The 129,260-nt window shown below is 43.6% G+C and overlaps 1 protein-coding gene across 4 annotated transcripts; it reads left to right on the top strand.

The window, feature by feature from the left end:
* Positions 1 to 24,403: 24,403 nt before the first annotated feature.
* On the top strand, positions 24,404 to 125,444 carry SLC4A11 (solute carrier family 4, sodium borate transporter, member 11). Of its 4 annotated transcripts, none has more exons than XM_014936020.1 (21): positions 24,404 to 24,480; positions 42,119 to 42,169; positions 53,725 to 53,877; positions 63,985 to 64,031; positions 68,553 to 68,784; positions 69,417 to 69,479; positions 70,022 to 70,103; positions 78,549 to 78,672; positions 81,912 to 82,118; positions 87,945 to 88,029; positions 96,069 to 96,194; positions 97,026 to 97,139; positions 98,037 to 98,169; positions 98,480 to 98,553; positions 103,169 to 103,418; positions 104,172 to 104,278; positions 105,452 to 105,620; positions 108,470 to 108,643; positions 113,403 to 113,598; positions 115,757 to 115,926; positions 119,046 to 125,444. In XM_014936020.1, the coding sequence occupies exons 1-21, from the start codon at positions 24,420 to 24,422 to the stop codon at positions 119,107 to 119,109; spliced, it is 2,682 nt and encodes an 893-aa protein (XP_014791506.1). In that variant the 5' UTR covers positions 24,404 to 24,419; the 3' UTR covers positions 119,110 to 125,444. The 4 variants fall into 4 exon arrangements, with proteins under 4 accessions (XP_014791506.1, XP_014791504.1, XP_014791505.1 ...); XM_014936018.1 differs by lacking the exon at positions 24,404 to 24,480 and adding an exon at positions 28,559 to 28,900; XM_014936021.1 differs by lacking the exon at positions 24,404 to 24,480 and adding an exon at positions 31,142 to 31,528.
* Positions 125,445 to 129,260: the final 3,816 nt, after the last annotated feature.

Raw genomic sequence — 129,260 nt, 5'->3', positions numbered from 1 at the left:
TGTGTTGTTTTTTTTTTTTTTTTTTTTTTTTTTTTTTATTGGCTCCTATTCATCATCTCCTGCTTGCCCCATACCTGTTTCCAATTTTACTCAGTAAAGGCAAAACCCTTGAGTCTTAAATTTTAAAGTCTGAGGGTTGTTGAGCATATGCAATTTAGTTGCCTTTTCTCCTCCCCTCAAAAGGCTTATAATTTGCCTAGATTTTTGGTGATGACAAAAATTAAATTTGACACAAAAAGCTATCCCCTGCTCATTAAAGTCCCAGTTCTAAATCATAGGTCCAAGGCTTTTCAAAAAAAAGTCACCAGAAATTGAACAAAACAATGTGTTTATTCCCATGCTGCTTTCTGAGAAGCAGTTGAATTCACATGTTCCAAAACAACTCTGCCTGAGGCAGACCCAGCTAGCATGCAAGCTCCTATCTTGAACAGCTAGGACTTGGTGAATTTATAAGCAACTGAAAACAGCACTGGGAGGGGTTAGGCAGCCTTAATAATATTGTCTAAAGATGATGTCTTGGAAGGAAGATTATCTCTTTAAAAAGTCTCCTAAAAAAAAAAAAATAAAATAATATAAATCAAGTCCTGCTGAATTCCCATAAGAACACGAAGGATTTAATTCAGACTTGCCACAGTCTTGCGCAGACCTCCACAGACCCCACATCATTCCTGTTTAAATAGCCCAGTATTCTTGAATCTACCACAATAGCACAAAAGACAAATGGAAGCGATTGTGTGCTTGCGAGTCTATTTTCTTTAATGGATGCATTTCAGGGGTCATGGGCCATGTGGCCCTCCCTTAGATATACAATCAGACCCTGAAAGAACATTGTCTGCTGGAGAACTTCCTCTGACACACCACCCTGCTGAAACAGCATGACAACAGCCGTGTTTCATTTTTCAAAGAGCTGCATTCAGCCAACTTTGTAATTAGGACAATGAGGAATACGTATCTCTAAAGCAGCGTGTCTTTTAATAGTTGATTTATTTTTAAGAATGGGTGTGATTCAACAACTTTTTAAAAACTTCATATCCTACTGTCTGTATCTTAAGGAATAAGCCTGGTGTTGATCTAGTGATTCTTTAAATGGAAGGCTGGAGTTGGCTGACTTCACTGTTTTGAATGTATTTTTATCAATGTTATACCAGTGGCTGGGTTCTCAAGACTTGCTCCTTGGCCTCTCTATTACCGACGGTCTCGCAGTGCGTTCGTCTGACCCATTCAAGTGAGCACCTAGCAAATGGAGATGTTTCCTGTGAGAGGTTAGTGGCTTTGTCGAGTCTGACGTCGGTGTGTGAGCTCTGTGATGGCCAGCATGAATGCATATGCATTAGATAGCTCTGTTGCAAGGGGCCTGTATTGTCCCAATTTGGGGGGCTTGGTGGAGAAGAGATGCAGAGCGTTGTGGGGCTTTTGCTGCCTGGCTGCTCAGGTAGGGGAGTAGGGTATAGTGCTTGATGCTTTGCAGTGGGCTCTGAGAGAACCCTTTAGAAGTTTGCCTTTTTTTTTCTTCCCCCCCCAGCCTCCCGCATTGGTTTGGCCACTATTTGTGTAAGGGCTGTAGCATGTTGGAAATTTCTGAAGCCCACGCTCCCCCACAAGCACTGGAAGATCCTTGCTGTCCCTCAGCCTGGATGGGAAAGAATGAGGAAACAGTAGTTGTGTTGCTAACTAGGGGTTCCTCTTCTCACTTAGCTGCTTTTTTTAATACCACATCTGTAGTGAGTATGAGGGACCTCTGCCTAGATCCTCTACTGTGCCAGGGCTTTCTGCTTTGCTGTTTCCTTACTAGGAGGTGCTGATATGTGAGTAATCCTTCCTGTAAAACAGCTCTAGATGCCTTTTCCCAGGCCTGAATTATGCTGGCTGATGCTGGCAAGCAAGGCATGGTGCTGCCAAGAGGACTGGGCATTGGGCTTTGGAATATGGAAGATGAACTGCAGTGGGTGATCTCCGTCTGCTAAAATGGTCTTGTGTCTTCTGTCAACTCAGCTGCTTCCATTCCCATCAAAAGCATCCCTCAGGGCCCCCTTGAAGCTTTGGCTGCTTGGGTATGGTAGTTGGGTTGCTGTCGAGTACAGCTGCTATTTTTTAGAACTGAAGCCCTATGTCTCCTCTTAAGTGCATCACTGTGTCTTTTGCCTTCCTCGGTACTTTCCAAGCTTCTCATGCTGAGACTTAAAAACAGTTGTGTGTTTAATACGCAACTTGGTATGAACATGGGTGCCAAGCTTTGAGATGAACAAAGTTGACCACCAGCTTCCCCCCTCTGCCCCATTAACTGGTTACTTTGAATTCAAGCTGCACTTGTTGATGGAAACTTAAATAACTCTTGGCATCTTGGGTGGGCTGAATATCTCCCTGATAAGCCCTTGAAGGGTCTTGCTTGTAATAATGTTCCTCAGTGCTTGGCGTGGGCGAACAGCACTGAACTCGCAACAGAGCTCCATGGTAACAAGCAATGGGATTAACAAGAAAAATAGCCAGTTCTCCAGCTCACTAGGTCTTATAAAATAGCCTTGTAGCTGGAGGAGCACATGCCTGGATCAGGTGTGACCTGTGTTCAAATTGAAGTAGCCACTACCACCATTTTGTGGACCTACAACCTGAGTCTTGTTCTTCTAATATGGTCTCAGGCTGGGGATGAAGTCTGCTCTGCAAGGAGCCAGAGTAAGTTCAGAAAGGGACCGAGAGAGAGCAGTCTGTGAGCACAGGGATAAGCATCTATTTCTTATCCGCTCCAGGTATTGCTGACACCTTTGGCACCAGAGTAGCAAGAAAAATGTGCTCTTTGCTGATTTGGATTTTAGCATAACCATCTTAAGGGGATTGTTATTAATGTGGGGTGGGGAGTAAGCAGGACAAAGGATAAAGTAACTGTATTTTCTTAAAGCCATAGTATTATTAGAGGGTAGCGATAGTTGGCAAATGTTGGTGAGATAAATATATATATTTTTTTTTTAATCTCCTGTAACTTTTAAATACTACTGAGAGTACATTTTTTACTCTCAAAGCTAGTTGGTTTCTCAGAAGTCCAAGTTTGTGTGTATTAGTGCCACTGGGTTGCCTGCCTAGAAAGGCTTCAACTTCTGTGCTGAAAGGTTTGAAGATTTGCCTTGCATATAGGCAGAACAAAAATACTGTTTAGTGCCTAGAAACTGGCCAGGACTTCAGCTGACCAGATAGCACAAGAGCTGTCTCTATATTGCAGATTTCAGAGGCTTTCTGATAATGGTGTATTTGAAATGGTTAAAAGCTGAAGCAACTCAACCTTTCAAAGGAAAGGATTCCTCATGCTCGTAATTTATCTATTACATACAGTTATAAGAACATAATCTAAGAGAAAGTAGGGACACAAGGCACAACAACCAAAGAGTTTAGGTAGTGAAATTTGAGCCTGGCTTTGTCCTGGGTTTGGGGAAAACAGTGTAGGATGAGCTTAAGAGAGGGGTTTGGGCATCAGTTTCCATCACTGTCAGGTGTTAAACTTGGGAATGCACACCCTTCTGAAAGAGGCAAGTCCTGTAACTACACAGTTACTGGCAACACTCTAGCTCGAATCTGAGAGCATGGCCCAGACATAAGTGTTTGGTGGCAAGGGAAACTGCTGAAATCCATTCGCACCCTTGGTGGGCCTGACATGTAGGGAGTCAGTATGGAACATCTGGCTGTGTCGCTATGTTGCGTTGTACTATGGGGAGAAGGCAGCAGTCAAAAATAAGTGTGGGCGAGAAAAGGACTGTTTATTTGTCCTCTACACAGAGGTGGGGAAATAATTTTGAACGTTGAAATTCTATCAGCCACAATAGAACTCAGTTGCTGATTTTTTTATTTATTTGTTTAATAATTTTGTTTGTGCACAGTAGATAAACAGTGAACCCGAATGGTGGCAACTGATGGCAAAGCATTAAGTTGTTTCTGACAAGGGTTGTGGCTTTTTTTTTTTGTTTGTTTCTAGTAACAACACAATCATAGGTGTTGGAAGGGACCTTTGGAGATCTAGTCCAACTTCCCTGCCAAAGCAGGTTCACCTCGAGAAGGCTGGACAGGAACACATTCAGGTGGCTTTTGAATATCTCCAGAGAAGGAGACACTACAGCCTCTCTGGGTAGCCTATAGAATGAAGATCTCCTAGGATGGCTGAAGAGCTATGACAAGCCATAGTATTGCTCCCCGCTGCATTTTGTTTAATGTATGACTCCCATCTTGATGCTTAGGGGATGAAAACTACAGATAAGGTACCTCTGCTGGAAAGGCACTTGGAAGAGAGACTCCTTTGTTATGAGAAACTGAAATGATTTTTCCCAGCTGAATTATCTTAGTTTTTCTTAAAATGGCTTTCTCTTTTTTTCTTTTGAGTGCTTCATGATGGCACTTAAATAACACTTTATATCTCAAAAGTACTGAGTGTGCACTAAATTCTACTGTAACTATTAGGAAATAAATCTTCTGGCTATTGGCAGAAAATGAATGTGATGCTTCTGTATTTGAGCCATTTACGACTTAAAATAGTAAAAGATGGGGGGTCTGGCAGACAGTTATGTAGCCCAAGTGTCACACAGATATCTAGTAAGGAGACCAATACAGACAGGCACAGGAAGCTTGAAATGATGAGCACTAATTCTCTGAGGCAGGTTTCTATTAACATGACCATTTCTTGAGTAATTTTCAGCTGCAGCTCTTGTCTCAGACTCTTCTATGTGGATATATTAAATGGTACATCATGTACCAGAGACTGAGAAACATACTACAGGGAAGGGACATAACCACACTGTCATGTGGATTTCTTCCCCCAGCAGATAAGGGTTTATAACCAGAATTGCCAAAATGCAAAGACAGAGACTTTTTGTGCAAGGATGTTACCTGTTTTGCTCAAGTTGCTTTTAAATAAGCAAAAAACTTTTTCTTAAGCAAACCTTTGGCAGAGGGGAAGAATAGATTTCTTTTAAATACCAAGGGTTTTAGTTTAACTGGCATCCTCATTAGTTCATCAGCACTGTGTATCTGTGCATGACAGCTCCTTTCTCCTGAAGGAAGGATAATATGGGTATTGTTTTTTTGTTTTTTCTTCATCACCATGACTTTAACCTCTTTTTGTCAGCTGATACTGACATCGTTAGCTTGGTTTATCTCTTTTCCTTTTTGAAAATGGTGCATTTTTCAGCTACTCTAGCAAGTTGAAAACCAGATTAATTGTTAATTCTTGTTGTATTTTTGTATTGATACTTATACATCTCAAGTGTCGAGATGTATAAGCATCTCTTGTTGCTGATTTCTGTGGAGGTACTAAAGCACTGTAAGTCCCAATCTGCTTTTTCTGTAGCTGCTGTTAGCTGAAAGTAGGAATTCAGCTCTTTTCATGATGACAGATACATCAGTAACTTGTCACTTCCCTGCAGAACTAAAAATCTGCTTCTGATGTGTGAACTAACTATGTGTGAAGCTATCAACCTGAGCTCGGTGTAGCTTGATCTTCATCCGTGGCATTCCTTCACCACCAAACGCCTCAACTCTTCCAGGGTTTCTGGTGTGCCATGGGTCTCCCATATCTTGCTCACTGTCTCTGAGACCTTTTGTATGTTCCACTTTCCACCTCCTAGAAGGTGGGTTGCTTACTGATCTAGATGTGGGTTTTATACGCAGGCATGTGTTTATGGTGTTTCTCTCTTGCTATACATGTACCTTGCCTGGGAGGCTGATTAAATATGACATCCCTGATGTATGCCAGTTCCTTTAGGAGCTGGGATAGTGTTCATCAGAAATGATACTTGATTTTGAAAACAGAACAGTTGGAAGCTGAGCCTCTTAGGAAAGCCTAATTGCTTAGAAGTAAGAGTAGCTTTGCTTCCACCTGCAAAAGGCAATAGGTAACAGCTCTGGTGTAAATTGGAGTCTGTGCACGGAGCATCAAGAAACCAGATGCCTTGATCCTGCAATGCCTTGACTTGCTGCTCTTAATTCTATGCACTCAGTACCATGCTTGTCATTGATGCCATACATCTAAAGTCCCACAGAAACTCTTTTCTGGGATCTCTGCAACATAAGTATTTCCCTGTGAGGTAGAGGAAGGGGTGTCCCTTAGCAAAACGTTTGCAAAACTTTTACTAGAGACCCTAAGGCTTGGTCTGGGAGATGGGTGACTTCATCCTCGGTCAAATTCCAGCTGAGTTCTGCCTGCTGGCAAGCTGCAGGGGCTCTGGTAAGAATATGGTTGTCATCCTATGCCGTATGAACATCTGGGTGGATCTTGATGTGTTGATGCTGGACTGTTGCCTTCTGCTGAAAATGGTGGAAGGTGCAATGTGTGTGCAGCAGTGCAAAGGCTCTTGGAGGAGAAGAGGTCTGTGTGCGTAACTCTGACCCTGACTCGAAGTTCACATGCAGATAATAATTAGCTGGAAAGTATTCAAATGTCATGAATGTGCCATGGTCACTTGGTCTCTCCAGCTTTGCAGATGAGAGAATGTGAGAATAACATGTTTTTGGAGGACTCTTAAAGGATAGACTGCTTTGATATTTAAATATGCATCCGGGGAGGCGGGTAGTTGTGTGTCTTGGAGAAGAATGCAAGTTTATTTGCTTGCTTGGATGATTGCTTGACCACCACTTGTAGCGTGAAATATGAATTTGGAGAGCAACTATTAGAATGGCTCCAGTGACTGCAGGCAGATGTGGGGTGGGGCATGCTGTCTCCAATGCCTATTTAATGAGCTCTGTTTTAAAGGTTGGATATAGAAACAACTATGCATGCACATCCTCTGTAACCCTTACGAGTCCTTTGACTGTTGGATTCTTACTTCACTGCAGCTTCTAGTTATACTTAGCAGGTTTGTGTGAAAAAATTGAGGGGAACCTTGAAAACAGTGTCTTGGGAAGTCCTTGACAGCAGCACTGCAAGCTTGGCTTTGCTTTTCACTTCTGATGAGTCTGGGGCCTTTTGAAGCCTTAGCTGTTGCTTGAGTGTACAAATGCAAAGTGTGGCTTTTTTACATCTACGGTGTGAGATGTAGCAACCTTGTCCCAGGGTGAGAAGCCATCTAGCAGATCTTCATGCAGAGTTACTTCTGAGATGGGGTGACAGGATCTGTTCTGACTGACGCAGGGCTGGATGGCCACATGGAAGGGCAGCAATACATACATCTGTAACACAGTATGTTTTATCTGAGGCTGTATAAGTGCAGTTTTAACTGCATCTAGAGTCCAACTAAGAGCCAATCTGGCACTGACTGTAAAAATGGACCTATGGTAGGAGTTTTGTATGCTGTCTTACTACGAATAAATACAATTGGTCTTCTCTATCCAAGTGTTAGCAAAAGCAGAGCAGGAGATAAAAACTAATACCCACCCTATTTTGCCTGAAAACCTCTTACAAAATAAATAGTGCTGCATGATAGACTGAACTACTTACAAGTCTACTTGTACTGCAGATAATACTGGATGGGAAGAAAACCATCTTTAATACCTCTGTCTTTTGACTTCTGCACAAACTGTGGGCAATTCAGATCACTCAGCTGCAGGTCCACAGATGGCCTTAACATGAAAAGGTCAATGTCCACCAGCTAGTCTGTCTGCCCAAAACCAACTCTGTCATACCTCCATAAGGGTGGGTTTAAAAGTAAAACCATTCTTGCTGCTTTGGTTGCTTGTGTCTGAGGTAACAACACTTCCAAAGTTAGGAAAGTAATGAGGTGACTGACTCGGGGTACTGCGATGTTAGTAAGATTTGTGACCACTAGTGATGACTTTAATGAGTGTTTGCCAGTGGAAAGTATGAGGCAGTTGGTCTTTAAAACAGCATTCTAATACCTGCTTATATTACAATGCATTATCTTAATATAGAAATATGGGTACCATCCGAGCACTTAAAATTAAATTTTACCTAAGGGTCCCCCAGGGTAATGCCATATATCTATTACATAGCACTCAAAATAACCTTTCTTGGATATCTGAAATTCACTGTGGGTAGTTGAGCCTTTGGCTCATCCTGTGGCTCAGTGCAGCAAGACTCTGCTAACCAAAACTAGTCTGATCCACTTAAACGGACTATTCCCTTAATGTCATCAACTGTTTGGGGGTCTCCTCATGAATAATAGCCATGGCCTTCTGGTCCCTCACCTTCTGGGGGAGAACAGATCAGCATTGTGGCTCGTGCACCATAGGTGCTGTAATGTTCCAGACCGGAGGTGTTCCTTGTCCTCTACACTACCAGTGCTGGTACGGCTTTGGGATGCTCCGTTCTGCCTGTGAGCACTCCTTGCCTCTAAAATGAGAGGCTGACTGCATTAAGGAAAATTTTTCTGTAACAGGGCATCCCCTTTGCAGAGTACGAGGGGTAAGCTGCCTGTGGTTGCACATCTTGCATGAGCCTTTAGTTAACTAATGGACCCAGATGTGTTAGCCTAAAGCACTCCTTCTATCTTCCCCGGCAGTGGTGTTTCTTTCAATCCAAATGAACTTTGAGATGAAATGCAAAACAGCTCTTTGAAATTAAAGCTTCTTAAGTGGAAAACACTACAAAAGTCATGCTGGATTGCAAGATAGGTCTGTGTCTGTAATCCCCCATCCCCCCAACAAGTCTCCCATGTGAGTAATATCTGCCCGTTAAAAACCCAAAATTAACCCCTGGGATAACACCCCCATGTTACAACTGGAGAGCAAATTTATCTTTTTCTGAGGCACTGAGTGTTTAATCCCTACAGACACTCTCCCTTGAGACACAGCTTGGAAATTTATAGCAGATCTGAGAGTCTTTTGAACTTGGGCTCCGGCAACTCTTTTTGGCTAAATGTCCAGTTTCACATCTGACAAACTTTTAACTTGGAGTGTGTGAAAACAAATTCAGAACTTATCCATCCGCAATCCAAAAGGGCAGGAGTTCAGGCCCACTTCAGAGGGCTTTTTGTCAAGCAATCCTGCTTATGGGTTTGATGGCCAAATCATACTGCAAGCCTGTAGGCTAAGGTGGTGTTGTAGAGGCGGCATGAGAAGTGGCTGTGATAATGATGTGTGAGGTTGGCAAGGTTGCAAGGGCTAAATCATGTGTGTAATCTCACAGGAGACTTGGCCTCACTATGACATCTGTTGTTTCATAGCAAAGAGGAATGCTAGCCAGAACTGAGCAGAGCTGACCATACATACCTATTCTGGACTTCATCTTGTTGGCTTACAAAAGCATGGTTGTTGCATGGTGGTCGAGGTTCCTCCTGACGCTGTCCTTGGCTCTTGTGGCTGTACAAACATGACATCCCCAGAAAAGCCTCTGACACTCAAAGGCGCTCATGCTGGGAGATGTCAGCTCTCTAAAATGTTCTTTTAGGAAAAAAAGCAGAACTCTGCAATTAAATTCAGTCAAATTCAAGATGTGCAGAACAGGAATCCTATGGTGCAGGACAAAGCAGGACATGCTGTGCTGTGTATTCTGCTGGGGTTTCCTTTCTTATTAAGTGACTTAACAGAAGGAAGTCATAACCCATTCAGTGTTCCCTCTTTTGTCTGGAAGAGTTAACTTTGCAGCACAAAAACAGTTCGGCAGAGCAGAATGACTGCATTGAGTGCAACATAGAAATCCATTTGCTAAATGGTGGCTTTCTCAGTGGTTTTTCATGCTGTCTCTCTAAAGAGAAACTCTTATGCTATTGTGGGGTTCTTTTAGATGGAGCAAAGTCCATTTTGACAAATTCAAGGTGTTTACAGTGTGTGACCTTGCTACAGACTGCGTTAAAGTGCAGCTACCTACTGACATGGCCTCAGTCATAGGCTTGGCTTTGGCCACCCTGGGATCAAGGGTGCGTGTACCAGGATGGAGTGGGCAGGGGAAGCTGGATGTGAAACACTTCTCGCTAACAAAGTGAGTGAGCAAAGCAGGCTGCATGTTGGTTCCTATCTCTAGGAAAAAATCAAACCCAACCACTCTCAAGTCATTTAAGAGTCTTCTACTTTCCCTTTAAAATCTTGCCAGGAGGAAAATAACTAGACACCTTATCTGGCTCCAACCAGAGAAAAACAGCAGTGGAAGGGGATGAGACCCATCCAGAGGCAAGGATACAACCAGGACTCAAGAAAGGCATTGGCAGCCTTCTCCTCACTTCCTCATTATTCTGGAGGAGATGAAAAGTCTAAATGATTTCTCTAAGGTCAGGTAGTGCTGTGATGTTGAGCTAAATGGTACACAAATTGAGGGAAATCTGGAAAGCAATTTTAAATGAAGATGAACTAGCTGCAGTTGCTTTTCTGCAAAGTACTTGCTGCTGTCTACACCTGGTTAGACCTCTTTGAATTTAGGAAACATTTGTAGATTGCCCAGACTGCTTATTTTGGGCACCCTAAGAAAGTCTGTTACAGATATACATGCTTAAAAGCAGCAGATACATCTGCTTTGTGTGCCTTTTGGCTTCCTCTGGACAGCTGAAAACCTAGAGAGCAGCCTTTGAAGGCCAAGCCTGCTGCTTTAATATTTCTAAGAATTGAATGCTGTGAGCAGACTGTGTTTGTGCTGGGAATACTGTGGTGCCCAGAAATGACACCCTTAATTGGGATCTGCCTTATAGACAAACTTGATCAGTAATAAAACACAGCATTTCTTGCACAAAACTCAACTTTTTAAAAATGTTTTTAATTATTACCCACCCCTTCCCCCCCATCCCCCTGAGCCAGAAAGCTTAAAGTGAATGCGCTGTTCTCAGCTGTAGCTTTCTTCCCTGCTGCTCCTGGTAGGTGCAGCCTCTGTCCCAGCAACAGTCCCTCTGTGGGCAATAAAGTAATGGGGATGGGAGCTGTCAGGCTTATCTGAGCAAGGAATGAGCCACAGGGCACTGAGGAGGAATTATCTCCCAGATGCACAGCTGGGACTGAAGAGACCTAAACTTTGCTTCCATTGCTCTATTCCCCTTCTGAATTTGGGCACACAGCTTTAGCCCTGCCTTTAGCTCCTGCAACCCTTTTTTCTTTGGAGCTTGGGGGTATGGAGGGGAAGCCCATGCAGAAGCTGAGGTACCTCTTCAGGAGATGCTGAAAGGATGAGAAGCTTTTGGATGCTCTCTGCTCTTGTGGGATGCCCAAGCACAGCCCCTGGGGCTGCCTCTGGATGTGGGTAATTGTTAAAAGCTGAGATAAAATGCAGTAGTGTCCCCTGGCTGGGACTGCCAGCACAAACAGTTTCCCTGGCTGGCTGAGCCAGGATGCCACTGAGTGCTTCCCCATGGAGCTCCTTCTGGAGGCTGGGGGCCTTCCTGCATGGAGATGCTGGCCCTTTCCTGACTCTATTTGGGAGATCAGCACAGCCCTGTATAACCCTTGCTGCATCAGTCCAGCCTTAGGCTGCTGCGCTGAAGGGGGGAAAAAATACTTCTGGTTTAGGATGAAGCAGCAGATCTGCAGGAGGTGAGATGGTTGCAAGGTGGTGGAGTGGTCCATGGAGTGTGCCTCCCTCTGGTAGAGATGGTGATGGCAGGACTGATAACTAGTACTGATTTTGGATAGTGAGGTTGAAGGCAAGGCTAGCCATAGGAAATCTGCTCAGCCAGTATCTTTCTGCTTCCCACATGGGATGAGGGGTCCTGAGTGGGCTATGAAGCAGACGGTGAGAACTTGTCCTAGTGCAAGTGTTTTTTCTTGCTTTGAAATTCGCTGTTAGTGTGATGAAGATAAAATAGAAAATGAGATATATCTGAGTGGTGAGTACCCTGTGGATCAGACAGGGTGCTATGTGGTTGAGCATGTAATTGGGGATAAGGTCTCTCTGCCCTGCAGAGCTGCAGGGTGGATGAAGGAGGAGGTGGAGGACTTTGAGGATGCCCTGGTTAGCTCCAGTGCTTGCTGGTCCTGCAACTTCATTCATGCATGTTTGCAGGCAACGGCCCAGGCTGACCATGACTGGAATTCCCAGCACTTGCCAACTCTCAGAAGTTTGGTTTGGCCAGAAGCAGTTTGAGAAAAGTACTTGGAACATACCCAAAAATTGCTGTTCCTCAACTTATGGAGAGCTTCCAATTCTGAGGCACTGGCTCCTAAAGGATGCAGGTAGAAAAGTGTTGATTTTTTCCTGTGCCAAATAACCATGTTCAAAGATTTGCCAACTGTATCCTGGATTGCATCAAAAGAAGTGTGGCCAGCTGGTCGAGGAAGGTGATTCTGTCCCTCTGCTCTGGTTAGACCACACCTGGAGTACTGTGTCCAGCTCTGGAGCCCCCAAGACAGGAAAGACATGGGCATGTTGGAGAGGGCTCAGAGGAGGGCCACAAAAATGATCAGAGGGCTGGAATGCCTCTTTATGAGGACAGGCTGAGAGAGTTGGAGTTGTTTGACCTGGAGAAGAGAAGGCTCCAAGGAGACATTATTGTGGCCTTTCCATACTTAAAGCGGGCTTGTAAGAAAGATGGGGACAGATGTTTTATCAGGGCTTGTTGTGACAGGACAAGTGTAATGGCTTTAAGCTGAAAGAGGGAAGATTCAGACTAGATAGGAGGAATAAAATTTTTTTACAGTGAGGGTGGTGGATCAGTGGAACAGGTTGCCCAGAGAGGTGGTAGGTGCCCCATCCCTAGAAACATTCAAGGTTAGTTTGGAGGGGGCTCTGAGTAACCTAGCTGAAAATGTCCCTGCTTATTGCAGGGGGGTTGGACTAGATGATGGAATCACAGAATGATATAGGGTTGGAAGGGACCTCTGGAGATCGTCAACTCCAACTCCCCTGCCAAACCTAGAGCAGGTTGCACAAGAACATGCCCAGGCAGGTTTTGAATGTCTCTAGAGATGGAGACTCCACTGCCTCTCTGGGCAGCCTGTTCCGGTGTAAGAGGGAAGATTCAGACTAGATAGGAGGAATAAAATTTTTTTACAGTGAGGGTGGTGGATCAGTGGAACAGGTTGCCCAGAGAGGTGGTAGGTGCCCCATCCCTAGAAACATTCAAGGTTAGTTTGGAGGGGGCTCTGAGTAACCTAGCTGAAAATGTCCCTGCTTATTGCAGGGGGGTTGGACTAGATGATGGAATCACAGAATGATATAGGGTTGGAAGGGACCTCTGGAGATCGTCAACTCCAACTCCCCTGCCAAACCTAGAGCAGGTTGCACAAGAACATGCCCAGGCAGGTTTTGAATGTCTCTAGAGATGGAGACTCCACTGCCTCTCTGGGCAGCCTGTTCCGGTGTTGTGCCACCCTCAAAGTAAAGAAGTTCCTCCTCATGTTTAGATGCTCAAGTTTGTGCCCTTTAAAGGTTTCTTCCAAACCAAACTATTTTATGATTCTATGGTTGTAATGGTGTTAATAGGAGCTTTTGGGAGCCTTGGGGGCTACCTGGTCATCTTAAGCAGATCTGGTGTCTCCAGCTAATTCCCAGAACTCCAGTATCCATCTTGCATCAGCACAATGGTCTGGCAATAGGAATACTACCCTGAGGTCACTGTCTTTGCTCGGAGTATACGGGAGTCCCCGCTGTAAAATGTTGTACAGTGTGGGAAGACTTGTTGCTGCTTCTGCCATGATCCATCCCCTACTTAGCCTGTTCTCAGGGAAGGTTGATTCCAAGTATGTCTCTGTAGCTCCCCCTCTAATAGAGAAGCTTTTTACCTGTGGGATCTCTGCTTCAAATCATCTCTGCTGCTTCCCCCAGAGCTCTCTGTTCTGTTCTCCAGGCTGCCATGCTTTGTGCCTTCCAAAAAAAAAAATCTTCCAGGTGGCTGAAATCATTGTGCAAATCACCTTGGTTTGGAGCAGAGATGCTACTGCTTCATTAAGGACTAGACTTCTGGAAATCTTTTATGGTAGCAGCAAGTATTCTCTTAGGAGAATAACTGGGCAATTATTTAACTCCCAACTCTGATTCAGTCGGGGGGTTCTCTTTTGCACTGTTAATCAGCTCTGTTTTCATTAAACTGTGCTCTAGTGTCATCACTGGGGCATAATCGAGAAGGAAGCAAAGCATAATCTTGTGTTATTGAGCCAAATTTGCTTAACCTACCTAAAATACTCTGTCAAAGTTTTATTTCTCTAGGCCACCACTAATTATATTTGTGTTGCCAAAGATCAAAATGACATTGTATGATCTGAGCTTCCTTTGATTTAAGGCCTCTTGCTTACTGGAAGTGCAGTGAGAAGTTTCTGGCTTACACAGACAATAATGGAGGAAAAGCACTGTGACCTCTTGTAGGCAAGGCGGGGTGTCCTCATATGTCTTCACTCGCCTTGTTCCTTGAAATCTGGCTTGTTTTCCTGTAGAATGAAGTGTTCCAAAATGCAGAGGTGCCTGCACTGCCCCTCCAGCAGCCCTAGGCATCACTGGAGGGTCAGAAAAGCAACAGTGAGGGCCAAGGTCAAGAACAGCTTCTGTAGAAGCAATAACAAAAACTTAGATTATCTCCAACCTGGAAAAGGACACAAGAGGCTGAAGGGTGCAGACAGAGGTGGGAAATTAAGGCATGTTATGTAGAGGTTTTTGCTTAAAAATCTAGCAAAAGGAAACTGTTTTTGTGGCAGCATGCTAAGCTGTGGAGCTCCTTGCTGCAGGTTATGGAGCACAGAGACCCACCACTAACTCTCAAAGTTTAGCTCTCTCTCCAGACTTGTTGGAAGATGCTCTAGGAAGCTTCCTTATAGTCTGGGCTAGCGCTAAAGATCTTGTCTAGGTATTTGTTGGTAGCTGTTACCCAGTCCAGGACACAAGGCTGGATGCAGGTTTTGTTGATCAGTGGAAGGAGCTGTTCTTAAGCTCTTGAGATGGTCTTGCTTTGCACCATAACCATCACCAGCTATGTTCAAAGCTAATGTACTGATAGCGACAGTGCTCCAGGCTTTAGCTTTTCTTATGCAGGACCAAAACCTTAGTGGGAAGTTTGTGTAGGAAGTATGGCCAGAAACACTCTGTGGATGTGGTAAGGAGATGAGCTGTGTCTTTAGCTGTCGGCACCCTGTTCTCTTCCCCAGTTCTTACTAAGCTGTTCTTTAGTTTTTCATAGGACTTATTAAATTCTTTCCTCATAGTTTTCATTCCTTGTTGATGATCATAACCTTTCCTATAGAAGAAATGTACCAGGTGAACATCTTAATGTTTCAGAAAGTCAGCTAACAACCTTGAATCTGGCTAGGATGGTGTTCTCAGTGCTTCAGTATGCTTTCTGGGATTGGGACACTGCTATTTAGTGATTTCAGCCTCTTTTATGAATGAGGTTGAAAACCTGGTGTGACTCAACCCACACCAGATCTAAGCAGTGATAAGTTTGATATAGACTGAAAAAAACTGCAAATTGCACTAAGCTGCTCTGAGCTGCAGCATGTACCTTGGACAACAAGGGACAAGGCTTTGAACTTCTCTAAGGCTGCCAGATCTTGTTTATGTTGCTTGGGGTAGAGCTTGAAACCTGAATTGAGACGGAATCAACCTGTCTCCAATGAGGACACAAATTGCTGCTTGAGTCTGCTTCTGAGGGACTGAAACCAGAGATGTGATGTCTAGGCAGGCTGCCTGGTGGAACGTTACTCACGGTGAAGGTACACGAAGCTGGGTATCAAGCGCAGGTCAAATCTTTAGTGTAGATTTCTTACTAAAAGTTACAGGAGTATTTACCAGTGCAAACCAAGATAGATATCTTCATCCCAGTCTGCTGGGCACTGAATGCCCATATCCTGAGAACGCGACAAAAGGTCTGGGGAGACTGTATTACTCAACGAATATGGCCGTAACTGGCTCTCGGTACTTAGTAATCCACATAGCATTGCTTCAGAGCACAGCAAAATATTTTCACTGTGATAGTTCAGGTATCAACCATCAAAATAACCTGACTAAGCTAGAAAGGAGTCCTGCAGCACATGTTGACAGAAGATGGCTGGCAGTTAACTGCTGTGGTGTTCTCAGTATATAGTCAATAAAATACTGCAATGGTATGCCAGCCCTCTATTCAAATGCACCACGGGTCTCTGCTTTGTGTCTCCAGGCTGAAAACAGAACTGTGTGAGAGCAGCAGCCTGCCTGAGTTGCTCTCTTCAAATGCTGCCTTGATTTGCTCCCCTCTATTTTTGCCAGCCAACAGCAGCACAGCCTGTTGGTAGCTTAGTCTGACAGTGAGAGAAAGATTTGAAGGAATGAAGTTCATGTCAACTGTGACCTGGGTGAGGGGAGATGGACAACCATCTTGAAATAGCCGCATGGCCAAGGATATGCAGTAGATGTAATGCAACCTCTTATCTAAATGTTTTTGCATTGTTTTAGGGAAGAGCATTGCTAGCTCCTTAATGTACAGCATAAGTGCTTGATGTGTTTGGGTATAAAGGCAAATACACTTGTAGGAATCCTTGACAAGGTATCTTTTGTGGATCAGCATATTGGGAACCTGAAAGGGGATGGAAGGAACCTCTTGCTGATGTGCAGGAGGGTTGCTTCAGGAAAGGACCTCTCCTTCCTTAAAGTTTAGAACAGTATGGAGTTACAGTAAATTTGATCACTTAGGGACATCCTCCACTCAGCAGCATTGTGCATTAGTTGGTTTAATAATGTCAACTCTGTGACCCCAATTCTAGCTACTTATCTGTTTCCCAGCAGGTCTCAAGATCTCAATGTTCAGAGACAAAATGATCTGAGGCTGGCACTGGTCTTGGGGAAAGAAAATGCTGTGAATAGACAAGTTGTTTCTAGCTCTGAACTAAAATGTTCCTAAAATCAAACTGCTGTCTAGCTTACCAGGGTGGAAAAAATATTCTCTTGTGGGAGCAGCAATTGCAGACCAGTCTGATAAGCTGAATCTCGCTGCATCTCCAACCAGTCTGTTGGAGTTTCTCAAATACCAGAGGTTTTCAGAAGACTTGAAGTATGATTTTTCTCAGATTTTTTGATCAGGTTGGGAGAAGAAACTCTTAGACTACCAAAAGTGCTTGGTAGTGGGTGTTAAATCAGTGCAAGGAATATTCTCTAAGTAAAACCCTAGATTTGTTTGTTCTGGTATTGAGAAATTAGAAATGACACTGATGCTCCCTCTATAAGCCCATCCTTGTGGATACTTCAAACTGGTTGAACTCTTGTGGACTTTGGCAACCCAGGAAAAAAGAGAAAGGGAAGGACATAGTGTTGTGATGAAGGACTTGTGTTCCTGACATGCTTTACTCTGTGCGCAATCACTTGCCACATCCTAGGACTTCAGGACCTTCTTGCTCACTGGAAGGCTGGTAAAAGGGCAGGGCATGTGGAAGCTCTCCAGAGAAGGAAATTACTGTCAAGTTATTCTCTGCTTTAATTTCAGTCTCTTCTACCAATTCTCTCAAGATTGCTAGCCAGGAGCCAGTCTGTCTGCAAAAGGAAATCATCTGAATGGATGATGGTGTGCCAATGCTTCTGTAGGTGGCTCTTTGAAGTCTACGTGTTATCTTCAGCTGGGACACCCAGAAAAATAATCTAGAAGTGAAGGACAGGCAGTAGGTGTTGCAATTGCAGCTGTCTGTAGAACAGGATCTGCAGCTTGGCATACACAAGTCTGTCATGATGAACAATTCTGACTGCAGCTCTCAAACTGGCAAATAAGGGCTAGTTTCTGTCAGTTTGATGTATAAAACTTGCTTCTGCTCATTGTTGGGGTAAGAGCCCTTACTAACAGTACTTCAAGACTTTTCATAAAATTCTGCAACCTCAAGTGGAGAATGAGGAAAAGGGAGTATGAATGGGCTATATAAAAAATAAGTGATGGAATCTGAGACATCAGGTAGAAGTTTTCAAGCCTGGAGGGGGAGACTTTGTGGATTTGGTGTTGTGCACTGAGGCTGAGTGTGCCCATTCACATCTGTATGAGTTGAAAAAATCCAGATGGGTCATGGAGTCTTGCCTAGGTAAGAAAATATCTTACCAAAGAGATTGCAGGTGTCTTGAGGTGTCTGTGCATATGAACACGGTGATATAGTTGTGTGCACTTGCAAGGTTTTAGAAATGAATCTTACACCGAATATCTTGCATCCCTTTACATGTAGGGATCTTTTTTCGTGATGAGGAAGTAATTTTATATTCTGCTGGCACAGGACTTGATGGTAAGACACTGAATTCGGAGATAAGAGTCTCTTGTTTTTCTTCCAACTCTCTGCTATTTAAAATAAAGCCCAACCAAACACCAAAAAAACCCTTGCTTCCTATACCGCAACCTTTGGGTTTTTCCAGTTTGTGCAGGAATAATACTCTCCTGGGAGAGGATGACTAGACTGCAGTCTAGCTGGCTTAATAGTTTAAAACTTTCCTGCTAGTGAGCCAAAATTACCTTGCTTGGTTTTGTGCTGTTCCTTTCCAGTTCCTTTGTCTCAAAGCCTGTCCACAGTTGCTTTCTTCACAGATCAGTTTCTGAGAAACCGTAATCATTTTATTGTTTGCTCTCAGGATCCTGTTTAGCTCTGCCAACAAAGTTGGAGTGAGTGGTTCCAACTGCAGGCTTTAAACCTACCTGCTTGATGCTCCATGCCAAGCAATGGAGCTGAATTATTAAAATGCTGACTGTTAACGCTAAGCTGCTTGATTATGCATATGAATGGGACAAATGTAAGCCACAAAACAGGAGCTGTAAAACATGGCAAAATCTTTCAGTTTACATGGAAGTTTTCTTAGAACAGCTTCCCCTTGAACCATTTGTAGACAGGTGGCAGGTGACTTCAAGGTGACTTCAGGTGAACTGGCAGGTGACATCAAATGCCAAATGCTTGTTCCCTTTGCCTTGCAAATACTGCAAAAAACCCTCAAAGCCTCCAGATAACTCTGAAACAGTTCCTCTCTGTCACAAAGGGTTGCAGAGAGCAGGTTTAATCACCTAACAATTAGATTTAAAAGATTGTTCTAGGTCCCTTCCAACTGGAAATATTCTGCTCTGTCTCAAGAGTGGCTTGTTCAACTGTTTATTCTTTTTTCCCTTTCCACACCTATCTTGCAGGGAGCCTGGGAGGCCCTGTGATGTGCTGTGCTGTACTATCCAAGATGCTTTAAAAAGTCATACAAGAGGAGTGCATGGGGCTGTACTGTCTAAGGGAAGCTTTCAGTGGCTGCAAGTCCATGCCAAACTCGGAGCTCACTGGTTGCAGCTTGGACAGATATCCAGACAAATCTGCTAACTAAATGTTTTAGCAGATCAGAAAATGTCCCTCTTCCTCCCTTTGTTTCCAAAATAAGCCCAGCTAGTGTGGACCCGAGTCTGACCAAGTCTCGCCTTAGTGCGTTGTGACCCCATCTTTCTAGTAAGATGTGAGTTTGGCTGCTCTCACACTGCCTGATCTCAAATGCTGCTTGTGAAACTAGACATCTGGTTGAGGAGCAACTCTTTTAATGTCCCTACTGAGGGGAAGCATACCCTGTTCCTGGGCACACAGGAAGGGTACAGCACTCTCACCCTGTGGTCTAGGCAGCTTCTGGGGATGGCCAAGTAGTCTCTAGTTAATGTTTTGGCCCCAGACAAGGAGAACAGGGTTCAGCCAGTCCATGCTAACTGGTGCAGTCAGGATACAAAAGCTTAGGCAGCAATGGTGTTCATCACATGAACCATGGTTTAAGTGTATAGCCATGCTGGCTCCTGCTCTGCTGGCATCTTCATACTTAACAAGACCTTCCAGTCAGGATGTCCTCCTGTAGAGGTAAGACATACTGGAAAACCTCTTCAAAGAGGAAAAGGTTTATTCCTGATATTCTTCCCTGACACAAATGTGTGGTCCTTAGGGAAGGCTGGATCAGGGACTCAGGAGTCAGCTCCTCTCCACACTGCAGTTTACTTGTGTGACATTCAGCTCCTCCCCAAGAAGTCAATGGTTTGGGTGACCGTTGCTTCCCTTACATGCTTGCAAGGGACCCTTAAATACCTCCTGGAGGTGACAGCTGTCCCAAAGAAAACTTAATCATGTTTTGGGGTATGGGGAGGAGGCTGTGTTTAGGGTAAGGACTGCGCAGCGAACACAGTTAGGATGTTTGAGCACTCAGTCCTGCTTGTGTCTCCCTGCTCTAGTTGGTGCTAACGCAAGTTGGCTTGCACGGTCCTGGCCTAATAAAACCTGCATGCTGGCGTGACTTTTGCCAGGGAGTTTCTGCCTCTAGCTCTGGCAGAGTGTGCTGGAGAGACTGGCTGCCTTCCCCAACTCCTACCAGTGCCAGGAGGAAATCACCATCTAGGTGCAATCTGCATCTAAAGCACGCTGACCTTCCCAGCAGCCCTCGGTCTGAGCACCAGCCCTGGTCCTTGCTGGCCCTGCGTAGCTCCCAGCATTAGCAGGAGAGAGCCAGCAGTGCTTCCAGAGCTGGGGGAAGCCTTTGGAAAAAAAAAAATCTATAGGAGGGAGAAAACAGAATGAGAACTTATCAATCAAAGTATATTATGTTAATCAAATAGAACTAACTTCTCTTGTCGGATGTGACTGGCCCTTCCCTTAGTTGTGAACGTGAGCAAGGGGAAGCAGCAGAGCAGAGTACTGTGTCTTTGTCTCAAAGCATCAGGTTTTGGGGTCAGATCCTTGTGCTGCTGCCTCTTAAACTCCCCGGATCCCCCTTGTGCTAAAGGGAGTCGTGCCTTTTCTTGGGAGCCGTCTTGTGATTGTTTATGTGGCCTTCCCTTCCCTCTCCCATTTGAATGAGTTTCTGGGGCAGGGGAGAACTTTTAAAGGGCAACTTCAGATGTGCTCACCTGTATCTGGAGGTACTGACACGGTCCTGCCTAATATTTACTTGTGCCTTTGCTGTGGAGTGGCATCAAAAAAAGGTGATAGTTGCTGAACTCACCTCAATGTCTCAATCCGCAGGCTGCAACTACTCAAACTGTGCAAGGTCACTAGTTACTTTGGCCTCTAATACTGAATTTCCTTAACAAATCCAGTGCCCCAAACCAGCCTAGGTCTCCACAGACCATTGCGTGAGAGCAACTTCAAACATCTACCCTGAAATGGGATCCTTACTGCTGCGGTGGGGACCTGTGTGATTCAGGGCTGAGACCGAAGAGTGTTGAGGCAAACGGTGGTGGGATAAACGCTGAAACCCCTTCCGAATGCCCAGCGCTCCAAAACCAGGAGCTGCTGTCTGGTGGTGTCCCCCTGGGAGGGGGGTTCCCAGCAGGACACTGTGCTCCCTCTGCTGTGCTGCAGCACTTAGTGCATTGTCCTGAGAGTGGGCTGTGCCACAGGACCTGCCTGACACATCACTTGAGTTGCAGTCAAAGCAGCAGCAGGAGAATTTAAGGAGGTTCAGGGCATAAATTAGAATAAAGCAGCTCTGACTGCAGGTATGGTAGTACTTAATTATTTATTATTTTTTTTTTTTTATCCCATGAGCTGCTTCTTTGCTTTTGCCTAAAGCCTTGGCTGTGTCACAGCCATGGGAATCCCAGCACAACTTCATGCATGAGTACTGGAGAAGAGTTTCGCTGCAATGCTTGGGTCCACCTAGTGTTTCTTTCTGGGCTCCAAACTCTTGCAGTCTCTGGCACTAGCCCACCAGAAAAATCACAGTCTTGGCAACAGCATCCTGCTAAAAAGCAAATATACCTGGTATCTGTCCCTGGCTTGGTGGAGACACGTGTGTCTTCTACTCTGCTACATGGCTGATCCTGCTGGACCAGGCATTCAGGTCCTGTATGATCTGGTTGTGAAGGCAAGCAGAAATCCACTTCCTGCTGGATTCTAGCCCCAAACCAGCTTAGGTACAAAGAGCTACTTAATGCCAATCAAACAGTAAAGAAGAAATAACTTGCTAAGAGAGGATGATGAACATCTGCCTTGAAGGAAGGTTGTCTTTGTGCATAAAGCTTGTTACTTGCTGGAGGGGGATACACAGATGAGGCTTCTCAGAAGCTGAAGGGATCAGTGTAGGGTGTAACTCCTGATCCTTGGATCTAGGTCCTTCTGGGTGATTGTGCTTAGCTGGGACAGTGGAGACTGCTTGCAGAAAGCAGGTCTGGAGATCCTGGGATAGACATCTTCTGTCTGGCACCATCTGATATCTGCTCTGGTGCCTGGCATCATATCAGATAAGCTGATACCTTCCAGAAAGCTGTACTGATGATGGGGCTAATATGTCTAGCAAGGGACACCTACTACTATTTCACCATAGGGAAATAAAGTTTGAGGTATAAAAGGAAATTAATATGGGGCCCAGTTTTCCACTGCTAGCTGTGGGCCCTTAAGATGTAAGTCTTGGAGGACTTGTACAAACCCCTGCAGGAGACTTGTATGAAATATAGCCTTGCAAAAGTGTCCTTGCATGCTCTTGCATAGAATTCTGTAGTCGTCTCCTTTCTGGTCATCGTCTTCCAGGAAAAGCTAACAAGGTCACCACTGGGGAGACTGGGCTCCCAAGCACAGGAGGTAACTGGATGCCATGTGTTCAACTTGTGCAAGGGGTTAAATGTATTAAATGTGTACCACTAAAACAACTATTAACTTCTGCAATGTATGCATCTTCCAAACCAACATAACTGGATTAAAACCAGATCTCCCCATTCTTCTGTGACTTTTTTGGTGGGGATGATTTTCTCTTGTCACCTGAAGGAGATGGCACTTAGCATTTGAAACTGGAATATGAATTGATTCCCTGAGGTTAATCTAGGTACTAAATAAGCATGAATCCTCTTTTCTCTAATGTTTTCTGGATCTGTACAGTATCAAAGTATCAAATCTTGGCAGGGGGTTTCACACTTCCAGATAAAATGATGTCAAATGGTTTTCTAGGTAGTTTTTTTTTTTCTGGATGTTATTTGCTGATTTAGAGGACGGGGAGAACTCACTCTGCATATGTTGCCTTTAGACCAAGATCTGTAGCAATCAAAAGCCAAGATGTCTTTAAGATTTCTTTAACCTTCACCTCTAACTTGCAAATTTCCCAAATTGCTTGCTGCAGCTAGATCAGTTCAGTGATCCTTCTGGAGGAAGGAAAGATTGGGAAATGGAGAAACAAACTAGTCTGAGTCCAGCCTTTATGGCAGTGTAGATATTTATCCTAATATGATACCGTGTACAAACTGGAGGCAATGCAGATGTCCTCTTGCCAGTCTCTAATTGCCACCTTGCTTTTATTTCAGTGGAGGATCCCTAGGCTCATTTGCCACTTCTCCAACTGCTTTGTATTCAGTGCTCCTGGTGTTTGCACCTACCTCCTGGGGAGAGTGATTTGAGCAAGGAGGCAAAAAAAAAATAATACCAAGGCTTACTCAAGCTGTGAGCAAACAAGGTAGCATTGGCTGGGAAAAGCTCTCTCTCACACACACACACAAAAAAAAAAGCAGCAAAGTTTGCAGAAACTTAAGAATTGTGCCAGTGTTTTCTTAAAGCAAAGTTGACAGGTTGTAGAGCATCACTCTGCACCTGCTTTTAAAAACGTTGCTGCATTATTGTTTTTGCTGCTTGGTTTTGAAAAGAAACTGGGGGTATATTGCTGTGCTGTACCCCAGGGGTTCATTTCTAAACCCAACTGGCTGCTTTTGACTTGAAGGTGCCTACAGCAGGCTACTTGGGAGGAAGTTTTGCAGTGGCAGAGAACACGGGTATGGATGATGGGGCTCTGTGGTACATCAGCATACTTCATGGGAGAAGCAAGATTTGTCAGCGTGGTGCTTCGTCATAGCTCTGGAGTTATTGGTAGCATCTCACCTGGTAACACTCCTGGTAGCCTTGTGTTCTTGGGAAAGTGAAAACTGTTGGGTGTTTTGTTTCTGGAGTGTTGTTATATATATGTATGTGTGTGTATGTATATAATTGGCGTGATGAGGCTCAACACAGGAGGTGGTGATGGTGGGGAACAGACATTAACTCTTGCCTTTCGAGCGCACCCCGGGCAGTGCCCGCAGGGCCTGGGCAGGACCGGGCACGATGGGCAGGGGCTGCGGGGCGGGCGGCGCTAGGACCCGGGCAGGGGTGTGACACCGCTCCGTCCCTTCCCCTCCCAGCTCCGCTCCGACACTTTCTCTATTATTTTTGGCTTTTGCTGTCTCTCTCTTTTTTTTGTTTGTTTCTTTTTTCGCCCTCCCGGTGTGGGGAAAAATAAATAAATAACTCGAACACCCCTCCCACACCCCCACACCCCCCCCCGAAACCACAAGAAAGCCCGAAAAGTGTGGAGATGAAGACGGGATGAGAGGAAAACCCGCGGCAGCCATGGCAGCGAGACGGGTGTTCCACCTCCAGCCATGCGGTGAGAGGCGACGCTGCCAGGAGCCCGGGGACGGACGGGGACAACAAGTGTGATGAGTTCTGCCGGCACTTTGCGGGGCGTCCCTCCCCTTCTTTCAGCCCAGCTTTGCCTTTTGCGGCAGCGGGGAGGGGACGGGATGTGATGGGGAAAGGGCGGCCGGGAAGGGATGGGGATGGATCCTGCTTTTTTCCCTTCTTGGAAGGGTGCCGGGGGGTCAGAAATCTGGGATATCTTCCATCGGCATCGTTGCTCAAAGCTTCCCCCCCCCGAAACCACAAGAAAGCCCGAAAAGTGTGGAGATGAAGACGGGATGAGAGGAAAACCCGCGGCAGCCATGGCAGCGAGACGGGTGTTCCACCTCCAGCCATGCGGTGAGAGGCGACGCTGCCAGGAGCCCGGGGACGGACGGGGACAACAAGTGTGATGAGTTCTGCCGGCACTTTGCGGGGCGTCCCTCCCCTTCTTTCAGCCCAGCTTTGCCTTTTGCGGCAGCGGGGAGGGGACGGGATGTGATGGGGAAAGGGCGGCCGGGAAGGGATGGGGATGGATCCTGCTTTTTTCCCTTCTTGGAAGGGTGCCGGGGGGTCAGAAATCTGGGATATCTTCCATCGGCATCGTTGCTCAAAGCTTTTTGCTCAGGATCCTGTTGGTGTCGGTGGGGAGGTGGTGACACCCCCCCAAATCTGGTCTCTCCTTGGGCGGCAGCGGGATGTTCCAGCCCAGGGAGCGCAGATGCGGCGTGAGAAGAAGTACCCGGGGATGCAGGAGGGATGTAGACGTGGTGGCTTCTTGTTCTGGGGGTGTCCCCGCTTCCCTTCCCCCCTTGTGGTACTTGTTTATACCCCAGGAGGGGAAGCAGGCACGGTGTGGGGTTTAGCTCTGCTCCGGCGCTTTGCTTGCGGCTGCCTGACTTCACGTTGGTAATGGTGTAAAAGCCGCGATAAAAAGAAAAAGAGGAAAGAAGAGGGAAAAAAAAAAAGGTGAAACTATATGGCTGAAGCTGAACTAGTGTAAAGGGCTTGGGGAGTCGTGTGCATTGGCAAAAACCTCGGCGATGTGCTTTTTTTTTTTTTTTAAAGACAGGGAGAGGGTGGGTTTAAACGCCCTTTGAAATGCACGTTGTGATTTGCGACAAAACTTTAAAAGTCATTTTCTGAAGTGCTCCCCCGCCCCCCCGCCTTACCAAAGGAAGCACTTCCTTAATCAGCATGGCTGCGTTAGCGCTGCTTTGACACTACATTAAATGACAGGGACTTGGGTTCGTGTAGGAAAGTTTGTTCTGGAGTCAAAGCAACTGTAGGTGGCACAACAGCTTTGCTGCCCGCAAAGCAGCGAGCGGGAGGCTGGTCCTCAAACTCCTCTGGTGGATCTATTCTCAGGGAGAATTGTGCCCGTGTTTCTCCCCCTCCTGGTTTAATGAAAAAGTTTATTTCAGATCTGATGTTCTTCCTCAAAGGTTTCTTCTGTGCTGCTGTGTTTCATGTCCAGGACTGTCATTGAATCTCTTGAGACCTGATGGCGTGGACTGGCTGTCCGTCACCAATATGCACGTGAACAGCCTCTATTGGGGAACACATTTTTTCCCCAACATGCAATGTTTGCAGGACTTCTCATGTGGGTTTTCTCTAGGTGTGAACGTTGCCTTGTCCCTCCTTTGCAGGGTTACTCTCCCTCAAAAGCTGTAGCTGAAGCATGGGATAAACTGCTTGACCCAGGGCTGGGTAAATCCAGTGGTGTTTCAGCCTTCTCACCTGGGTCGCTGTTGTGGCTGGTTGTTTTGGAGGCTGGAAGGAAACGGTGATGCAACACTTTAGTCTTGTCTACACTGCGACCTCAGTCATTGCTGCCACCCCTTTGAGTGGCACGTCGCCGTTCCCCTGCTTTAATCGAGATGCGTTGGCTAATCCATCTCAGCCAGAGCCCTCTACTTATGAAATATCTGTGGCTTTTATACGGTTGCCACTCTGTAAGAATTATGTACCACAGAGGAAGTTCCTCTCTGGCTCTTGTGTTGTTCCTTGGCAGTTTGAATGCTTCAGCTTGTTTAAATGAGCACAGCTAGAAATACGAGTTGGGTTTTCAAACGGAGCACTCGCTTGACTCCCCCGGTGGCATAAGACATCTGTATGTGAACTTGTAGCGCCTTGACTTCTAGTAAAGCTGTAGTAAATCACTTAGGGCTGTAAACAGTTGTTAAAGCAAGTTTTATTTTTATGTTGAGTCAATGTGAAAACAAAAATGTCTTGGTTTTAAAAGCAAAAGGATCCAAAGTTGGAAGCTTTCTGTGTTGTCTTTTAAAAAAGTGTCAGTGAAACATCTGATATTTTCTGTAGAAGGGAGCTTAAGGTTAGGTGTGAAGTTGGATTTTAGTCCAGAGTAATGGAACTTAGCCTGGAGCTGTTTTATTTGCCTGTATAAGACTGAAACCTAACCCTTGTCCTTGCAGAATTGCAGTGATGCACTGCATACATACTTTATGCCTAAAGACAGGTGCTAAATCACATTACCTAGGGGGAAACTGTTCTGGGTTTTTGTTCTTTTTTTTTTTTTTTCTTTTTCAGTGAGTAATTCTAATACTGTGCTGTGATTTAAGTGTCTCTGGGAAGCCACAGTGATTGCTATCCTGAAGCTTTCTATTGCTCTGGCTCAGGTGGCACTTGAGTTACTTCTTCGTAATGCAAAACCACTGGGTTTCGTATTCCTAATGCAAAACCATTTCTAGAAAAGTCCTGTTTCTATGTGGGATTTCTCTGAGAGTAAACAACTCTCTGGGACACTTTAATGACTCATCATCATGAAACTGTCATCTACCCTCTAAATATGTAAATTACTGCCAAACATACCAGCAGATACCCAGCATATGTTAAATCCACGCTACCTTTGCTGCTGACAGTGGCTGAGGCGTGGAGTGGTGCTGTCACTGCCAAAGGGGGTTAAGGAGTCCACTGAGATGGATGCAACGCAGTACAGTTAAAAACTGGGAATGCTGAGGCAATTCCTTGAGGTTCATCCCAATTTGAGTCTGAGCAGTGTTTTGTGATAATGAAGTCTGCAAAGCAGCTCCTTTCCCTGGGTCCTAGGACCTAGTGAAACCGAAAAACTTTTTTCTTTTTTTTTTTTTAATGTAATATAACTTTCTAAATATGATCTAGTATAAGCTCCCCATAAAGCCTTTCTGCAGAGCATGGTGACATGCTGGCCCGGAGCAGAGCACTGTAGGCTTCTGCATCTGTCAGTGCTGGCTTCGATATCAAAGCGCTTTGCTGTCACTTATAACTCCATGGGTTTTTCTATTTCCCCCTTTCTAAATTCATCCCTGGCTCTGACTTGTGATTGGAAAAAAAAAAGGCACTATGAAGGGCTTCAGTCTAACTCTGTTACTGAAGCAGGGACTGCACGCTCTGGTGGACTAGTGGGAGCTGTGATTTGGGTGGGGTGTGGAGGGAAGAGAGTCCAGTTTCATTCCTCGTATGTGCCTTGCTGAGCAACCACAAGAAGATGGGGAGAAAAGCATGAAAACGTGGTGTAAGGCACTGGAGTGGGTAAGACTGACTTTATACGTGTGTTGGGCAGGAACTTTTTTTTCCCCATGGGTGCTTTTTAGCCCTCTAGGTTTGAGGGACCTGATGCAAATGGCAGCAGACGGGCTTGTGGGGCTGCGGCTGCCCCAAAGGCATCCCTGCAGCCGTACCATAGTGGGATGAATGGAGGCTAGTGATAATGTGGGCTTTGGCAGGAGGGGAAAAACCCAGATGTGAAGCTGGTGGAGAAAAGATCTCAGCTGGTCAGTGCTTGGAGCTGGGCAATCTTTGTCTCAAGATGCTGCAGGTGATTTTGAACGGCAATGGTGATTAAGTGAGTTATTGCTGGGAGCTACCCACTTGTGGGGCAGACAAAGAGTGGAAAACTAGGAGGGGGGCAGTCTTGGGGTGAGGATGAGGTGGCCTTTCTCCCCTTCTGGTGTTGGGGCATGTGCTGACACCCTGCAGTGGTGGAAGCTTCCACTTGACCTCGCTCCCTGGGGAAAAAGCACCCCACAGGTGCCCAGAGGGAACAGTGTTGGGCATCCCCTCGCCTGCTGCCATCGCCTTTTCTAGGAGTTAAACGCCTCTTCCCCCTGCTCCGAGGCTAATTGCGTCCCTAGGGTTTAACACGCGTGTGTTTGTTTTATTCAACGTGTTGGCTGTTCCCACCGGAACAGGCTGATTTTATATTTTTTATTTTTTTTTTAGGGATTGGGCTTTTTTTTTTTTTTTGCTTATTGTGCACAACAAGCTACTGCACAAGATATTCGTTGGGGGGGGGAGGGAGGAATTGTAGTAATGCCAATACTTTTTGAATATTATAAACCTGGCTTATCAGCCCGACGCAGAGCTGGAATTTGTCTCTTCCTGTGCTGCATCTCTGCTTTCTGAGAGGGGCGTTTAAATACAGGCTGGAGACGCAGCCTTTCCAGTGTGCTCTGCTGGGCTGTGACAGCAGCAGCGGGGCTGCTTGAGCGGCTTTCTTTTTGCACTAATTCCGCTCCAAAAAGGAACTTCTCGGGGAGAAGGCTCTGAGACTGCATGTCCCAACAGTACCCGCTGAAGGAGGTGAAGGGAGACGCGGTTTGCTTTGTACCTGGCTCTCCGATCTTCTCCGTCCTGATGGAGCCAGCTTCTTTTTGCTACCCCCGGCTCACCTTTCTCCGCTCGCCCTATGGCCAGTTTGGGGCGAGCGCTGGCTCTTCGCAGGATTTGGCCCCGTGGCCGCAACGTTTGGTGACGCAGAGGTGGACTGGGCCAGTGGATGGTGCGTGACCAGGGATGAAAGGGTTGGGGACTGGAGCGGGGTGGTATGGGGTAGCGGAGAAGCCCACCGAGATCTGGGGGGGCTTTGGAGATGGTGGGTGAGGAGGGTGGCAAGAAAGATAGGACTTGTTGGATGTGGTGACATGGTTGTGTTGATGCACTCTCCTCTCAGACCTCTCCTGGTGGTGCTCGCTTGGCTGCTGTCATCTCCACCGAGGAGCAGCTCTGGTCCGTGCTGCACCCTCGTGCCCAGGCAGGCTGGCCAGGGAGAGCTGATAAACAACCTCAGCATGGAAAAAAATAAAAATAGAAACTGATCTTAGCCGGTCTTTTGTTTCATAAGCTTGTTCACTTGCTGAAATGAATCTGTCAGTGTTTGAAACCTGAAATACCTGCTGGAGGCTAGGCAGGCTCGTTTCACCTTTAGGGTTGTGATGCTGTCAGCTCTGTCCTTTAAACTGTTATTAAAGGTATCAAGTGTGTGGGTATAGAGGAAGGTATTAAGATCCTCTATTGTAGATTTGCCTCGCTACAAGGAAGTACCTCCAGAGTACCAGGTTGGTTGAAAAGTTTACATGTTGCTTTACTGCAAAGAATCTATATGGAAAAACTCTGTAAATCCTGCTGTTTTAGGCGCTGAGCCTTGCTGTTAGTGCTGATCCCAAGAACAGGAGTCTTGATTGTAAAACTTCTTTTGGAGAAGCTATTGAGCTTGATGAGATGAGGTCCTGAGCAGCCTAATGCAGCTTTGAAAGTGGTCCTGCCTGGAGCAAGGAGTGGGGCTAGAGACCTCCAAGAGTCTCTTCCACCCTCGCATACTTTATGAATTATGGTATCCTTCCTTTACATCTTATTAACAATTTGAATATGATGTGCTTTACCTGGAAAAGCTTGTCAGGTGGCATGCAAAAGAAAAAAAAAAATAAAAATGGAGGAGACTGGATGAGCAGTCTCGGCAGAGAAAATGCGTAGGAGGTGTTTAAAAACATGCATTGCCTGTGGTTTCATGCAGCGGAAACAAGTCTGTAGCAGGGACTGAAAACAGGGGTATGTGGCTCTGACTGAATCCCTCAGCTAAAAGCGATGCCTCTTCCCGAGCCGTGCCCTGCCTCGCCTCGCTGTGCGCTGGGAAACCTTTGCTGCCTCCTGGTAAATATGATCACTGGGAAATTTTTAGTTAAGTCACAGTAACTGTCAGAGTTACTGTAGGGGAGTGACCCAGTCTTGCCAGCATTTGGATAATTCACTGTTTATTTCTGCTTCTTTTTTTCTTTTGAAGGTTCTGCCTTTTCTAAGGCTGACTTGGTGTTGCTTTGGGGAGTTAGGTTTTTTCGCCTTTTTTTTTTTTTTGGCCAGCATAGACCATTCCTCCGGGCTTTAAATATCCAGCTGGGGGAGACTTGGCTTATTGTTATGAAAATCTTGAATTGTAAGGCAAGTGAAGCAGTAGAATAGGCTGGAGGAGGGGGAGGATGTGGCATCTTCCCTCCAAAGCTTTTTAGGGTCTGCATACCCTTTTTTTTTTTTTTGGCCAGCATAGACCATTCCTCCGGGCTTTAAATATCCAGCTGGGGGAGACTTGGCTTATTGTTATGAAAATCTTGAATTGTAAGGCAAGTGAAGCAGTAGAATAGGCTGGAGGAGGGGGAGGATGTGGCATCTTCCCTCCAAAGCTTTTTAGGGTCTGCATAGTCAAGCCCTGGGCTTAGATCTAAGTTTCTTTGGATGAGGTGAGGTCTCTTCAGCTCTATTTTCCACAACTTGCTGTTATAGTACAGACTTACTGCCCTGCTTCTCGTTGCCTTATGCAGGCTCCTCATTGAATGCATGTGTTAACCCTGGCACTGCTGCTGCCCGTGCAGCTGAACTGTCATGCTGGGGAGCATGGAAAAAAAACATCGGAGCCCATCTCTGCAATTGGGCAGGCCCCGTGCTCCCAGAGTGCAGCACCTATATCTTTAAGAAATTTGCTATATCTACCTCTCAGCAGCAGGTTTTCTTCCCTCCCTCTCTTCTTTCTGCATCTTCACATCCTCTTGTTTTCCCTGTACTTCTCTCTGTAAGGTACAGTATCTTCTCACTTCAGTTAAGCCTGGCTGCTACAAAGCTGCTTTTTTTTTTTTTTTTAAGGAGGCACGCAAGCTTTCTCTGTGCAGCATCCAGCAAAAACTGTCGGCTCCGAAGAGCAGGGTCACTTTAATCATTCTATTTTTCCTCCTCGCTACCAGAGGCGAATAGCTCAGAGAAGCAGCGGGCTCTGGGTGGCTGGAGGAGGAAGCCCAGCCGTGGCCGGGGCTGCGGTGGCATGCGGAGCAGCGCTGCTTTGCAGGCGTGAAGTTAGCGGCTCGCCGGCATCGCTCCTCCGGTTGGGAGAGCTGGGTTGGAGGTGCCCATCTGGGAGCTAATGGGTCACGCTCTCACTCCACCCATTCGCCACTCGCCAATTGGAAGTGAGGGAGAAAGATGCTCTGGATGGATTAATGTTGGAGCCATTGAAAAAGCAGGAGCCGTTGCCGCCTCAGCCACCTGAGCAAGTGGCATTTGGGAACAAGTGTGGTGGCTCAGGGGGAGCAGCCAGGAGGGGAGCGCAGGCTGTCTGAACAGCATCTCTAATAAAGAAGTAGTGCAGGTAAGTTGTGTTCTTAAAAGAAAAAAAAAAAAAAACAGAAAAGAAAACCAAAAACCCAAAACTGAAGCACTACTGTTGCTGGGTGATGCATTTGGATAGGAAATCTAGAAAACCATCTCTGCCAGCTCTTTAATTATTTAATTCACTAAAGTAAGGCAGTACTTGATGTATTTTCAATGGGCTTTGCTGCTTAGTGATGATATCTATTGCCTGTGCCGGATGTCTGTGTGCTGTTGTGTTTAAGGATGGAGAATACCTTCTGAATTCAATTTACATTAACCAGAGTGCTGTCTTTCAGGGTTTGAATTTAGTTTCAAGATATGCGTGGGGAGATGGGCATAAGGGATCTTACCTGTTCTGGTTTTTCTCTAATTAATGCTAAAACATCCTAACAGCCTGTCTGCAAGGCTTTACATACTGATGTTTCACGTGGGGAAAGTGCAGTGTTGAGTGAAAACAAAATGTATATATGTAATCTGTCTAAAATGCTAGCAAACATCATCCCTGTTGCTGTAGCCATGGAAGCCATGTAGACGAACCATAAACAATGTCCTAATGAATAACACTCTATCATGGATTGTCAGTCTGTGATTATTTCACCACTGGACTGGGGCATTTTTATTTGGAGTTGACAATGGACAGCAAAATGAGATCTGGTGTGGCTGGCTGTCCCACCACCCGTTGTGGTGGTGGTATCACTGCTGCTGTTTTGTGGGTCCTAGATATAGAAACTCTATGGGGTGATTTGTGTTATCCTCCAAAGCCTGTTGTGATTTAAAATACCCATTTCTGTGGGGAGGGCAGCTGGGCTGCCCTTTGGGGATGCTTTGGGCTGTTTTCACTTTTAATGGCAAGGGGCGGTTTTTCTTTCAATGTCTTGCCTGGAACCACAACTGAAAATGTGTTTGGTGGTCAGGTGGCAGTGGTCACTGCTCTACTTCCGTGTCTTTCCATGTTTTCCCTGTAGACCTTGGGTTTGATCTAACTTTTGGGGTGGATTTGAGCTGGTCTGCTGTTTCATCCAGATGCTTTTTGAGGGTTGGTAGTAGGAATGGGTGCAGGAGTAATTTCACTACAAAGCTTGGACCAGTCACTGCTGCCTCTTTACTAGCTGTTTTCATTTCTGGTGGCAATAAGGGGATAAAAACTTTACAGCAACCCACTTTGTTCCAAAACATGATCCTGGTACCCTGGGGGGATGCTGGAGTGTGAAACTGAGGGTGCTGGAGCATCACTTCCACCTAACCCCAAAGGAGAAGTCTTATAGCTACTAGTTTACACCTTGCAGCTGCTTAATTTTTATGGTATTTATCACAACTGAAACAACGCAGGGAACAGCTCCCTTCCTCTGAACAGCCCCAAGGAAGTGAATTGTTGATAGACTCTCTCTTGACCATTTTTGCATGTTTTACACGGTACTGCTGCAGATAAGTGGCAGGTGGTGACCTCTGGAAGACCTGCCTGTACAAGGAAAGCATTTCAGCAAAGAAAAATGTCTAAAGCACCTTTCTGAAGCCACGCTCAACCCTGACCAAGATTTGGGGCCATTGCAGTATCTCTTTTTGATTAAGAGTTATGAGGTTTTTGATAGGGCCCTGCAAGTGAAAGAGCTGTCTGAATAGCTGTCAGTAAGAGTTAATGCTTTCTAAATTATTTAAATGTTTCAGGAAAAGTCTACTGAGAAGCCTCAACTGGTCTGTTCTTGGGCCTTTGCCAGCTTGTGGGATCTCTGGAGGTATTTGCTTTCGCTCCTCTCTATGTAGCACTTATGCAAGAAATCCTTGCAAGTCTTAAATCATTTCCTTTTCTTTTTTTTTATTTAGAGGGCCCAACAAAATGAAACCTCCCCCTTCAACCTGGGGGGAAAAAAAAGGCAAATAGCAAAAATTGTCTGTCTGCCAGCCAAATCCCAAAGTGGTGGCGTTCCCCCACTTCTCTGCTTGTCCTGCTCACCTATGAAATGCTGGCCAAGAAACCTGGTGGAGGAGGAAAAGATACCGTGTTAGGAAAGCAGCTGCACGGCTCTCCATTTACAGGGCCGCTTCCTCTTGCGGCTCACCTCTGGGAGGCACCCTTGGATATTAATTGTTCGGGTGGTCTAAATTGTGATGAGTCAACCTGGACAGCCTGGTGCTGCTGGCAAATCTTTCAGTGTGCATGGGGTTGGTTTTTTTTGGGGGGGGAGGGGATTGGGGGGAGGTCTCTGGTAGCTGTCACTGCTGCAGCCAGAGGTCTTTTATTAGATGGTTTTATTGTGGTGGGTGCTCTGGAGGAAGAGGGGAATTGTTCAGTGCAGTGAGGAAGATGCTTTGAAAGCAGACATGTCTGATCCCTGAGCCTGTGCGTGGGTGTGTGTTTGCCCGGGAGTGCGCAGGCAGGAGGATGCTTCCTGCTTTATCCTTTCAATATGATGCTTTCTATTTTCACAGCCAGCGATTGTGAAAATTAGCTCTGGGGTTTCATTTACCAGAGTGACCATGGCATGATTTGAGACCTCCTCACACCATTTCCCTTCATCAGAAGAATGTCCAGCTCCTTACACAGAACCCCTGATTTGGTACTTTAGTGCCTGCTGAGTTGCAAAGCTATGAAGTTGTGTTTTCTGCCTGGGTTGGGACCGGCATGCCAGGTTGGTCGCACTTTAATGGAGAGTTTGGATAGATCCATGGAGCAAGGCTGTATGTCCAAGTGACTAATGCACCACGGGAGAGCCTAAGAAATGTTAGAGGGCTGGTGTCACATCCTCCAAAAATCAGAGAAATGGGACACTTCCCAGGGGCGTTAGAGATGTTTAGTTTTAGTAATCCACAACTCTTAGTCCTAAAACTGGAAATTTGGGGGAAATGAAATCATTGTGGGAAGCCAAGAGGTGGTGAAAATCCTTTAGGCGTGTTACTTCTAGTAGCGAGGCAGGGGAGACAAGCAACACATCCCTGCAATTCTGTGGCAAGAAGAGGATGTTAAACTTTAAAAGAAGTGCTCGTTACTAACAGAAACATTCTTTTTAAGGCTTGTTAGAGGACTTGGTCATGTCTACACATAAGGAGGGCAAAGCTTGTGTCCCTGCAGGTGCTCAGTCTCTTGGCTAAAGCAGCAATTCACTATTGGATTGGGCTACTTAAAAGCACCTTCCTTCTCAGTGCGTACTCTAGCCAATGCTTTATCATCTTCTAAAAGCTTACTAAGGTGAAGGGTTTTGGAGTAGGTTTAAATCTTCCTGGGTTATGTCTGTCTTCTAGACTGTTTTCAAGACCTCAAAAGTTGATTTCTTGTAGGTGTTTGCACACAGTCGGTGTAGGTAAAACAAAAAAATCCCTGCTTTATTACAGAGTGGTACCAACGCCTGTTGGTATACCTGTACTGCTACCTGCATTAAAGCTCTAGGCATGCCATGTGATGAGCCCTCATCCATCCTTCAGTGTTCGGCTGTGTTTTTCAAAGGCTTGATAGTTTTGTGAGGAGGAGGATAAGCTGAGAAGTGGGGGGCAGCAGTGCAGAAGGTGACTGTAGATAGATGGGGGTATCTGCTGGCTGGCTGGAGTGTGCCCTTAGGCTGTTGTCACAATGACTGGGACGTGGTTAACTCCTTACTCTTCAAATACTACTGTGGAAAGCAGTATTAGGGAGCTATTTAGGTGTGTGATGGGCTTGTGGATGTAATTGTGGGGAGGAGGAACGCAGCTGGTTCTTTGTGGAGCTTGTCGTGGGGCTGTGCTGAGCTGCTCTGAGCAGCTATGCCACTGAGATGAATAAAGGATAAGTTGAGGAAGGACAGGGCTCTGGTGTGCCCTGTCAAAGAAGGGTTTATCCCTGTCAGCTTCTGCTGGGGTTGAAATGTGGATGGATGTGTGTCTGCACTGAGAAAGCACATGTGGTGCTTGCAGGGGGACCAAGGCTGTAAAGCTGCAGTGAAGAGGGGTCCTTTAGTGGATCTTGACTGATATACCTTGAAGATAAAACTCCCTGGAACATAACAGTGCTGATATTTACCATTTAATGGCTTTTAAAAGTTCTTTTTACCCCTCTTGAGGTTTTTTCCATTATGTTTTCCTTTGCCTTTATCAATGCAAACTGGTGCTTTCTTGGGAAAGGTCTACGTTTGGGCTTGCCACAGTCAGCAGTGCTCATACGCTGTATTTACCAGGCATTTTCCTGCCTGAATATTAACAAGCACGCCTTACCTTATACTTCCTTGAATTACAGTGATTGGGTTTTGAAACCCTGACTTGTGTGGTTTGTTGTTTGTTTGTTTGGTTTTTTTTGTCACACCTCTCTCTGTGTAGAGGAAAACAAGTAAAAACTCAAGCTCTTGTCCTGTTATTGCCCAGAGCAGCAGCTTGGGGCATGCTTCTCTGCGCTGTCACCAGTGTTTTCCAGTTGAAGTATGTAGGAAGGGATCAGCTGCTTAAGGTGTAGATAAAAGTGAGAAGTAGTAAATTAAGGCCAAATAGCTTTTTGCATGCTGCTGTCCATTAATTCTTGATGGCTTGGGTGGCTTTAAATAATTTGCAGCAAATATCTCTACCAGGAGACCTTGCTGTTCAGTTCTTCCGTGAAAACTGCCAAAACCCTCATGTTTTAAGAGCACATGTGATGCTCTGTGGGAGGATCCTGCAATATTGATATATCAGGAACTGATTAGCTAGTCAATGTGATCAGATTTGCTATCTGTCGAGCTCTTTTGCTATTCTTCTGCGGTGATGCAGTTGTGTTACAAAAGGAGTTTGAGGCTTCCTCATCCTCCTGCTGTTGGGCTATTGCTGCATACAGAGATTTTTAAACTTAATTGCAGGCTCCTTTCAGTTAATGCTCCACATAATTAAAAAAAAAAGTTATCTCCTGTAGGTTTCCTTTGGGATATTATTGCTTCTGTGTGTGGTGGCTTTTTTGTCCTCTTAAATCTGTCTGGTTTTCTGCTGACTTTGGGTGGAGGAGGGAAGCAGCATTGTTTGATTATTAGGTATCTGAAGCACATAAATTGTGCTAATTTGCTACAAATTGCATGAACCTGGGTGCAGCTCCCTGGTCACTTCTGCTGCAAGACCCCTCTTTTTCTGTGATGTTAATTCCCGGTAGGGTGGAGAGAATAAACTAATAAGAGTGAGCTCTGAGTTGAGTTTTATACTAAATACCTAGTCTGATGGAGCCTTGGATAGGGGCAGCCTTGTCATCTTTCCCTGGAAAAAAGTCTCAGATGAGACAATGCACTTGTTCAAGCTGGACTTGGCTCTGGATCTGTTTGAGGTAGTGCAATTAACTGCAACATTCCCCATCACGTGGGGAAGGTAGTGCCTGACTATTTAAGGGTAGCGATGGATGCTTTTAGCAAACTCCTGAAAGTCAGCTTGAAGTGGCCAAAACCTTGCTTCAAAACTAAAGCCGTATGTGTCTTCTGGAAAGTAGTCATGGTTTTTTTTCCAGATAACCAGGCAGCTCAATCTGTCATGCTGAGAATTGATAATTCCCCCTGAGAGGAAATTGGGAAGCCTAAAGGCTTTTACAGCTGAACAGGTGATTTTTGTTGCCACTTCTTCCTTAGAGGCTCAAGTGTTTTGCTTTATCAGCTTTAAGGGAAGACGTTGCATTTGCTGATGAGTTTTAGAAATGTCCTCAGTTTCAGCAAAGCAGTATTGAAAGAAAGATGACGAAGATACCCAATGTTTTTCTATCAGTGCTTATGAGGTAACTAAATGCTCCAGACCTACAGCCTGCTTATATTCAGAGACAACCCAAAAGCAGCCCTTATTAAAGGGCCTATAAATGAAAAAGAAGTACCTTTCAAATAACTCTTTCAAAATGGTGTTATCTCAAAGTAAACTCCAGTTAAATATTAAGACGCTAGAACTTGGAGAGCTTTAGTGGAGAGAAGTCATAAAAGCCAAAGTCTTTAAGTACAGCTTGTAGAAAACTTGTTAGAGAGCTATTTTGCTTCAATATAAGGCTTGTGCTGCAGAGGACTGTTTACTTGAAAGATGCCAGCAGCAGAACATCGTAATTGAGTTACTGAAGTATCCAGAGAATGTGTTTTTATTTGTAATCCACTAATATTGCAAGGCTCAAGAGAACTTATTACTAACCTTAAAACAAGAGAGTTAAAATGGGTTATTAGATCTGAGACACGTTTCCCACAGGAATTTAATAATAGAAGATGGCATGGTACGGTTTTGTCTGTTTTTGTTGTTAAATGCAAATGTAAAAATGGTAAGAATGTAAGAAATCAGGAAGTATGCCCACTTCTGGTCTGATACTTCCCACTGCAGTTCATCTGTTTTATCCCAGTCTTAAAACCAAGCACCTCAAACTACAGCAAACCGGATTGTCCTACCAGTTAAGAAGCAAACTTCATATACCTCTCCCTTGGTGGCTCTTGCAGTTGCTGCAATAGCTTCAAGACAAAGGGTAGTGACTTCTGAAATCTTAATCTGTATCCCTGAGTCTAGAGAAATAGGCATTGTTTTCCATTTTGCAGCACTTCAGTGCTTCAGCTCATCACTTTTACCTTTGAATTCAATGCTCATGAAGTGATGAGAAACTAGTCAGAAGCTTTTCTTTGAAAAATCAACTAAGTAGTGACACTTTTAATGTCTGTCTGATTTACTATTATCTAATAGACATCCCTGTAGGGAATAAGGTAGGATGGCAGTGGAAACTTATTTACTGGAGTAAATTAACTCTTAAAACTGAAGAGCACTGCTTAAATTGTCAAAAGAGCTATACTATGTACTTTGCCTGGCAGAGAATAGAAGATGGTAGCTTGTTCTGTCTTTGGACAGGGAGAGCAATTGGAAAGTCTGGTGGTTCTTGCAGGTGTTGGATGAGAAAGCAGACTCTGGAGAGTGAGGACATAGACCTCTCTTGAGATACTAGAAGTACAAGAGTGCATTTGCTGTGTTGTGTATCTTAGCTCCTTAGGGTAATGCTTTCCAGCTTTGTCGCTAGAAGTCTGACCTTGTGTCTTGCTGAAATTGCTTTCTTTGTGTTTAATTGCTGAAATCTGAAAGAAAACCTGAGGGAAAGGAACTAGTGACATCGGTTTGGATCTGAGGGAAGTGGTGTGCTGGTGTAGAGAAAGTGGTAAAAGTGATTTCCAGGCTGTAGTCTCTTCCTCCAGCCTGCAAAGGCTAATGCAGGGGCTGATTTATGCTTCGTAGAAACTCTTCTGCAGCTTCAGGCAAACCCTGGAGTCTTGTAATGTTCATCTCTAATGTATTTGGAGACTTATATTCCTGCCCAGGATTCCCCAAGCTAAACAATTGCATTGATTACTGCGGTGTTTTATACCTGCCCTGTGGTTGAGCTTTTTTTTTGTTGTTTAAGAGTGGAGGTGAGATGGGGAGAGAAAATACAGGTTGTGTGTGCGCATCAGGCTATGGGTATGTACCTTGCTGCTGGACAGAAGGGGACTCTTGCTGTCAGTTCTGCACAACTCAAACCCGTTGTTCCTGTCTTCAACAAACCATGTTGAAGGAGCTGAGATCGTGGGTATTAATATCCCATAAGCTGTATGGAAGGAGAGGTGCGTGGAGCCTGCTGATATGTTTACCTTGTGGACCGCTACTGAGGATGCACTTAAGCACAGTCTGTCTAGCCTTGTCGTTACCCAGCGTCCCATACGCATAAGCTACACTTGCTTGTGCTAAAATGATTGAGGAAATATGGGGAGAAGATGGCTGATGCATAAGGAGGGAAAGATATTAATTGTCCTCTCTCCCAAATATGTCTCCTTTGTTTTGCTTAGTTAAAAAGTTAGATGGTGCTTTCTCTAGATTCTCAGAGATAGATAATGTAGCTCCCAATTTACCCTTCTTCCTACCTTTACTTCTGCTAATGTCTTGACCTTTAAGCTAGTCCCATAGCTCTCTGCGTGTGTCTGGACTTGTGTAAACACCCCCATCACCTTTTACCTCATGGGCATGTTAAATACGGTTCCTGATGTTAATGTGCATAGCCCCTTCCGTGGGGGTTGTAGCAACTCTTCAAAAGGCTCCAACAAGACTGTTTTGAAGTCTGAATCCTGTTGGTGCTGTGGGACAGTATTACGTAGGGAAAAGACAAATTACCAGGGCTGGACTTCAGCCAGGACAGAGTAGGGTGAACGCCTGACTTTTTTTTCCCAAACGTGCCATTGCATCTTTAATTACAAGGTTAAGACCTCTGTTTTATGACTCATCTGAAAAAACAGCACCTCCAACATAATTGCCTGAGCATGTTGCCTGGGGGAATATCGCTCATTAGTGACTCAGAGGGATGAGTGCTACCTAATGAAATGGCACTACCTGTTGTAATACCCCAGCCTTGCCCTTTTCATGCCTTGTCCAAGCAGTGACCGAAGCGGAATCTCCTGTAAAGGTGCGATGTCAACCCAGGCAATGCTGCAGTTAGAATGTATTCGTAATGAAGAAAGCAACCAACTCTGAATTCCTGTTCATTAGGCATTATCAACCCATAGAAATAGGTGTGTTCAGTTAAAGAAAAAGTAAACAGTGTCTCATTTTGCCTAGTGAAGGATGAACATGTTGCTTCAGGCTCCCTTAGAAGCCATAATGGAAATGAGAAATTGATATACCATCCTGGTGGGAATGTCAGTTCCTTGGGTAATCCGACTGCCTAGGCGTATTTTGTTTGTTTCTCTGAAATACGTAAATGCAATCATTACACAATAAGAGCCTCTTTAAAAAACTTTCCTTTGATCATTAGCATGCTAATCAGTCTGGATGGATCTTCTCCTTCCCTTCCAGGTGGAGGGAAACAATTGACTTGTGTAATGGGTGCCCCTTGGCCACAGTGCAGTGCATTTGTTCCTCCAACCCATTGTTTTGGGATGAACTTGGAACATTGTGTTTCTCTCTTGGACCAGACACTTGAATTGCCCTCGGGTTTGTGTGGTTTTTTTAAAATAGTCATCAGGGTGTCCCTCCAGGAACCTGTGCAGCTAAATGCTATCTGCAGTGAAAGGTCTCATCCACCCTGGGTTGTGACAAGTGTTAAGGCTGGAAGGTGCTGCCATCAGTGGTGTGACTCGTATCCGTCTGGGACACAAAGGCTCCTGATGGACCAGGATGAATTATGATGCTTGAAAACGTGGCACACTGTAAAGTGTGGGGGGAAGTACATAACCAGTAAGCCAAAAGTTATGGGGTAGAGAAAGTGTCTTTGGGAAACTGTCTCATACCTCAAACGAAAAGCAGGAAGCCTAATCTGTAGAACAATAAAGCAGGCAAAACCTCTTTCCTTGTTGGCCCAAATTCATCTCAGGCTTGCGTAGGTAATGTTTGATTAGCCTAATGAAGTGGGGAAAGACAGAACAAATCTATTCCTCTTTCTGATTGCATTTTGGCTAGGAAGAAGCACATAAAGAGGCAGCATCTAGTAGCAGATTTCGAAGGGACTGCTTTGGTGACTCCTCCTCAAGGCTTGAAATAAAGCGCTCTGTTAGCTCACTGTAAAATAGGACATGCACCTGTACAGAAAAGCTGGTACTTCTAGCCCACGCAGTCTGAACTGTCAAATACTGTTCGTATTGAAAACAGCCAGGCTGGGCTTGGGTACCAGACTTTGATTACACCTGAAAGCAGGTGCTCCTATGCTGTTTGAACATCTTTTTGCATGGTAAATACCCAATTTGCCAGCAGAATTAATTGCAGAACTGACTCACTAACAAATAATGTTCCATAATGAATCATGGTGATTTGGTGCTGGTGCTGCTGTGTTTGTGGGTTCACTTTGGTCAATGTAATTTCCCATTTGTGGCTTCCAGTGAGACCCCCTTGGTGCAGATGGTGATTGTTGCAGGACCCCTGCTCAGAAAGCAGGCCAAGGAAGGCTACAGTCTTCTGTCATGGCCTCAAGTTGTGCGAGGGGAGATTCAGATTAGATACTAGGAATTCTTTTTTCACTGAAAGAGTTATTAAGCATTGGAATGGGCCGCCCAGGGAAGCGGTTGAGGCACCATCCCTGGAGGAAACATGGTTTAGTGATGGTTTTTTATCAGTTAGGTCGATGGTTGGACTAAATGATCTTAAAGGTCCCTTACAACCTAGACAATTCTATGATTATGTGGTGCTTATCTTTAATTGCCAAGCCCTGTTTTGGGATATCCTAATGATTAGGAGCAGCAAAATAGGACGTGGAATCCCATTCTCATCTGAACCACATTGTTTTCCTCTAAAATAAACTGGTTCTTTTTACCTAAGCATGAGATACAACCTAGACTTCGTTATGATTTGTATTTTTTATAAAAGCCTCACAGATGCTTAGTGCTTATTATTTTTAGATGTACTTGTTCAGGTTTGATAGGTTATTGAGATGATCCGGCTTGTCCTGATCTTTAGTCTTGCTGTGTTGTGGTCCCAGCCCGGGATGTCTGAGGCTGTTAAACTTTTTTCAAGCAGTGACTGTATAGGATATTCCGGTAGATGCTAAAGTAAATAAATAAAAGGTTAAAATTGCCACATCCAGGAAAATCTGATGCCTGCAGTATTTTGGGGCTGGACTTTTGCTGTAATCCCGGTTTACAGTGAGTTTAGCAGTAAGGCAAAGACATTCAGCATCTTGATGTTTCTTAAGCTTCTTTTTTTCTTGTCTTTCTAGAGTCTCCACCAGCAGCGATGTCAAGAAATGGATACTTCTTTGAAGAGAGTGGCAAGTATTATTTAACATTTTTGTGCATCGTATCGCCATATTGGAGGGAGGGCTGCGAGACAGGGTTAGCTGAGAACCTGAAACAGGTGATATAAAATCCATTTAGCTTGAGCAGCATGCAAAGGCAGTCTTACATGATAGTTGTGTAATCTTGCACTAGAAGCAAACTCTGCGTTTTTAAATCCTGTAGATGTTCTAGATATTCAAAGCAGTAAGCAATCATCTTTGCATTGTCATCAGTGACTATTATGGGTGGCTCCTTGTTTTTCAGGTTCTTTCGTGGTGTTTTTCTGTAGTACAGACTGGCAGGTGTATTCGCTTGTCTGTTTCTGGAGTGCAGATCATGTGTGGGTGTCAGATCCCTTTGGAGACATCCTCCCAACAGCATCAGGCAAATGTTGGATGGCTCTGGTAAATGCATCTTTTAGTCCAAAGTGCTCTCTGAGATTTTTCTTTGAAGCAAGATTAAGTTGTGGCATTTGAAAACTTATATCATCTGCCTCAAAGGTGGCAGAGCTCTTGGAGATACTGTACTCATAAAGGGCTAAAGTATCATATAGCCAAACTTGAAGTGCAGTGAGGTCCCGGCTTCTCTACTGGTTTTGGAGAAATAGCATGTGTGTGGGTTCTAAGGGAGAGATAATGTTGAGAGCTCAACTTAAGAGCAGATGTTTCAGGTTGTAGTCTCTAAGGGCCTGGGGCTTCTTGCCCTGGAGAAGGTGCAGTGCTTGCAGGATTCAGGACTTGCAAGTAGAAGACTAAAATGCTCAAGTTATTTAGGCCTGTAGATGCTTGTAGCTGTCACGGGGATCATCTTTCTTTTTCCAGGGGCCCAAATCTTAGGTTAACATCTGGGAATGGGAAGCTGAATGTCTGCCAGATGTCAGCTGCAGTAGATCTAGCATTGCTATTGACAGCACTTCCTTTGGCACTGGCTCGCTTGCCTTCTCTGGAAGTGTTGTATGCAGCCAATTTCTAGGAGTAAAAAGATGAAACTGGAAGCAAGTGCTCTCATCTCTAGTAAGAGGTCTTTTTCTGAAGGCTGGATTTTGTTGCAGAAGGGCAGGCATTATGCCTGACCTCAGGGTGGTTTTATTTCTTTGGTATTTGCAGGTTTTCCAAGGGCACATGGGTCATGAGGTCTGGGTAGCTCTGTTCCTCTCTTCCCTGGCTTGCTTGGGATGTGGTTGGTGCTTTCTTGAGGACTAGGAATGTAAGAGGGTGATCCTGGTTGGGACCTGGAGAAGGTGACTAAGCCTCCAGCTTCTGGCTGAGAGCAGTGCTAAGGGCTTGGTGATAAATGCTGCTGTAGAATTTGGAGGAAGGACAAAGGTGGCTATCTTCTGGTGCCACCTGCTTCATCCCAAGCCCTCCTGCCACAGGGAACACAAGCACAGCTCTCTGTCCTAGCATCTTACGTGGAAAGGTTTTACATGTACCCTGCCAGGACTCAATGTCTTGTCTTCCTCAAACTGTCCAAGCAAAGCAACCAGAAAAAATGGGGATGATTTTAGAGCACGTTTGTAGTTGTGGAATTCCTTGTGCAAAGCTCTCCTATGACACATGCTTTTTTGTCAACTTGGTGCCATGGTAGTGAGCATTTATTTCTGCCCTATTTCTGTTATTACTGAGTTTCCTCCTTTGTCTTAAGGAGATGGTACCTTAGAACTACCATTAAGGACTAAATGAAACTGTGTATGTTTCTTTCCTGTTATGCTTCTGCATGGTTTGGGGGAAGGAGGGAAGGTGGCTTGCAAGTTCCCCTTCAGCCTGCATGCAGTATTGAAGGCTGTATTAATTGTGACTGAAAATACAGTTGATTTCTTGGCTACTTCAGGCTCAAATCTGCTGTCATTCTTGTTCCTCATTACAAACTGACCTTTTTTAAAAGTTCAGTTGCTGTTGAGTGATGAGTCACCTTCTACTGCCTGATTTAACTGAGAGCTTGTGTGCTTCTGCACAGAATACATGGGCAGCACATCTCAGGGCTTGCCAGTGTGAATATTTGCATCCTTCTGTGAAGCAGTGCTTTTGGCTCTCTGTAGAGAAGTTTCACACGCTCAGATGCTTGAAGACTTACCCAAAAACTTAATCAGGGCTAGAGGAAATGGTAGAGAAAGAAGTTACCTTTTCACATAGTTTCAAAACTGCCTGTTTTGAAATGGAGCTGCGTAATCATTAAGCTGTTTCTTGGCACCACTTGTTCAGATCTGTCAGTTCGTTATGGAGACCAAGAGATGCTCTTGGCCCACCTTTAAAATAAAAAAACCTAATCCCCTAAACTGTGTGTTGGGCAAAGGAAAAAATAAACCTCTTCCTTTGATTCCCTTAACACTTACATTTTTCCCTTTTCTCAGTTGAGAAACATCTCTTGATACTATTGCTTTTTGTACAGTTGAGCTTTTTCTTATCTCCTCCTGAGATCTTGCATATACATATGGTTTTCTGTATCCTTAGTAATTAGGATGTTTTTGTTTCTGACCATATCTGAGGCTCTGTTCAGAGACTGTGTCTGTCTCTGCCAGCTAACTTTTTTTCTTACCCTTGTTGTGTTCTCAATAGCAGCTGCAGCAAGGCTAAAACTGAAAAGATGAGACTTCAGTTTTAGTTTAAATCATTGTTGTGAGGGTAATCCTGGCTGCAGCACGAAAGCAGTGCTTTTTAAGAAACTCCTGGATATTTACTGTTCATAATAACTTACTGAAGTATTTAATAATTTGTTGTTATGTTAATTGCTGAGGAAAGCTCAGGAAGGACTTTCTGGTGAATTAATGTTAATATATGAATATTCTGGAAGCTCAGAGGATTGTTACAGTCCCAACCAAGTACCAACATGCTTGATAACTACTTTAATGGCTAAAAATCTGGAAAGTTAATCAAAAGAGCTCATGTCTTTAGCTACAAGTTCTATTTTCCAGCATACTGTTTTTTCCATATTGCTGGAAAAACTTGACTGAAAACCACTTTTGTAGCCTTTAGTGCATTGCAGAAGGTAAATGCATGCACTATAGCTGGAGGGGTGGTGGTGGGGAATTTGTTTAGTAACTTGCTCTGTAGAGGCAATATTAAGAGGAAAAATAAGGAAATAAATTTGACCAGTTAGAAGTTTCTGATGGTGTGGTGGCAGCAGGAATGATGGCAGCTGTTGGTCATATTCTGTTTTCAATCCATATATATTGTCCTAATATCGTAACATCTGACATCTTGCTGTTTTTACTCATTCTTTTGAGTCTGTGGAACAAGCCTCTTGCAGAAGCAAATGAACAAGATCTGGCACAGCCCCGAAATATTTGCTGTCCCCCTACCCACCCCACGAGCAGACTGTGTGTTTGTCACTTGAATCTACAGCAACGTTGTTTTGTCAAATGAGTTTTCTTTCTGGCAAATTTAAGTAACTAATGAGATGATTGTGTAGAACCAATCCAAACCTGAAGATAATTGGAGTCCTGATGAAATGCAGCTCGGCAATCAATGTTCAGAATAACTACTCATCATTGCCTCTTGGCTGACAGCCTCCTGCACCCTCTGTGGTGGGGGAGTATCCAGTGCCTGCTACAAGTAGATTAAGTTCTAAAGGCATTGGTGTTAGCTGTAAGTGATTAAATTCTGCCAATGATGAGCTTTTTTATTGACCCAAGAAGTTTCCCTGATAAGACACCAAACTGGAGGACTTCTAGTTCCTCTTGCAAAATCCAAAGGAAGGAGTCTCAGTATAGTGCTGGGGATATTTGAATTGTTGTATTGTTTTAAAGCTGGTTCAACAGATATTGCAGCATAAATTTTTGTCTTCCAGAGCAAATCCCTCACTGCTTGGTCTCCTCTGACTTATTAATTGGTTTTGCTGGCACAATAAATTGCAGTTGTGTTGAAGGGCCCCAAGGCCCCAGCCTGGCTTGGGATGTTTGGATATATTTTATCTGCTTGTTTTTGGTTTTCAGTTTGCAGTTCAGTTTGGTATGTGTGCTGTGGGTTTTTTTTTTTTCTTTTTTAAATTTGTCTTTATCTGTCTTAGAATTGTTTGCCTAACTAGGAGATCAATCTAAATGTCTTTGTGAAACAAATCCTTTCGCAATGGGTTTCCCCTGATGAGATGCCCAGTTTACCAGCAGGAGATGCACTGCTGCTACCTATGTAGGGCCCAAGGGGGTGGCTTGCAGGTCTCTTGCAGATTTTTGTTTCTGAGAAGTGTGTATCAGGAGGCCTATAATGAAATGAACGCTCCTGATTTCTGTGGGTTCTGGTACAGAACTGAAATTCCACGTGCTGCTGTGTTTTGTAAAAACAAAACAAAAACAAAGCCCCACTGAATTACTTGGATTATTCACAACATTTCCTAGAAATCTGGCTGCAAAATACAATACTGGAATTAATTCAAAAGTGCCTGGGTGGTTTTTTTTGTAGCAGATCAGTTTTTTCAGTTCTGTTATGAATTATTGCTGAAGTGGCAGGGGAAACTTTGTTTCCATCTGGCTCTTCATGACAAAAGACTGACTCGAAGTACGGTTGAAAACATGTGACTAAAGTTATGACTGGCCATTAGTGGAGGGGTCTGTTACTTAAAGGATGCAGGTTCTCGTCTTGGTGACACCTGCTAGACGCCATCTCTTTTTAGACAAGAAGAAATGGTGGTTTAATCAGTGGTCTTGAAGCACTCTGGAAGCTTAGGTGATGGATTGATATCTCCATAGCAGGTGGCTGTTACTCCAAAAGGCTGCAAGCCCATATCTGATGGGCTCTCAGTGACTGCTGAAGAGCCAAGAAGGATCACCCAACACTTCCCCAGGTCTTCTGCCCCTTAAGCTACCTATGGAGGGGCTGGAATTGGAAGACACTTCTCTAAATTCCATCAAGATGACCCATAGAAGTTATTACTAAGTCAACTATTATGGGTTGGTAGACTAAAGGAGGTTGACAAAAAAAGCATGGAATGTAAGCTCTAGACCCTTCTTGCCCATTAGTTGGCGGCGCCAAACCCTCAGCAGTCCAACAACAGTCTGTGGACAACTCCCCCCCAAGTTGTCTTCTCCTGGGCTGGTGTAAACCATGTCCACGTGGCTGCCTGCTACAGGATGGGTAAATCTGCTTAGGACAAAACCAGTGAGCCTTGCCAGGGAATCTCTCAGCTGTGAACTGAAGGAAAAGCTTAAAATTCTAGCAAGTATCCAGCTGTATGCAGAACTACTTTATTTAATCAGTGTGGCTTAAATTTTTAATTTCGTGGGAGACAGCTTTACAAAATGTGACTTGATAGCAGCGTTTGGAGGGTATTGCTCTGTGGCTACAGCACTGCAGTTGTTCTTGTCTGTGAAATGGAGTAATTTGTTGAGAAGGAAGGAATTCTTCATGACTGCTTTTCAGACTCCTGTGACTCAAAACAATCTCCAAACTTCAAAGTTTAACCTCAGCAGAAACATGTAAAATTTAGGCAAATAGTTACCTGAAAGATGCTGTTCTAGCAATACAATTGCTCTTTTCTGTCTGAAAAAGGAGAGCTATTTTTGTTAGTAGGTGATCATGCTGAAATCGGCATATGAGATGTGACCAGAAGCCTGCACTGATGAGCGTGTGAAAGTAAGATGCTGTTTAAACCCTTTTTTTGTAGAATACTGTGCAGATTGGAGAACTGATAACACTTGTACAAAGTTCTTCCTAGTCTCTCCTGGATCCTTCGATTGTTTTATCCTTGCCAATATTAACTAACTGTAAGGTTGTCTAACCTTTGGAGGCAATGTGAGTCTGTTTTTGTGCAGAGTGTAAAGGTCAAAACGGAGGTGGAGACTCAATTAATAATGGAGTTTCCTTTTGCACCCGATGTTGGGGATTTGGGTATTTTCGAAGTGACGCAGTGAATCTGCAAACCTGCAGTACTCGGGGAACAAAGAAAACCCTCTTATAGCTTACAGCTCAGGCTGATCACTGTAGCTCAGGTTAATTAAAACTTCATGCCTTTCTTGAAAATTAGTGTCTGTTGTTGGTCAGAGCAAGTTGAAAGTCTGAGTGGAAAAATCAGAGGAAGCTGAATTTTTAACTTAATGCCAGTATTGTGACTGGTTTTAAGGTAGATACAAGGATTAATTCTCTCTTTTGAGTTCATTAATGCTATGTTAGAGCTGAGCGTTGGGATGCTCAAAGAACCGGACCTGATTTTAGGATAATGCCCGTGTCCCAGTTGATGCCCCTTTATTTTTAAAAGCTATTGAATGTATATTATTATTATGATTGCTTCTTTTGTCCTTCTGTACTTGACCTATTATTTTCCTGAGGAAGTAGATGCAAATAGCTTCTTGGGTTCTTCCAAGAAGCAGAACTTGCCAACTCCTGCACTCGAGTGTCTGACTGCAGCAGAGCTGGGAAGTTCACGGCTGGAAACACTAAGAGTGGGGCCAACCACTGGATTTCGGCTCTGAGCAGATCAGGATCAGTGACAAAAATATCTAAAGCAGTGATGCTAGAAGGAAAGCCTTTGCTTTTTCCAGGGTGAAATGTCTGAGGCTGCTGAATCTGGCAGGAGCACATTGCATACTGTTGCTCCTATGTTCTGGTGAGATGACCACAAGTGGTATTCTGCAACACCAGTAAAAAGGACTGTCTTGCAATTTGCTGCTTTCTGTGCCTAAAAACTCATTTGAGAAATCTGAGATGACTTTTAGCACAGCTCGCTGATAGTGTTAGATTGCCAATCATATGAGCTCAAAAGAACTTTTTTAATCTAACTTTAGCTTTCTGGCTTTTTGAAGAGATACCGTGTGAGGGGGCAGCTACCACTTCTGAAAAAGAGCAGATGCACCCCATGATTTGAGAAGCTGGGGCTTGGATTTGGCTGAGGGGAATAGGCATTGCTGTGCAAACAGGTGCTATCAAGGAGAACACTTTTCCAGACTTGTAGTGTAGACTGCTGTGGAAGTTGAGGGTAAAATCAGTGTTTTCCAGAAAACTGCTTTGAGTGTTAACATAGCATATGTGGTCCTTCAGAATAAAGCCGTCAATTTTTGCAGAGAGTTGGCAAAGGTCAGTAACTTTTGACAAGCTTTGATCTTAGCTTTCCTGAACTTGCCCTTCTAATCTTGCTATATGGATATGTAGCTTATCTCATCCATGTAAGTCACTAAAATATGTATCTGCCTAAACAAAAAAAAAAAGCGTAGCATGCATATGCCCAGAACTATGCAACATCTGGGTAATGCCAAAAGGAAAAATGCTCAATCTTCCCCAAAAACCTTCTCCTTAGATGTCTTGTCTTGCTGTGCTAAACTGAGTCTGCAGCAAAGTGTGGTTATAGATGCATTTGTACTCCTAACCTCCTGGTTAGTGTGCATGCTTACAGATGCAGATGTTGATTAAAATAACGTGGTTGGCTTTGTCGCCTCTGAGACACACTGAGAGGTTATGCTGGGGCTGCGTCTGGCAGAAGTCTCATAACCTGGGATGTGAGATGATGTTCTTAGTAACATAGCTGCTTTTCTCCCAGGAAATTGAGTTTAATGATTAAGAGTTTGGCTTTCTTGGAGAAGTCTATAGCCCCTGGGCTGTGAGTGCTGCTCCCATGGAGCAATTAAGCTTTTCTAGGGAACATACATGGTGTGGCTGAAGTTGTGCTTCCTGCTAAGTACTACTCTGCTGATTTTATTACCCCTGCAGCTGCCAGGTGCCACTAAGGCAGCAGAGGGAGAGGTAATGCCACCTCTGGTTGCTGCAGCTCAGCTCAATTCACTGCTCTTCTTGACAGAGCCCTGGGCTCTTAAAACTCAGCTCAAAAGCAAAATAGCTGCAGGGTAAGCACCTTGTCAGGGTTGTGAGAGGGTTGATAGCAGCAGGACTGGGGAGATGAAGTGGATCTGAGAAGGTGATGAGAGTTACAGAGAGAAGGATGGAGATCAATATTGAGATATTAGAGCAAGGCAGGCCTGGGCCAGGCATTAATTACACAGGAAAGGGTGATGATTTAGGGGGGAGTGGATAGAGAAATTGAGTATTTTTTTTTTTTTGGTCTTACCATAACCTGCATAAAATGGGGGGGATGGCTTATTTTCATGTTGCATAGGATGGGCTGAGGTACAAGATGACTTAAGGTCAAGGCATCTGCTACGTATGGTTCCGCAAGGTGAGGAGTTGATTTTTGTTCCTGTAGCACTGAAGGATGGTGCCTGCTGTCCTTGGCCACATGCACTTTTCATGCTTTTCCACTTTTTTTGCTATGAGATTGAGCCCTACAGGGTGGACTCATCCTGACCACAAGCTTCAAGGTGCAGGGGGACTGCTCTGATTTTTCTCAGCCAACCTTAACTCAGTTCCTCACTCTGGCCGCCTACTCAGCAAAATCTTTCTTTTGTGCTTTTAGACCATATTTCAGGCTGAAGTGGTACTTCCTGTGCTCAGAGGTCTGACTCACCCTGTCATGTAGCTCATGGCACTTAAGCAAACGCTGCCTTCATATCAAGTGATAGAGATGGGGGAGGCACCATTTTGGAGATCTTATGCTCTTCCCCAGCCAATTTGAGGCAGTATGCAAAGGTGTCTAACCTCCTCCCACCCCACACACTTCCCTGAAGCAACTGCTTGTAGCACAGGCTGTAAAGCGTTACTGAGACTCTGCTTCCATACGGAAACCTGTTTGATATTTACACAAGTTGTGCAATGGCCACATCACATCCTACTCTGAACTTCTGCAGAACACCAATCAAACTTTCAGAGGAGCTGAACAGCTTCTGCTGTTGCTTCTGGCATCTGCTGCCCTTCAAGCAGCAGGGGTGGCACTCGGTGATCATCAGGCGATGGGGTGGAAAACAGCTGCCAGGGCTGGAGGCAGCTACTGAGCCGTGCTCAGAGGGATGGGAAGGTGCATCTGCCACGCACACAGCTCATCTTCTTACCTCGAGGTGACCCTGTATTTGACAGGCAGAAGTTGCTTGCCTGGCAGACTAATAGGCTGAAGGATTCAAAACAGGAGTGGTTTGAAGCCTTGGGGTGGTTTAGTGACAAAGCAGACACCTGCCCGGGAGTGCAGTTCCTGTTATAGCCCAGGTTTGGGATTATTTGCAAGCTGAGTGTTTTGTCCGTCCCTTGCCCAAGGGACACAAGGCTCGGCTGCCTTTTGTTCTGCTCTTTCCTCCCCTAAAGAGGGAGGAACAGAGGATGCTTCCCTTGCCAGAGTCCTCGCTGACCTCTGCCCAACCCTCTGATCTTACTCCACCCTTGCCCTTCTTCCAGCTCCTGTGCTGCTCCTGTCCCGTCTCCAGCCCTCTCTCTTTAAATGGCTCACCACTACTGTGCTCATATCAAGCCAGTTTGAGTAGGGTTGGGAAGTGAACAAGTAAAACTACTTTTACTACAAGTAAAACTACCCTGCTTGGCTTTTATCCATCTGCATCTTAATTGCATTAGGACAGTGGGGAGAACCTCAACTATGTTCTCTGAGCTGTGTGCTCAAACCATTTGTCCCCATGCGCCTCCCATCTGACCCACCAGGTGGGAAGGATCTGGGCATGTGGTGAGAGTAAGGAGAGGATGATGGGGATGGATATTGAGATATTAAACCAAGAAAGACCTGTTGTGACAACTTCCCTGGGGCTGCAATCCTGGATATGGCTGAGATGAAAAAGCCATGATCATGGATTTTAGCCAATCTCAGGCTGATACTGCTTTGCAGGGTGGCCCAAGGTGGCATCAGGGGGGCTGTCAGCACTGGTGAGTGCTCTGCTTTGAGGAGAGGTTATGGTGTCCATCATGCATTTCAGAGGAACCAAACCCCAGGTTTTATACTTTGCTTGTGATTGAGATGCTTATATGAGGGAGGCTTTGTAGAACTAGCTAACACTAGATTTGTAGTGTACTTCTGAAGCCAGCAGGCACCCTGTCTGGTTCTCGTCCATCCCTCCAGGGCACAGGCTGCCCCTCAGTCTCATCACATCTGCCAGCCCTTGTGCAGATGTTTCATGCCTGGTGGTGCCCATAGTGCTGTGATAGTCTGGGTATTGTGTTTTTGTGTTCTCTTTACCTCATTTTCTGCCCATTTTGGACGAACTTCCATCATGCAAGATGGAGACAGCTGCCCAAAGCTCCACCAGCAGCAGATGACAGTATCCTTGATGCATTTTGATGGCTGTCTGGCAGGCTGGTTGGGGACAGCAGCAACTTGAATGATTTTTGAAGCCTTCAGAACAGTTCTGATAGGACCGATTCATGTTTATTCCTGTCAAGCAGGTAGATGGAGGCAGCAGAGATCACGAGAGGGGGATTAATCTGTTTTGTTTTGGTTTTTTTTGTTGGGTTTCCCATGTCTCAGACAAGCAATTTGGAAGTTACCTGAAGGGTTGAACCCCTGGCACCCTCTGAGCACTCCTGGGGAGATGCCGAGCGCTTGTCGGCATGTTGCCCGCAGCAGGAAGCACTGCAGCCCCTGTCCTGTGTCGTCGAGTTCCTGTTTGTGGCCTCCCTGCTTGTGGCTTGTTTTCTGCAGTGGCAAGCTGTTGGCTCAAGATGCCTCTGAGACTGCTTGTGCTGCTTTCAGCTCCTGCTTCCTCTACGTTTGCTTATACGAGGGTGTAAAAAAAGCCCATCAATATTTTAGTTTCCATTCAAACCTCCGCCTTGAAGCTCACCCTTTTCATTTTGCTGTAGTGCCTAAAGCAAGCTAATGAAATATATCCCTCCTGCTTCAAATTAAGGCGTAAAAGACTTGTCAGAAGATGGGTAGAAGCTGCTGAATAATCCTGGTAATGTAAAAATTGACATTCTATAATGTCCCTAATTCTCCTAATTAAACATGATACACGAGCATGCCATAAGAGTCCTCCAGCTGCTTCATAATAAAATGTTGCAGTGAACCAGCTTGCTGTAGAATGAGGCTAGGTTAAACTCTAATTAGAAGCGTTGTGAAAGGCTAAGGAGTTGTCTGCTGTAATTAAGAAACTTGTCTCGCTTTCTCAGTGCTGCTGCCTCCTGTGACCTGCTCCTCTGCCCCTTGGGAAGCTGTGGGTCTGTCCGTCCGTATCAGGTGTCTCCTTGGAAACATCTTTTTTTTTTTTCCTATTCCCCCCTTAAGTTTCAAATTGCTGAACCACAAGTGAAATAGCTGAGCCGCTGCATTGAGCTGATGAACACACGTTGTGTTTGGGGTGGGCTTGGGCTGTGGTGTGGCTCTCACTTCTGGGTTGCTGCTTGGTGTTTTTATGGTTTCCAGTCTGAGTTTTCATCCTGGCTTGCTTTTTTTTTTTTTTCTGATCTGAGAGAAGTGAGGTGTTGCCTCCCTTGGATTTACCTCTTGTGCCATTGACTTGGTGAGCAGGCTGGTGGGCGAAGCCTGTGCTGTTGCCTGGCCAGGCTGTGGAGCGGCCCATCGAGGACACGCCTGAGGCCAGCCCAAAACGTGCCAGAGCCCTTTGCTTTATAACTTTCAGCCCTACCACCAGGCGAGGGGATAAGAGAAGCCCCTTACAAAGGCCCCTGGTGCTGCCGAGGCCTTGCTGCAGCCATGAAGGGTGGGTATGCCCGCAGCCCGGTGGCTCCGGGCCCAGGCCCCGCGGCCCTGCTAACCGCCCTCCGCATGTCGTTGGCAGGGTACCTCAAGTGCGACACGGATGATGGCTGCGAGGCCAAGGAGGAGACGGGGGGTGAGGAGCTCTTCGATGCGGTGAACTCCTCCATCGTCTCGGGGGACAGCATCCGCTTCTTCGTCAACGTCAACCTGGAGGTGCCGCCAAATGCCACCGGTGAGTGCTGCCCCCCAAAACGGGGCTGCAAGATGCAGTTGTTTCTTGCTGCAAAATTTCAGAGCTATTTCTTTCTTTCAGCAAAACCTAAAACAGTCTGGCTGCTGAGTGGTTCCTCAGCCATCCGTATGAAGCATTCTGACTCCTTTTTCCTTCTACTTTTTAAAGTGAGGTCTGGAGTTTGGGGCATGGGACCTTGCTGTCCCTCTCACTGCTGTGGCCCCGTCACTGGATAAGGGCAGTTTCTAGGGAGAAATTGGGATTCTTGGTGCATGTTAGTCCCTGTAGATAACTGGAACGTGGCTCTGGGGCTTACCAAGGTTTTTGGAATATTTTTTTGATCACTGTTTAATTGAAATGCTGGAAGTGAATCAGAGCTGTGGATTGCCCTGGTCAGTTACTGCTCTCCACAGCAGCTGGCAAGCAAAGAGTGTAGAGGTATTTTGGGGGTTGGAAATGTTGCCTTTTGGGTTTAATCATCCTGCTAGAAGCAAGGAATCCCTACACCAGCTGTGTTGAAGTGGATAGCTAAAACGAGGAGAAAAACAGCCTATTAAACACAGAGGTAAGGCCCCTCTATAGATGCAGCTATGTCTATAGTACAGGAAGTGCTGTTGTGTGTCATGCTCTGCTTATGAATACAAACTACCTCCTGCAGGTGAGGGCCCAAGTGCCAAGCTCCCCCAAATATGCTTTAGTGGGATCTGTGCTTGCTACAAGGCAGCTTCCTGCAGGGGAGGAAGATAGGGTTTGCTGGTGGTGGTGCCTCCGGTGCTGTGTGGCACTGGGGATGAGCACACCAGTGAAATGCATCCCTGCGGCTCCCACCCTGGGGAAGTTGTCAGTTTTGAGTGGTGGCTTGGCTCATAGAGGCCAAATAGTCACAAAGGAGGTGGTTGTGCAGTCATGTTGCAAATAGATATGTCTGCCCAAAACTGTGCTCTCTGTGTACTCCTTGCCAAGCCAGCATCCTTTAGAAACTTTGCCCAACACGGAGAGTGAGATGGAGGGAACTTCTGAACAGCCTAATTAACACAAATTGTGAAGATATACGTCTAAAATAGTTGCTATTGAGGAATAAAATCCCTAGATTGCTCTAAAAGTTGCTTTTGCCTCTAGCACATCATTTTAACATCCTCTGTAAGGCATGTGTTAAATGGTGAATGAAGAGGACTAGCAAAACCTGGCTTTACTGGTATGTGCCTAGGAAATGCAGCCTCTGGGACGCAGCAGCAGCCTGGGTTTCATCTTGGCAGCTGGAGGCAAACTGGAGCCTGCCTGTGTGGGCACTGAATATTTTGGAGATTAAATGCAAGAGCTCTGGATTATATTTGGTGTCACAGTATCAGAGAGTCCTTTAAATTTGTTCAAAGTTATTTTTAGATTACAAGCAAATCCCAATTGATCTATTGCGAGCAATTATTTGAAACAGCAATGCAGAATAGGCATGACACATACCTCTGCTTGACTACCTTGAAGGCTACTTTGAGTGGTGACTTCAACTTAAGAAAAATATCTAGCAATTTTCAAGCCTGCATTTTTACAAATGCCATCTTAATTGAAAGATTTAAGGGGAACTGTACTCTGCTATGACAAGTCTGGGTTTAATGCCGTGGGGTGCATTGTTTGGGGATGAGGAATGCAAGTGCTGTGGATTCTTCTGTGTCTAAAGAAGCTAACTTCCCTTGTGCGTCCTCCTGGGCTTTTTATATAAGTGTTTTCCCTTCCACTCAAAACAGGACAAAAAAGGCTTTCTTGTTTCCCTCAAGCACTGATGTTTGGTGGTGGTATTAGTTGTATCCTTTTTCTTCAGCTGAGATACCTAGGATTTTTAAGGTAAAATGAGCTTCTGATGTACCAGAGTCCTCTTTTAAATGTAAGGATAGAGGTTTTAAAAATGGTCTTCAGGCAGAACTAAAGTCTGGACTTTCAATAAGGGCAGGTGTGAAGTCAGATTTATTTTTTTTTTTCCCATGACAGCATTAAAGCTGTCCAGGTAGCCAAAATCCAGGTGGTTGTCTGTGAGTATCAAGTATAGGATTCTTCAGAGTCCAGGTTTGTGTCACCTGGGCTGTTTGCTGTCTCAGAGGTGGTGTTGTTGAAGCATCTTCCAGAGCTGATTTTTTACATACTGAATCAGTCTCTGGCTACAGTAGGCATAGCTGATCCTCCCAGACAGCTGACTTCTCAGGTGGTTGAAAGTGGTTGAGATGAGCCCCTTAAGCTCTTCTAACAAAAGTAGCCTGAACCTCTGAAAAAAAATAATGTGAAAATATCCTCTTTACAAGTTTTCTAAGCTCTTTCTAGAAATGAGGTTTAACTATGCTATGTCAGAGGTATGTCTGGGAATACACTGTTTCTTGTTCGACTCTGCAAGGGGACACTTTTCAGAAATGCCATTGCTGCTGCTTTCTGGATGCTTTAGTTTATATTCAGGCTTTGCATTCCTGGAGCAGAACTGCAGAACTGAGCACTTGCAGTGCTTGTCTCCAGCAAGACAAGCTGAAAAGAAAGCAGAGGTGGGGGAAGCAGGTATTCTCCAGGCAATGCAAGACATTCCCCCAAACACCTCATCTCCAACCCCCAAAGGAGCTAGTGCTCCAGGATCCTATAAGATCCTTTGCTGCTTTAACCACAGTGGAAAAGCAAGTGTGGGAATGTCATCTTTCTGTCCCCATCCTTTTCTCTTGCCTTCTCCAGTCTGGGTGAAACCTAAGAGCTGAAAGGCCATCTTGTGCCAGAGGGCTCGATATTGCCCTCTTGTGTCATGGAACCCATTGTAATACTTGCAGGGGCTTGGACAGTTGCTGCCTGGCCAGAGAACCACTGACCATGGGCCATCTTCTGCAAAGAGGGCTCTCCAGTGGTGCCTGTTTTGATTTGTTCCTTAGTGTCAGATGCACTCACTGCATAAAATGTATTTGCACAATCTCCAGCAGGAAAATCCTCTAAGGTGACTTGAAACAAGATAAATAGCTGCTCTGTGATATTTGTGAGCCTCTGCATGCCTGTTCTGGTTGTCATAGTTTGGTCTCCTGGCTGAACGTGGTATCCAAATTCTCTCCTGCTGGAGACCTTTTCTGGCAAGCTGCTGGGAAGTTGCTGGTCACCTAAAAGATCCAAAATTCCCATCTGGGAAGGGGATGACCTGGTACCCCAGGGTCTGGGTGCTGGCAGGCAATGTAAGTGGAATTGCAGACGCAGTGACAGCTCTGCCATCATCCTGTCAAGCTGTTAATCTCCATATGATGGATGTACAACTCACTATGAACATAATTGGATGCGCTTTACTGTAATTCTGTTTTAAAAAGATCGCTGTGTGGGATTAAACGTTGAGCCAACAAAACATAGCACAGCCCATAAAACTCCAACAATTAACCATTGTCATAAAATGCTGGGCTGTGTATGCACAGATGTGTATAAAACATGATAGCTTGAAGAAATCTAGGGTTTAAGGTATGGCCTGTCTCAATTTTAATACTGGCTGCTGTTGCGTGGAATATTGAGTAAAAATCAGTGCAGATGCCCAGACACTAAAGTACTTCTCAGTCTTGACACTTGGGTCCTTTCTGCTGGGTGTTTGATTGCTTCTTTGTGCTAGCTGATGAAAAGCTTTTTTTTCTTCTTCTTCTATTCTCTTCTGCTTCTCATCCTTCCAGCTTAGGTTTTGGTCGCAAGACTTCTGTTTGCAGCAAATGTTTGTAGCTCCAACATGATGGTGGGTCTTTATCTGAAGCTGCATGCTTTTGGACCTGGGATATGCCTTTTGGGGGGAAAATCAGGATGTTTTTCAGAGAGGCTGAGACTTGTACTTATATATACATTTATTGTGATTTAAGTAAAATGTTAGGTCTGTGCCCTGCTGCATGTATTTTTGCAGGAGTCAGTACTGCATTCCTGCCCCAAATGAGATCCCTTTTCCCTGACACCCTTGCCTCCATCACAGAAGCAGGAATGTTACCTTTCCTGTGCTGCAGGTAGAAAATCTGGCTTGATGCTCTGGTCCCTGGGAATTTATACCAGAGAGGATAAGAAGCATCAGTGGGTTTGGTGTGCAGTATGAGGGCAGTCTCTTTCCTCTCCGGGCTAGTGTGCTACAAGCCCTGCTTGCTTCATAGCTGCCAGGTTAGCTACATAGCAGCTTGCAGTCTCATACATGGTTTCACAACTGCTTTCCTGTTCTCTCACCTGGCTACAAGTGTATTAATCCTTCTGTCTTGGCTTAAACCTTCTATCTGGCTGTGAAATTGACTGTCTCTTCGTATTTAATATATGGGCTTTTACCATAAATCCATCTGGAGCCTGGGCTGCAGGTGTACATACCTGCATCCCTTCAGCCTGTCACAGAACTGCAGGGGCCACAGCCTTGCCATCAGTCACAGTGCTCTTATCTTCTTGGCAGCTCCCTTAAGTCAGCCAGGCAAATATTTTCATTGTTTGGACCTTATTCTTGCAGCTTGGGGTTTTAAAACAAATCACCTTCTCCTTTCCCCAGATTGCAGTAGAGGGGTTTACACAGGATTTTTTCCTAAACTTGGGCACAATTTATCAGGAGCTTGGGGAGCCATAGCAGCTCAACTTTTGCAGTATGCTTTGCCACTTAGAGCTGATGCTCATACTGGTGGTTTTAGCTGCAGAGAGGTGCCCGATCCAGCTTTTGGGGATAAGAAGGCAAAATCCTGATGGCAGCAAAAAGCCAATCGGAAAGCAGGATGTGGCTTTGTCGGGGTGTGGGGGGGAAATAACAGAACACGATTTACGCTTCATGAGAAATTAAAGGCTGTTCCACCCTCTGGACAACTGATCATTCTTAGATACGGAGAATCAACAGTTTCCTGTAATCCGCTCCAGAGGCACACACGTGCACGCCCGCCACCGCTGCTCCCAGCAAAACACCGTGCTCTAACTCATGGCCCAGCCCCTGCCGAGATGACTTTTTTTCTTTAAGGGGACGAGGAGAAATGCTAGATGCTGGCGCCAAGGATATTCCAGAGAGAGTAGCGTCCAGAGACAAGTGGTCTGGGCCTGAATGGGTATCATTCTGCACACAATAGTCACATTTCCTCACATTAATACCAAGGTCCTTTTTATGTCTCGAGGCACAATGCTGACCCACGCGTTCCATCTGATAACTCCTGTTTTAGCAGTTTGATGTCAGCGTGGGATGTTGGGCTCCCGAAGCTTCCTATACTCTAATGGAAAGTGGATACACTAATTGTGTGCTGGGGGGGAGACGGCCTCCCTCTGAATTTCCTGGCGAGGGTGTTTTCAAAGCAGCTCTTATGAAGCCAAGGGAGGTGCAGGGAGGGGGGGGGATGTTTGAGTAGTGTGGGTGGTTCTGCACGAAGGCAGCGTTCTCCCTTTTAAATGCTTCACCTTGGCTTTGCTTTGGGGTAGCTTCTCCTGGGATCTTGAGCGCCCTGTCCCTCCTGTTGGCATGGAAAAATGCACCTTCTTCCCCTGCCCCAAACTTAATGGCAAAACCTACTGCAGTGTGGTTTTTTTGGAGGAAAAAAAAAAATACTTTGCTCTTTCAATGCGTGCATGTCTGAGGAGCTGGGGGGTGTGACAAATGACACAGTGCTCGGCACTCTTATCTTGTCCTTGCTTCTGTGCAAGAGCTCTGATCAGTCTCTGTTGTCTTGCCTCTCTCACCAATTCCTCCGCAATGGCCAGGGAGGAGTGCGAGGCGGTAATCCTTCACCTGCCCAGCCATTGTGATGTCTGTGCTGAGCGTTACTCAGGTGAGGATTTCCTCCCCACCCTGCCTGCTCCTTTCCAGCCTGCTCCAGAAACATGCAGCTTGTTGCTTATTCCCACCTGCCTTTAACCTGGATGTTGGTTTAAGAGGGATGAACCCAGCTGATTCTAGGCTTTTTGCTGCAGGTCAGCCCACCACCCTGTCATGGGAATGTGGGATAGTTGGGGCATGTTTATTTAATAATATTTAACCAAAATTATTCAGATCTGATGGGGATTTGAATCCCTACACAACCACGGCAGGACAGCAAAGCAAAGGATCCTCTTGAGATCCTGCTTGTGCAATCCCTCACTGCCAATGATGAGTTAGAGGTGTCTCCACTGCTCCTAACAAGCTACTTTTGTGCCATGTGCTGATGTGTTTTTATTTGGTTTTTATGGCAACAGATTCTAAAAGCAGAACAGTTTTTGATGCTTGCAATGGGGTTCAGCACAAGTGGTTGAGGCTCAGATTTGCTCAGACCCCTAAAGAAATCGCCAATGCCCAGATAAAATCGCTTTTTTAATAATAAAACCCTATAGAGTCAAACCTCAAACCTCCTGCCAGATCCTTGATATTTTTCTGAGAAAATAATGGAAGCGCTAATGTAATATTCTGCTCTGATTTATTAGTCTATTTACCATGCAGATGCACTGGGGGGTGCATATAGATCTAAAGTCATGTGCACTGACACCTGCACAGCCAAAAACCTCCCGCTATCCAATTTCTACGCTATCTCAAAGAGAAATGGTCTTAAGATGCTGCAGGTATCCAAGGCTTTGCTCCGAAGACTTCTGAGTCTTCTCAGGTGTTAAGAGCAGCATTGGGGAACTGTAGAAGGGAAGGGATGGAAAGGGGATCTTAAGTGAAAGGAGATCTCTTGAGGTAAAAGGTGAAAAGCCTTAAACTTTGGCATATGACATCCATGGGTTTGTTTTCAGGGTTGTCTTTGCATAGAAGATGTCATTATGTAAACAGGGCATGGAGGGGGAAGCAGGTAGGAGATTTCATTTCTCAATTGCTATCAGGGATGTTACATAAAGGGCAGCTGGGATGAAATCCCTTTGGAGTATACTAAATAAATTTCTTGCTGTGTTTCTCGTGTATTAAATCGCCTTGTTCAGGTCAAAGCTGGATGGGTCCTGTTCTTCTGCAAATGGTGGGATATAAAAAATGAAGGCATGCCACAGTGCCCTGGCAGGGCTCTGAATGTGTTGACAGGAGGCCACAAGCGTTAAGTCTCATGTTTGCAATTCATCAGTGTTGCTAAAACTGAAATGAACTTGCAGCAAGTAGCTTGTAGCGTATTCAGTAATGCTGCGTGCTTGTGTGCATGCATCCTAGAAATTCGGGATATGCGTGTCGCCTTGATGTGGCTGCCAGGGGATGTCGGAGATGCGTTGCTGACTTTTTGGTTTTCCCCTGGGCAGAACTTGGAGCACAGCCTATCAGATAAGGTCGGCCACCCCTGGCAGCTCTCCTTTAACTATGTATGAGGACAGAGACAGTAATGCCCTTAGCTGGCTAGCTTGCCTAAAATAGACTTTTGCAGCCTGCTTTGTCCAGCAAGGAGGACCACAAAAATAGAAATGGAAATTTTACATGACCCTGACCTCTTCTTGCTGTTTAAGTATGCTTAATCCTGACATTCAGGTGTGAAATCTAGTTATTACTCCTGGTAGTGAGTTATAACTCATGATTGATGGATAGTCTCTTCCTTGTCAGTAGAGGGTGAATCCATGGTTTTCTGTATCCATTTTTTTCTCCATTAAGGGCTCCTCCATGGAGGTGCAAGGGTCAAGGGTGTTGCATCTTTTCAGGTCCTCAATAATCAGAGGGAAGCAGTGGTAGTACCATGAAAGGGAAGAAAAATGGGTGGCAGGCTGGTGGTGGTTTGTCTTAGGCTTTAGCAAGGTTGTTTCCCAATGGACGTGTCATGGGCAACTCTGTGCAGGTTTTTATCTTACATTGGCATAGTGGGTTCCCCCCACAGTAAGTAAATGGGTGGTTCATAAGCCAGGCAGAAGAGCACTTGGGAAGTCTGTGTGTTGTTTTTTTCCCCCTCATTCTTTGTGTGCCAGTGTATGTGATACTATTCTTGAGTAGTGTTACAGCACTCCAGTGGGCCTTTAGGTAACAGTCCAGAACTGGGTTGGCCATATCCAGATGTCTTCTTTCTCTGGATCAAGTCTGTGTGGTGTGTTGCCCAGATGAAATGATGAATGAGGCTTTGGGCCTTCCAAAGCATCACTTCTCTACCCAGAATAGCTTTTTTGGAGAAGTTTGAAAGATCCTTGTCCAACGGATGTAATTAAATGTTTGTGCTTCTGTTGACAAAGCAGCACTCGGTGCTCATCCGAGATGAGTACCTGAGAGAGCTGTCAAGGGAGAAGATTGATACATGCTTGAAACTGATAAGAGGAACCAAGAGTTGCTGCATGATAAAAAGACAATGTGAATTTCTGTTGCGTTTGCATGTATCCATAAGGACAGACTGCAGATATGCAGATATCTCTCTGTTAGCATGTGCTTGCTATTGTTCAGGGTTGTGGGTATTTTTTGTCTCTCTGGAGCTATTTTCTTGCAAGAGCAGAAAAACCAAAACATGTTTTCTTCTCAATGAATATTTATGGCTTCCAAATCTTCCAGCATACTTTTGCATGTGTAATTAGGCTGTAAGTTGAGTAAGTGAGCATTGGAGAACTACAAATATAAGAGTCTGGGGAAAGGCTTGATGTTTCTGGTTTATTTGGGTGCTTGCTTTTTAATAATAAATAACATTTTTTAGATGAAACAGCTTGTGTTTTCCAAAAGATGTGTCAAAACTTGTAATAATTGGGACTGTTACACCAGCAGACTTGACTAGATAAGTGATGCATTTAATCACATGTGCAGCATCCAAGTGAACTTTGGAAGAAGTTGGGTGATGTAACCAAAGCCTCTGAACCGTTTTGTATAGTGGGAGATAAAGGCAATCCTTTCCCTCTTCTCTGATGCAGTCAACTCTGCTCCCAGTTTTGAGTTGCAGCCTTTTAACCCCGTTGTGGACATGACTAGGATTTCTGTTTGATTAGGGATAGTTTTAGTTAAAGCAGCTTTCTGTGCACAAAAAATAATTACTTTTTTGGAGTTCTGGTGTTCTCATGTGAATTGCATCATCAGCTTATTTTTGGAGAGTAGCAGGGCTGGGCTTGAAGGTGCCTGTGTGTTTGGCCAGCCTGTGAAATGGGATTACGGCAGTTCTTACAGGTTCAGATTTGAAGGATATTAGGATATTTCCAGATCTGGAAAAGAAGCAAAAAACTCATCTGAATAGCTGTAACTGTATTACATCTCTGTATTTTTCCATAGCTTAGCCTCTGGAAAAGTTTTTGGTCTTCAGTGGGTTTTTTCCATGCTGTCACTATGCTTATTTGAATGAAAACTGTTCATATGTTTCATGTATAATTTTGGTAGCAGCTCAGTCTTGTGGTTTTGTTTTTTTTTTTGGAGAGTGTGAAGATGAAGACATTGAAGGAGAAGGATAGACAGATAGTACCTGTGGTACTAGTGATGCTACAGAGAAGCTCCCTTGGATGCAAGCAGTATGGAGTGGGCTTGTGACAAAAATCACTATGTTCTATATATTTTTTAGCTTATACCTGAAAAATTACTTCATAGGTACCCTAAGAAAATGTTAATATTGTTGCATGGATGTTTGAACTGGGAACTTCCCGGGTACCCCTGTGCCTGTATCGTGGCTGCATGTTAAGTGACACTTAATAGTCTCTAAACAGCAGTTTTCTTTCCCAAGAGCTCTGTTGCTTTACACTGAGATTTATGGAGGCAGCGTGGTGAGTTGACAGGACATTAATGTGCTCATCTTCGAGTCACTGCGTGCGATCTCTCGCAGCCCGCTCAGTTGGAAGTGCCTGGGTGTTATTGTTGACTCTTTAATGAGGACAAGAATGGTTTCCAAACGAGTGTGACTCATGCAATCTTAGCCTCAATCTATCAAACAACGATGCATTGGATTAAATGATTACCTAAAGGATTAGGAGTTAGATTTTTTTTTTGTGGGGGGAAGCGAAGAGTAAAAATACATAGGAGGAAAAAAACAAACAAAAAAAACCCCCTTATGAACAGATGAGGCTGTAAGACACAAACCCCAACAGATCTGATAATGCCAAGGGCTGCTTCTGCACTTAGTCTACACTTCCAAAATGGGAAATGTTGTAAAAATTGAATCTGTTTTTCTGTAGAGATCATCGTCTCCTAAGAGGTCAATGCTTCACCTTGTTCTGAGCCTTCTGCTTGTTTCCTGCTGCCTGTCAGGTACCTGCAATAGTAACACTTTTCTGATTTTATTTTTTCCCCACCCTTTCCAGCTGAAAATGAAAGTGCTGGCTGCGTGTTACTGCACACATCAAGGAAGGTAAGTAAGGAATGCTGTATGATCAAGCTGTTGCTTTTTTTTTTATCATCTAGAAGCACAGAAAAGGATTTTGAAATACTCGGTGGGGATGGGGGGGGTGTTTTTTACTGGCCTAAACAGAAGGCACATTAATGTCTCTTTCCTTGAATTCCTCTGCCTTTATTTAAACCTTAAAGGCCATGTGCTGCTTGTTCTCCAAACATATTCACTATAATTCTGATTGTTCTGCTGCTTTTTGTCCCAGACAATTCCTTGACACGTTAATTCATCACTTTCTCTTCTGCAGCTGCCTGCAAAGGGATCCAAGTATATACCATAGAGATTCAGACTGCTGAGCTCCTCTTGAGCTGAAAGCAGAAACACCCAATAGACATTGCTGTGATTTGGTTTCCTGTTTATTCCAGCTAATCAGATCTGCCTTCACAAGGTTCAGCAGGAGTGAATTCCCTGGAAACACACAATCTAGGAGGACGATTAGGAAACAACGCTTAGTTTACACTTGCTCTTGAGATTGTAACTCAATAATGATAAGGTGGAAATGCAAAAACACAAACCGTACTAGTGTAGGCTGTATTACTACAAACCTCTGACTATGAAAGTACATAGAAAGCATATAGAGAGGAAAGGGGCTGATATTTAATACCACATGCAGTCTTGGTCTTTGGGACTGTGAGGCATGGCTTTTAGTTGTCTTGACTCTTGCCTCATCTGCCAGTTGGAGGGGCTGGCTGGCTACGTGAAAACTCGTAGCATCGCTGATCCTGGTAAAGCATATGTTGTAGGCTGCTTTGAAGGTTGTAACTTGGGTTCTTAAACCTGTGTACCAAAACTTTTGGTGCTTTTTAGGGAAGCTCAGTGAGCTCTAACTCTGCTTTCCTTTACACCTCTAAGACAGCTCAAATCCTGAAAAGTTATTTCAGCAGGCTCAATTAGTAGGGGGAAGAAGAGAGTAGAAGAAATGTTCCCCTCTAAGTTTAAAAAAAAAAAATAATCTCAAATCGACCAAAACACAAACCCATCAACAACAAAAACATTAAACATTGTTTGATATTAAGTCTTAGAAGTTAAAATAAGCTGTACTGTGCTCTGCAATGGAAGTGTCCTTGTCAATAATTTGTCTTGTCTAATATTAGTGCCAAGGTTTTCTGAGTTGTATATACTTGACTGAAAGTAACCTAAGAACTTAAAATTCTAAGCCTAAATGCAGGATCTGCCTCTGATAAGAATAGTTGGAAACTGCTAACATGTAAGTGTCTCTTCTATTTTATTTTTCCTTTTCAGAGTTGTAGGATTCTTGCCTTTCTGGCCTATAGTTCATGCTTGAGCATTTTTAGTGTGCTCTTGAGCAACAAATACTGGAGAGCTATAACATGCTTTAGCATGGCTTGACAAAAGATACTATTGCCAGTTTTTGCCTCCAGGGAGGACAAGTGGAAATTATGAGCTTCAAATGCAAAGACAAATAAGGACCGGAGTCACAGAGGAGATAGTTCCAAGTGACTGGGAAGAGGGAATCACTAGAAGACAAGTGGTCAGGTCGGAAGCTTTGTCTGGAAATGTTTACCTCCTAGATTGTCCTCATCTCTGGCAGTAGCCTATGATTCTTGTGCCCATTCAGGAGTGCTGGAAGAGCAATCTTTGTCTTGGGCAAGTTGCTATCTGGCATGAAACTTAGGAGGCATAAATAAGGAGAAGCTTTTTGACATGGTTTGAACTATTTAATGATCATCACAGTGCATTTCTGAGGGAATTGCCCTGAGTGACCATGGACACAGCACAGGTAGAGATCTGCTCAAGACAACATGCTTTTTGAATGCCCCTTCTTGTAAGGTTCTTGCAGTGTCTGCAAGTAGAGGTGGTCTCCAGTCACACAGCAGAGAACTTGCATTTTTGGGCCGCCTTCATGAGTGTTGAGAGCTCTTTTTTGCACAGATCAAGTGTGGAACTGTGTCTTATGGTGGTTGGCCAAAAGACCTGTCTGAAGTCAGGGGAGGCTGTTGGAATATGTCTCCCCTTTGGCACAACAGCTTCTGTTTTTTGCCATGATGCAATGTGCAGCTTTGCAATCAAGGATACTCAATGCAATTAAAATGGCTATTGGGTAGCTGTCTTGGGTTTCTTGCTAAGCAGTTTCCAGCATCAAGTATCCTGGTGTGACTTGACCATCTAGCTAAAAATATTTGTGAAGGAGCAGTCATTAATTTCCCCTGAAACCATCGGGTGTCCTGACTGGGACAGTTCTGTTCTGAGCTCGCTGAGGTATTGCTGTAGCAGTGCTTCTGTTAATTTCATCTTGCTTTGTCTCAAGGAGTGATGTATTGATAGCTTTTCATGGTGGCTGGTTGCCTTGCGATGTTTAATGTCTATATCTTCCCCAGTGTTGTGGGAGTGATAGTAGGAGCAATATGCATCCTTATTTCCTGTAAAGGACCAAAAGCAGGGGAATAAACCAAGACTGAGGTGTGGAAAATGATTTACACAAGGCATGGTCTGAAGCCTGTGGCAGAGCTGGAGGTGACTGGCAGTAAGCTGCTGAAAGCACCATCATGCCACAACATGCAAATGATGTTGTCATGCACAGCTCACTGGAGGATCAGTGTTGATTGAGACGATGTGGGCAGATACTAGTGCTCTTCTGAATGCCTTTGATTAATTCCTGGTGTCTTCAGCTATCACTTAACATATCCCTTCCCCTGTTCTGCTTCTGGTGGCTTCTCATGCATGGAGGAAGTTGGTGACACAAAGCCACTCTTGATTTTTTGAAAGCTCCTCAGTATTGTGGTACTCCTGATGCTCTTAACCTTCATTGTACATATGTGGGTACCTCCTCTGCTATCCACCTTGTTAAATGCAATCTAGGTCATTTGGCCTCTTTGCTGTTTGAACCTACATCCAAGGTTGGATTCTGCAGGCCAGACAAGCTGAAATGAGTTACCTCTGGGAGGTGGTTGCTGGTCATATGGTGACCCCATGAACACCAGTGTTACAAATGGTGATAGGGGTTTTAATCTGCTCTCATGCAGTAATAATTTGAGACTGACTTGGCCACTTGCAGTTATATTATCTCTTCTGCATGGACTAGTAGCATAGCTGTGTTACTGTCTCCTCTCTCAAGAGCAGATGGTAATAAAGCCTTGGGGGTGGGAGCTGAAATCCTTCACAGAATCCTCCCTTTTGGGGATGCTGTGTAAGAAGTGATTGATGCAAAGTAAAACAGTGCTAATTGCAATGGATGTGTACTGACAACTTGATAGTTGCTGTGATAATTACAGTAATTAGTGAGATATTAGCATATTTTTTTCTCCCCTGTGTCTAGGCTATAAATGGAAAAGGTAGAGAGGGTTTGTGAGAGGAGGGGATCCATGAGTCAGGCTCTGAGAGGTGGTCTTGTAGAGGGTAGAATGTGCCAGGGTCCTGGTTGTGGAGTTAACTTGGTATCAGATTTGTAAATGCATCTCAGAGCTTGATTCTTACTGAGCTTAAGGGGAATTCAGGGTTTAAATGTATCTTGATAATCTAGTTCTCAGCATCATGAATTCAAGCATGGCTGTTTTTCCATCAGAAGGAAGATCCATATAACAAAGTACAGTTCCCATTTCCTCAGCCTTAAGCTGAAGGAGAGGACAGGACTGTCGGTCCTTCTTGACCAGTACTGAGTGCTGTGTGTTTGGATTTCCAATGACTGTGAAATGGGAACAAGACATTTGTAGTTTGATCATTCAATTAACGAACTTAACAGCTGGCAAATACAGAAAGGAGATGAGGTTCTTTAATACAGCATAGCTGTTGCTTTTATCTCAAGGCCAACAAGTCTGGGACAGCAGAGGGAACCAGCAGAGAGTTGAGACAGTATCAGCCTCTGCTTTCTTTTTTTTTTTTTTTTGCCTCCCATCACACATTGATTCAAAGCTAAATATTATGCATGAATGAATAAAACTTCCTTGGATGTGGGAACAATAGAAATTTAGGAAGTGTCATAAAAGGTCATGGCATTCCCCATCTCCTACTTCAGGCTTCCTAACTGGGAGCACTGGGAAGAGATGGTTTCTAGTTTGCATCTCAGTGCAACCTGACCTAGCTCTTCTCATAGTGGTAACTTTTTCATGCTACTGAGCTTGGATTCCGTTTCTTCCAAAAAACTTTTCCCACGTTCCTGCAAAATTCTTGAATTATTTAAAGCTACCTTAAATGTTTTTGCTCTTAGGCTAACTTTTGTGCTTTATCCTAGGCAACAAATTTTATTTTTTTGCTTTCTGTGTTAGGGTGTAAACGGTGTCTAGGCATTCACCTATGGTGACTGTATTAGGGTAAGACTTGAAAATGCAGACCTTCAGTGCATTAATGATGTAACATAAAACTCCTTTTCTTCTATAAAGTGATCTGAACAGCCAAAGTGATTCCAGAGTAATTGGTTTATGGTAGGAACTTCAACAAAACTGCTTGTGAGCTACACAGATCCTAGGCCTTTGCTGTTAGGTATTGTGTGTAGCTATCTAATGCTGTGACCTCTTCTTAACACAGTACCTGAAATTAAAGAATTTTGAGGAAGAAGTCAGAGCCCACCGAGACCTGGATGGGTTCTTGGCCAGAGCCAGCATCATCCTTGATGAAACAGCCACCTCCTTGGATGATGTTCTTCGAGAGATGCTGAAACACTTTGCTGAAGACCCTGAAAACATGGAGCCAAGCTGCAACTTTGAAAAAATCATGAGCACTTTATTCACGGATTCAGGGACCCCACGAGAAGGAAATGGTAATCAACTCTTGATTTGCTTTTGCCTGTTGTCATCCTTTCCGTTCGTGGTGTGTTGAACACTCACTGCTGCATGGTCCCCACACTTGCATGTTGCATTAGACACTGGGGGTTTATTTTTCCACGTTACCCAGGCTGAGGGGTCTCAGGTTTCTGGGATTTTTATGTTTTGGTGGAGTCTTGCCCCTGTTTTGTTAAGTTGACACATAGTGGTGTTCTCTGGGGTGAAGAGTCTACAGCACTTGAGTGTCTGGTCTGTTTGGACGCATTAAGTGCACTTACCCTCAGACAAGTGTCTGATGCTCTTCAGCAAAGATGCACTTGCTGGTGTCCCTTCAGAAATGGCTACTTTGCCTTGTGATTCTCCATCTGAATTCACACAGGCTGGGGAAGTTTGACTGCTTTGGATGAGTAATTAGCTGGGGAGTCCTGAGTCTTCATGTTGCTCCTAGGCCACTGGAAGGGATGAGAGGTGTGTTGTTTTCCTCCAGAAAATCAACTAGGGTAACTCTAGCCAACGTTATTGGCTCACGTGTCACCTTAAGTTATCAACAAATGTCTTAGCATAGTCTAAAACGCTACCTTTTAACCCAGGATGTAAAGAAGCTTAACTAAGCGTTGTTTTTCTGTAGGCACCCATGATGTTTCAGAGTCAACAGGAATGAATATACAAACATGTACATCGCACCTCAAATGTAACTGTCACAGCCTGAGTGAATTTGTTTAACAGATATGTCAAGTCCTGAGCATGTAGTAAGCATGTTCATGCTTTGGTTACTTCTTCCTACCTGTCTTAGAGCTTCGCATATATAATCTCTTTAATTTAGGCTTTCTGCCAATAAAGAAAAATTAAGCAGTGTCATAAAATAATCTGAGAACTGTAATTAGGAAGAGGGGGAGAGAGGGCAGGGGAGTTGGAAGACGATGTCTCTTGCAGTCCTCTGTGTGTGTTGAATAATGCTAATCTAATAACCTAATATTGCAGTAGGTTGATGTTGGGAGGAGAAAACAGCTGCCTTTCCAAGCTGTAAATAGTTTAAGGACAGAATTCAAAAGCATCAGGACAAATGCTTCCATCTTTCTCTGTTTTCACTCCCCCACCCTTGCATCAATCAACTGTGCAGATAACTAAGTATGCTTGGTCTTAGTACTCAACTTCCATTTGAAAGAAAATGTTATTTGCAGTTGCAAACCAAAGATGGACAGCCTGTAACATTTCCTTCTCTTCTTTTCCTAGTTCACCTCTTATCTGATACAATTCAAGGGGTCACAGCGACAGTCACAGGGGTGCAGTATCAGCAGTCCTGGCTGTGTATCATGTAAGTACCTGGGTTAGATGAGCAGAATGCACTGGCTGCTCAAAACTCATAACTCCTTGTGCTGCTGGGAGGAATAGCAGTTCAGAACATGCCCTTGTAAATTGGGATGGCGGTGCCCTCTCCATCTATGCATCCTAGCCTGTGGGATATCAGTCTTAGCACTGGGCTCCTCCTCTCTGCAAATGCTCAAGCAGCAGCCTGAGCAGAGATGACCACAGTCTCTACAGGGCATTAAGCTCTTGGACACTATCGAAATCTGGTGTTAACAAGCTAAGAACACTTGAAAAAAATCTGAGTCAGAAAATGCTAATTACTGAGAAATGATAATGAGAGGAACTTCTGAAAGGGACAAGAAACTGGTTCATGGACTATTTTGCCTGACAACGTCTGTGAAGTTGTACCAAAAGATTTCTTAGGTCCTTTGATGAAAACATCTAAACTTGGTAACTGAAAATTGAAGTCAGAAATTCCAACACTGTTTATACACTGATTACTTTGTCTGACAATTAATTCAGATACTGATTAATTGTCAACACTGTTAACTATCTTAAGGGTCTGCTCCAATATTTAAGAAGTCTGTCATCTGGGATTTATGAGACATGGTGGCTTCACCCCTGCTTCTGTTTCGCCAAAACTGAGTTTTGAAATTATTGTCCTGAAGTGTGTTGGGTGAGCCAAAATGTCCCTTCACCATGGAAGGCCAGAACCTGAGTCACCAACCAAACCAATGCAATTTGAGTTCTGTCTGTTGCTTTATGCATATGCAGTCTCTAAGTCAAGTTGTCAAGAAATATATTAATTTCCAGAGAAATTACTAGACTATGTTGGATAGGTGCCTAAATGCTCGGGGAGCACATGCACGTGTTCTAGCCTTCACAGCCAATTTTCTAGGACAACTGTCAGTAGTTTTCCTTCTATTAGCAGTTCTTTTCCTACCTTCTGCTTATGGCTGGAAAAAGAATGTAGAGTATTCTGCCTTGGAAATTGATGATTTGGAAAAAAAAAAACCAAACCACCAAAACAAAAACCCACAAAGAACCTCAATCCAAAAAAAAAAAAGCCAACAGACAACAAAAAACGCCACCCTTGTTTCTAATCTCTTATGAAAGAGAAAATAGTGGTAACTATTGTATATCAAGGCACTGTTCTGTGAAAGAAGTTAACTGGATAATGTCTGTGGTGCATGTGCTACTGTCAGCTCTACTGTTATGCCTGGCATGCACAGAGAAGCTTGCACAAAGGTGATGAGTTTATACAGTAAAACGGTCTTTCTGTACTGATCAACCAAGAGGACTTTCAAGCAGTTTTCTCCCCTTTGGATGCCATAGGTAGGATAGCAGCATTAAGAATATGTACATCCTAATCTAGGAAAGGTAGAGGGTGGAAGTTTCTACTGTGGCATGTGACATGGCTCTGTGAAGGGCTTTGGAGTGTTGATTTAATAACAAAGCATTTCTAGAGGTAATGATACAAATGCTGTGATTAGATACATGAAGCTGAAAAGGGTAGGCTCAGCCTTTCTGTAGAAAGTGTGCCAAAGCTTTAAATGCATCCACGTGAGTAATACTAGCTTCCATGACAAGACTTGATTTGAAAAACAAGCTTACAGCCTGAAGGTGTCTTGTGCAAAACTTTCCTTGTTTCTTCCTTTTGTTACTCTAAAGAGGGTGAAGAAAGTGGTGGGGAAGCAGTGATGAGTTATTAACTATAATTATCTAATTATTGCACTGTATTTCTGCTGTAGCTATTGTGCAACAGATTGTGAACCATATTTTTAGATCTTAGATTTTTCTTGAAGTCAGATTGCAAAACAGCTTCAAAAACTCTGAAGTAAAAGGAAATTGTTGATGAAAAATTTCTCCACATGAGTGGGAAGAACCTTTAAGATAAATGCTGTTCTTTATCTTGCATTTTGTCTATATTCTTTGCTGAATTTTAAATTAGCACTACTGGGTTTTTTGTGCACCTTAACCAACTAGTGGGTGAAATAGGCTTGAGTATCATGATAGGATTACATTAATAAGGAAAGGCAGCTCAGATAACTTTGGTGGTGCTGCTTCTACACTGATGTTGAGTGGAAATATTAAAGCCGAAATTTGCTTGGAGTCAGGGAAAAAAAAAAATTATGTAGGATTTTCACTGACTTGTGCAGAGCCTGACTGCAGAAGAGTGTTCCTAATGGATACAAATTTTGTTCCCTCTCCTGTACTGGAAAGCACGCTGCTTTTTCTTTTCTAACTTACCCTCAGTGAGAAGTGTTGTGGGAAAAACCTAGGGCGAAATAGCTATTCTGCTTCTGCTGGAATACATGCTTTCCTGACAGTTTCAGGTCTATTGAACTGCCAGCAAAGTCAGATGTACCCTATGGATCTGGGCTATAGCCACAGAGCAAACTGTTAGGGAGTTGAAGATCTCGAAGTTTGAATGTTCCACTGAAGTCTGGGAAAACAACTGGCTTCTGTTTCACAATAGGCTTTAAGGCTTTTTTTAGTTGTCAAGAAGGACCAAAACCTGGTCTTGCTGAAGCCATGCCAGGGTGTGTAAGCTTATGGAAACCTTAAGACTCCTGTGAAATTCTACGTAACTGAGACTAGCACAGTACTTCATACCCCACTAACAAACAACCTTCAGGTCTAGAGGAATGAAGGTTGCTAGGTATTTATGTGGTGGTTTTCTAACTAGAAAGCAAATCTTCAGAGTTACATGTTAGCTTCCTCAGTTGAGGGCATGATCTCATACCTTAGAAACCATCAACACAACTTTTTCTTTCTCCTCTTCATTTGCTAGAACAGCAAGACACAAACTGATATGGAGATCTCTTGCAGCTTCACTGTGAAGCTGCTGGTTGACTGTTTTATCAGAGAACTTGGGATGTAGAGCCAGGAGATAGATAAATTACTTTCTTCCAAAGCTGATTCCTCAGAAAAACGTGAAAGCGAGCTGCCTCATAGTTGGAATTGAGTGGTTGAAGAGCCATTTCCTTTGGCTGCATTGATAAGGCACATGGATTGGTGAAGGATTTGTTTTCAGGGTGTTCATCTGGCTTGCTGAAGCTGTTTTAACAGGCAAAGCAGAGGAAACCAACCTCTTTGCAAGCAGTGAGTGGTTTAGTGGTTTGTGTGCTCTGTGTTGCTATAAAGTTGTTTATTCTGATATAGTATGTAATTGTAATGATTCCTGTGGAGCAGTTTAACTCAGGAAAAACCCAGGTAGCATTTCAAAAATGTGTATATTGTGAGGTTATTTTGGATATCATGCAAGACTGCTGTTCAAATACAGTAAAATTTGAGTAGCAACTTCTCAGATTTAATGTATAACCGGTGGTTGTGTGAAACATGTTACTAATGGATCTCTCAACAAAAGTAACGCAAAGCCTATTTTATGTGTTTAAGGATTTGTCTAGATCTCGAGGCTTGTGGGTCTGTAGAAAAGCCACGTCGCTTCTGATTTGGCTTTTGAATAGATATCAAATAGAGATGCTTTGGTTACTGAGTGTTCCTCAGAGTAGTGCCCCTTCTTTCAAAGAGCAAAATGGGATGCTATGGGAAAATAAACAGTTCAACTGTTTAAAACAAATGTTATCCTTTAGAGGAATTATTACAAGATTTGAAATCTTGTAAACAAGAGGCTCTTCGCCAAAGCTTACAACCATCATCTCTCAAGTATTCTTTGGGTTCAAAGAACTGATTGATTTTTCTAAGTGCTTGTTGCCACCCTTGCTGGGCTATCCCAGGTTATGCTGGAGTGCTGAAGCTCTTGCAGTTGCTGTGTTATGAAAAGGGAGTTCTTAAATTCAAACGTTTCATTAGGAATTTGCATCCTGCAAGAGATTTGTTGAGGAGAGGGATGACTTGTTGCAGTGCCTGCAGCGTGTGTACAGGAGGAGGTGGTGTCATCTTATGCATTGACCTGTAGGAAATGCTTTTCACTAGGGAGACTAACTGCTAGAGAGGATGGGTCTTTCTGGATTCCAGCAAAGTGCATTTACCAGTCCAAAACAATATTCAGCTTGGAGCGACTTTGTGGCCAAAACAACCCTGTGCCAAGCTACGGGTGAGCTGGCTTGCTGGTCACGGCTTCATTCCTCACTTGCAAATTCTGGTTTCTGAAAGCTTGTGCCTGGAGCTGCTCAGTGGAGGAAGATTTATTTGCAGTGGATGAGAACAAGAAGTGTCATTGTTATTCTGCATTGGGACAGGAAAAGGCTGGCTAGCTGATTACCTCTGCTGGGCACTTTTTCTTACTGCAGGGGATAATTTGTTTCTGAATTAACTTCCTTTGTTGCCCTATTTAAAGAGGGGTTTTGTTTCTCTTGGGTCTCCATAGTTTGACCCTTTTTATGATTTGTTTGGAAATGTGTTATTACTCTGATAACATCTTGGGCGTGGGGCAGACCTGCGGCGTGTGTGACTTGGTGTATCAGTGATTTTGGTGGAGCATTGCCAGTTCTCACCATCCAAGTGCCACGTTCAGTGCCGCTACGTACACAGCCTGGAAAGAGGAGGAGGACAGCGAAGCAGGAATGCGTGCTATAATTTAAATGCCCTTTTTATGAGCTCAATTATTGAAGGCTCAAGATAAAATTGCTGAGAACACAACCTGGCATCTCATTAAATCATAGACCAGCATTTCTTTGTGTGACTAATACTGGGTGAAAATGGATTTTTCAGCTTGTTGGCCAAACCAAAGGAGAATGAAATTTAGCTAAACCCAAACCAAAAGGGAACTTGGAGGCTTTGGCCAAACCAGACTTGATTTAGAGTCAGCTGAAAATGTCTTGCTAGTTCTCGGGTTTTTTGGGGCTTTGGCTATTTACCCTTCAGAATTTTTTTCTTAGTGGGAATTTACTTAAGTGCTACTTAAAAAAAAGTCACTTAGTTTTAAAAGGGGTTCTCCTCTTGGCCTGAACTATGCTGAGTTTTACCTGAAGTCTTGCATAACTTGGGCATTCTTCATGTGAACCAAAACTTTTTTTTTTCTCCTTTACAAATATTTGCACAAGTCTAGTAGGGACTAAAGTTTTGGTTTGTTTTCTGTTTGTATCTGAATTCTGAAATTAAAGCAAAAGTAGGAGCTGTGAGCGCTACACCAGGGAGTAAGATTTGAGTCAGCTAAATAATGGCCTAAATTTTAAGAAAAGTTTGAGACACTGCATGATGCATGGGCAGAAGTGACTTGGTCTTGCGCTGTAAGTACTGAGGCATCAGCTGTTTTTCCCAAAGAAATGGACATAACAGAGCAAGACCAGGCTCGGTGCAGATGAGGCTGCATTCTGCACAAAGTCACTGTTTCTCCCCTCCATGCAGCAATGCTCAGGTGCATCAGACCTTCTCTGTGACACACGTTTAATTCTGCTTTTACTCTAGTTTATCCTCACTAAACCAATTCAGCCTGATTTATAAAGGTGGTATTGATTTAAATTGTGTCCATGCATTGTCTTAAGCTAGGTTGGAAAGTCTCCAGTGATCCATGCTCAGTTTTAATGGTGTGTTACTGGGATTTAGATCCATGTGTCAGTATAGAGCTCTTTACAGAACAGTAGGAAGAAATTGTCTCATAGATGCAAGAAGCCTCAGACTGTAGCACTGTGGATAAAACTATTTTCAGATAAAAATGGCTGATGGTGGCAGTGGTTTTCTTGGTGTCTTGTGAATATGCTCAGTGTTGTTAAATCTTCCAGTACTGCCTAATTGCTCCAAGATCATCTTGTTGCATACTTTCCCTGTCCCTCAATGCAAAGAAACAGTGGACTCCTGATTTAGAGAAACATAAGGTTCTATATATGAAAGTGATTCAGTGACAAAGAGCAGGTTTCTAAAGATTCAAGTTTTCCTGTCCATACCCAAGGAGCTCTTGAGCTAAGTAATGTTGTAGCCCTGTGGGCTGGCGCTGTTGGCAGGACTATCATCTCTGGAAAGCACAACCTTAGAGACAAGTTACTGGAGCTGAAACATATCCCTGTCACTTCAGAGAGAAAGCTAGCTACAGAAGAATCCACATGGCTTGCCTAATTATTGCACTATTTTCCCAAATAACTTGCTATATTGCAACGTGACTGATGTTGTAGCTAGGGGAACATGTTGGCCTTTCTGCCTTGGGTAGGAGCAAGCTGAAATTCTGGGGTTTTTGTAAAGTTTTAGTTCTTGGATTTACTCAAATGGGTTGGGAGCAGGCAAGCAGGTACTGCTGCTCAGCAGTGCTGAGAAGCAGCTGGAAACTTGTACCTCCACAACACGTATAAACTTATGTTCATATGCGTGCCTTGCTATCCTGCCCCACTTCAGCCTCTGAGGCGTGTGCTGGTGCCATCAGCCCTTGCCCTGTAGTAAGTTTTCTCTGGCCATGCTTTGCACTTCAGTAGTTTCTTGCTAGGTCAGGTGCTGCCATGGTAGGAAAGGGATGATGTGTGGAAAGTGTCAGTACAGCTCAGTGAGCAATAGGTATTCAATACCTGCTTCTGGCCATCTCTGCAATAGAAATGGTGTTCCAAATGCCCAGAAAGCCATCCTTTCAATTATTCAGTGAGTTCAACAGCTGAGGTATGAAAATGCTGAGAACAGAGCACAAGATAAGGGTCTTTTTTGCTAATGGTGCATTAACTGTTCACTGTTGTTGACCAGTTCAGGAGGATGAAGGTGAGAGAATTGAAGGTGTTGGACCATTTGAGAGTTCTCTTGTTAGTATAAAGTCTGGAGTTCATCTGTCTTCCCTACTGGCTGATTGAACTGTAACGCAAGAAAGCTTGTATGCTGTCTAGCCACAGCAGGATTGCTACAGAGAGCTTTGATTTGCTTGTGAAAACCAGTGTTGTCTGTGCTTGTTTGATCCCACAGGAGGGAAGAACAAGGATTGTTGCAGATCCAAACTGTGGGTTTAGTTGAGAAGATAGCTTGTGCTCTTTTCAATTACTTTAGAAAAAGTTTATTCCTAACCTTAGGACCTGCCTTGATCCTTCTCCCTTCTGAAGCTGATTCAAGGAGACAAAGGACAAGGGGTTGTGGTGGAAGGGAGTTAGGAAATAAATGAAATACTGTCATCTTGCTCATGACCTATATTGTTCTAATTAAGCTGTTTGGTTGCTCTCAGACAAGTGCCTTTGTCAGATTAATTTGTGTAAGTAGACTGCTTTCAGTCTGTGATCAGATCACAGATTGATCTGTGACTCTTGTATGCAAGTTATTAAGAACTTCATAGAAAATGTAATGTGATCCCAACTAGTGCATCTCCAGCCAAAAATCTTCAGGAGTCATTACTGAAATGACCTTCAGGGTGCATGGGTGTGGGAATTCAGTTAATGGAAAGAGATAGGCTAGGATTATGGAAGAAAAGTTAAAGGAGAGATGAATCCTCCCATCACAGAGAACTGTGATAGACCCTTGCTAGATGAATAAAAGGGGGAGCAAGCAGTCTAAGTGACAACTCTGAGATAGGAAAACACTCTTCTATACCTCTTTCAGTGTCAATAGGCAAAAGCTGTGTACGTATCTCACCAGTGCTTTTCAGAATTGTTGAGAAGTAGCAGGTGCCTTTAATGGGAACAGGAGAGTTGCAGTCCAGGGTGGTGTCAGCTGCCTTCTGCAATAGCACCAAGCCACTATGCTGCTTTTTCAGAGTTTCACAGCAAGAAAAATGATGGTGACCCAGATCACAGCTCTGTTTAAATATCCCAGGACAAAGATGGACCTGGTCTTTTATGGCCTCCAAAGATGATCTCTGTGTTTACTTCAAGCAACTTGTGGCTAGTCATTGTTACAGGAGTCAAACAGCCATCCCATGCTAAGCAGGGCTAGCTGGATTGCAGCCAAGGGTTTCCCTCAGACCAGTAATCCTCCCTGCCACAGCTTCTGTAGATCTTGAGCAAGGAGGTCAGCTAGGTTTCTGTAACACACCTATACAAGAAAGGGGAAAATTAACAGCTGAGGGCAAACAGGGAAAGCCATTCAGAGAGAGAGAGATCTGCCCAGGGCAAAAGTGGAAATATGTTGGTTTGGCACCTGCCCTTAATATTTCCAAAAGCACTTTAGGAGATCAGGTGAAATGAAATGAAGTGCAAACTGCTTTCCAATAATGTAGGTCTTGGGTTTTTTTTCTAAGAGGGCTTTTTTGTAGAAGCTTCTGTAGCACTGCAAATACTAGGTATGTTGCACTCTCTATCTTTTAGTTTCTTGGCTATTAAAAAGCAGATGAGGGAAGAGGGAGAATACACCTTGAAATCTTGAAAGTTATTTCCAAAGAAACCACAGATGTCTAATCCTACAAAAGAATTAGAATTGGGCTAATAGCAACTTAAAGTCATTGTTTAAGATTTCAAAAAGCGACCCTTTCACAACCAACAACGTTTTGTGTGTCTCAAAGTTGAAATGTGTGTTTATAGACCTTGCACACCAGGAGACAGCATGTCATGTGTCATAGTGCCATGTATAACAATGCCATCTTCCTTGACAGTTGCACTATAAAGTCCCTTCAGCGACGTCACGTTTGTATCAGCCGCCTGGAGAGGCCTCAGAATTGGGGTGAAAACTCCTGTGAAGTGAGATTTGTGATATTAGTCCTGGCTCCTCCTAAAATGGTAAGTATCGCGCTCCCAGTTGCTGTGGTTCTTTAGAGGATTCTACTAAGGTTGCTTTCCTTTGCTCTCCTTCTAGGGTTATCAACAACATATTGTTTTTAAAGCACAAGGGAATGTGACAAGGCCTGGGATCTTCCCAGAAGTTGTTGTGATGGTTTATTCTAACACTGCATGTGAGGGGTAGATTAGTCAGCTGTGTCCTTGTCTCATACTGGAGAATGGCCTCTAGCCTGACTGAGAGGAGAACACTGCAGATCAAGTGTGTCTGTCATCCCCATGCACTTTTTGCTAGAGCTACAGCCATAATGTAATACTCCATAGATTTCCATCCCTCCAGCTCAACCAGTTTAGCTACAATTTTTAGAGAGAAGAGTGCTGTTAAACCTTGGTTGTGAAAGGCTCTTGCAGGACTACAGCTGATGCCCCACTGCAGAGTTCTGTCTTGCTTCCCAGCAAACTCATTTGGTGGGACTGGCAGTTACACTGCAGATGTGATTGCAGCAGTTACAGATGGACTAATGTAACCAAGAGTAAAATGTAGTTTTGTGAGCTCTGTTGCAGTATGGGCAAGACTATCTGGGACCTGGGGTGCTTGTAGGGTGTGACTGGGGTGCTTGTAACCTGTGCTGAGTTCCTTTGGGATGTGTTTTCATAGCTTTTGGCACTCAAAGCAGCAAGCTTAAAACTTGCTCAAGTGTACTTACTGGTTCTTTGGTGTAGGCAAGGCCAACAAATGAAATTATAGTACACATTTACTGTAATATCGTGGAGGGCATCAAGGTCAATTGGGGATCACCATCCTGTCTTCCTAGAAAGCTCTGGCTTCGTCAAGATGGTGTGTTCTTCTAGCTAATGGTTGATAGGTTCAAAGCTCAAGACCTTTTCACACTTAAATTGGCTGTTTACACCTTGGGGCTACTAGGTCTGTGCTTCTGGTGCTGGAACGGTTGGGGACCTTGTCTGAAACAGGACATATCCTGATTCAATTTCCTCCTCTTCAATGCTATCTGTGTGACCTTGGGACCTTCTAGTCTAGTCTGTCTCCTCCCTCCCCTCCATCACCACCACCCTTGTTTAAATAGAAATACTGGTGTTTCCTTATTTCCCAGGATTTCTGGCAGATCTTTCCCAGCTGAGCAGGTCAATGCTTTTGGCATAGATCTCAAACCCAACAGGCTGAAAACATATTGAAGTGTCTTATGAAAGGCAGCAGGCAAACAACTGAACCTGCACGCAATTGCATTGATCTCTTTCATTGTATGGCCATTTGCTTATCTCGTCAGCTACGTGCAAAGCACCCAGCGGACAGCTCTGCATCCGCTCGTGTCCTGAAAGTTTGCGATTCCAATGGACAGCATCAAATTAAGGAAAGGGAGTGGAGGCCAAGCAGAGCTGCAGTTGCCAATATGCTTTTTATTTTAAATGAGTTCATCTAGCCAGCTCTAAGTACGCATTTCTGGTACAGCAGTTAAAATAATTAACCTGCTGACAGTAACAGATTAAATGAGCTTTGCTGGGGAAGGGAAGCCCAGAAAGCGGGCATCTGTTGTGCAGAGGAATCCAGTTCCTTGGCCTTCTCTAGTATGGAGGATGGTAAAAACTTGTTTTCTTGCTAATGTCTGTGGTCTTCCTCCAAACCATTCACATCTGTCTGGGAAAGCGAAGAAAGGGAGCAGAGTTGGGTAGCTTGAAGTAAGCCCTTGCAGCATCCAGCCCAAGGACCACCGCTTCTTAGCGGCGAAAGGAGGAGCCTCCCTGTGATGACAAATCCAGGCTGGTTCCATTTGAAAGGACCAAGTTTACAAATTGTAAAAGCATCTCCCAGAGCAGGCTATCTTCACTTAAATCCAAATTCTTTCCTAGAGACTTAAATTGAACATGTCCTAGCAAGCATGTCTGAAGGGACATTCCCTGTGATAGAGAGAGGGTGATGGTCGGGAGGTGGAGGCAGGGCAGGTGATAGAGAAAATACAGTGTTAGTGATGCTTTTGGGCCTAGTGTGGTGCCACCCATGTATCCATGCCTCTTCATGAAGCAGCTCTGAATTATTTTGCTGTGTTCATGAAGAAATTGTTCATATGCTTTGTTATGAATCATGAAAACTAATTCAGATCAATCACGTATGCTTGCTACTACTTCACAGTAATGTGAGCAGCTTGGAGGCTGTCCAAAGGAGGGTGGTTGTTTGGGTGTCTCTAGCAGTTGCTGCATGATGAGTGCTGAGTGTAGCTAGGGCTGGGTGGTTAAAATTTTGCATCAAAAGGAGCTCTTAATGAGCTATTGCTCTGCATAACTTTGCTTTAGCAAGTATCTTATCTGACCTGACCAAAGTGGTACAAGCAGTTGAGAAGATCAGGGTTTGCAGAGCTTGGACTTGGTGGGTTTGTGCAGGGATGGGGAGCTCAATCTACTTTATTGTTCCCTTTATATTTGATATCCAAGGTGCTTAGAGCAATAGGTAAGTGAGCTTGGATACTGTTGAAGCTGGACCCTTAAAGATAATGACTGTGGTTCACAGAAATGTTAAAGGCTGCAAATAGGCACTTGTTCCTTTTTCATGTTTGTGAGTCTTCTGTCCCTTTGAGGTATTTGGTGAAGATAGACAGTGCTGATTTTGTGCGTGCTCAGCTGCTTCTTTCCTATGCTTTCCTCCTTGCCAGGAGTTACTTTATTCGAGAGCTCTAAATCTTTACTTATGCTGCCAGAGTTACCCCAGAGAGGCCATCCAAATTGAGTTTTAGAAATTCAGAAAATAGGAAACTGATGAAGCAAATGTGCACAATAATCTCAGTATTCTGGAAGAGACATCAGGGCATTTCTACCTGCAGCAACCTTGACTACAGTGTTTTTCTACCTCAGCAGTAGTATTGCTGAAATACTGTAGGATAGCAAAGACTCTTTGTTTAGTTTTAGCAGCCTTGAAGGGAGACTGGAGATAAAATGCATGCTCAGCATGATTCAGCTTTGGCTCAAGTCCTGGGAAGTTGATCGAGTAAGACTGATCAGTGCTTCTGGTCAGGGCCTGTTGATGCCTTCACAGGATCCTGCTGTGGTTGGGGTGTTCATCTGCAGCAGCTTCCTCATGTGCCTTTCGCCATTAGATGTCTCTGGGGTCTTGGAAGCCAGGCACCTTGCTCTTCAGATGGTGTCCAATGGGCCAAATCAGTGGGTTTGCCTTTTGGAAGTGAAAGGAAATAGTTTCACAAGGCTTTTTTTTCTGTCTCTTTTTTTCTGCTCAGAAAAGTACCAAAACAGCCACAGAAGTGGGCAGGACCTTTGCCACGATGTTTTCAGATATAACCTTTCGACAGAAACTCTTAGAAACCAAAACTGAAGAGGAGTTCAAGGAAGCCTTAGTTCACCAACGCCACTTGTTGACAGTGGTGAATCAGAGACCTTCAGCAATGAGTGATGGGCACAAGTCGCACGGTCATAAGCCACTCAAGGTAAGGCTGGCCAAAATCTCCTGTCATGCTCCTGCTTCCATGGAGTCCAAATGCATAATTTCAAGGATTTTGGGTAAGGAGATGAAGCGCTGGTGCTGCTTGCATCCGTTGGGCTTTCCTAGGAAGCTCTCAGTAAATGGCTCTGTGTGTGTGTCCACCTTCCTCAGCTCTTACTGTAAATCTAAAAAAAAAAAAAAAAAAAAAAAAAAAAAAACATAACATTACAACAGCTTACAAGGTTTTTTTTGCATCTATTCTTTGCACAAGACATTTGTGACTAGATAATTGCATATCTCATAAGCAGTCATTAAGTGGTTTATGTTGACAGAATTCATGCTATATTTTTAATTTGAAGGATATGCAAAAAGGATATGCTAAACCATTTGGCCTTATAAAACTATGAAATGTCTAAGGCTGGTTACATTAACCTCAAATTCTGTAAAAGAACATTAAATGTTTGACATGAAAAAGAGAAAAACCTTTGTTAACATTTTTTAAATGTTCACATTTAACAAAGAGAAGAGTGTGAATAAAATATTATTATAAAATAAATATGAGTAGTTGCTACTCCCTAGATGGCTCTTACACAGTCAGTAGGTTACCACAAGGGCAGATGGAATACACTGCAGTAAAGTTTCTCTTTCCCACAGTCTGAAAGCGCAATTTCTTTGAGAAATTATGAGAACCAATTAGAGACAATGACTGGATGGAGAGTTTAAGGACTTTAATACAGAAGAGCCATGCACATTAATTCAAAAGAGCAAACTCTATCTGGAATTTGCAGGCTAAGCAAAGAAGAAAAGGTTGCAAACAACATCCCTGGACTCTTAGGGTAAAACTGCCTTCAAAATTGTATTGGATATAAGAGAGAAATTCATAAAAATAAAAAAAGAAAGATTGATTTTATTTGGTGACAGAAAGAGTAGGGGTAGAATAGAATAATAAGGTAAAGAAAAAGCTTGCAAAAGATATTTAAATGTGTTAACCAGTACATTTAACCAGAAAAATATAAAAAAAAAAAAAAAAAAGAAAAAAATAACCAAAACCACTACTTCAAAGAGGCAGGTGCTGAAGGGATGCAGAGCAGCAGGGGGTTGAAATGGTTACAGGAGTTTGATTCCAGATGCTTAGTCAAGGGTGGGATTAATGGATCACTGTGCGTTGTCAGTCCAGGGTACTTAATCCTTACAATCAGAAGTCTCTGAAGAAGTTGCTGCTTGTATTTCCTGCAGCCAAAAGACTTCTTGGCCATTCCTGCATGGTAATTTCACTTAAGGGTTGCCTGTCAGTATTTGGCCTGACTTCTCACCGTTTGATCTGTAGCTCTGTAAAATGTTAGTTGCTTTGTACTTTAAAGTTCGAGGGAAATGCTGTAATTCAGCTTTCTTTTCTGGAATTTCCTGTGTATTGGTCATTGCTTTGCTCTTCCGTTCAGAAATTCATTCTTTAACCAGACAGCATACCTGAAAAACAAACTGTGTCATCTCCAGCTTGCTGCTCCTGTCCCTCAATTACAAATAACCTTAAAGCTTTAGGTTGCGTACAGTGCAGAAACTGGTGAATTTATCACTTTTTTCTTTTCCCTGGAATAGACTTAGAGTTTTGATCTGCACATCTGGAAATGAGCAAAGCTCATGTTTTTCCTGCAGAATCTCCTTGCTTATAGGCAGTGCTTCGAACTTTTCTAGGTCCCATACCTGCTCTTAAGTTTGCAAAACAAGTCCTGAAACCCTCTTCAAACCTAGACCATTCAGAATGGTGATATTTGGAGTACTTGCAGTAATGTAATTTAGGTAAAGTATTTTTAATCCTTTGCACTTGATTTTGAAGGGGTTTTTGGTAGAGAAGTTGAAATGTCTGATGGCCTTCTCCAAAGCTAACCCTTTTTAAATGTCTGTAGAGGATTTTCTGCTCTGCAGTTTGGTGAGCAGGAGGGCTGAATACAACACTGAGCTTGTAGGTGTTTGCCCTGAGAAGTGGTGATTCCTCGTTGCCTTGCTGGGCAAGCAGCCTTGGCCAGGCAGATTTTTGATGGCTCTGAGTCAGTGCTGCAGATAGTGACACTTGTTTCTCTAGTGCTTGCTCTTGGCACTGACCATTCTTGGTCTGGAATTGGTAAATGATTGTTTTTAAAATGCCTTATGCTTCAGCTTTCAGGAGACACAGCCTGTGTACTAGTAACTCTGCTTTCTCGTGTCTCTTGGAAGAAGCTGTCCCTCAGCCCTGCCTTACCAACATAGATCTTGAGAACTGGGATGGAGATTTCTTTTCCTGGCAAGCAAAGATTTACCTGGAGAAGTGAGGTTGATTTGAGAGCGTAATCTACATTCCTCAGTTCCTGAGAGCCATCTCCGGCAGCATCTTTTCCCCCTCTGCCTACCCTGTGCAATAGCCTTCTAGAAACGAAGTATTTAATACAAGCACAAATTCATATGAGACCAGGGGTGTAATTTCAACCTGTGAACTGGCCCCAGTGAAATAAATACCCTAATCCAGAGCCAATGTATTATTACAAGTGAACCCTCAGAAAGGGCCAGGAGGGTAGAGTCTCTTGGTAGCTTAAAAATATGCCTCCTGCCTCCCTTCTTCCCTTAGTTCTGCCATGATGGGAGAGAAATGGGCCACAAATGCTCTGTGTATGAGTGGAATTTTTGCAAGTGCTTGTTTTTACCTCTGCTAAAATACTGAACATGAGAGTTGCATACCATGCTGTGCCTACAGCACAGTCAGTTTGCTTTGGCTCATCTTCGAGGATTATTTAGGCAGGGCTACATACTCAGTCATAATTAAGTCAGCTTGAAATCCTCTTGTTTACTGAGGCATCTAATTGTGATTTTAGTCATGGAGGAGCCCCTAACAATTGTGATGCTTTCTGGCTGTGATTTTTGTATCTGTCTGATACCTGTGCGGATTTGCTGAGAGGGCTGAGCTATGTTGGCTCAGCAGCAGGGAGGATAGTGTGTGTCTCTAGGCTGTGTAAAATAGTTGTGCAGCCCCCTCAGTACTTTTAGGGAGGACTGAAAAAGGGTTGGTGTGTTGAAGCAGGTATCTTATATTTGGCTGTGTAACTTATCATACTGATTTAGCCTCTAACCCAAATAATGGTTGTTTATGGCAAGAGACTTGGAGAGATTTGTAAAATAGAAAGTGGAAAATTCACAAATTATGTTCCTTTTTGCTGCTCTTTCCCCCCTTGTGTATTAAGAGCAACGCAAGCAAAGCACTGGAAGGACTTGCAGAAGAGGAGGAGACTGAAGGAGGATTTGGTGCTGGGGTCCCTGAGTGGTTCCTAAAATCTAATAGCCTTGAGCCTGGTGGAGGATGTAGCTTTGGGAAAGAAAGACTTTCTGAATAAGGCTACCTAGTACCAAGGATCTTAAATCAAAAAGATGATAGGGCTGTAAGAGAGGCATCACCATGAGTGGATGGGAAAAGCCAATAGGTCAGTCCTAGTTGACCCACTGAAGGAGAAAGAAGCAGGGAGTGGCAGTCCATGAAATTCCCAATACTGGAGCATATGAGGAAGCAAATCAAAAAGGGAAAGAAAAAAGTGTCAGCATTGTCTTTCCTAAGTTTTTTGGAAACCTCATGAGGTGCCAGCTCAGAAGATGGCAGGAGGCAAAAGCCAGACTGAAACATATCTGGAGTAGTTTGACAATGAAGATGCCTGGTGGATAGGTGGGGGGAATAAAAGTAAAACCAAAAGGGGCAGTAACTTAAGAGGTCTGTAAACTTGGTCCTTTTGCTCCTCAATGCAACCCAAGTTGAGTATGAGGTTAGTAGGCAGAGAGGAAATTAGAAGTGAGATGAGCCATACAGAAGAAACAGCTTTCCCCATACTTAGCCACTCGCAAGATTTAGCTTGACATCCCCATGCCCCACCTAAGCTAAACTTGCAGATGTGTAAGAAATAAATGCATGTGAGAATCAGGAGGTTTGGACATAACCCATTGCCTCCCCTTCTCTCAAATTTTGCATCAACGTGTCTTGTGTGACAAGAAATTAGGCAGTGCTTTTATCTTCAGCACACTCACTGCTGCCGACAAAAACAGAGTGTGCATGAGTGCCCCTTCCCTTCCTGGGCCAGCAGCAAGCATGTGGCTTCTTCCCGGGAAGATGAGATGCCCCAAGCATCATTTTCCCTGTTCTCACTGCAGCAAGACGAGTAAACATATTAGTCATTAAAGCTATTGTGATTCTCTGTCTGACTCGTGCCTTCAGGAATGTCTTTCTGGGGGGGGAATTAAATTGCTTTTCAAGTGCATATGGCTTTGATGTCCAAATATGCCTCCAAATATGGTTTAAGCTCATAGCTTTTTCAGAAATGCTTACAATGCAAATGTTATGCTGGTGTCTGCTGTCTTTTCATCCTGATTGTTCAGGTTAGAGAGTTAAAACTGTCATAAAGTAATACAGGTGTATTGGCAAAATGAAACGGAATCGACTTAAGTAGCTGAAATATAAGATGTCATAGTCACTGATAAAGGAGCTGATCCTCTGAGGTATCTTTTGCACCCCAAAACCTGGTGTTTGCTGTGCTCAATGTATTCTTTCTGAAGGGGGGGATTTTCTTGTTGTGTTTTATTTATGACTCTGATCTTCCAGGTACTGCAAAGCAGGTGAGTTTGAGAAAAAGCAAAGTCGTATGTAGTCTATTCAATGAGCAATGTAGTGTCAAGTCCTTTCTAAAGAAGGAGTTTTTATCAGTTTCCACATATACCAGCCAAAGGAAGATGTCCATGCTGTTTTGAGATGATCTGTTGGTGTAAATTTTTGATCTGTGATTTCCTTCCTTCTACACTCCCTAGCAGAAGTTCTAAGTCTTCTGTGTCTAATTCTGCAACAAACATGAAATTTTTTATATGAGACAGTTGAGGTAATTAGCACTGTTTAAAGGTGCATTTGATGTTCAGAGTAGTATGTGTACTCTGAGTTGAGGATAATAGGAAAAAATCTGACAGGTGCCTCATTTGCAAGTGTTACCTACTCTGATGCTTTCCATGTGCTTTATGCAAGGATGTAGTTGTGAGAATTGGGAGGGTGTAAGTCAATAGCAGCTGTCACAATTTCTGAAAAGCTCCTTATTGCTTGTGGTGAGCATCAGATTGTATAAACAATAATTCTGCACCTTGCAGGCGCCCAAACCAGAAATAAAAGGGAATGTGTTAAGTTTTTGGAACCCTTTCACAATAATTCTGCTGTCTTTTAATGGGCAGAAATTATGGCTTGCTTATGTGAACTTACTCAAGCTTGTTCCTTTTGAGTGGAGTCTGAGGTGCAGACAGTCTTAATTGCCTTACTACATCTGCTTGAGGTTTTTGTTTCCCATGACAATGGCGAGGAAGGGGAGCACTTGCTAGGGACCCCCCTTCAGAGGCTTCAGGTCAGTTTGGGGGAAAGAATTCTGTGGTGGCATCTAAAGATAAAAGGAAGTTGGCTAGAGGGATGGGAGAGGCATCTCTGACCTGATGTTTCACCCCAGAGTACTCAAGGTCTAATCCTGCTGTTGGTCAGGGTGCTTTCAGCAGGTCATGCTGTGCATCAGCTCCCTCACCTGCAAAGCAGGGATACAGATATGAATGGGAGAGGGGGAAAAGGAAGGAAGGGAGGAAGACAGGGTGGTCTAGGGGATTTTCTCTTTTACAATGCTTTTGAGGATATAAATTAAAGTGTGAAGAGTTTATTTTTATTATCATTACAAAATCTGATTTGAATGCCCTATTCAAAATGACCGTTTTTGCTCCTATCAGTATTGAATAAGGAGGTTAATCTCTTTAACAATGCATGAGCCTTTAAACTGACACAGCACTTCCTTCCTTTCTTTAGTTGCATGAGTTTCTCAATGTTGGCAAGGGGATTTCTGATGACATTGCACGAAGATTTCCAGTGTACGCTTTGGACTTCACTGACGGTATGTTGGCCAGTGTTTATGAAAGCATTGGCCTGATTTTGAATTTTTGTGATGCGATGTCCTGTTTACAGTGTGCATTGAATGTGTTCTTTGATACGTGTAATAGCTCTCTTTTTTTCTTATTTGGATATTTTGACAAAAGCCTGCAAATAGGCAGCACGGCACACTAGACATGAGAATCTTGCAGTGTTCCTTTAATGAAGATGCTACCTGTATGTAGATGAGGATTTTAACTTCTATTAAGTATTGAGGTGATTAAATGGATTGATTGCTGTCGTGTGTAGACACAGATCAACTCATAGCAACCTAATTAGTCAGCCTAAAAGGTCCTTTCTGCTGTCTTTGCAAGCCAGCATCAATAGCTGGCTATGGTGATACTGTGGGAGTTGAGAATGCTTAAACAAAACTGGAGCTGCAGTAACTTCAGCTCAATGCTTTTAGAAACAGGATATGGCTTGTCTGTTGTAGCCAGATCACAAGAACAGCAATACAGTGTTTATGTTGAGCCTTAGGTTTTGGGCTTTATATAGCCCCCATATTGGCCTTGTTGGTTTTAGGAGTCACTTTTTCCCTTTCCACTTTCAAACTTTCAGAGATTCTTAAAGGCTATGAAAAGTCTTCGGGGCAAACCATGATTACAGAGTCTCAGCCTGACATCAAAATGTGTTCAGGTTCTTACAGCTTATTGGGGCGTTGGTTAATATATTCAAGTATCCAACCCAGAAAGTTTGCATAAAATAAAGATGTAGAGTCTAGGCAGGGAGAATCTCAGGGCTCTGAGACACTTCCCTGTTGCTAAATCCTCCTTTGCTCAAGCCACGGTGTCCCAGCCTTCCCCACTGCACCTCTGCTGAGGCCATCTCCCTTGGAGTTGGCATAAGAAGATAAGCTGCATACCTGAGCCTCATTTTGCAGATGAGTGTTCTAGTGCAAAGCCACCTTCCACAGCAGCTTAAGCTGGAGAGCAGACATGAGCAGGGTATGGATGTAAGTTCTCCACTACATTTCAACAAGGATGGTCACCACCAGCAGAGGAACAGAGCAATTGGCTGTTGGCTGCTTGGCTGAAGGAGATGCTGTATGTCTGGGGAAGTTGCCAAGTAGTTGCTTCCCACAAAGATCCAGCTTTGACTAGGAATGTTTTATCTACCACGATGCATTTTGCAGCTAGTGGTATCCACTCTGCTGAGAAGAATAAAATGGGATGAGATGCTGGCTTAGCACAGTGTTTGAGTGCTGGATGCTTTCTCCAGGTGCTTTGTGACTGCTGGGAAGAAATTGTTTTCAGGAGGCTTGGGGTGAAAGGAGAGAAGGCTCCATTTGAAGTCAAGCTAATGCTATGTTCTCTGGGAATTGAGGGTATGTTGGGGAGGAAGGGGGACAAGAAATTATTTTCAGGGTAGTGGCAAGGAGCCTGATCAAACAGAAAAGTATTTCTTGATGCTTGCATCATTGGCACCAGATCTGGTAGGGGACTTAAGAGCCTAATCTGGACACTTAATTTACATTGCTGTTGCTTTGTAGGGCTGTCAAAGTCTAACTTTTCATTATAAAGGGATACTGGAGCACTTCAGAAGAGAAGTGCTGCAGGACTACTGTTTAGGGAGAAGCATCCTGTGAGGACCCATGTTCATCTCACGACAGAGTACTATCTGCTTGATACTACTTATGGCTGTCAGTGTCCTGAACATAGCAGGTTCACAGGCACAAAAGCATCATACAATGGTCCTGCAGCCAATATTGACTCTCAACAGATTTGGAAATCTGGCTCTTCCTGCATCCAAATTAGCCTGTGCGTGCTGCCTTGCAGCCCTGGGGCTGTCAGCTCTAGCCAGGTCCACAAGCTTTCCATGAACTGAGGTACATAGATCGGACTTGGCCTAAACGAGGTGCCAGGATAGTCTAGCTTGAAATAATTGTTCCCTTGGTTGTATCTGCTCTGAGTGGTGAAATAATGTCATAGTGAGGATCTAGCACTACAAACATTCAGAAAAAGGGTTTTGGTATAAAATGCAAATCTATGTTAAAAAGTGCCAGTGCATTGTTACACAGTTTCTGGAAAGTGGAAGGGGCAGAAATGAAGAACTACTGCAACTCAAATATGAAGTACTCACCTTAGGAGCAGTTTTGCCCTTTCAAAAAAGATATGGGGAAAAAGAGGACTTTTAAAAACCTATATATATTAGTGTGCGCCATTTCTTCCCAGAAACCAGAAATTAGGATGAATTCTTTAAGGATATGTGTGGAATGAAAACCAGATGGAGCATAAAGCATCTGCCATAAACCACCAAGACCGAAGGTGATCAGGAATGTGAAATTCCTGGACCACTCAAAGCAGCAGTGTACCAGAACATTGGGGATTTCAGCTATCCAAGTATCTGCACTCCAGACAACCACATGTGCATCATCAAAGAACCCTGAAACACAAAGATGCCTTTTTTGAATGGTTTGAGTCTCTAAATCCTCAATCTGAGAAGCGTCCTGGGGTTTTGGTTTAGACAGACAAACTGATTAAGGGCAGGGTGATAAATAATAAGGCTTTTGTAGGGCCAGCAAGTGTTTTGTCAGTTGAACTTCTGTGGGATTGGTCTTTGCATGCTGTGCAAAGCTGGACATTAAATTACCCTTAACCATCATGATTTGGGAATGAAAGGAATCATCTTTCTCTTTTTCCTTTTTTCCTCCAGATTAGGAATTTGTCAATTTTAGTTCTGTTTTGGGTTGTGGAACTCTTGTGCATTTTACTGAACACACAAGCTTACAGGAAGTTTTCTAAACTCTTGATCCAGGACTTTAGTTATATGGATGGCTTGTAGTAGGTACCTTCCAGCAGCAGCATCTGAAGTTGAACAATTGGATTATGCTGAATTTAAGAACACCTGTAAATTTCCTTTAAAGTTAGGATTAACACAATTTGACATGTAGTCTCCTCTTAACGATTACAACCTTGGTTTATGGGATTATATTTTCTTTAAAAAAAGTTTGTACAGAACTTCAACCTGATCTTGTCCAATAGGTTCAGAACACACGTGTCAATATTGTAACTCTTGAAGATTCAGTTGAATCATAGGAGCTTCCTGAATATCTGTTATTTTGAGGCTGGTTTGAATGAAGGAGGGGATTCTGCCTGGACTCAACTATGAGTTTCCTGAAACCTCTTGAAGTTGCAAACCTTATTCTTCAGTGTGTATTTTCTGATACGGTATAGAGGAATAAACACGAATGCAGTCCTTGGAGTGCCCAGGAGGAAATTTGAGGTGCCTGAGGTTTTTATGGCAGAACATAGCATCAAAACTTGCCGTATCCCTTCATCTCTTGGGAGGGAGGGTGAAGGGAAGGGAGGAGAGCTGAGATTTATTCTGTCTCCGCCTGTTTTCTTTGACCTGTGTCCTTGGCACACTGCCGTGGTGGGTGGGTAGTTCGGCTGGAGATGTGGATTCCTCCCTGTCCTTGGTCCTGCAGAGGGTCCCTAACCAGCTCCTGAGAGTAATGCGAGAGCATCTCCTGGCAGCATCCTCGGGATTTGGTGGTGGTGTTTTGTGGGAGGGAGATCTCCGAAGTTCCCTGTAATGCAGGCGTGCTTTGAAGGAAAGCTTGAAGGCACTGGAAAGATGGGATTTGAAAGTTTTGTCTTACTGTCTAGGATGGTACAGAGCTTAAACCTGCTAAATTCTTGACTGCAGATTGGCTGTGGCACGTGCCAAATCTTCAACTTTCCCACCTGGTTGCATTGGCCACCTTGTTTGGCAGGATTGCATTCCTGAGGGAGGAGGAAAGATAAAGGGATTGCAGACAGGCTTTTTTCCTTCTCTTCAGTGCCTCTACTGCCATGATGGTGTAGCTCCTACATCACTTTGCAGCCCTTCATTCTTAAATATTGCCTTGGTGTAAAAGTTAACTGGCACTTTTGAAGACTGACTTGTTGGATACCCTGGGGCATCATGACCTGGGTTTGCAGCAATGATGCTTTTGGAGTCTCTGTGTCAGTGGTGGATGGAAATGCATTAAAGATGCATAAAAACATCTTGCTTTTTCTGTAGATGTTTCCTTCCAAGAGACTAGCACTTCATGGGAGATAGGCTGAAAGAAACAAGAGGAGAAGGGAAAGCTCCGAGTCCTTGATTTGTTTCTTCATACTTCTCTCTTCTGAGCATATGCTTGGCTTCTGTGCTCCAAAATCAGTAGGAGTGGATTTGCTTTTCCAGTTATCTTCTTAGTCTCACTTGTACTGTGATTTACTCTTTACAGGACTTCAGGGAAGATTCATCTTCTGTTCACCTTCAGAAAATTGGGCACAGTCCAATAGCTACTAACTTAAATGAAAGCCCAGATTGAGGACATTAACAGATGTTTGTAATGCTTTGAGTTTTTATGGTGCAAAAACACTATGAACAGATACCTTTACTGTGTGGTTTTTGCCATTGAAAGGTGATCGATTTTTTTTTTTTTTTTTTTTAACTATAAAAACTCCCACACTATATGTCATTAACAACCTTGAAATAGCTTCTTGCAACACTACTACATAAAGGATAAACAAAGTCCTTCTTTAGCAAAAGGATACAGACCTAGCTGTTCTGATTGTTTTATACACTGGATTGTTCATGGCATTCTAACATATACTTTATTGCAAATTAACAGAACACATATAAAGTTTTAATATTAAAAAGATTATCAAATAATCACTTGTCAAAATATTTTGAGAACTTAGTTTTCCTGCTTTGTTCCTGTCATAACTCAAAATTTTGCAGAGATATATTTATAAGCGATAGGCTGCTAAATTCAAAAAATGTTCATAATCCCCAAATAAAATTAAATATTAATAAGTGACATTCCATTTTGTAGCTCTCATCTCTGCAGTAAAACATAACTTCTCCCATTTTTACTTCGGCTACTTAAGTTGTAAGTATTTTCTACAACAAAATTGTGGGCACTCGTTTTTTTTTTTTTTTTTTTTTAAATTAGGGTTTTAGTAGACACATCCCTTGTGGCTATGCTTCAGATCAGTATAATTAAACTTGTTTTGCATTGGATATTTCAGGAATTGGAAAAGAACATTAATAGTCAGACATTTCATAGAATGTCCATCTGTCTCTATTTTAATTCAGTAAATCTACAATTAGTAGACTTAAGGAGCTCTAGTCCCAGTCTCTCGCTCATTAACTTATTGACACAGAATACCAAGGAAAGTGAGGGCAGCAATGCTGCAGCTTTCTGTGAAACTCTGACCTTGTCTTTTAAAAACTATGACATTTCAGAAATTCAAGCAAGTAAAATAGAGCTGTCGTGTCAATGAACATAATTGCTTCCCGTGTCAATGTGTAGATGTACCTTAATTTCAAGGGATTGCTTCTGTAATAGTCAGCTGCTCAGATTTCGCAGCTGGACTGAGAGTTCTTTTTCTGCTGCAAATTTACACTGTGCAGTTGGAGTGACACATTTTTCAAAGGCTTTATGAGCCTGCCGCAGATGAAATAACGCAGCCCACCTTCTTTTAAATAATGTCAGTTCCTGGGTTGCAAATAGACCCTGAAAATGTTTAGCCAGATGTTGACTTTAAAAAGGCAAAAGGTAAATTGTGGTTAACGCTGGATTTTGGCGCTTGTCTCAGGTGAGTCTGTACAAGGAGGCAGTATTTACTCGTGATTTTAACTGCAATTAAAGAGTGATTAATGATGTTTCTGAAAGGGTATGTTTAATCTGATGTAGTCATTGTCTCCATTATGAAGTGAATTTTGCTGCCCACCAGTAAGGATTCTTTGCTTCTTGGATCTCATGTGGCTGATTATGCACTAAAGAAAGTACTGATTCATACTGGAGGTCTTCGACCCCCCCCCTCCATGATGTGACATAAGGATCTCCATGATCAGCAAGGACTCCTGCTGCTTGCCTTGAAGGATTAAAGCTGAAACTAAAAGCTACGTGTGAGCTTGTGTGATGCTCTTCAAGGCTTCTTCCTTCCTCCTGCCCTCTCATACTATATCTACCTGAAAGTTTTTTTAGAAAGGACCTTATCACTTGCATAGCTTTCTCTGCTCACCAAATGAGCTGCTTTTTTTTAAATATTAGTTGCTTCTCTGGTCCAGTTCCCTGCCCTTGAATGATTTCAAAGCTTTTGAGCATTGTTGCCTCTGACCTTTCATGTTGGAAAGACTCCTTTGTCCAAAAAGCAGTATTCTGGAGTGGCAGAGAACAAGGATATGACCATCTCTACTTATAAAACTACCACTCGGTCTGCTGTTGCCCTGCCCAGTCTTTCCTTTTCTCTAAAGGTCTCAGTCATTTGGGAGTGTGAGGTAGGAGCCTGCAGCTGTTGGACTCAAGATCACATGAGACAGCTTCATCTGCAAGAAGTAAATTTCAGGCCTTTTGGTTGCCAAGCGTGGTCAGGAATGCGGTCTGTGTTTTCTGAATCTTCACAATAAATTAACAGCAATCTGCCTTGAAACAGCTGGTCCTGTGACTCCTGGAAGGTCAGGCTCATATTTGCATGTTTGAGATGTCTCTTATCAAGTTTCAGCCCGTGCCCTTTTTTTGAGGATGCTGAAAAGAAGTCCTGTTTATGTCTGTTCCTCTCATGTCTGCGAACAAGAACTATCACAAGGTGTCCTTTTTCATGCATCTGCCTGTTCATTACACATCATCTTTGATTTTTGGTTTTTTGCATCCTCCTCCTGTCCTTATCTCTGCACTGCAAATGGTGCAGAAAAGAGATGTTAGATAAGATTCCAAGTCATTGAGTGATACTTTTTTTGTTGTTTTTTTTCATTCCAGTGATACAGTTAGTCTGTTGTGGCAATGTCCAGATTTTCTCACTGTTGCATCAACAGCCTCTGATGCAAAGCCCTCCTTTCTCTGATCCAACTGATTGGCTTGCAGCTCCCTCAGCAAGGGACTTGATGGTAGCAAAGGCCAGATGGGCATTTGGGAGCTTAGGGGTCCATGCCTGTGTGGGAGTTTGCTGCTCAGGAGGCTTCTAGAAACAGGAATTGGGCAAATCCAAGGTTGTTCAAGTGTCTCGCAGTAGTGGTGTCCTGAAGGTTGGTGGCACATGGTTGAAGGTTGTTTCAGGGTGGTTTTTTGTTTTTGGTTTTTTTTTTTTTTTGGAAAGGCCCTCTCTGGTGTAGCCTTTCTGAAGAGGCTGTTCTGTAGAAAAGCTTATGTTCTCCTCAAGCAGTATCAGCTGTTGTCATCTCTTATCCTTTCTCTTGTGTGATATGAGCTCACTGGGGATGGACATCAGCCTGAAAACAGGAAAGGGAGGGGAAAATACTTCAGAGGCCCTTAAATTCATATTATGACACTTTAATTCTCTTTCTGGCTGCTGTTGTTTTGGCCTGGTGTTTTTTTTCCGATAGAGATGAGAACGGGTGAGTGGATGGAAAAGGGAGAAGCCATGCTTTCAGAAGGGCTTTTTTGAAGCAAAACTCTTAATGTACACGTTCCTGACCTCTTCTGCTATTTGTTCTTGTAGGTCTGCTAGCATTAGTTGGCTCAGCATATCATATTATTGATTCAGGCTTCTAACCTCAGTTTTCTGCCTAGGGAAAAATGAAGTGCTTCATTTTTTTTCCTGCCCGAAGCATCAAGAGTTGCAAAGATGAGTGATCATTGTGAAGCTCATTTGGGGCATAGCCTAGAATACATATAAAGTTGGTATTAAAAAGGCAGGGAGTGGAGGGTTTATGAACACTAAACTTATGGCTTCTGCTTTGATTGTCTTCCAAGCTTTTGGGGCTGGCAAAACTGAACAAAAGGCTTCTAGTATTTCCTGTTTTGACGATGCCAGAAATGTCTGTTGAAGCAGTCTGGTGGTGTGTTGATGCTGCTTCTTCTGATCCTGGATGAATAGAAGAGCATGGTTGTGCAAAAGCAAATGTTAAATACGTACCTATACATTTAAGATTTAACTGTGTATTAAATTTCTACTTCTGCCTTTCAGTGTTAAAAGAACTAATAGTACATATGGCTGATGCAAGTAGGGTTTCAATGTTTTACAAGTGGGAGGTACAAACATGACTTTTTGTTGTGGTTTACACTAGGTGTTATTGGAAACAACAAAGCTATAGGAAAATACATCACAACTATGATCTTTCTGTATTTTGCCTGCCTCCTTCCATCTATTGCATTTGGGTCACTCAATGATGAAAATACTGGAGGAGTTATTGGTAAGTTTATCACTTTTGTGCATCTGTTATAGGATTCCATGTATTCAGGCTGAGTAGCTCTGATGACAGGAAATTCAGATAGCTTTTATTTGATGAATAGAACACCTCTGAAGGCTTTTCTAATTGTCATCTTCATGACTCGTTCTCAGAAGACTAAAAAAAATTGAATGCTACTGTGGATGGTATCTTCTGACTTGGGCTGAAACAGATATATACTACTGTATTTTTAAGTGATGCTCACTTTATAACTACGTAGTTATCTGCACGCTTTTCCTAGTACAGGCTCCTGTGCTTTTGATCTGAATTTGATTGCCAGTATCCAAACCACTGATATAGCTATACCAAAAAAGCAAAGCTGGATGATGTATTCTGTCCCAGTTGTGGCACAGAAGCAGTTCATACTGCTCTTTACAGTTCATAGGAGTCTTAGTTGAAATCTTGTCCTGAAGGCCTCCACAAACACTGTTGATGTTTTTATAGCTGTTTAAAATAAAATAAATGTAAAAAGACAAAATAGCACCCCCCTCCCCTCCAAAAAAACAAAGCTAACCAACAAAAACAACACCCAAACCCTCAAAAAACCCAAACCAAACAAAAAAGTCCACCCAACTTTTATAGTTTAACATCTGGGAACCTGATGACAACCTAAATTATTGGTACAAGTTTGCTGGAAAAAGGTCACTTTTTGCTTTCTCAGTATCTTACCTCTATACTCTCTAAGCATTGCTCTTACTTGTTAGTAGTTGGCTTCTACGCCCTGTGAATGCCTTTTGTTCAGGGAGGTATTGGTTAAAAACACCTTTTGTTTCTATTCTTCCTAATTACTCTTAGATGTGCGGAAGACAATCGTCGGCCAGTGTATCGGAGGGCTGCTTTACGCGCTCTTTTCGGGGCAACCTCTAGTTGTGCTCCTAACTACAGCTCCTCTGGCACTCTACATTAATGGTAAGTCTATTAAATTTATATAGCAGGGTACTGATGTGATTGCAATTAGTGAAATGGGACCTCGTACAATAACGTTGCAATCCTGTTTGAGCTTTAGATGTGTTTGTTTAATAAATCAATACTAAAGGGCTGCTTCTGGCTCTAAGGGTGAGAGGAATCACTTGATTCAGGTTTAGTTAAAGTTGGTTTCCAAAGGAATCATCTTTGCATAAGAAAAACATTGTTTGAGAATAAGCATTTCTTCTGCTTCAAGGAGGAAATCTTTTTTGTCTGTTTTTTTGATGTGGCTGCATTTAGCCAACTTGAAGATAAGCACCGGAGACAAAGGTTTTTTTGGTTTTTTTTAATTGGTCTTTTAAGGTGTGATCAACAGCTTTCCAGTTATTATTAGCTTATTATATCAGCTGCAAGCTGATACTACTGAGCCAGAGGTGTAAAGGAGCAAACTCAGTATCTATAGGAGCAATCAGGTGGGCTATGAATAGCTTGAAATGTTTAAGACATGAAGTTTTGTCCCCAATGCAGTGACTGAGTACACGTGGTGCAAAAGCGTGTATGAGATCCCTTGCTCAACAGCATCCCAAAATGTCAACAAGACCAAATGCCAAGGGCTGATTTGCATGGCCTTGATCATTAGGAAAGATGCTTTGAGCTCTGTTGGAGAAAGTTTTCCAAATGTTTCTCCCTGTTTCTAGTGGAGAAAAGGGGAGGGAAGAGGGCAATTTGTGTTTGTCCAGTGTTCGTAAGGGAGTCTAAGACCAGGGTTTTAATACTGTCTGCCATAAGTGCATTCCAGTTAAGTCTTGAAATTGGTTCTTTTTGCCATCAAGCAGGTGGGAATCACAGGGTGGTAATGACAAAACTTTAATCTGACATGTGAATGCTTCATTTTTGCAGTCATCCGAGGAATCTGTGATGACTACAACTTGGATTTCAGTGCTTTCTATGCCTGGATTGGATTGTGGAACAGCTTTTTCCTTGTGATGTACTCCCTCTTTAATTTCAGTCTTCTGATGAAGCTCTTTAAAAGGTAGCTATTTTCAAGAAGTCATATTTTGATCAGATTATTCACCAAATGGAAAAATTATACATTCCACAAGCTCCTTAATTACAAACTTGCTGCAAAATGTATTTTGCAAGATGAGGCTAGTATCATTTCAGCTTATTGTTCCAGCTTGAAAGAAGCTTTTAAAGATTCACTGGGTTTTGTTTCCTGTGGTGGAATCTAACTAAAATTGGTATATTTTCATGTAAATGCATGAATGTGCTGATTTTCCTTTGAATGGAGCTGAATGCAGACTCTGCTAATGACTGTATTAATTCCTGGGATTTTTCCACAGGTCAACAGAAGAAATAATTGCACTTTTTATATCCATCACGTTTGTACTTGATGCCTTCAAAGGTATTATTAAAGGTAAGTCTTGCAACGATGTTTTTCAGTGCAGGTCTCTGCTTTGCTTGCTTGTCAAATGGAAATACAAGGCTGTAAATATGCATGATGTTTGCTTGTTCCATGTTCATTCAGGGTCTTAAGGGGGGAAAAATAAGCATGTAAGATTGAAGGACACCTGTGTCAGCAGTTTACCTGGATGTGTGGAGTTTCTATCAGCTCAAATTTCAGTTAGCTGAGATAAGATTAGTGTCTTAACTTAACAAATAGAGAAATCGTATTAATGTTGCTGTGAAAGTCTTCTGATACTGGTCTATTTGAATGGTCCTGTCAAAAAAAAAGTCCAATTTAAACACAGTGCATCTTGACCTCTTTCCTTGCCACATTATTAAAACTACATGGAGGGGAATTGAAAGATGGGTTGGGATTACCCATTCTTATGTGAGCTCTGAGACCCTTCTTTCATGACAGTATATGGACTGGAGTGTCTTCCAGCACACTCCTAAAGCTGTTCTGCCCTTTCCAGCCACTTGGTCCCATTTCTGCATTAAGTTCTATGTTGAGTATCCCTGAGCAGCCTTGGATTTAAGAAATTTCTCTGGCATCTTTCTTCTTCCTGATCAGGATTGGCAGGAGGTATTTGTGAAGGTGAAAGATGTTAGCAGAAATGCCACGTGGCAACCTTTCTGTTCCATCCAGTGAGGAGCTGGCCAAGTCTACAGTCTTTGTTTGTTAGGACCTATCGTCCAAGAGCCATGAGCTTGGGGTATGCCCTGAAATCCTTCAGGACATATCCAACAACACTGAGCACATCCCTTGTTTTCAAGATCCTCAAGCTTGGCTCATTATGGTATCTTGCATGCAAGAACACCTTCAAAGAGCAGGTTTGACACTGCAAAGCAATTTGTAGTGAGGTATTTTCTTGCTTCATTGGGAATCCTTAATTTGGCTCCTTGGGCATATGCTTTGATTGTACAAGCAGAGTGGGGTTTTTTTCTCTGCAGAACACCTGCATCTTTCAAATAACCTGCTTAGACAAACCTTGGTGAAGGAGAAGCTGTTCTGGGATACTTAGCTTTCTCCGTGTTAGCCATGTAGCTGTGAGCTTTGCTTAATGTGTGCTGTTAGTCCCCTGTTCTGGAGGCATGAGGTAGTCGCCCTGTGGCACTAAGGTGTGCCTCAAGAGACTCTTCAACTGCTCTGTAAAAAAAATAGCAAATGCAAATATTCACAGTAGTTCTGTAGCAGAGCTGATTTCCCATAGCAGGGGAATGGGGTGCAGCTTAAAGGTAACAGAGAGCATCCATTGATCTCGGCTGCCAGACTTTCAGGTATATGCAAGTAATACTTCAGAGTACCTCAGTGGGCACAGGACAGCATCTTGGAAGTTAATTAGTGTAATTAGTACATTAGTGTAATTCTCCCTTGTACATGAGAAGGACTGAGTTTATTAGGAACAACGGTAATAAAATCAAATCAACAGTCATTTGCCAGCTCATGTTTACTTGAGCTGCATCTGAGGGTCTTTGGTGCATCAACAGATGGGACCTTCGGTCCAGCTATGTTCGGAGATGCAGGTCACCAATGCTGGCAGACACAGACTTTATCCTTGACCTTATCAGTGCTCATATTTAAACACATGAGACCAGCGCAGCTCACAGCTGCATGCTTCTCTGTTGTCTTCTGCTCCTGTTTTGCAGCAGGAGATGATGGTTGCTGCTGCCATCTCCCTCTCCTGCTCAAAACTTCAGTTGAGCAGTTCAGTAGGAAGAGTAAGTTGGTACCACACTTAGATGCGTCCTGGTAACAACTAGCCAGCAGACAGGGACTTAGGGCCTTTGTGAGTGCCAGGGAACATGCTGCTTTTGGTCACATACGTTTTCCTCAGTCTGTTCATAGATTTTATTTTTATTATTATTTTTTTTGCAAGCTACTCGTAGATGTGCAGGAAAGAAGGCGGGGGGCAGGGGTGTGGAGGAAGAAGGATGCGATACTGTACAGAGGAATCAAGCCATGTGTGTTTGCACTGTTCTGGTGACACTGTTTTTGCTGTGTGGCCCAGCCACTGAAGCTGTGTTTGTTTGATCTTGACATCTGCACTCTGCAGGAAACAGCGGTGAACCAGCTGAAGCAAACAAAACAAGTTAATATTGTTGAAGGGAACTTGAGTGTGCATTAGGCTTGTGAGTGGCTCTGTTTCGGTGAGGGCACCACCTGCTTTGCTACGCTCTCTGCATGTGGGCAGCAAGATTCATTTGGTTCTATTATAAAAGCAAACTATAAATTTGCAGGAATAAAATAGTTTATAGCAAGTACATGGTGCAGGATGAGAACCTCTGGCTAGCCATCTTGGCATAGTCTTGTTGCTTTAACTAAATACAAGAGTGAAGTAAAAGCTTCTTCCCGTATATCCAGGACTGAGTGGAGCAATCCTATCTAGTTTTGAAGTGGGTGCAAATTGGACTGTGGGCTGAGAGGTAGTGTACATAGATGCAGTTGGGCTGTATGCAGGCACCAAAGATGTGCTCAACCCTAAATGTATTGTTGCAGTACAGCCAAATGTAGAAAACTGAGAAAAATCCTCGAGACTCCCCAAAACCTAACTTGTTTCATATTTGTTCAAGTCTACATCTTAATACGGAGGCATGCAAATACAATTCTGCAACTATGCAGAATGTATATGCTGTCAGTTTATCATATGTTTAGTAATTGTGCATGTCTCTAGGACTTAAAAATATTTAGAGTCAGCCAAGATGGTGAGCAGGCTAAAAGCCCTGGCCAGCTGCTAATCTCCAGGAAATACTACCATAATCATTTTTGTTATGACAAAAGTGTCCTTTAATGTTCAGAGCCGGAAACTGCAAATCCTCCAACAACCTGTTCTGTGCTGGTGTGGGGGTCATAGCAGTGCTCTGTGCCTCAGTTTACCATTTTGCAAAGCAGGTGCGGGTGTCCTGCCTGACTTTGGACACAGCTGTGAGGATGGAGGGAGGAAATGATAGCAGAGCCTCTTCCGTAGCACGCGATGCAGAAATATGCAGCGCTAACGGAGGTCATAATTGCTCCTTACTGGGGGAACCTTTCTCTTGCTTTAAAAGTGCAATGATCTCCTCATTTCCAGATGCTGCTGACAGCAAATTGAAAGATTAAATCTTGAACTATAAACCTTCTATCCTCTTGAAATTTGTATACAGAAGTATTGAATGTGAAGTAACTGGTCTTTTCTCTTGTGACCGTCATGCCCTATTGACCCTATCCATTTGATGAATGCTTGGGCTCCTTTTAAAAGGTGGTACAAGAAGGGTTATTAGCACTGTTAAAAAGGCAGCATAGCTAAACGTGGGGCATTTTACACTGGGGTGAGCTCCAAAACAGCAGTAACACAAAAGCTGTGCTTTGGCCAAATTCAAGGTGGTTGCAAATACCAATTGTGCTTTGCAAGAATGCTTAAAGTTTGTTTTCTCGTTTTTTCAAATACTTAGAATTAGTTTGATTTGCCTGCTTTCCCTGTACCTGCTGCAGATGGAAAAGCTGAGGTGCTTGGGACTTTCAGAAACCTGATTACTATTTGGGGGTTAGGAGGAACATTAGGAGGAGCATTATACCCTAAGTTTCAGATTATTGTAATTTTTTTCCTAAAGAGGGTGGTCTTGACCTACACTTTTGAGTTTCCCCGTGCAAAGTTTGAAGGGGTATTTTGACTAAAGTGAAGAAAAGTACGGGAGCTGACATAGTGGTTTCCGTTGTCTTATATCTTCCCGTTGGTATGAAGGAGAGCTGGTACTGCCTGCTGCCATCTGATCACATAACATGGGAGTACCAAGGCTGCAAAGCCCAACTCCCGTCTTCCTGTTTCACTTGTTCCTTGTGGCACCTCATGCTCTTGTTCCCCAAAGAGGTGGTATCATCCCAAAACCACGTTTATATGCTTGGAGCCAGCAAATGCCATAGAAAGTGGAACACAGCTGTCTAAATGCTCAAGAGCAAGAATATATTTACAACTCTTAATTATATAAATGTCTCTGAGCTGACCATATAGAATTATGGACAGTTCCAGAGGCATCACAGGGTGTTTCACTTGTACAGGTTTATTTCAGATGCTCTATAACACTATTTCAGTTTGCAGTGTAAATTTAAATGTTCTGCCAAGTTTTGCATATCGTCAACACTTATCATTAAAATCTGGACCAGCGTTGGAGGAAAAGTAATTACAGTACACTTTGTAGCACACTTAAGGATCTGTGCAGCCTGGCTTCTCTTAACTTTTTCAGATCCTAATGGGATTTGTTTCCCAGGCTGCTTAAAGTAGATGTCTATATACGTGTATAAAGAGCAGTGATTTCAGTGTCGGGAATGAAATCGCATAAATAATCATCACTGGAAGTCCTTACAGTTCAAATGTGTTGCTTTAGATCATTTCAACTTTTGCCTGTTAAGTGAAAAATAAATTTATAAAGCACTGGCTTCATAAGAGAAGCAGCTCTCTTGAGTTCTTTTCACTGGTTTGAGGGGTAGAGCTATAAACCTGGTGAAGCATAACGTTACTACTGCATGATCAAGCAAGAAAGAACCACTTTATTTTACTTGCTTTGATTGTCACAAACCTGTCCTAATGCTTGCCTGTTGGTTGTTTATACAGTTTTTAAGAAATATTACTACCATGGGCGCACAGGAGACAGTTACTTTGAAAAAGCACGAACTGATGCTATTCCAGGCCTCGGCATCAATACCACCTTCTTGATGAATTCATCAGTGAGCAGATCCATGTCCCTAGAGAATCAAACAGGCACGCATGATGTGCATTATGGACGTGAAACTGCCGTCCTTAGTCTCATGTTGATGTTGGGTACCCTTTGGCTTGGTCATACGCTCTATCAGTTTAAGAAAAGGTGAGTTACTTCAGTCTTAGAGCTCAGACTACTGATTTTTTTTCATGTTACCTGTGAGGAATCTCTAATGGTTTAGATCTCAGTTTTGTAATCCAGAAAAATCAGATGGAACTCTTCCATTAGTGGTGGTGGAAGCCAAAGCCAGAGATGAACTTGGCTGGCCACCTGGAAAATGTTAGCAGCAGAACAAAATGTTTGGTCACTGGATGATGCTCTTCCGTATTTGGTTTGGCGTTGTAAGTGACTTTTTAGAAACCTTTGGGTGAGCCATGTATTGCATGTTGGAACTTTTGTAATTCCCCCCAAATAGGTATTGGACCGTTTTGGTGGGCAAAAATCCCTGATGGTGCTGGAAGGTCTACAGGGAATGTGCCTTCAATGTGCTTTCGGCAGTGAAATTCCCAGCTCTAATTTGGGGTTTAATCCCATTGCCCTTAAAACCCATTGTTAGTTTAAATGCTTACTCAAGCATTTCAAAAGTGGAAAAGGGATACAAATTGGTGCTCTTTTTCTAGTTTGCATCTTAGTTTCTTGTTCTTTATGGGTTTTGCTTATGCATTCTTCCATCTTCAGAGGCTATAGGTTCCAGAGGATTTAATGCTGAATTAAAGACTAATTCTTCACTACAAGTATCTCTTTAGAATTGCAAGATTGGACTGAATTGTCGCTTGTTTAAAGCATTGTTGCTATCTGGATTGAGCTATTGTCCCTACAGTGTGGTGTTGATGGAAATTTTCTGTCTTTAAACTGCAGCCCATATTTGCATGCAAGAGTACGTGAAATTCTGTCCGACTGTGCCTTACCGATTTCAGTTCTGACTTTCTCTGTTGTGGGTTCCTATATCTTCAAGGAAATCGAAAGTAAGTTATATATTTTATTCTCTGGAATACTGGAGGAAGCTATTTAGGGTGTATGAAAAAGAAATTAAATTCTAGGAAGGTTTTGTTGAGAAATAGCAAAATTATTCTATATAATTTCACAAATACTTCATGTACCTCCCACCACCCCAACAGCTCAGATTTCCTCAATGTTAGAATTAAACCTTTAATCAAATGAGGCTGAGCGAAGCTTTTTCTTTAGATAAATTATTCCAGTGTGTCTTTTCATTTCACTGTGGTTTTAAGTATGTATCTCTTACAATAAAGAGGATCAACAATTTCTGGCAAAGAACAAAGAGCAGGGTAATTAGCAGGCAGGAAGGGTTGTTGCCAGTCATACAGACGTAGAGTTGATGATCCTGCTCTGTCCTCTTTGTCTTCACTTTACGTTTTCCTAATTTAGGTGAAATGGTGCGGAGCATCTGGGCAGTTCTAAGTTATACAAGGAAATCTAAAAATGAGACACCATTCATTGGCCAAATAGATCAGCTTTTCCATATCAGGAAGCGATAATGGGGACAGGAATTGCATTGTCCTGTGATGACGTGAGTGGGTGATGTGAGGAAATGTATGGAAACAAATAAGAAATGGCTTTTTACTGTGATGGCCATTCCATCCAGTTGGATTGCAAAATGATGTGTGGCCATGTGTGATTTATTCCTAGTCATGGATTGCTTCCAATGGCAGGAAAGTAGGAGCATTTTATACTAAAAGGCATTATACTAAAATGCCTTGTGCAGCTTCTTGGATATGAGAAAGTTTTAAAATGCCTCTGTCAGTTGATTAACTGAGCAGGAGGAGTATACCACTAGTTAGAAATAAGGTTTTCTAATCTAAAAATGCCTTGCATCTGTGGAAAACAAGTTCCACTCTTTTTTGTTTTGCTCAAATACATGCAATGCTTCACTAGAACTAGCAGTAATCTGTCAAATCAGGATGGCAGCCAAGTTCTAAGAGGATGGAGGAAAAAAATAAACTAAACCAGCTACATGTGCCTGTCTTCTATGGCCTTCTGGCTCTTGCATGCCAGAGCATCACGCCTGGGTTGTTGCATTGGATCCCAGTCATTCGTGGTGTGGGTAAAACATTATTTGAGTCCTTGTGGATGGTTGGACAAGAAGGTGCCTCCTAACATCATTCCCTTCCTCTTTCTAGTGTCCAAATTTAACTACAACCCATCTAAGAGCTTGTTCGTGCTGGCTCCAGTCCAGTCCCTGTCCATCGGATCAGTGATGAGCGCCATGGGGCTGGGATTCCTACTGTCAATGCTCTTCTTCATAGAGCAGAACATCGTGGCATCGCTCACAAATGCCCCGGAGAACAGGTAATACTTTTGGTGCAACTCTTTCTCTGTGGAGTCTTTCTCCTTGAGTCTTTTCCCAGCACTGCTTGTCTCAATATCAGAAAAGATATTGAGCACGCATTCTTCAGAGCTTCTGCTGTCACAGATGAAATTAACTCTACTGCTTAACTCCTCGCCATCCCCAAAGCCCAGTGTCATGGCAGTGAGTCAAAAACACAAAGCATCAACAAGCTCATCAGCTCAGCCTGTTTCTTGTTTGCCTATGTGTGAATGTTACATAGGTATTTTGTGTGGTTTGAGGTCAGTCAGTGGATGTACCGCTAGAAATGTAGGGAGTCTGACACATGGTGCTCTTGCACTGCTGTTGCAGTATAGAGAATTTTTTGAAAACAAAAAGTCAATGACCTGTATAAATGTTGTATCATGATATGCTGCAGTTGAGCATCAGAAAAGAAGTGCTTGGAGCTGCTAGTTTCCAACTGAAAAGGTGGAAATGAAGCAAAACAGTATATCTAATATCTGATTTATCTGCAAGCTTGAGTCGAGATGTTGCACTATTAAAATATTCCCTCTGATGTTTTTGTGCCAACTGCAATCAGTTATGATATCAAGAGTGAATGTGTATGACTTTTTTTTCATAGGGAAACTACCATGTCTCAGAAGATTTTTTGCTAATGTAATGCGTGGGAGGGTTCTCTCCTTGCATAACATTCATTAGCATTCTCCATGTTGCAGCTGGAATGACAGGGAAGAGAAGACAAGCTCAGATTCAGTTATACTAATTTGGTTTTCTTTGACCACTTGATTTTTTCCTCTTATCTTTATTATATCCCTTTAAGTGTTGCATAAATCTGCAATGTAAGTGGGTCATCACTTTCCTAGGATGAGTTTCTTCTAAACTTTTGGTGTTTTCCACTGGAGTGTCTTTAAGGAATGTAAAATATTCTTTGGAGTTCTCAGTGGTTTTCATAATGCCTTATTACAGGGCTGAGCTTATGCTGATCAGGTATCAGGGCATGGGTTTTTAGAGACGGACAAACTAGGACTTGATGCCTCCTGTTTGTGGTACCATCACAGAATAAAAATAGCCTCGTCTATGCCAGCCAAATGGAGGAATGTACTGTTTGATGATGTACTAAATGTAGTGACTTCCTCCTGCAGAAAAAAACCAGGGAAAAGATTATGCTTGCCTGAAAGTACACTGATGTTCTTTGCTAAAGAATAATCAAAGCAAGCATATAGGACAGTCCAAGGAATACTGGGCTGGCTGGGCAGGCGGTGTGAAGATAACATAGGATAAGGTGTCTAGATGTGTATGTGCATTAAGCTAGACAAGCTCAGTGGAGCCTCTGGACTGGTCAAAGCAGCTGTATACCACACACAGTGCTGCAAAAGGAGTGCTGAGACCAGTATCCCAAGGGGACTAAAATGATGCTGCTATTAGATGTATGGCCTTTGTACACAGAAAGCCCTCTGAAAAGGGCAGGCAGGACAATCAAATGATAACCCTGGGGATGCTGGAGATGCCTTAGCTCTGAGAAAGCAGCACATGAGCAGGGACCATGCTCATGCTGTCAAAGTGTGAGCCAAGACAGGAAGCGTGTTTACAGTCCCACCCTTCCCGCTAGCACTTTCCAGCTTCAGAGGCATTGCAATGTAGACATCTACCTGACCTAGTCACCCCGTGGCCTCTTCAGGCAATGGAGGTGAGCACTTCCAGTGGGACAAGCCTTTTTGTTTCAAAACTGGACCCCACCCAGGATTTCTGCTGCCCAGACAATGGCATATGCTGCTCTTTGAAACAGACATTAGGCATAGATCTTCGTGTGCATGGAGCTAGTAGACCTCATGTCCTAGAGCATCTCTGATGGCTCCAAGTGTCTGCTTAAGGTGTGAGCAGAGCTTGCTTGAGTGGCATTAAGACACCTAAATGGTGCTCCCCTTCTAGTTGATGGTGCCCGGCAAGCAGTTCAGCTGATTCCTTGTGTTGTGTCAGGATGAACACTGCTGACTGCTCCCATGCCCAGGCAGAAACACAGCTCTAGACCTTAAGCTAGGTATTTAAGTCTGAGACTTGAATCCTTCCCCAGCCCTTTTCTAAACTTTATTTGTGGCATCTGAGTAGTTGGTACCAGATGGGTATATTCAGGAAAGGGGCAGACCTTGCAAAAAATCACAAGGTTAAACTAGATGCGGGTTCAGTGTTAGTAGTGCAGGTGTGAAGTGGTCAGTTTCCTTGGTGAAGGCTGCCAGTTTCTCCATCCCCTAAGAAACAAAATGGGGTGGCTACCCTGCATTCACCAAAGTTAGGAGCACATCTCCTTGGTTGACTGCTAAGGAGGAGTTGAAGCTTAATGAATTCATGTCCCGTTTTCTTACCATGCAGTAGCAGTTACATAATTAGGGGATTACTGCAGCATACCAAGCCTGTGTTCTGTTCATGGGGAAAGAGGGAGATCAGGGTTAAAAACAAGATGGGTGGGAAACTCAGTGGCAGTAGTTTGGCAACCCATGCCCAGGTTTCCAACCACTCTCCAGGTGGACTCTGCTAGGAGATACATATGTACATTTTGAGTGGACTCTCCAATAAATGTAGTGGCAAAACTGATGAAATTTTCATGTGCTGTTATTTTAGTGGGTTTCCTTCCTATTCAGCATTGTTCTTCACAGGAGATGACTGCTTTGGGAGCAAACTATCAAGTTTCATTACCTTTCATGTGCATGTAACACGGGCTGTAAAGCAGAAGCATGAAATTGCTCTGTGTGTGGAAGTGTATTTTGGTGTTTAGCATTCAAATTCAGGTTCAGCAAGAGCAGCCTGTTATAGTTTGCACTGGGTGTAACTGCTGTCAAAAAAATCCTTGTTTCAGGTTGGTGAAGGGAACAGCCTATCACTGGGACCTCCTCCTCGTTGCTCTGATTAACACGGGTTTGTCAATCTTTGGCCTCCCATGGATCCATGCTGCCTTCCCTCACTCCCCAATGCATGTCCGCGCCCTGGCCTATGTGGAGGAGAGGGTTGAAAATGGACACATCTATGAGACGTAAGTAGGAACTGTGGAGTTGTCTTGGATCTATTTGGTTTCATCTGTGGTTTCCCCATCCTTTGGGTATGGTGGCTGGGGAGCTAGCTGTCTTCTTGAAGACCTGCAATATATGAAGGTGGAGGAGGGATGCACCAAACAAGGCCCCCACTTCTTCCCCCTGCAGGAAATTGCTTGTTTTAGGACAGACACAAATTTATGCTCTCATCAGTGGCTGACAGCAGCTTGCAGGAATTCCACCTGCTACAATGTACATTGGCTGACTCTTCTGGAGGACAAGGCCTTTTTCAGGTTTATGCTTATGGAAAGCTGAGGAGATGCTTAGGCCAGATCTTTCCAGATGTCTTCACCAGAAAAAATCCAGTCTGATTCATTGCCTGAAACCCATCTGGTGATTATTACAAAGGGTAGGAAAAATGCAGCATTATTTCAGAGCTCCCATAACATCTTCCGACATGTTTTGGGAAGACGTGATGCCTATTAAATTCTCTTGTTTTTAAGCAAAAGCAACTGTGGAGCAATGCCCAGGTCATGGCTTTGTATTTAAGACTAGCTTTTTGCTGTTCTGAGTTTTCCAACACACTCTTATGAGAGAGCTATTTAAAAAAAAATAATAAATTAAAACCGTCATTTCTCATGATACCTGCTCCAAAATAGAGATTATATGGTCTGTTTGATCTCAGTATGTTACAGTTGAGTGCTTTTACCTCAGAAGTGGTAATTTCCACTTACATGCCATTAGTTTTAATTATCCTGTCTTGGTTTCCATTTTCAGAGTTGCTTAGCCTCACTTTTGATAAGTGGCAGTCATTTACTTTGGAGGACGGAGTGGGTCTGTCTTTTAATTTCAGTCTCACTTTCATGCTGGTTTTGGTGCCAGCTGGCCCAGCCCAACCTGGTACAGCTGCTTTTTGGGTCAGTGATGGACAGATTTTACCTTCCACATCTGGAATTCGCTGAGTCCTGCTGTTCCCTGCAATGCTTTTACAGACCTTTACTGAGAAATTAGCCCCTTGGATTCATATTCCCATTAGTATGTGTTGGCGTTAGTTGTTACCTCAACTATATGTCTCCATTAGTATGTGTTGGCGTTAGTTGTTACCACAACTATATGTCTTAAATAAATACTAAATCCTATTTCAAAGAAAAGCAACTTTGCAATTTGAGTTCTTTAGAGTTTTAATCCATGCCCTTGCTCCTCGTGTCCATGATCTGCTCCGAGACACCTCTGCTCTCCATATCTTTGTGAGATGCAGAACATACACTTTGAACCTCATGTGCCAAGCCTCCTTCCTGTGCCTTCTGTTGCCAGTTTGAATACCTGGTGGCTTTTTTCCTGTTTTGCCACCCACTGTCCTGATTCTCCATTCTGGCTTCTTGATAAGGTCTGCCCCTGCCTGAATTAACGACTGCCTTCTGCCCTTGTCCTCTGCTTCTTCACCCAGCTGGCCAAAAAGAGCATCAGAGAGCCCTCTTTGGCCATGTTAACTTAAGTATGGCTACAGTGATTATCCTGAAAGGGCTTGAGGGATAGGGATGCCCTAATCTCACTAAGCATGTTCCCTCATGGCACAGCTCTTCCTCCAGCTCTTTGCTGGAGGCTAATTGGTATGTAAATGAGTGCTGTAAAATGCATATAATGGAGGGAAAAGGGGAACGAGGATTTCCTAGTTATTTGAACTCCCTTTGAGACTGAAGCTTTTTGTTCTCTGCAAAGTAATTGAGCTATAAACAGGAGGCTCTGAGCAATGTTGACATCTGTTTTTTTTTTCTTCTTTTTTCCCCTCTTAGCCTGCTCTGCTGAAAAAGAAACATACTCAAACTCAATTAGAAAATCAGGAGTTCTTTCAGCACTGTCTCCTTTGGCAGGCACCTTTCCTGCACTCGAATCAAAGCTCTCAGTGAGGATGATGATATAAACAAGCATAAAGATCTGTCACAATGAAAGCAAAATTTTCTTCTCCCCTGTAAAGTAACCACTTGAGTTTCATGTGGCAACATGCAAGTAGGCTCTCAGTACTCATATGGAGGAGGTCAGGGATGGCTAATCCCATGCTAGCTGTATTTAAAGGATTCGGGGGAAATGAGCCTGGGTTACACTATTTAATCTCCATTAATTACTTCACTTCCATCAGAGCATGGACCTTTTGGAGTTGTTTCTTCAAGGGCCAAACCAGTTTCTGAACACATGGAAAATACAGGGTTTCTTCTGTTGATTTGTTGTGACTGTGATTTCCTTATCCTGGAAATAAGAGAGGTGCTAAAATGGGCAGGAGAACAAATTGAGGCTGGGAACTTCAGCTTTTAAAGACCTCATGTTTGCTAAATTATGAGCTATTTTAACTATGTTCTGACAAAAAATTCCAAACTGTTTTAATAAGTGGCATTAGCAGGAGCTGGCAGTAGTAGTTGCAGTACATCTTGTATGTAATTAAACCCTCTTCAGTGTTGTGATATTGCTGCATCCCCAATAGATGACAGCAGAATGTTTCATGAACTTCAAAAATCTATTACCAAAGGGCTGCTACTCTGAGCTGTTCTGTACTTGCAGACTTGCATCTGATTGAAATGTGGTAGCTCCACATCTAATTTTGATCCTGAGCTCTTTGGTTTTCATGACTTCACTTGCAAGGAACTTGCAAGAAGACTTGTGCATGCTCAGACTGATGCTTGCAGGTCATGAGCATCCCCAGCAGTGGGTTAGATCTTTGCCTGAAGTAGCCTTTGTAGCTTGCCCAATGACAAAGCCAAGGGAACTCCTGCTACACCTGGATGAGGCTAAATCAGTGCATCCTTTACTCCTGCTTTACTGAGCCACTTGAGAGGCCTGGGGTGGGTCTGGTAGCTCTGAAGTAGTGTGACCACTCCTTATCGGATTATCAAATTACTCTGAATTAGCACTCGCAGTTGCACTTTAAGCTGCTTGGCTCTGTTCATCTCTAAGGCCTTCTGTGGTGATCCAGTCCTGGAGGCAATGGAAAGGATGCCAAACTATATCCACCTAGATGATGTCTCAGTTCTTCCAGAGCAGGCAAGAGCAGTATGCAGATAATGGAGAGAAGTGCTCTACTCTCTCTTGGCTTCTCTAGGCATTGGCAGGGACCTCTTGACATAGGTGACTTGCAAGAAGATCTGACCAAAATCTGTTTGGAAGGAGGAAATCTGTGGTTTCTGCTGGTTAAACCTAGCCAGGGAAATGGGGAGGTTACTTAGAGGTTAACACCTCCTGTTGCTCTTCTGTGCATCCTCTCTTAGTAATCCTAGATAATATATATGATCTGCCCCATTATTCACCAAGGAATACAAGTGTTGTCCTCAGGACTTTGTGCACTCTCTGTGGTATCTGTTGTTCCTTAGGTCTTGTGACCACTCATGTTAATTCTGCCAAATCCTGAGAGCAAGCCTTAGGCGGTTATCCTTTCCTCTCTCTCTAAATACAGGTGTGGAAGGCTCTGTCATCCCCACAGCTTCATTGTGCTCTTCAATGTATAAACAGATTTGAAGTTCAACCTGACCTTACTTTATAAGCAAGACTCTCAAAAACTTAATATTGAAAAATTGACTGAAAAAGTCTTCTTTAGGCCTGACGGGATTAGGAAGTCCCAGTAGTGCATATGTAAAAGGGGGAGATGTGTTTTTATAGAATTTATGGTTGTCTTTTGTGTTGATCCTCAGAGTATTTTATGTACAGGGTTAATTCAGAATATTACATCTCACATCCAGGGAATGAAGCCACTAAATGACACCAAAACAGCCTGTGGACAAGAATTTCTCCTGGTAACGGGGATTTACTCACTAGCTTATCCACTGAATTGGTGGATTTATCTTCTCAAAAAAAAGAAATTACATTAAGAATCCCCCTCTTCTCTACTTAGAAGTACTCTTGAAAGATGAGGGTTTTCTTTCCTCCTATTGTTTCTGGTACTTTGGGTTTTTTTTCAAACTAGGAGATGCTCACAGGTTTAACTGAAGGCAAAAGAAAAAGCAACCTCCCCTCACTCCCCAAGTAGGCTCTGAAAGTTGCTGCATGCTTTCCTGACAGTCCTTTTTTCACCCATAAAAAAAAAGTCTGTGGTCTGTCAACTCTGGAAAATTTGCATTAATTAATTGCATGTTTTGCATGGTAATAGGCAATTTGCAGTGCAACTGCTATTATCCACAGCAGAATTCAATTGCTATCTCCCTGCGTAGTGCTCTCAGCATTCCCCTCCATATAAACAAGGAGATCCTCATATACATCAAAAACGCTGACTCGAAGTCAAGAGTGCAGACTTTTTTTTTTATAAGAGGTTCATTAGTTCCCATAGAAGTGAATGAGTTTTCTTTTGGATTGAAGCCAACTGCATATGCGCTGGGTAAATCAAGGAAAGGATTACTGTCCAGAAACAGGATTCTTGCCTGGGTTTTTTTTGGGTGGTTTTTTTTTTTTTTTTTTTGCAATGTGCTAAACAGAATTAGTTTAGAGGGCAATTTAGTTCAGGATAGGATCTGTGGAGCTTTGCAGAAGGGGAATTTGGCATTTTTCCAGCTGCTGTGTTTGAGCTGTGGATTAAGTGCCTGGCCTGGATCCAGCAGAGCTCTGCCTTCTCAGTATCAGCACGGGGCCAGAAGTGCTGATCTCAGTGCAGTGGAGATGAGTTTCCCTTTCCTGAGCAGCACGTGTCCTGCACCTACATGGACCAGTGAGCCCCAGCGATAAGCTTACATGGATGCTGGGATATTATCCTTACTCTCCTAATCCCTGTTTTGTTGCTTCCAGGATTGTGAGTGTGAAGGAGACCCGGCTGACAAGTCTAGTGGCAAACTTCTTGGTTGGCCTCTCACTCCTGCTCCTCCCGTTCCCTCTCCAGTGGATCCCAAAGCCAGTCCTCTATGGCCTCTTCCTCTACATTGCATTGACCTCCATTGATGGAAACCAGCTCTTTGAAAGGGTGGCTCTCCTGCTTAAAGAACAGGTACGTAAACCCGGGCACCAGCCTGGTGGAAAAGAGAAGGAAATTTTATTTACGGCCTTAGCACAAAACCGTGCCAGGAGCTAACATGTAAAGCTGCTGGTGTTGGGAATGGGGTTACCCCTAAAACTCATGTTCTCGGGAGGCTGGTTTCCAGCTGCAACCCACACTTTGCATATCTGTTTCACCTTTCTATGCAAAGAGGGAGTGAAACTTGGTATCTGTAGTTTAGCCTGGCTGCCACTGAGACATGAGCATGAGAAATCTTTGCCATTAATGCGGACAGATGAGTGGGAGAATAATGCAGTGTCAAACAACAAAAGTGGCACGGTTATTGTTGGGTTAAAAAAAAAAGGTGGTAGCTAAATTGTTCATAAAATTGCAGTGCATCTTGTCTGTCTCTCAAGTTGTGCATAAATTGCGGAGCATTTCCCTGCCACAAAAGCATTTTAGCTTCTTTTTCAGAGCAATGTCTTGAATATAATCCTGCTTTTTTCAGTCTGCTAAGAATTGCTCTGGAGACCAGTTCTCCAGAGGCAAAGACAAGTGCATCGATGGAGCCAGGGTAGCTGCTACCAGTGAAGACACTTTCTAAACTGTGTAGAGTGCAAACCAAAAATACAATTCAAACAATGCCTTTAAAAAAAAAAAGCAATCACACAAACTGTTGCTCACTGAATGTAGGGTTTGTAAGTTTTAAAAAACCAACTGTGGTGGCATGTCAGCATGACATGCATTCAATAAAATATTAAAAAGCACATACATAATGTCAGCAGATGGTGATCTTTTGATTTCCCCAACAAAGATTCAGAACAGGTAATTTTTTTGCTGTAACTCACACTTTCATTTTGACTTGTGTGAAATGCCACAAGATAGGATTTTAAACTCAAAATGAAATTACTTGCATCATTGAAACCTTTCTGATGTGGGGTGAAAACAAATCTAGAAGATCTGTTTTCAAGCTGTCTCTATTACAAGTGCTAAGAATGTGTTAGCTTGCAGCGTAGGCGGTACCTGGAACAGTAATGAATCTCCAGCTCACCTTCTCTTAGTAACAAGGGTCAAGGGCTTAATAAGCCCAACATTTGGCTCTGCATCCCTGCCAATCTATCTCAATCTCTAATATTACATCACAGAGGTTAAAACTGTGAAATCCAGGTAACGATTACATTTGTCGTGTCAATTTTTTTAATCAGGATTGAATAGTTACTGATCTACGTGGAATATTACTTCTGTTTCTAATACAAATTATGTGTGGAATTTTCCAAGCTTCTGCTTGGAAAATTAAAAAGTATTCTCAAATACAGAGATTTCCCTTTTCTGGAAACCTTTTAATGAGTCATGGCACAATCTGAAATCCATTGAGTCTGTATCGGTGCCAGCAGACAGTCGCTCATACTCTTCATTGATGTATAGACAGTGAGTCAAAGCCTGTACTCAGACATGAGCAAGTAACTGTCAAAAGAAACCACGAGCAATATTTAGCCTATTAATGTCACTTCCCGCTCTTCTTTCTCAAAAATGAATAGCTTATATGAGTTGAGAAAATCACTGCAGTCTGAATGCAGCCTCTTCTCGCACCTCCCTGGTCTTGTCTCCTGGTATTCCTCTACCGGGGTTCAGCCAAGAAATGGGACCAGCAGGGGCAAGCATGGAGTCTGATCAGCAGAGGACAGAAGGCTGTGAAAAATCTTAAGGAGCTGGATTTCAGGTGGAGAAACCATCCAGCAGGAACACCCCCCACATCTGCTTACCATCACTCCCCTGCACACCCCCACAGACACTTCACATGTTGCTGCAAAGCCCTGATAATCCTACTCAGAGGAATCTCATTACTGTACTTATCAAGATATTTTATTGCACTCCAGATGCTCCCAAAGGCAATCTTAGCTGTGTGGTGTGTCTTGTCTTCCCCAGGTTTCTAGTGCCCAGTCATCTTCTGTGTGTTACTGCCAATGCTGTGGTTTTAGGCATTTGCTTTAACCCTACAAATTCTGTATTCAGCTTTTGAACTTCTTTAAGACTGATGTTGATGCACTCTGTGTGTTTGTTTGTAAATTGATGACTTCCTTAAAACCCTTGTGTTCAAAAGCCTGTGCCACATTCTGCAGTCACAAGTCCAGGTCACTGCATATCTAACGTGTAATTCTTCTCTTCCCAGACTGCTTATCCTCCAACACATTACATCCGCAGAGTGCCCCAGAGGAAGATCCACTATTTCACAGGCTTGCAAGTCCTACAGCTCCTCATCCTCTGTGGTTTTGGCATGTCACCATTGCCCTACATGAAGATGATCTTCCCACTCATCATGATAGGGATGATCCCAATCAGGTATGAAGCTTGGCTGCTTTTTTTTGTGTGTGTGTCTTTTACCTACAGAGCTTCAGACTTGGATTGCGGGAAGTTTGAGTGGTCTAGAAGGACAGCCAGGGCTTTCTTGAGTAGCCAGATCCTGCAATTGGGTGATGATGACCTCTTTTTCACCAGCTGCTCAAGCTTGAGGAGAAATGGTGCAGAGAGTCTGTGATTTAACTGCAAAGGGTTCTGGGCTGGCAGGTATTCTTTCAGTTAGTTGAGAGGCAAATAAGTCTCCTTTTGCAATTTGTGAGATGCCTGATCTTTCTGAGAAGCTGTAGTCTGAGCCTGCCTTCTAGGTGCTGGTTGATAAAGTTCTTGTTGCTTTGCAATTTGAGTTCCGAAGGCCTGTGCTTAGAGCAGAGCTAGAAACTTTTCCTAAGAGGAATACTTATCTCTTAGCTAGTGCTCTGCTGTGGTGACCTTACAGACCTCCTGCACTGCTGGATGCCAGTGTCAATGATCAATTAGGCTGAACTGGCCATATTTAGTCTTAAAATGTATCTTTAAAACTGGGAGGAGCCCACAATATATTGTGGTCTTCAGAGAGAATCACTGAGAAATTTACCTAATTTCTTCCTTAGTGTTCATTAACAGTGACTGTCCATCATTCTCCAGTTAAATCATTCATGCTCCCCATCCTTTGGATATAATAAGAAGCCATAATAAGATCTTAAAAGGAGGAGATCTGTTTCCAGTTCACTTGATTATTTTTAGGCCAGTGTGGTATCCAGCAATATCTGGTTGTCTTTGAGCTGGCAGTCTCAGATTTTCTGTCTGATCTCAAAGTTTCAGGGCTACCGATGTGATAATCTGCAAAGGCAGATATTGTAGTGTTTTCCTTGGGTGATAAAGATGGGTCCAGTTTTTTTTCTAAAACAAAAGTAAATGTCAAAACTACCACAACTTTCAGCAGGATCAAGTTAGAGCTATTTGGACTGGATTTTTAAAGATAAACAAAATCTTGGAAAACACTGAAATGATTGTTCCTATGGTAAGAGTCTCTCACCCACCCTTTACATAGACGTCACTTTGGATGACAGGCTAAGTGGCTGGTAAATACTTCAACTGTGTGCAGAGCTGGATGATTGACTCTTGTGGGAATTGCAAGTCTGTGCACAGAGCAGCTCAGTACAGAGAAGAAAATGCGGGACACTCTTTGCCAAACATTCAAGTATTGGACACAGTGTAATAAGCTAAAGTAGCATGGAGAGAGTGCTGTCAAAGAACCTGATTTTGCAATGAAAGATAGATAATTTGGTGGTGCAAATAAATCTTCTTTTGAGTAAATAAGATACTGTGATTTTTATACTAGATCTGTTGGGAACTCATTTATTTTTCCAGAGCAGCTTTTTCAGTAGCTGGATAATCAGCCCTGCTGCTAAGGGGAAGATGGTGTTACTTGGCTCAACACAGAAATTTGCCTTTGACTTTCCTTTCTCTGATTTCTTTTGCCTTCATGTAGTTTCTGTGGACTCCAGCCGAGAAAGCAGCACCATGATGCATGAGCTCTGTAGTTAACAATGACTTTTTCAGAAAAATTTGGCACTCTAAATAGATGAGACAGAATAGGAGAAATGAAATATATTTTCTCTTTTTTTAAGAAGTGAAGGGAGGAAGAGGAGATGGGACACCGGCCAGGGGTCAAAGTCAAGAATCAAACCCAGATGAGTGAGTCATGGCTCAGTGTTCCATCCAGAAAACCAGCCATGATACTTGTCTGTCTCAAAGCCACATTTCCATCTGTCCAACAGCATTAGATGCATGATTTGCATTGTCAGCGGTGAGGGACCATCATTTTCTGCTGGTGTAGTGTTAATGTGAAAGATAATGGATTTCAATGGCTTCTCATTATTGCAGTAGAGAACAGCCTGCTGGGAGAAAATGTGATCTCTTTGGGTATCCCCAGTTCCTGGCTTTGATTCAAAACTTTGGAATGACTAGTTTTCAGTTGCTCAGAGAGGAAGAATCTTCTTTCCAAGTTCTCTGTGATGCTTATCTCTGCTCCTGCAGCTCTGTAACATTTTATTTCATGACAGGTCTATTTAAGCAGATTCTGGTACTTCTCAGTAGTAAGTGCTGTTTGAGATCTCTTGCATTGCTATTGAAAAGGACCTTCCAACTCTTAAACTGGTTTCCTAGTGCCTTGTGCCTTATTTTAACAGCTGAAGAATAGCTTCCTTGTTAAGCAGGGAAAAGTGTCAAACTAAATATGCAGTAGGATTTAATGAGAGCAACTTCGTAGCACATTGCTATAGTGCTGTGCCTTTCTCACCCAAATACGTAAATTCATGAGGATGTTTTTGCAAACAGACAGATGAAAAAAACCAAACTCCCACAGTAAGGGAATCACTGTCTCCATGATCCAATGCAGAACCGAGACAGCAGCTAGGGATGGAATCTTACTAGCAGCTGGAGGAAGGAATGTCATAGCACTTCTGAGCTCCTTGCGGTGGTCTCAATTCTTGCTGGTAGATTCGGTGTTTCTCAGAAGACCAAAGCTTTTGGGTTGTCTATTAAAGTTTCTTTGCGGTGAGAGCTGAAAGGAGTGACCTGGGATGCTTGGAGAACTGAGGAAGTGCAGTACAAATAACTCTTGAAATGCAGGTATTTGAGTCGATGTTCCCACAATAGGGAAAGTGGTAAAGTAGAAATCAGAAATAAATAGTAATTCTTGGCAAAGTAACACATCCACTAGCAAACTGAAGGCAGCAGGAAGCCTGCTACCTGCCTTCCCAGGACAAACCAGGAGTGTGGCTGTGGGTTGGGTGACACAGCACATTTTTGGCACCTTGAAGACTTTGTGGTGACAGAGTGCTCTAGGAAAGAGACTTTGTGAGGGTGAGGATGTTCTCTTTCCTCTTGAACTGAAATGAGAAGGCTTCTTCCAGGAGGAACCCTGCACTGTTATTCCTATAAATGCTGTATTTTCTTGCAGGATTGGTTCTTTTTACTTTCCAACACTTAATCTCCCCTTCAGCTGGGTGAATCTGTGTGCATGGCTATGGAAAAACTCAACTGAGAGTCTTAAGACAAACAAAACGTTACATGACTATAAACAAGCATTAATGGTTCAATCTCTGGTTCAATCTTAGGTATAACCTGCTCCCAAGGATCATCGAAGCCAAGTACTTGGATGCTATGGATGCAGAGCATTAAACGGGATCCTCCACACACGGAGCAGCGAGGGCATCTCTTTTGGAGTTGGAAGGCAGCTTTGCCGAGGTGTAGAACAATCTATCTGCAGTTCTTTCTTTCACCACTTTCTTTCTGCTCTAATATGGCATTGGTAATGCACACATATCAAGACCAATTGAGCGTTGAAGTGTCAGACCAAACCAGCCTTGGACTTGGGAGGCCAATTCTCTTTGGAGCTGTGAGGCAAGCAAGCTTTATGGAAAGTCCTACTTTCCACATCCCAAAACTGGAAACCCCAAAGACCAGCTTGTCCGTACAGCTGGAGCATGTGTTCTCAGAGTTGTCATGTGTTCCTTTGTTTGAGGGTTGGGGGGAATCTCTTCGGTTTTTTATGCACCATGTCCCTTTCTTCCAAAACACTGTAAGGACAGCAGCTGACGCTTCTTTTGCAAAATGTCCTGTTCTGGCCTTTGAATTTGATTTCTCATGCATCCAATATTCCCAAGCTGGTATTCTGAGTGGGAGGGCCTCATGCTAAACCACTTATGTCAGGAGGGATGTCTGGCCATCTCTTCAGATCCAGCAGGGTTGGAAACAGATATAATTTGTACTGATACAACCCACAGCTTTGAATATTTAATTCCTACAAATGAGCTGGAACTATTCAGAGGTTGGGCTTGCATGGCGGTGTTGATGAAACCACATCTGGGTCTAAGCTATTTGGGAGTTATTTTGGATATTTCTACCATTACTTCTCGGTAATCAAACACAGAAATGTAGTTTTGCACAACTGCAATGTTCTTGCTTGCACCCAGAGTCAGATGCTGAAATTTATCAAAGGGCAGTTGTGTTAACGATTGCATATACATATGTACAGTAGTGCCTATGTGTACATATATACATATGGATTTGTGTATATATTTTGCATAAGTATACAAATAGGCCTGATTCTTTCAAAATATCAAAAGTGTTCTGTGCGGTCAGTGTTACCTGTGATGTCTTGACCATATTTTTGTTCTCTGCTTCAGTGCTGCTTTTTCTTATTTGAGATACAATCACTTTTTCCTTTTGAAGCTGCTCAGTTACTGGTTTTGTTCATTTGTTGCTTTATTCAAGGTGTTTCTTTGCTTTCTTCTTTCCATGGCTTGAGACCTTCATCATTCTGTCTTGATGCTCCAACATGTGAATTTTGCATTTAATTTTAATGTACAGCATGCAATGAAAGTTTTCCTCTTCCACCTAATCAATATTTGTTGGTCATTTCATTGTTTCTGTTTTGTAGCTAATCTCCAGTTTTCCCCACTCCCAGACATTATATTATATTTCTGGATGAATCTAACTTCTGCTGTCTTTTGTATTTCAGTTTATTTAATTTTGCTTGTACTGTGGTCAGTTTTCTTATTTGGAGTACTGTGAAACAAGCTGCCTTTAGTTCAGTGCTTGCCCTTTGCTGTACACTACAGATCACAGGTAAAGCGTTAAGAAAAATGTGCACCTCTGAAGATAATGAACTTTCAAAGCAGTAGAAATGAGGGAAGAGGATTCATATAAAATAAAATGCAAATACATTATTAGCACAGAGAAGTGTTTCTTACCAATTGCTTGCCCGGTAAGTGGTACAGTTTTTGTCGACACGTGCCCTACTGACAGGGTGTTCCTCAATATGATGAGGAAGACGGATTCTCTAATGAGGGAGGAAGGAATTGGGTAAAAAGCTCCTATGCTGAAACTAAGCCAGACTCACTGAAGATTTGGTGTATTTGCACTAAATATCGGATGGTATTTCATCTTAATGTAGCTGCCTACGGCTTTAAAACATGTATGAAAACTAAATTTTTATTTTCTTATGAAACCCTTCATCTTTGTATTGATACTTGATGGAGGAGAGCAGTAAGAGTTGTTCCCAAAAACGTGGCCATGGTTTATATGTCCCCAAGCAGGGAAAAGCCCTCAGCTTAGCAAACAAAATGATGTCACGTAACCTTGAAAGCATGACCTTCATGTTGCACCAACCACCTCTTGTGGAACTGCTGAGAAGTCTTGGGGTCAGGATGACCACCCCAGTACATCAAAGCAGGTGATGCCGTGCGTTTGGCTTTCAGTCAGTCTTGGAGGCAGCAGGGGTAACTTGTGTCATGTCTGATAAGTGGCATCACAGCAGTTAAAATCCAAGTGCAGTTTCTGGCCGTCCTCGTCAGTGTTTCCTGGCTTTTGAGTCATTTCTGTGGTGAGATCACTAATCGCTGTTACTGAGGTCTACAGGTAGAAACAGGGGCCGAAACGGTCAGCAAACAGGATTTTGGGGCAGTGCAAATGCAGAGGTGGTAAAAGTATGTCTGATCTTCAGTCAACAGAATAAGAGCAGGTGACGGCAAACAGTTCAGTACCTGTTGTAAGGCAGGGAGTGCAAAGGCTCGATGATGTCTAAATAACACGCTTTTCCCACAGATGTCAAAAGCTTTAACCAAAGGTAGAATGAAAAGCCTCATCCTGTGGTTGAGTAAGCTATTAAATGCACGTGTCCTGGGGTTGCATTTCTGGTGTCTTGGCTCTTGGCAGGAAGAATTCACCCTGCGGGCTGGTTTAAATCACATTGTGGATGCTGTGACTGGAGGAAGGAGAGGATGTGCCCAAGGGAATACGGTTCTGGTCCTCTTTGAGGAAAAGCAGAGGAACTGGGTGAAATTTCCTCCAGCACAGAGCATGGTGGGGTGAACTGGCATGCAGGTCTTGCCGGAGGAAATAGTTTTGTTATGTACCCTCCATCCCCCCACTTAGAAGGACCAAAAATGTCCCCATTTAAAGCCTCTTTGGAAACATTGATTTTGGGAAGTGTCAAATGCTGCTACTGAGATCATGTAAAATCCAAATAGCTTGGAGGGGTTAAATATCCATCACAACTCTTGTTTGCATCTTTTATTGCTGTTGCTTTACCCGTATGACTTCAGTGTTTGTATTTTCTTTGTAGCATCAGTAGGATTCTGTTTTGCAGGGTTTTCTTTCAACAGAAGTCAGGGGCCAAAGAATCAACTGATGGGAAATAAGCACAACTCAGAAAAAGAAGTTGTGCTGACTCAGACTCGTTGAACATTTGGACCCATGTCTCAATATATGGGTATAAGGGAGATGTGAGACTCGAGGCCTCTTGTCTCATAAAGGATTGTAATGATCCTGCAGAGGATTTTTTTCATAAAAGTACCTTTTGTTTTCTTGGTTACTTCTGGTTTTGCTGACTTAAGTGCAGGCGTTTCCAGGAAGTAGGCTAACTAGGGAAGGAGAGTTTGTTCAGAGTTGATTGAGCACTTTAATACTTCTGTGAAGGTTAAGACAATTGGAATGTAAAAAGTTTTATTATAAGCTCTTTATATACGCACAATGCTATGTATAACTGTTGCCAAAGAACTGGGTTTGAAAGATGTTGATAGCTATTAAGAGTCCACGATGTTCACCTGGAACCACAAGGTAGTAAAAAGCTTCTGGAACAAGTGGATTTTGGAAGTTACCTTTTGACAGCTGCCAAAACAATCGGAAACTGAGGATAGAATAAACGTCTACTCTCAAACTTGTAGTTTTTGATCCTTGCATTGAATGTAGGAGCTAGAAGTTAGCTTGACAATTAAAATTGGATTTATACCTGAATAGTTTTGTTGGTCTGAGACTTATTTTGTTGCCTTCAAAAATACTGTTGACATGTATCCGTTGACATGGGAATAGATGTGTTTCTCCATGTAAATGATAGAAAGTTGGTGAAACTACAGACTGCTGAACAGGCAGTAATAGCACTTTCTAGATTGCTTAGGAAGCAAATCTGACAACTTCACTAGCAGCAATCCCCAAATTCTCTGGCGTCAACGTTTGAAGCTATTAATAAATGTCAAGCTCTACTTGGATATGCATCAGTGCATTGCTGTGAAAGGATGGGCATGGAGTAAATGAATTCAGCTGGTTTGCTTCGGAGCTGCCATCTGGTGAAGTGCTTCAAGATGAGCCCAACAACTGTGGGATGTGATACACGCTTCCTGATGACCTGTGTGAACTGGGATGCTCTGAAAACAAGTACAGTAGATGGTCATGTTTCCACATACTGTAGTTCAAAAAGGTCCATAGCCCCCGCTGTACCAAAAGACTGAAACTGTTTGTAGACTTGGATATCAAATTTGGCTGCTTTAGAACCTGCTGCTGAGTTGTGTTCTATGGATGCTCTTTGAAGAAATGTTAAGCTAGTCAAAGCTGGATATATCTGGAGAACACTTAGGGGGGCAGGAAGGGAAGGGGCCGGGATTTTTTTTTTGTGGAATTCTCAGCAACAAAAAAGGGACCTGAGACATGCAATGTCATCAAAAGCCCCTACCATTTTCCAGTCTGTGTCCCACTAAGCATTTATCTATTTGTTGACCCATGTTCATACTACTTGTTGATCAAGCTTTTTTCTAATTCCTTGTGTTCTGTTTCTAGCCTTTGTAGTGTTTATATCTGCCTGGAAGGTTAATGAGCAGAACCAGGGTTGGCTCAAACTCATCTCTTGCGTCTGTCCCCCCAAAACCAGTGCAAGCCAATTTCTGTCATCTCCTGACCTAGCTGTCCCCTTCCCCAGCCCTTCTCTGGAAGCTGGCTCTGGCATCCCCATTGTGGAAATGCTGCCAGGGTGCCAAGTGGGGAGTTTTTCTCTGGAGAACTTGAGCCTGTGTCTGAGCAGCAGCATGGCAGCAGCCACTCCCTTGGGGCTTACTTTGCCATAATAGGCAATTATGAAGGATTCATAATTGTCCTACAGTTGCACTGTCTTCTGCATCTCTTTAGACAATTGCTTTATGGTGCAGTGTTCCAGTTGGGCTGTCCTCCTTTCATCTGTCAAGCTTCCAAAACAACTTAGACATAATGGGATGGGTTTGCTCCATTTTCTATCTGTGCTGAGGCCTGTGGATGTTAGAACAGAATAGTCTTCTCTAATTGTTTTCATATCTAATTATGGCGTTTAAGTACCAAACCCTGTCCATTAAACCACTGGCTGCAGATCTGGTTGCAAAGAGCAAGTCATCAATATTGTGTAAAAAGCAGACAGACGAGGGAGTTGCCAGAGTACATGCTTTAGAAATACAAATTAGCACTTTCCTCTTCAACTTTTGTGTGTTTTCCTTTCAAACTAAGACAATCCTTGGCTGTGTCTGTCTTTCTGTTGTAGAAAACTCTGCATGAGCTTGGATCACTTGGCACTGCTCTGATGTCACATTAAATATTAAGAGTTTGTCCTGGGGGAGATGCTGCCTTCTGCTCCCCATCTGTATTTCTGCTGCAAAGAGCTGCTTGCTTGGAGAGTTGAAGTCTGCTCTTGGAGCAGAAGAGGGGGATGCATGTGGCATCTCAGTTGGTGATCTGCGTGACAAATTCTTGCTGCTGCAAAAGCTATCGTTATCGCTCGTAGCTGCAGGTGGCACTCCCAAAAGTGAACAAGGGAAGGGAAAAACAGTTTGCAATTAAATTCTGTCCCTGTTGACCTTGAGCCACGCTGGATATTTGCTTTTAGCATTAAAAAAAAAAAAAACCAAACAAACACACCAACCACAAACCAAACTGAAAAACACCCCCACCTCTTGAGTAAAGTGTTTGTTATGTGATCAGGGTTTTGCAGAAAACGAGCATATCAAATTCAAGAGCTGGAGTATCAGTTTCGGTGCTGGGGAGGCTTTTGCTGAAGGGCTGTGCTCAGTCCTCGCTCTGCCTATCAGCCACAATCAGTGTCTCAGCACGCTTTTTCCAGGCATTGAATTTAGATAAGTTTCACATGATTGGATGACTTAGATGGCTTTGCTTCTGCCAGTGTCCGTGTGGCAGGGTGGCATGGCTGTGCTGGTCTCTGCCAGGTGTGGCTGGAGCAGAAGGTGCAGCCCTCGGTGCTGTGAGAGATGACATCTCTGGTTTTGCAGGGGATCTCTTTTGAGGAGGTGGTTGATTGACATCTGAGTGACATGACCGAGCTCATGCAGTGTACCCTTCTCTCTGTGAGCTGCTTGCCTCGGGAGCTGAGTTAGCCACCTTTCTATTATTTAAAGCGCGTATCTTTAGCATCATGTATTTCTGAACTTCTCAACTTTGGGACCAGTGCCACTGATTTCAAACCACATCCCCAGCGGAATCCCATCCTGCATAAACAGGCTTTTCAGTGATTCCATCTTTATTGTGGAGCTTCCTTCCACCTGCCCAGGTGTTAGCAGCTACCTCCCATCTCCAAGACTTCTGAAGCCAAAGTGTAATTGGGGCCCTGGTTTTTAAGTGCCCCTGTCTGGAAGCTGTGGCTGCTGGGACACTGCGTGAGAGGTGTCCGTTCCCTGGCAGGTGCTGGGCTGTGATCTGAAGTGCCCGGACCACTGGCTGCAGATCTGGTTGCAAAGAGCAAGTCATCAATATTGTGTAAAAAGCAGACAGACGAGGGAGTTGCCAGAGTACATGCTTTAGAAATACAAATTAGCACTTTCCTCTTCAACTTTTGTGTGTTTTCCTTTCAAACTAAGACAATCCTTGGCTGTGTCTGTCTTTCTGTTGTAGAAAACTCTGCATGAGCTTGGATCACTTGGCACTGCTCTGATGTCACATTAAATATTAAGAGTTTGTCCTGGGGGAGATGCTGCCTTCTGCTCCCCATCTGTATTTCTGCTGCAAAGAGCTGCTTGCTTGGAGAGTTGAAGTCTGCTCTTGGAGCAGAAGAGGGGGATGCATGTGGCATCTCAGTTGGTGATCTGCGTGACAAATTCTTGCTGCTGCAAAAGCTATCGTTATCGCTCGTAGCTGCAGGTGGCACTCCCAAAAGTGAACAAGGGAAGGGAAAAACAGTTTGCAATTAAATTCTGTCCCTGTTGACCTTGAGCCACGCTGGATATTTGCTTTTAGCATTAAAAAAAAAAAAAACCAAACAAACACACCAACCACAAACCAAACTGAAAAACACCCCCACCTCTTGAGTAAAGTGTTTGTTATGTGATCAGGGTTTTGCAGAAAACGAGCATATCAAATTCAAGAGCTGGAGTATCAGTTTCGGTGCTGGGGAGGCTTTTGCTGAAGGGCTGTGCTCAGTCCTCGCTCTGCCTATCAGCCACAATCAGTGTCTCAGCACGCTTTTTCCAGGCATTGAATTTAGATAAGTTTCACATGATTGGATGACTTAGATGGCTTTGCTTCTGCCAGTGTCCGTGTGGCAGGGTGGCATGGCTGTGCTGGTCTCTGCCAGGTGTGGCTGGAGCAGAAGGTGCAGCCCTCGGTGCTGTGAGAGATGACATCTCTGGTTTTGCAGGGGATCTCTTTTGAGGAGGTGGTTGATTGACATCTGAGTGACATGACCGAGCTCATGCAGTGTACCCTTCTCTCTGTGAGCTGCTTGCCTCGGGAGCTGAGTTAGCCACCTTTCTATTATTTAAAGCGCGTATCTTTAGCATCATGTATTTCTGAACTTCTCAACTTTGGGACCAGTGCCACTGATTTCAAACCACATCCCCAGCGGAATCCCATCCTGCATAAACAGGCTTTTCAGTGATTCCATCTTTATTGTGGAGCTTCCTTCCACCTGCCCAGGTGTTAGCAGCTACCTCCCATCTCCAAGACTTCTGAAGCCAAAGTGTAATTGGGGCCCTGGTTTTTAAGTGCCCCTGTCTGGAAGCTGTGGCTGCTGGGACACTGCGTGAGAGGTGTCCGTTCCCTGGCAGGTGCTGGGCTGTGATCTGAAGTGCCCGGCAGGTCTAAGTGGATCTGTTCCCACGGGAGAAAGTGTGATTCAGCTGCAAAGCACACCAGCTGCTGGAAAGTGAGAAGCTTACTGTGCTGTTTGACCCTTTGAGGATTTAGCCTCTTGCTTGTGGTGGAGCCGCTCTGATTTAGTAAGTAAGGTGGCTTAGTGCCCTGTTATTTTCAGAAGTGTTTAGCCCTTCTGTTCTCCCTGTCCTCTTTATTGATGTGAAGTTGTACCTTGTTCCCACGCAGATGTTGTTACCCCAGAAAACAAGAATTCTCTGACTAGAGCACAACAGTTCACCTGCTAAAAAAGTTACCTTACTTCTCCAAAGTGTGTGCTCTTGAATGTTAGTGCAAACTAAACCCCCTTCCCCTTGGTCTGACCCGAGAATGGGGCTGTATCTTAAGTACTCCCTCACTTTCCCCTCCTGCTTTCCTTGGGGGGGTGTGTAAATGCAGGATAAGCTCCAAGGAAGTGATTTAAGAAGAGAAACGTCCTGAGGCAGGGTCACCTCATCTCAAATCTTGCATCCCCTTTCCATAGGGGAGAGTGCCAGGGGAAACACTTGGCTGGGGCGGTCTGCAGCGTCCCAGGAGAAGACCGGCGGTGGGTTTAGTTTCCATTACATCACATGGCATGTAACCAGTTAAATATTTCTGTATTTGGTGACCAGGAGGTTTCCGTCACAGATTGCTGGGGAACTATTTTAAGTGAGGGGAAGCACATGTTCCTATTTAGGGAGATATGGCCCATAGATATTGCACTTGCTAAATATGCTCTTAAAGCGCATGCCTCTATCTAGTGTTGATTTTACAGTGAATGATTTCTTTTGATAAGAGTTGCTTGGGGCGGGGGGGGAGGGAGAGGGAATTCCTTTATTGTATAAGGAAACTCTGTATTTAAAAACAAAAATAAAAAGAAATATACTGTTTATATATTTCTACTTTGTGCCTAATCAGTGTCCTTTATTTAACCTTTAAGCTCCCAGCATAGCTTGGACTTCTCTCCTAGTACTGATGTACGTATTTCTCTGGTAACTGATGGGGATCCCTGTAGTTGAGATACTTCTATAATCCCCAACACCTGTAGCATTTGGGCATCTCAACCATGCTGGTAAGGACATGTTGTCTTACCCATGAGAGTCTGGGGAGCCAAAAATGAGATTCCTTCATCCTTTAAGGGGGAAACCTAAGAAATAACTGCACCCTTTACCTGCTATGGTGCACTGAAAGCATCTGGACCTGGGCTGGCATTGCCCTTGTGGCTCTGACTTCCTTGGCATAATTCAAACCAGAGATGAGCCCAAGCCCTAGTGAATTTTGTGTTGTGTGGTAGCCTGAGAATGATCCACTTCTCCATGGAGTAAATTCACTAGTTACCTACTATAGGATCCGGGTTGGATAGTTGCTCTCCAGCTCCATCTAGCCAGTCAAGGTCCTTCAGGAGCTCACTCCACAGAAAGGGGCTTTTTGCCTGTGAAGGCAAGCTGAGGTTGAGGTAAGTGTAAGACAGGGAATGGCCCTGTGGATCTGGGAGCGTTATCTGGGAGGAACTGGAGTCTGCAAACTCGTTGGTTGCTTCCAATCACTGCATCTGTCCATGTCCTGTGGGATTCACCCTCCATACAGGGCCAGTTCTGTCTTCTGGCAGCGTGGGTTGCCCTAGAGGCAATGTTGGTGACCCTCTTATATATATTTCTTTTTTAATATATATATATATTAAAAAATACAGGACAGGTTATCGGGAAAAGGGGAACCAGTCCTTGCAGTCTTAACTTCAGAGGGCTGCTGAACATGTGGGCAGCCTCAAATTTTTAGTGCCTGAGCCATTCTGTGCTGTGGGATGGGACGTTTGGGATGTGCCAGTCCCTGGGGCAGGGAAGGAGTGCTCAGGCTGTTTGCTGCACCCGTCTCGTACCAACCTCTTCTGCAGAAGGGTGGAGTGGTCGCAAGGTCTGGGGGGGGTCAGGAGCCCTTTTTGCAGCTCTGTGTTGCTTTCAGGCAGGTAGGTTGCATCCTCCTTCACAGCAAGGTCCTAAAAGGGACCTCCGAAAGAAGCCAAGCACAGAGATCCTCAAACTGGTGTGAGGATTAAGGCCTTGGCAGCAAGAAGCAGCTCGGAGTGGGGCATGTGGCAAACACCTCTCCCTTCTGAGATCTCAGGCTGTGAGGAGGGATTGCATAGGTGGGGGAATTGTCCTGAACACCTGGGGAACCCCTCGCAAGATGAGCGGAGAGCAAAAGCATATTCCTACCCAAGACTGCTCCTTCCTGGACAGGCTGGAGGTCTCAAGCATGAGATGAAAGAATTAGTAAGAAGTGGTTGTGCACCCATCAAATACAACATCCCGGAGTCACAGGGTCACCTGAGCCCCTGGTGTCTCTGTGGCAGCTGTCTTTCTTCAGTCCATGAGGGTATCTTTGCAGGACACCCCCCAGGTCCCTGCTTGGTG

This window comes from Calidris pugnax, unplaced genomic scaffold (assembly GCF_001431845.1).
Source record: "Calidris pugnax isolate Ruff unplaced genomic scaffold, ASM143184v1 scaffold14, whole genome shotgun sequence".
Taxonomy (NCBI): Eukaryota; Metazoa; Chordata; class Aves; order Charadriiformes; family Scolopacidae; genus Calidris; species Calidris pugnax.
Note: the sequence above shows the minus strand (reverse complement) of the source record. Positions and strands in the feature narration are given on the sequence as shown.

Coding starts and splice junctions, on each gene's coding strand:
- SLC4A11 (XM_014936018.1), top strand. CDS start 28,675: ATGTCCCAACAGTACCCGCTGAAGGAGGTGAAGGGAGACGCGGTTTGC. Junction 96,195..97,025: donor AAATACTGGAGGAGTTATTG/GTAAGTTTATCA, acceptor AATTACTCTTAG/ATGTGCGGAAGACAATCGTC. Junction 115,927..119,045: donor ATAGGGATGATCCCAATCAG/GTATGAAGCTTG, acceptor GTTCAATCTTAG/GTATAACCTGCTCCCAAGGA.